General features: G+C 54.1%; 7 protein-coding genes across 17 annotated transcripts; 3 read left to right on the top strand and 4 right to left on the bottom strand.

Annotated features, from left to right (window-relative positions):
* Window positions 1–670: 670 nt before the first annotated feature.
* Window positions 671–62,641, bottom strand: MTMR4 (myotubularin related protein 4). Of its 4 annotated transcripts, none has more exons than XM_064467982.1 (19): window positions 62,580–62,641; window positions 41,727–41,801; window positions 27,017–27,106; window positions 24,413–24,529; window positions 23,651–23,733; window positions 23,253–23,419; window positions 21,748–21,844; window positions 15,152–15,265; window positions 9,076–9,272; window positions 8,711–8,839; window positions 8,290–8,401; window positions 7,663–7,858; window positions 7,001–7,186; window positions 6,084–6,254; window positions 5,808–5,962; window positions 4,200–5,445; window positions 3,706–3,816; window positions 3,342–3,430; window positions 671–2,932 (listed from the first exon to the last, which is right to left on the bottom strand). In XM_064467982.1, the coding sequence occupies exons 2-19, from the start codon at window positions 41,727–41,729 to the stop codon at window positions 2,755–2,757; spliced, it is 3,441 nt and encodes a 1,146-aa protein (XP_064324052.1). In that variant the 5' UTR covers window positions 41,730–41,801; window positions 62,580–62,641; the 3' UTR covers window positions 671–2,754. The 4 variants fall into 4 exon arrangements, with proteins under 4 accessions (XP_064324052.1, XP_064324056.1, XP_064324054.1 ...); XM_064467986.1 differs by lacking the exon at window positions 62,580–62,641 and adding an exon at window positions 62,314–62,537; XM_064467984.1 differs by lacking the exon at window positions 62,580–62,641 and adding an exon at window positions 61,772–62,297.
* A 316-nt stretch (window positions 62,642–62,957) lies between these two features.
* Window positions 62,958–68,087, top strand: LOC104051788 (caspase-1). Of its 3 annotated transcripts, XM_064467987.1 has the most exons (10): window positions 62,958–63,685; window positions 64,018–64,063; window positions 64,505–64,777; window positions 65,069–65,205; window positions 65,459–65,635; window positions 65,838–66,072; window positions 66,201–66,353; window positions 66,996–67,105; window positions 67,467–67,572; window positions 67,854–68,087. In XM_064467987.1, exons 2-9 carry the CDS (start codon window positions 64,057–64,059, stop codon window positions 67,557–67,559), a joined length of 1,185 nt encoding a protein of 394 aa, XP_064324057.1. In that variant the 5' UTR covers window positions 62,958–63,685; window positions 64,018–64,056; the 3' UTR covers window positions 67,560–67,572; window positions 67,854–68,087. The 3 variants fall into 3 exon arrangements, with proteins under 3 accessions (XP_064324057.1, XP_009511202.2, XP_064324058.1); XM_009512907.2 differs by lacking the exon at window positions 62,958–63,685 and having other exon boundaries at window positions 63,692–64,063; XM_064467988.1 differs by lacking the exons at window positions 62,958–63,685; window positions 66,201–66,353 and having other exon boundaries at window positions 63,692–64,063.
* Window positions 68,088–72,339: 4,252 nt separating this feature from the next.
* Window positions 72,340–75,053, bottom strand: ABHD11 (abhydrolase domain containing 11). Of its 2 annotated transcripts, XM_064467731.1 has the most exons (6): window positions 74,922–75,053; window positions 74,474–74,609; window positions 74,216–74,389; window positions 73,625–73,795; window positions 73,170–73,351; window positions 72,340–72,867 (listed from the first exon to the last, which is right to left on the bottom strand). In XM_064467731.1, exons 1-6 carry the CDS (start codon window positions 75,005–75,007, stop codon window positions 72,729–72,731), a joined length of 888 nt encoding a protein of 295 aa, XP_064323801.1. In that variant the 5' UTR covers window positions 75,008–75,053; the 3' UTR covers window positions 72,340–72,728. The 2 variants fall into 2 exon arrangements, with proteins under 2 accessions (XP_064323801.1, XP_064323802.1); XM_064467732.1 differs by lacking the exon at window positions 74,216–74,389.
* Window positions 75,054–76,029: 976 nt separating this feature from the next.
* Window positions 76,030–77,271, bottom strand: LOC135316061 (claudin-3-like). Its single transcript, XM_064467733.1, has one exon. The coding sequence runs from the start codon at window positions 77,058–77,060 to the stop codon at window positions 76,416–76,418; it is 645 nt and encodes a 214-aa protein (XP_064323803.1). The 5' UTR covers window positions 77,061–77,271; the 3' UTR covers window positions 76,030–76,415.
* Window positions 77,272–80,945: 3,674 nt separating this feature from the next.
* Window positions 80,946–88,629, top strand: LOC104052732 (claudin-4-like). The gene is made up of 2 exons (XM_064467638.1): window positions 80,946–81,217; window positions 87,783–88,629. Exons 1-2 carry the CDS (start codon window positions 81,011–81,013, stop codon window positions 88,434–88,436), a joined length of 861 nt encoding a protein of 286 aa, XP_064323708.1. The 5' UTR covers window positions 80,946–81,010; the 3' UTR covers window positions 88,437–88,629.
* Window positions 83,860–84,847, top strand: LOC104041306 (claudin-4-like). Its single transcript, XM_009500552.2, has one exon. The coding sequence runs from the start codon at window positions 84,120–84,122 to the stop codon at window positions 84,747–84,749; it is 630 nt and encodes a 209-aa protein (XP_009498847.2). The 5' UTR covers window positions 83,860–84,119; the 3' UTR covers window positions 84,750–84,847.
* Window positions 88,630–89,010: 381 nt separating the features above from the next.
* Window positions 89,011–91,610, bottom strand: METTL27 (methyltransferase like 27). 5 transcript variants are annotated; one of them, XM_064467812.1, is made up of 6 exons: window positions 91,467–91,608; window positions 91,253–91,381; window positions 91,035–91,170; window positions 90,871–90,963; window positions 90,171–90,434; window positions 89,011–89,902 (listed from the first exon to the last, which is right to left on the bottom strand). In XM_064467812.1, the coding sequence occupies exons 1-5, from the start codon at window positions 91,572–91,574 to the stop codon at window positions 90,193–90,195; spliced, it is 708 nt and encodes a 235-aa protein (XP_064323882.1). In that variant the 5' UTR covers window positions 91,575–91,608; the 3' UTR covers window positions 89,011–89,902; window positions 90,171–90,192. The 5 variants fall into 5 exon arrangements, with proteins under 5 accessions (XP_064323882.1, XP_064323880.1, XP_064323883.1 ...); XM_064467810.1 differs by having other exon boundaries at window positions 89,011–90,434; window positions 91,467–91,607; XM_064467813.1 differs by having other exon boundaries at window positions 89,011–90,431; window positions 91,467–91,605.
* Window positions 91,611–122,244: the final 30,634 nt, after the last annotated feature.

Genomic DNA, 122,244 nt, shown 5'->3' with positions numbered 1-122,244 from the left:
GCCAGAGCCTGGAAGTTAATCAGTACTGTCCTTTCGTGTAAAAACATTGCTCGTGATGACCTTCTTTTGTGTGACTGTTTCAGGAGCAATGGTTAATTTTTAAATGTGACAAGCTCTCTTGCTCCTAACGTTTCTAATACAACAAATCGTTTAGGTACTACGAGTCTGACATGAGCGCTGAGCTGAACTATGGGAGACATTTACCAGGCATCTGCTCAATTTTAAGATGCCTGGATGCTTTAAATCAAGGACAGGCTTTCTGAAAGATTCTCTCCAGCTCCAGCACAAACTATAACTTACCTGCATCGCCCTTGGCGTATTGGGCTGGCGGAGTGCCACAGTCCCCATCCGTCACCCTGCCCAGAGGAGCACATCCGCACGGCCTACCAGGCAAAACAGAGTATGTGTCGGGGAAGAGCCAGTGAATCCTGCCTGGCAGCTCTTCCTTGGAAAAGAAAAATTCCTCACCGAGTCATAATAGGAGAGGCTGGAAGGGGCCTGGTATCCTGGGCAGCTGCACGTTTGTTTGGAAGAGACTGGAGGGCCTTGGAGTACAAGACCACAGCAGAGTGTCCTTAAATCAAGGGACAAGGGAGCGAGTAACAGCAGCCTGGGAGACAGTGTGCAAGGGGAATTCACCACAAGCTGAAGAATGGGTCCAAACACAGCAGCACTAATATAGAGATTTTATTTCAACTGTATTGAGTTGTACAGCACATTTTGTTTGTCACAATGCTATCGAACTGATTTTAGAGTTTTTGGCCAACACATTGTGACGCTGAAACTCACGAGCTAAAAGCAGTTTGGACTAACGGCCTGAACGGAAGGGCCAGGAGTACCTAGTTTCTGGCTTCCTCATTGCTTGCAGTCATTCCAACATGTGCAAAACAGGAGCAAATCCAGTTTCTTCTGCCAGCCCAGCGGTCACTCCTCCATGTCTGGCAATGACTGCAAGGTACAAGGCAGGGGAGAATCTGAAGCAAGGTGCCTTCTCTTCCCAAAGCCATATCGGTTGTTCCCAGTACGGAAAAGAAGCAGAGTCCAAGTAAGTACAGGGTCTTCTGATGATGCTAGCTTTGCTTGCGCTATTGAGATTTACAAAACCAGAGACTGACATATCAAAGTGCAGGAAAGGGTTCCACTCCCTCCAACGGAGATGACCAACTGTTAGCAAAACATTTGAGAGATCAGAACAGTGTGAAGTACTTTGCCTTCTTAGCAGACCAGATGTCCTCACAGGTCCTCCCTCCCACATATGACGTCTCAGCTCATGAGGTGCACAGACTATATAGGAAGTTGTCATGTAGCTGGCAAGAAAACCTGCATTTCTGCAAAGAAATGCCCCACTTTCGAACTCTTCTTCCTCATGAATATCCACAGATTTCTTAGAAAGGAGGCAGAATGGATACTCCCTAAGGGATCTAGGGATTAAGAGCCCACCTGAAGCCCACTTACTTTCTAAACGTTTCTTTCTAAACCCAGTTCCTTCTCCATAGAATGAGTTGGGATTCCTGCTCTCTAGTTTAAAGAAGTAGAGAGGTAATTAGAAGTTGGCAACTCCGAACTTTGACCACTGTACAGGAGAGAGAAAAGAAGTCAAATTCAAGAGGCATTTTAGGTAGCGCTGGGGCAAGTCAGAGAGATCGTTTCCACCACTGAACAGATGCCACACATCATGTTTGCCACTGTAGCTTGGCTGTACATCCTAAAGAGAAAAGCACAGACCGTAGTGTCTATGTCAGCCAGTGTCCTTCCCCACCCCCGTTTTGGTATCGATGCTTCGTTCTCCCTTCTTCGGGTTACATTAAGTGCACAGAAATATATAGCAGCATTTGGACTGAAACCCTCACGTACACCAGACAGCACATTCCAGGAGGTAAAACAACACATTATGGCCTATACCCTCAAGGTATCAAGTTTTCAGGATAAAGAGCAGTAGGAAGTGGAGAGCCGAGGGCAGAAAAGGGGAAGAGGAGCCACACGGGAACACGAGTTCTGTTTCCATGCCAGGAGAGGATCAGGGTGCCATTCCTGTGTTAGCACCAGGCTGTGACACGACCGCAGACAAAGCAGACGGGCAGAGCAGAAGTGAAAAAGCCAATCTCCCATCTCCCCGCAGCGTTGGGGGGCAGGGGCAAAGTCAAGTGCATTCACCAGTCCTAGCGGAGCGTGAGAACGGGCAAAACCTGCTCGGCCCATTTTCAGCCAGAACGAATTTCTCTTCAATGCACAAGAGAAAAATCAATTAGTGATGGCTAATGAGTCTTGTTCACCAAGCTGATCGCAAATCACACTCATGGAAAGAGAATCTACAGAACTGCTCCAGGCCGAGGCCTTTCCAAAGCTCAAGGTACCACCTGGAGTCTGCCCGCTTCCTTCTCGTACAGCGGCCTGCCTCTGTAGGGGGGTTGGTTCTAAACATGCCTTTCTATTGCTCTGGGGGTACTTTGCACAGGCAATATCTGTGAAAACATTGCTTTCCAGCCCACAAAAGAAAGAGGTTGCAATCCCCTCTTTAGCCCTAGGTCATCAGACTACAATGTACGGGCCCACTGGTACCAGAGTGGGGACACGCACCATACTCTAATCTGAGCTCCTCTGCTCTCGACTGATAGTAAGACTGCTGAAGACAGTGCATTCAAGCTTGGTGTTCAAGTGTTGCACCAACGGCCTTCACAATTACAGTGGAGGCAGAGTCACCCTTCAAACCCATGAGAGAAAAGGCTGGGCTTAGACAGGTCCCTTGTCTGGCATTCAGCTGGAAGCCGTGGCGATGGGTTTCTTCAGATGTTGGCTCATGAGCTCCCTGGCACGAGACACTTGGATGTGGTCATAACAGGAGTTACAAACGAGGACGGGGTCGTACAACTGCTGATCGGGGATGGGCAACTTCAGATGGCAGCAACCGGCACAAAACACGTTCCCACAGTTCCTGTCAAGGAGCAAGAAAACCAGTGAAAAGAGAGCTGGGAACGCCACAGCCGAACTTCAGCAAGCCCAAAGGATCCAGTTCAGGGGTGAAGTACCAGCTGTACTTATGACTTGTTAATGTGTTTCCTAAAGTATATACTGTGGTCTCCAGGGCAAGCTAACTGGCTAGCACTAGGAAGAGACCAGTGGGCCTTACTACCCAGGAGAAGGATCAAAGGCCTTGGAAAAACAGAAACAAGACCAATACAGGATGAAAATCTGCAGGGAATTTATGAGGCCTGGCAAATAAAGACCTACAACTTTCTCCTGGGAGCTGGAGGGAATGAACATTGCAGACAAGCATTTTGTGAGGTTTGCAAGAAACAGGCTGAGAAGGAGAAGAGTGGAACTACAGTGGTAATATTGTTTACCTGCAGTGATGCCTCCGTTTGGCCAGCCAGAATTCACAATCGCAGTTAAAACAATGCGAGGCCATGTGGTCCGGAACCCACCGCGTGACCTAGGGCAAACACCGGTCCTCATCAGCGTTCAGTCTGTACCACCACAGGGACCAGGTCTCAGGACCCCAGCGCAGGCTTTGGGCCACCTCAGGCTAGCCCAGAGCGAGCCCATCCCACAGGGCCCCTTCTCTCAGACACTGCAGCAGCAGAGGAGGTGTTAAAGGACAAGGGTGGCTGCTCTCTGCCCTGCTTCCAGCCCACTTTCTGCTGCTGTAACACCGGTTAGCTGCCAGGAAAGAAACATTCTCAACTGCTGCTGTAACTGGACACATACCTCAGTCTCCTTCTTATCAACAGGTTCCCAGCTCGCTTCTGACAAGCAGTCTTCACTATGATCAGAACAGAAATCCTCGGTGTCGCTGCCGTCCGATTCCTTCAGACATGTCTGCAAAAAGAGATGAAGTCACAAATCCCCTGAGCTGCCTGTCGCACAGTCAAGGGCATTCCCTGCTCTGGCCACACTCGGTGCTTGTGAGGGGCATGTGAGTGGCTCCACAGCTCCCCATATGAGGAGGTAAAACATTCACAACCGTGCAGGAGCCATTGCTTGGCCCTCAAGAAGCAGAGACACCTCTGGGTGGCATGAGGACACAGCACGTGGACAGGAGGGGAACAGGGCTGAGGAAACAGGAACAATCTTAACCATTCACTCCAAAAGTCAGAGAGTGAGAACTGTGGGTTGGAAAGGGCAGCGTGACGGGGGTGCAGGGACCACCACTGGCCCAGAGCTGTACTGCTGGAGCTGGGGTGTTAGAGGCGGTTACTTACAAAGTCATCCTCGTAGTCCATCGGGGGCTCGGCTGGAGGGGTGCAGAAGTGGCGGATGTCCAGGCGCAGCTGCAGCTCTCGCACCTGCCTGCGCAGCTGCTCCACCTCCTGCTTGTAGCTGGCCTCGATCTGTCGCAGCCTGTGCTGAATCACATCCGTGGGGAAGGGGAGCCCGTCATCGTCCAGGTAGAGAGGAGGCACAGGAGAAGGGCATTTTGGCGGCACATACTTGGGACCGGACGCTTGCTTCAGGTGGCAGGGTAGCCACGAACGGCTGGGCTTCCCTCCGGGGCCAGCAAAATGCGTGCTGACGTGGCCAGAGCAGAGTGCGGGTTTTGCACCTTCTCTGGCAGACCATGGGCCACTGAGGCACAGGCCTGGTGCCCGCAGAGGTTTGCTGCTCAACCTCTTGCTACAGCAGCCGTAGGAGAGGAGGTGTCTGGGTGCAGGCTCCCCATTGGGGAGCGATGTCACCATTCCTTGAAAACTGTCCCAGTTGGACCCCAGGAAGGAGAACTCGCTGCTTTGGCTCTGGGAAATGGGCTTGCGCCATTGCTCTAGAGGGACTTGCCCCAGCTGGCCAGGCTCCTCGCAGGGCACGCTCCTTCCAGCATCATCTTTGCCTTTGTCTTCATCTGGGCAGGGGAAGCCCGGGGCAGGGCCTGGAATGTCCTGACAAGGGGCACTTGGTGCCAGGGACTCCTGGCTAGGAATGTCTTGGCAGGTGGTGTTTCTCCTGGGGCAGCCTCCTCCATCAGACACCACGCCAGTAGCCTTCAAGGGTTCCTGGGGACAGGTTTCTAACTGCTTTCCAGAACTGGTAGAAACCCCATCAACATTTTCCTGTCCGGAAGGATTTGGGGCTGGACACGTGCCATCCAGTTCCTCCATGTATGTTCCGTTCCCCTTTTCTGCCTCCAGAGAGACACTGCTCGCTGGCACAGAAGCCCAGCTGCTCAGTTGCTTGCTACGTCCTTCGTGCTCAGCACGGCTGCTACCAGCGCTGTTGGCTTGCAGGGCGGCATCTTCCTCTTGCTCCTCCACCTGCCGCGTCTCTGCTGCAGCCACGGCACTACCTTCGCCCAAGTGCAGCTCGGCTCCCTCGGTGGTGGCGTGCCGGGCTTCCAGGCCCACCCGGACTTCCTGACAGTGGTTATTCAGGTTTGGATCACTAGACGTCCGGGTCAGTGGGCTGCTGGAATCACAGGCTGAGAGCAGGTCATCCATAGATCTTGTCTTTGGTAATCTGGAACCCAAAAGCAAAGCAAATCTCGCAACAAAACTCCTGAAAGTTCCCTCATTTTGGTCAAAACTGAGATGAGGGAAGGGAAATGTTCCTAATTACAGATCGTGGGGCGGGTGGGGAGGGGCGGTGCAGCAGCAGGAGCTGAAATGCACGACAGTACAGCATGGTCTCCGCAGCCTGCCTTTTCAGGTGCAGCAGGGAGCCATACACATTCTTCTCCATGTGGTTAGGACAGCGCTACAGAGCTCTTGCTCTCCGCAGGAAAGACAAGAACAGGAAAAACAGAGGAACTACAATGAGCAAGGAGGGGAAGAAGGCCTGTGGGTAGGAGGCACCCTGGGCCTGGGGGTCTAGGCTCTTACCTGTCTAAACATCTGCCACTGAATTCCTGGCTCTGAGATCCAGAGGGCAGGTAAATGTCCATCTCATCCTGACCCAGAGGATGCGGCGAGGAAGCTGGGAGATACACTGCTGTCCAGAGGTGCAGCGCTCGCACGTGGCACACTGGATGCAGCACCTGCAATAACCACTTACAGTCAGAGATGAACACAAAAGGGAACCCCTCCAGTCCTTCCCCATGCAGCCCGTGGTGCCTGGCAGGGCTGAGCCTGGCAAACTGGGCCAGGAGCTCTACTGACCTGCTCAGACCCTGGCATATAGAGAAGATTGTGGAAGTTCTTATTGCCAGCCCGCAGGAGGGACCACACGGAGCAGGTACGCTTGTAGATGTTGTGCATCTCTCGCTCGCAGGGGCTGTTCCCAAGGAAGGTCCCATAGAGGCAGGAATACGTGTGCTGCACCAGCTTCACCTGCAGCATCAGAAGAACAACTGTCAGGGCTGCTGGGAAACGGTGTCTCCTGTCTGCAGGGGAAACACCTTGCACTCCTCTGGGAGGTGACCCTGCTGTTGTCCTCTCTGCCCCGCAGGGCACGACAGAGGGAAGAGCAACAGGAATCACTGAGATTAAAGAGAATGCAACAGTCAACTGATTCCACAATCATCCCTCTGTAACCCTAACCTGGATTATTTGAGAGACAGAGATTAATAGCTATTGTTTCCCTAAATCTTTTTTAAATGTTTCAGACTCATATTGGTCCAAGATATGATGCAAATCATACTTTCAATCAAAACCATGCTGCTGATGGTGTCTGAATTCACTGGGCTAGAAAGGGACCTGGAGAAGAAGTGATTCAGAGAAACCAGAGAATGTAAGACCTTCACTGCTGTGCAATCTGCTAGGCACTCTGAGCCTGCAGTGCCCACTGGGAGGAGGGGGAGGAAATTGCTAGCAGCGGAACGGAGGTGGGCAGAAGCATCACACATGCAGAACCAGGTCAAAATACCACAACTGAAGGGCAGGGCTGGACCCACACAGTGACGGTATGTCAGGAATGCCCACAGAGAGCCCAAACGCTACTCAAGACACTTTTCCATTTTTAAAGAATTCAATTTTTGTTTTCTTTCAACTACAACACTGTAAAATAACCATGGCCTTCCCTCTGCCCCTGCTTACACCTGGCAAGAGAAAAAGATGTTTGCATGTACATTTCTTACCAAAAAAGCTTCATTAAATTCAAAGAGGCAAGGAAATTGCTTCAGAAGTTGATGAACAGCATCCAGCCACTGGAGAAAAACTGGGCACTGCTCGTTCTGATCTTCCACCTTCTCCTGATGACCACAGCGATCACCAAACTTGTGGCCAAAATCCAGCCAATCTGATTCAACAAGCACCTGGAAGCCCTGGGAATAAAAGAAAAGAAAAAACTTAACCGCAGACACTTTGCTGGGGGCACGGAGCGGGACAAGGCAAGGCCCATCTGCCAGCCGTGCCAGGCAAACTCAGGACTTCTGAAGGGCTGGAAAGGAGGCTGCACCGGTGCTTGGTTTAGGAGCAAAACTACCTAAATGTCAGAGGTTTCCAAACAGGAACTGACAGCTGTTATTTCTATATAATAAACAGCTTGGTGAATATGCACAATTAAGAGTAGGGAAACAGCTGAACCTTGAACACGATGTTACTTACCACAGTACTTCACCCAGCTGGGCAGAGGAGTGAGGTGCAGTTCACCGAAAACAGGCAGAAAGAGAACATGGGAAAAAGCCAACACCCAAAGCTAAACTTACTGCCAAATGCGATCCTGATCCTTCCTCCGGAGACTCCAAGACAGAAGCTACCTTTTAACAGACATGAAGTAGCAGCATAGCACAACTCCTACCTCCATGGTCCTGTAGTAAGGGTCCAGAAGAATCTTTGCCAGTGCTACAATCTGCGGAGTCCTGTCCCAGCCATCAGAGCAATGAACTAGCACTGGACGCCCTTCTCTGTCAACCGCACTGGAGACCAGCACTGCTGCCTTCAGCATGACGGAAAGGTGCTGCAGCCACTTGGTACTCTCCAGGGCTGAAAGCCAGCTAGAAGGTGTGCAAAAAGCAAGAAAATGGTTGCTTAGCTCTCCCATGGGCGGGAGCGGAAGATATATTTTAAGCTAGGTTTTTTTGGAGTCCTCAATGAAAATCAGTCTTTTCTAAAACATGTTCAAGAGGAGCTAGCCAGCCTGGGAATAAGTGCAAAGAATCCAACCCCTAATTTCAATTTTTCCCAGATACAGCTAGATTTTAGAAACACTCAGAGGACACACATAATCAAGTGAACTGAAGCAGTGCTGCAATCCCTTCTGGATTACCAGGGATCAAAATAAGCAGTATTAAAGTACTGTGAGCACTTTCCTATCCCTCCATTCTCTAAGGTAGAAACCTGGGACAGGAAAAAGGAAATGGGAGGGAAAACCCACCAGGACACTGACAGATATGGCATCAAACTCAGCTAGAGTATAGTCACTTACTTGCTGGGGTCTGGCACCTGACTGCAGACCGCACGCAAATACTGGAAACTGTTGCGGATGGAGTGGATGTTGGCCATGCCCATGAACACAACTTCACAGTTTGGGTAATACTCTGAACACAATAGAGAGAGAAACATTCAGAGAGAGCTGCTGCCACTGCAGCCACTGCCTCCATACGCTTACGTTAGCCAACCCCTCACAGCACTGATTCTGGTCTCCAGGGAGGCAGTTTTTCTACAAAAGCCTTGTGGGCCAGCAGTGATCTATCTGGAATAATGGACTTTGCAGAAGCGAGAAGGGGAACGTGCTCCCAAAGACTGAGTACCAAACCGCTAGCCCGACCCCCAGCTGCGCTCAGGGACGTAGTCAAGACAGCAGGTCCAAGAGGAAGATGTTCTGGGATGTGCTTAGCTCTCTGTACCTTCACATTCACAGCCGCCTCCCTTCGCTCTGTTGGCCACAGCCGCAGTGTACGACCTGGCATCAAGAATCAGCAGCTTCTGAGGAGTTCCTGCGTTCTCCACGCCTGAACACGCTGTCAGGGATGAGTCTGCAGAGACAGCACAGACTGAGCTCCCAGCACCTCCCTCCTACAACCGGCCTTCAGTGCCACCCAACACTGGCCACGTATGAGCCCAGAGACCCGTCCCACACACCGCATCTGGACAGCGGGTTTAAACTTTGCATTGTACCAGCTCTGTTAGCAGCAACAGCAGCGTTTAGGTGTAGGACGCACTGAACAATTCACACATTTAGGAGAGAGGGGAGGGAAGTAAGCTGTCTCACCGAAGTCCGCATCGCAGGCCTCACTGCCATCGCTGCTCCCGTTGTGTGGCACGCCACCAGGTACCTTTACTCCAGGGTTCAAGGCACAGGCTTTGGCAATAGATGTCACAAGATACTCGTCGTCGGCATTTCGCCAGCCCCACCAGCTGATTTCGGGCTGGCTGCAGCGTGCAATCACCGCCCCATTGCGCACATGTCTGCAAAGGAAGCGAGAGCCTACTGAAGCCTCCTGGAGGGGCGAGGAACAACCCCAGCAAGCTTCACCTACGTACAGTCAGCACCTGTGCAACCCTCCTCACTGCTTTACCTCCTGCATTTACTCTTGCATTCAAGCAATGAAACAGGGCAGGGCATTTCAAATAACCATATTCATAACAAAAGCAGTGCCATGGAGGCTGTCACTTGCATCACAGGGTGAAGAACAGGAGATGGCTGTGAGTAGCAGAGGAGCGGCTAATGGAGCGGGAACTGCTGGCAGAGTGAGACTGCAGAGGAACAGGTCACTGCAGCACTTGCAGGAGTGGCTGTCGGGACCCGCCAGTGCCAGGGGGTGGTGGCAGCTCCAGGGTCAGCTGCAGCATGCCCAGCCTCACCTCGAGGACAGAGGGCTGTGCCCTGGGACTCCACTGCCACCAAAACAAGTGGGGAGCTTCTGCAGCAAGGGGGAAGCTGCCGGTTGTTCTAGCTGTTACTCTACCAAACTATTTTTATATTTTTATTTACAATAATATTAAAATACATATTATAATCTATAAATATATACTATATAAAATAGATATTATTCTATAAAGATACGTAAATATATATATATATATAAAACCAGAGAGGAGAACTTTAAATAATTACAGTCGTACTTTGGGAAAGTCATAGTTATTTATTTTAATATTGTTCTGTTCTCCCATTTTTTCTCCTTTTTCTTTTCTCTCTCCCTTGCAGTACGTACCAGTTGTTAAGCCATTTCATGTATCACTTGTAAGTTAGAAAGATTAGCTCACTCAGCATCAGACCGGTTAGTTTCTGGGTGGAGGCCTGAGCCGGTGTTTATTAACAACCCCTAAAATGTGAACCCTACCCTGACTGTTGCTTATTGACGCCTGGCAGAAGGCCTGAAGTAGGAAGAAGCGTTCATTTTTCACATGAACACACTAGTCAAGTCATTCACAAATGGCCTGGAAAGGTGATGGACCATGAGGTGACAAAAGTTGCTGGTGATACAGAATTATCCAGGAGAGTCTGTGGCTGTCTGGAAAAAGTCGCAAGGGATCTCGTGATACTGGGTGATAAAAATAGAGTATGAAATTTAGTATTAATAAATGAAATGTATTTACAGATGATCAAAACATGAGTCCAGCTATTGACATGGAGCAGTTCTGTACAAATTGGCTGCTAAATCTCAAAGATTTCAAAGTCACTGTGGAGCTCTCAAAGCCTCAGCTCAATGCTCGAGAGAAGCAAAAAGGTTAAGAATGTGCTAGCAGCTATTTGGAAAAGAAGGAGACAGAAAATATTATGGCATCACATCTTACACATCTTCAAAATGACATAATTTTCTCACTAGTCCATCTCAAAGAGGATCATGTATTACTCAAACCTCCAGAGAAGGGTGGCAAGGACAGAGAGAGGTATAGAAGAGCTTCGCTATAGGGACAACTTGAAGTCGGAAACAACTCCCCGCCACATGAGAGGCATAAAAGGTCATGAAAGATATAAAAAGTGAGTTTGGAAGATTAGTCTTATTTTTCCTTGATAGAAACACAAACAAGCACTGGAATGGTCACGCCATACGTTTAAGAAAAACAAGAAGTAGTTTTTGGCCAACAAACCAGACAGCAGATGCACTGCCACAGTGCAATGTGGAAGTATAAATTGGTTCCAAAATACATTAAAGTCATGGAAGGTCGGTCCACCAAGCGACCACGAGACACAATCCCACATCCTCCTGAATATCCGTTGTAGGAAATCTATGATACTGGCTGCTCCAAAGGCGCATGAGGAAAGACCACCTGCAAACCTGTCCCATTTGTTACACTTCCCCGAGATGCTACTCCTGGTGCCTGGCCCTTTTTGGAGACAAGATAATAAACCAGACAGCCCCACACCTCAGTTCTTCGCAACAGCAGTGCTTGCCCCTCCCCTTCCCACTGCCCCTCATGCAGCACCTCTCTGAAGATGAGCTGGAGTAAGAACAAAGATGTAGACAAAGCACCTGACAAACCACATCCAAGTATCATTTTTTCGCTTGTAGGTCAACGTCAACACCTCTGAAAAAGTTACATCGGTGGCGAAGTAGCGGATGTAACACTCTAGATCCTGAAGCGCCCCAGCACAAGCCTCAACCCATCACCCAAAGGCTGTCTAGCTGCCAGCGAGGGCTATTAGAAGCACTCTTGCAGGTGCTTCTCTTCACTGGCATCCCTCCTTCTCATGCTGCCCCCCTACGAGGGCTCTGCTCTTCCACAGAGGGTGCCAGTGCCTCTTGGTGGTGTTTGCTCTAAGGCAGCACACCAAAGAAACTCGTCGAGGCTTTGAACTCCTTCTCACAGCGGTGCACAGTATCTCACCAGCAGCTACTGCAGTTTGCAGGAATGATTCTACTTCTCAAAGACAAGGTCCCCTTATTGTCCTGAGGCAACTTACCAATAAATGCGTAAAACATATTATCATTAATGACATCTCATTAGATAATACTGATGAAGACTTTAAACTGAAGACTTCCACATGTTCATCTAAGTCCAGATACTGTGAGGCCCTTTTTCTTTCAGTGCCCTCCTCCTGCTGTTTTGTTTTGCAAGGTGACTTACAGAGCAGTCACTCCCAGGAGATCTATTCCTGTCTTCATTATCACTCAAGGATGGTTAATACAGACAGCAGGAAAGGCTTTGTTTATACTAGTAAATGAAACAGAGCCAAGGTGTGGACTTCAGCGCCGGCCTGTGATCATCCAAGCTTGTTTGTTAGCACACCCACAGTTTTCGGCCTGTGCCAATCAGCACTTTCCCAGACAGTGCCTGAGCACGTTTTTGGGAAACGCAGGTGCTGTGCCAGGGACTGCTCCCAACAGTGGATGTCATGGCACTGCTTTGGGGTGCAGAGGGCAGAAAAAGCGTCCAGCTGTGTAGGCCACTAGAAATCAGTGGTAGTCTGCTTAATGCAATACTAAAAACATTGCCAAAGCGTCATATTAAATTCAGAAAACTTCTTGGTAGCACAAACTTCTCAGCACTGCAGCAAGCGCTGGGCAGGGGATGGCCTTGAGGTAGCCACTTTCAAAAGATGTAATGACATGCCAGTAAACACAAGGAAATACAGCCGGCGTCAATGAGCATGAAGTCGTCAGCAAGCAGAAAGTGTAGCAGGTGCCAGCGGACGAACCAAAACCACAATGGAGGTTGCAGTGAGCTTCCCACGTCAGGGGAGCAGCCACAGCTTGACTCTGCATTCCCTTGCTCATCTCCCCAGCACATGCACATGAAGCATTTCAGGTCTTTTCTTACTGGGGACTTTTGTGGAGGTTTTCCTCAAACAAAAAAAGCTCCTTTCTTGAAACTGGAATGGCAGAAGGTACCACAGTGTTCTAACTTACGTGGGCAAAATTATTTCTTAGGGATCCTCAGTTTAGTCTTAATGACTTGAGACCCTTTCAGAATCCAAAGCTGGAGCAGGAGGTGCTTTTGGCTTATCAGTTCAGCTTTTACTCCTAGATTCATTCAGAGCACAAGCCTCGAGCATGTCTGATGTTAGTACATGCCATTTAACCCATAACAATCATCCAGAAAGAAGCATCTCTCAAGTCCCTTCTCTGTTATTTTTCTGGCCATAAGAGTGCTCATCCACAATGCAAAGTCAAGCAGCTTAGCTTAACACATAAGAACTGAGTGAGCGTTTACAGAGCCGTCACCTAAAGGTTCCCAACTGAGATGCACGTAAGCAAGTGCTTTCACTTCCCGAGTCTCTGGGCTAAGTTCCTGGCTCACTCTGGCGTGATCTGAAAGCCTGAGACTGAGCGCTCAGCCATGGGCTGGAGCAACATCCAGGCTTTGCCCGCTGCTTCCCTGACAGCCACTGCAGCACAGACAGAGGCAAAGGTGACGCTGAGCATCTGCAAGGAGCTCTCTTGCTAACATAGTCCCAAGGTCTCCTGAAGGTGGCTGTGCAGACAGACAGCAATAACGAGGAGCGGCTGGCACACAATGCCCATCTGCCTCTGTAGTCAGCTAAATAATTAATTACATCCTTTGCATTGTTTTAAACATGAATTGTGCCTGGAGGCTCCTGCATCTCTACTGTGCATCTCCACTGAGGTCTCAGACGGAGACCAGAACTGCTTTGCTTAACAGCTAAATTATACTTTTTGTAAGAAAACTGATAGTGTGGTACCTTTGGCATCATGTTTTACAGATCTGACTAATGAATTCAGCCTTGCTCTTCAAAAGCTCTGAAGTCTGCCAAGCAGTCCTGTCATTACCAAGTCCCTTGGGATGTCTGTACCTGCAAGTACCCGAGCCCACTTGTCCACTCTCTCCTGAGCTATGAGTGATGAGGAGCCAAGCATGAGGCTCTTCATTTCTTCCCTTCCCTTTCCATCCAGCACGAGGCACTCCAGAAACAGCCATGGCCTTCACAGACCCTCCTGGCCAAGATACTTCAATCTTGAGGGCAAAGGCTAAAGAGCGCATGAAAATGAGATACACATATGGGCAAGCGCCTGTCCCATCTTGTAACATAACTCGTCAGCACCTTCTAATCTGATCCCAGGCTGCAAAGGGTTGCAGCTCAGCTTGTAAATTACTGGGTACCATTACAGTAAAGTGAGGAACAAAATAATTGTTAGAGTAGCAGAAAGACACAGCTTTGCCCTCGGGTGGGGAGGCACACCGGGACCGTCTCCTGCGCCAGGCCATTTTTAGCAAAAGTAATCACAAATACAATTAACTACTTAGCTGAGTTGGCTACAAAGAGGGAAAGGCTCCAAACCATAAGCAGCAGTCGTTATTAGTCTGCTGTAGAATTCAGTTCTTCTAGAAGTAATGCACTGTGTTTTGCCAGCATCTAAGAGCAAACCACGTAACACGAAGGTGCAGAGTTAAGGTACGTGTAAATTCACTGGTTATGTTCCCTGGCTCTTGTACTTCCTGGGGTTGTCCTTTGTTGTGCAGCCCTGGTAATTTCAAAACTTTTTGTGTTTGGATTTAGTAACTGCTAACACAGCGTCTAAGGCTTGAAACCATAATGTACATTAAAACATGCACCCTGACTGGGTGCACCTATTCAACCGGTCTCCTGTTAGTTTCAGACACGTCGGTCTCCGAGCAGACATTTTTGATGAGCCACCCCTCTACCCTGAAAAGCCCTGCTTTATTTGCTGCCTGGCCTCCTGCATCCCCAGGTATAGATTACTTTTAGAAGGCTGACCAGGGAATAGGTACTCTCTATATTTACCAGCTGTTGAATCAACAAAGTTCAGCCACAGGCAAACATTTAATTCTGTCACTTCAATGTTGTCAAACTCTCCGAACTCGGTCAAAACAGAAGTGATTTGCACTTGGGTATTAAAATATATGTCCAGGCCTGAACACCTAGTTGAGAGCACGTCCATACAGCAAGCCTATTCTGGCCAAGATTTATTTTCAAAGCAGCAGCTAGGTGTGTACCAATCTGTGAAAAAGTTTTGAAACTCAAAGAAAGAGAAGCTTAATTTGACACAGTGTTCTTGCTGCGTCTCCCATAGGAGGGAAGTCACCCACATATTCAGATCTAACCAAAAGCAGGAAAGAAGCAACAGTTACTGGAAGGTTTCTCTCCCTCCTGGAGAACACCCTGCACTACTGTCACAGACTGTGCACCTAGGGAGGCTGATACGTGTGCTGGGAGGAGTCCCGAGAGCAGCATGTTTTCAGGTAGAAGGCAGGAGGAACACGCAGCATGAGGGCCAGATGCAGCTATCGCTGTCATGCCTTGCTCCACAGCCCGTACGCATGCTCTGCTAACCTGGCTCCGCAGTCCCCTGCACAAGACTACAAGCAAGAGGGCAGCTGTCATGGGTTGGGGGAGAGCAGTGCTTTGGTTTTGTGTTTACCTGTATACCACCACAGGGATCCTTTTCCATGACCTAAAGGAAGCCACATTCTCTAGCTCCTTATCGGTGATCCAGACAGGGACCAGCAGCTTCTGGGGATAACTGGAACAAAGCCTGAAAAAAAGAAAGCATGAAGGCAAGACGACTCAGGACTCAGCAATCAAAAATCTGCACCAGAGAAGCTGTGCACAGAGAGGGCAGGAGCAGCTCATGTTTCCCCAAACTCATAGGACTTTGGCTCTTTCTCTTCATATCTGTCTCAGTACAGTCTCAACATGGGAAAAAGTGACCCAAAAAATGCTGTCAGGAATGAGCTGAGAGAAGCCAACCTCCTTTCACCTCAGGCCTCACCTCCCAGCCCATACTAAGTACCCCAGTACTTCCCAAGGATGCCTTTGGAACATCCTATGGATTTAAGAATTCATATGGGGGGCTCAGGGGAACAGTAATTAATTTATGTGGAGTTCTGGCTTCCTTGCAGCACTTGCAAATCCAGAAACACACACAGATTCTGGTAAATTATGATCTGCCACTTTTTGCCTTGCAGAAAACGGGTCACCACGGATAAGCTTTACAGGTTTCTCTGCAAGGAAGACATAACTCTGCTCAGAAAGATGGCAAAGGTGATTTTGTGTATGCTATGATAAAGTGACATGAGGCAGACCTAAAAGAACATCTTGTTTGGTGGGGTGCCAGAAATCAGATTCCTAATACACATCTGAACACATGCCAGCAGCGAGAGGAATGTGATGGGCGAGTCCCTACCAATCCAGTCCCCTGGGGAAGAAACTCAGAGCGTGCACAGCTAACAGCAGGGGCACCTAACCTTTCAATGAGCAGAGCTGTGGTACCGGAGGAGCCCCACATCTGAATGAACCTCAAGTGTACAGCAGCTTGCCTGAAATGCAAACTCAGCTGGGGAGGGTGGGGGAGATGAGAAGCAGCAACAGGATTGCAAATTCTTAATTATGAAGAAAAATGCTAAAAACCCAACTGCAAGTACACTATCAGCAGGGCAAGAGGGGAGCCAAAGAGTGCTGGGGAGAAGGGCAGAGAGCGATACAATGAGAATGAAGCACATGTTAAAATCCAGGGGCACAGGGGCTCCCTGGCTACTGCAGCTACTGTCCTGCCCCGCCACTCGCAGCACACCGCAGGCAGGGCAGGCGCGGGCTTCAGAGTCAAAGCACTGCCTGGGTGCTGGACGAGCTGAGCTCCAGCAGCCCAGGCAGACAAAGCTGTACATGGCAAGGAACATCAAAGAGCAGCTCTAGCTCTAGCCTATAACCCACATCATTTAGAAAGAATGTTTCAGGGCAGATGGGAAGCAAACTATGGGGTGGGGGGTGTGCAACTAGCCAGCTGGTAAGCTCCAGAGGGCAGCCTGGTGTTCCCGAGTCCGTGCTATCCCAGCTGATGGCAACAGGCACAATACAGCGCTTAGTATTCTTTAGTTTGTGATGCTAGTGAGGAACTTCCTGCCACGTTAGAAGATGGCACTTCACACAGTGTCTAGACAGCTTCTCAGAAAGCCCCAGGCAGAAAGCAAGGATGGTCTATGGAATAAAAAACAACAGGGTGAGGAAGAGGAATGCAGGAAGCAAAATTAAAGCTGTCAGCTAAGAAGCTGAAGACCAGGATGTCTGTGGTAGGATGTCTTGGCTTGGACATCTCCAAAATGCCTCAGATTCCATGTATAAAGTTGGTTAGAAAGTCAGAGAAGCATTGAAGTGTGACTGGGAATAAAGGTATGTGGAAGAAGGTTAACACCTATTAAGATCCGGAGGAACTTTTGGAATAGCTGAGTCTATATAAAAATGGGCTTCATCAAAATGAAGACAGAATCAGTTCCCTGGCACTTCAGATGCAACACTACAGATGTCTCCACTAAAAATCGGGGAGAGTCAATACAGGAGAGGTTCAGGAGCATACCTTCTAAGAGTTAAGTCACTAAAACTCCGTAGCTGGAGGACAACAGTAAGACAGAATTCAATAAAATTAAGGTAGGAAACAGGACAGCCTCAAGAAGTTAAGCCAAATTTAAGCAGGGTGCATAAAAACAGTCAATGAGGTCAAGACAAACAGACCTCTCCTTCTAGGCTAGAATTTGAAAAAACAAAGTAAAGGGATTGAAAAGCCAGGATAAATGAGCGTGTTGGCTTAACAGCATCTTATGAACTTGATTCAAGGAAGATTATTAGTGGTACCCCAAATTTCAGAGTACAAGCTTTGTAGGAAGACTGGAGCTAGTGAACAAAGTGTTGTATGTTCCAGGAAAATGTGAAAGTAAAAGTGTGAGGCTAAGAGTTACCGGCATCAACAAGCAATGCAGAATGTGCATGGACTCAAATGCCAAGCTTAAGGAGAAACAGGATAGCGTTGAGGCTACACTACCAACCACTGGAGCGACAGTAACTACATCCGCAAGAGGCTGGAAGAGATTCAGAACGGCTGCGAGGGCAGAAATTGCCATGGGAGACTTGTGTTACTCACACAAAAAATGCATAAGCATCACGATAATGCATGAAACAAAGGCGACCTTTTTAGATCCGATCAGCTACTTCTTGGTGCTCCCAGCCAAATAATACAGAAGTACATAACTCTTGTTTGGTCCTAAGCTGCTCTGAAATAGAATAACTGAAAAATCACTTTGTCACAGTATTCATCACACAGCAGAATTCAACAATATCGTCAGAGGGGACAAGCCTCCCAGGACAGCAACGATCAGTTTCAAAAAAAAAAAAAGGGGGGGGGAAGCTTGCAGACGATGTGATGGTTATTTAAACGTGCTATTCAATGGTAATATAAAATGCATCAAAAAGTTCAGGAAGAGCTGGCACAGCTAAACAGTGAACAAAAGAAGGATTTTAGAAATGAAAGGACAACCTTCAAGAGGGGAAATGTTTCCAAAGGGCATGAGAGGAGCCAAATGTGCACCTGAATTAAAAAACAGAAAAAATGAGACATGTAGTGCTGTTTTTGAGAAATGACCTGTTAAGACTAAAACTCTGAAGGCCTTTTCCAAACATCTTGGAGGTATTAGGCTGCTGAAGGTCTGATAGATCAGCAAGGTCACAGCAGAAAATCAAACCTATTTGCATTGGTGTTCAGCAGAAGATCCCTCAGAGAAGTTGCCGGACCTAACCCTGTTTTACAAGGGACAAGCCACAAGAAGAGATTAATGTGGAAACTTCTGCAGGGGAAGTTTTAGAACAATCTGCTAGGAATGAGGAGTAACTAATCACCAGGACTAGATAATGCTCAACATTTCTACAGCAACCCAGACGATGCATGCCGGGTGAACGATTAACCAAGATGTGTAAGCTATTGCTTACATTGGCTTGGGTGCCGGAGGAATGAAAGGTGGCAAACACGATATCAGTTTTGTAAAAAGGTCTCTGGAGCGAACGTGGGAAACCACCGCAGTCTGCCTCCTGTACAAAGCAACTGACTGTCACAGTTGGTGCATGGGTAAATACCGTGCACTTGGGAAGAGTCAACACGGCTTTTGTGGAGGGAGGTCATACCTCGCGTACGTGGAGTTTGCTGGGAACATCCCTGAACATGCAGATACAGCTCAGGCGGCCAACAGTCGATTTGGATTTTCAGAACTGGGTTTTTGGTTGGGGTTTGGTTTTTTGTTTGTGTGCGTGGGATTTTTTTAACCAGGTGGCTCACCAAAGCCTTGAGGGAAGCTCCTCTTAATGAAACAGTAACTATTGAAAAGATAAGAAATAGTATAGAACTTCAATGGTCATTTTTCACAACAAAGGGAGTCCAAAGGGGAACCATGCTTGTCCCTGCGTTGTGCAATATGCTCACGTCACGTGGAAGAGAGACCAGCAGTGAAGCAACGTGGGTCATGGAGGAGTGGCCTGAAGCACCCCTGGGACCACCTAAGCCAGATCACAGGATGAGACATTTTTGAAACCAGGAGGTTTGATCCCAGAAGAAGGTGGCTGTAACACCGCAAACACGTAAGTTGGCACAAAGCCACGCCTATGGACAAGCACCGATGAAGCATCTTCTTACCACAACGGTCACAGCCAGTCCAGCGAGAGAGATCTTCCTTTGCAGAATGCAAAGCCACACATTTTATCACTAACGGTCCTTGCAGACTTATTGTCTACACATTCATACAGCAAATACAAGAAAGAACAGCAATTATCACTTTTCCGATAAAAGCGAAGGACAGTATTAAAGTTTGTAAAGAATTATAACAAAATAAGACAAAACATGAACTAAGAGCACTCACAGAAACGAGTAGGAAACATCAGCTGTCTAAACCAGTAACACAGAAAACTCCAGACAGCTTTTTCCTCATGAAGTCGAAAATAAATAAAACTCCAACTGTAAAAAGATCAAAGCTGGAAATGAGCATCACCACCGAAGGAAAGGTGAATGATTTTCCCTTTTTTAAGGAACTGTGCACCGAACCCAGCAGCATGAAGGCCAATGGGAAACAACTCCTGTCTCAGACAGCATGGGTGCACCAGATGGGGAACGCTGGAATGCACCCATTTCTCTGGGTATACAGATCACTGAAGATGTGAGAGCCACGCAGAGATCATGTAATAATTTTATTATCATTGTATGCTGAAATGGTATACTTTTATCAGGACCAAAAGAGCGGTTATTATATGCTTGTATTGCTCTAATTTTATGATGGCTGTTGCCAGGAAGAAGATAATAGTTTCCAGATAAGGACATCTCAGAACAGACTTGAAAGACAATGAACAAAGCCATTACCTTGGAGTATCCTGTCTCTTACAACACTATATGGGAAATAAAAGATAAAAGGACTATGAACAGTTAAAAAGTAACCTGATTCCTGTGAATAGAGGCAGGTGATAATGATCAAAAGCCAAGGCAGGATTTAAAGACACACTCCCAGAAGCAGCAAGAGAGAACTGGTTTCTGAGTTGCACAAGCAAATTACACCACCTTTGAGATCTCGGGATGTCTGCAGGAAGCTGTGACCTGCCAGGATCCCCAGGTAGGAACTCGGCAGGTAGAGGAAAGCAAAACCAGGCCTGCATCCAGCTTGCTGAGGTTTGTTTCAAGTTCTTTCTCCCCTGGTTTGGTTGAAAATAAAACATCTGTCTGTAGAGAAGTTAGGTAATTGCTATGTATTACTGGCCAGGAAACAAACCACAGATGGTCAATCTAAATTGAACTTTCTGAAATAGTCAGAAGGAACCACATCCCAAAATCTAGCAGCAGGAGAAAGCCCGACTGCTCTCAGACACACACAGAGACTCTACCTAGGGCAGGGACCTACAGACTGTGCACTCCAAAAGTGAGCAGTACAGGAAAATGATTTTTTTATTTGACATCCTTGAGGAAATTGCGTAAATGCCATCAAGGTCATGTTAACAGTCTAAAAGTGACAATGTGGTCAGTAAGGCCACGTAGAAGCTGTAAATCAAACCCCAAAACTAGTGCTGGCTGCCTGGATTCCTGAGGAAGAGAGAACTGGCAAACTGCAAAACTCCACCAGGATTTCCCCAGGCCAGCATGCCTGAGGCTTCTCATGGTCTCCAAAAGAAACCGGTGACCTGGAACTCTCTGATATATAGGTGATGGGGATGCCTTTACTGGCTGAGACACAGAAAAGACTGACAGATACCAGTTGTTTCAAGAAAAGGATTATAGGGAACGCAGAAATGAATATGTCTGTCAAAGCTTAAAATCCTGTTGGCTTAATGCCACCTGCTGCAAAGAATGCAGAAGCGCTTCTCCAAGAGCTCCTGTGCGAGACACCAGGCTGGAATGACTGACGTGCAGGTGGGAAAGACTTCGCCGAGATCTCCGCTCCAACCACCCACTCAAAGGGGACCACCTCCAACTCTAGATCATCTGAGGCTTGAAATGCTCTAATGATGGACAACCCCCACCTCTCTGGGGATCTCCCCCAGCACAGCACCATGCTCCTGGGGAATGATCATTTCCTCCTCCCATTTCCAGTCCAAACCTCCCAGGCTGCACCTTGCGGCCACTGCCTCTTGTTCAGTTATCTGCCACTGTCAGAAGAGTTGCACCACATCACCCTGCCCTTCCAGCAGCTGTAGGCTGCCAGCAGATCACCCTTTAGCCTCTTCTGCACCAGAACAACCAAGCCTCGCTCATTCCCCAGACTTCGAGCATCCTGACAGCCGTCCACGGGCTTGCTCCCAGTTTCTCAGAGCTGAACAGCTGCCTGACTTTATGAAAACTTTGTATCTTTAATTTCAAACAGCATGAGTGTTTTAGAGAGAACAACTGACCAGAAAGGCAACCCTACGATGGATGGCTCCTCCAAGACTCGAGAATGTCTTCAAGGATGAATTATGGCCACCACATTATAAACTACCCGAGTCAGTATTTACAATTCCTGTTAGCTCTGATGTTTGGGCTGTATTCCTTCTTCAATTCCACAATGTGAAAGATGGAAAGGAAAAGGGATCTGGCTCATATGCTGATCTGCCTGAGGGTTATCAAGGCCAGGAAGGAGGATTAGCTGGAATCTGACTCATCCACTGCCCTGCACAGGGACCACAAAGGGAAGAAGGTAAGGAAAGGGGAGAGTGGGGAGAGCCTGGCGGTGAAACACTCACTTGTAATTGTTGTTAATGTCAGAGACACGCCAGACGTTCTGCAAGTCAAAGCCCATCCTCACCAGCTCCATCTCAAATCGGTATCTCACATGGTCTCCTGGAAGAGCAGAGCACAGGGTATTTACTGACAGCTAAGCAGAACTGATGAAATCCAAACATGTTAGTGGCAGCTCCGTAGCAACTATCATAGGCTGGAGAGAAACTACAGGACAGCTGGAGGACAGGGATCTTGCTTCATAAGCCGAAAAGATTTGGCCCTCACGGGGGTTCCTCTGCTTATTTTGTCAAGTCAGATCTCCTCAGGCTGAGGGCACAGAGCGGCTTGGAAGTAGCCTTCCAACATCATTGCGGAGTGTGGGGTGTAATTTAAGCCACTTTTGCCCTTCTGACTTCCAAAGCGGATGTCAGGAACCCCACGGCAGAGGAGCACTGAGCACCCACCCCAGGCAGTTCCTTCTTCCAGACTGCTCTCAGAGACTGACTTAGGGCCTGCTCTCTTACGTTTTAGCCTTGCCTTACAAATCCTGGATGTCTTTGTTGCTTGAGTGTCAATTGTTGTTAATAAATACTGCAAAGCTCTTCACTTCGTTCATATCCTGCAGCAACAGTTTCCAGAGGTAAGTTTATTCATACTGGAGAATAATACTTTCTCTAAAGGAGAGACAGCAAATATCTCCTAACGGCTGGTGTCTGGGGCAGGGTAAGAACACATGGTTTACATTTTCTCTACCAGCTTCTTTTTGGTATTCTCTTTCAGCTATACTGCTCAACCCCATCCCTCCATCCCAACCTGTCTATGGACACTTCATTCAGGCTACTGTTTCTCTCCTCTAGTACCGGCACATTTTTAAGTCTAACGCCAGGTTTGTCTCTCATTTTAATCCCCTTTTACTCATGCTGAAGCTATTTAAAGACAAAGCAACTGCAAGTGAACTTCGTGTTCCCAGAGAAGGGAAACTCCCGATCCACACGAGGGCACCATCACAGCTCTGCTTTTCTCGTCAGGGATTCAAAGATTTTATTTGTGCCTGTGTAAGAAGGAGCCAGACATCTCCACAGACCTGATCACCGGAATGTCGCGGCATTTTTAGGTGTTGGCAGAGATGTAAATGGACTAGTATTAATTATGCTGCCTCAAAGCTGATTATCTTTACCATCCAGGGACAAGACTACTTGAGCTCTCTATCATCATGATGAGAGTACTAAGGTTTCGTATGTTTTCTTCACTCACAAGGAGAAAGGGAGGGGCAACTTATGCATTGTTGGCTCAGAATGCTCCTTCTTGCGCTATTACTATTCCTTTTACTGTGCCTGTTATCCAGCTGCACGTGGACATCAGCTGGGTCTACAGGCCAGGTATGGGATGCCCCTCAGCAAGATGAACTTGGGCTATGGCTACAGCAGAACGTAAGACACAGCCAGACATCAGTTTATGAACCACAGTTTAAACTGCACTGCTATGCTTCTGGACAGAAGAGCAGGAAGAGGACAGGCCAGGAGCTTACCTGGACGGCAGAGATGTGCATGTTGGTCCTCTTCATCAACACAGACTCCTAAGCACCACGCATGGTAGGCAAACGCAAAGAGGTCCTCAGGCTTGGCAGGGCGGGCAATGGCTCGAGTTAGCCTCTTGAGCCACTCCTGGCACTGCTTAAAGGTGGAAAAATGGCACCTGCAAATGCAAATCATCCTCAGTGGGTACGTTCATCCAGCTGAGACACACAAGACAGGGAACTCTGCTCCACTTAACCAGGAGAAGGAACAAAGCACCAAAGTCTTAGAAAAAACAAGTAACCTCGGCCATAAACAGCTCAATTCCAATGGTAGTGCAAGGGAAGACACCAGAGCTGAGCATGGCAACTGGCCTGCAGTGCCACCTACAATACAGCAATAAACCTGATACCTGATCACTTTGGAGTCCTTGCAGACTATGTGAAGCTGGAACATATCCCGACACTCCACACTTTCCATCATCCTCAAAGGCACCTGCGAGGGACAGATGTAGGGCATGACAAGACATACCACATAACATAGCAGACATAGCAGCCTTGCCTGTAGGCCCGTCACACAGAGTCATGGCTCTATCCACAGTCATGAACTTGTAGTTCAAACCTACTCCGAGGTTTGTGAAGCTTCATGACCCAGCGTAGAGCCTCCTTCTACAATTACTATTCTAATTTCTATTCTCTCCCTGGGCAGTCTTCCACCTGGGGCCAGTTACTGACTGAATCGCACCCAGGCAAGCACAGGTAATTGAGTCAAACAAGGGCTGCAGTAAAAGATGGCAAGTCAAGACAATGCGAAAAAGCCTCAGGCTCCCACTGTCTGGCTCTTGGTTGCTGGTCTCCAGGTATGAGAAGCCTCATTAAGACTGGCCTGCAAGAGACCTTAACAGTCTTAAAACAGCCACGTTTAATGCTTGAATTTAAGAAGAGCAGCGAGGGAAAGACCTCTTTACTACCAAATGGAGAATGCCATCTACGTGCCAAAATGCAACAGCAAAAGAGCAACTGTGCGACCAGCATTAACAAGAGACAGCATCAGGCTTGGCATCCTTCAAGAGGCACAGCTCCCACGCCACAGACCACAGAAATGACCTATGCCCCCCTGAAATACTGCGAGAGATTATGATTCAGGCAGCAGGAACAGGCAGATCCAGACTTACATTGATCACAGAATCCTTGAATTTGATATGAAGCCGGTAGTTGGAGATGGCGATCACAGCATCGTTTGCATGGCCAAGATACTCCACTCCCTCACCCTGCAACACAGTGAATGGGACCTGGAAAGGAGACATCGCTAATTCAAGACACATGCAGAGTACTTTGCGCACCATAAATGCCAAGAGCCACTTTTCCTACTGTCTCCGCAATGCATCTCCTGCGGGAAACCACTCACAGCAACATGCTCTTCATGCACTGCAAGCAGGCAACAGCACGAAGCAGCACTGGGATGCACTGCCCAGCCCCACGTGATGGATCTTCTTCCAAGGATGCCTCAGGAGCTGCTGAACACCTCCTGATGGATAATCACTTGCAGAGAAGAGGCATGACCACAAACGCGATGTGCACCAACCGTGGGCATCCAGCAGTGGAGGTGTTGCATGGGGACAGAGGGCTTTATGGTCGCTGCTTTTTGGAAAGGGTAAACACAGCCCTGGGCCAAGCGGCACGATAAAGGACAAAACCTCAGGCACAGCTCAGATGTGAGCCGGGGAGAGCTCTGCACAGCTCCAGGCAGAGCCTGATATGATCGGAGTCCTCTGCCCCAAGGCAGAGTGCCACATACGTGATCCTGCTGTGTCATTTAAATGAAGGGGCTCTTAGCACCACCACGAGACTCACTGGTACCAATCTAGGTAAGTAAATTAAACAATGTTCTGCCCAATTTCTGCTGATAAGGCTGTGAGGGAATCTCTGTGTAGAGTTATTTGTACTACTGAGGAAAATGTGATGAAGTTACTTGTATGAGGATTTCTTTCTTTTTTAATCTAGAAAATGAAGAGTCTTTCCGGGTTTGCCCATCAGCCTGGACATGCCACAGCTATTTTCAAAACAGGAGATCCTGGCAGATGGCCAAGGTTGACTTTTTTTGTTTGTGGTAATTAAATGCAAAAGTGTGGACCAGTCTAAAATTCATCAGGCTCCTTTCTCCTTAGCTAAGTAAGGAACCCTGAATGCCACCTACACCACGTGATGCTGGTAACCAACTATGCAAAAATGTCGTGACAATTTATCATTTCAGCCAGAGCCCTTTACTTGCCAGATAGGGGACCCTGATGAAACAATTCATTACACTGTCACTAGTACAAGTCAGACCACTTTGTCTTTATTTTAAGTTGTTTCTACAGCTTGGGTATATGCTGCCTAAAAATTGAGTTTCCAGGATTTCAGACCTCACGTACGAGTAACAATTGTACTAACAACTTCTCCCTTCTCAAGTTACTTGTACAAAAATAACAATCTTAGGCTGGCACCTGTCTGAAAACTCTTTAAAAATGTTTATTATTTGACATTGAGAGAATATACTCTCTCTATTTCTGCAGTTTATTTATGCACGCTTGCCAGAGCTGTTTTTAGTTGGCATGTGTTTCTTCTGCTTACGTGGCTCTTTCACACAGCAACAGAAGGGAGACAGATTAGAAATGGGATGGTAAAATTGCAAGGGAAATCCTGCAATAAACCGACAGGTGCCTGAATACAGCCTGTTATCAAGCTGATGGCATCCTTTTAGACTTCACTATATATTAAGAGAATAACAATTTACTGAAGGCAAATTACCCTTTGGGAGGGGTGAACTTTAAGGTCCTCTATGCAGAAGACTAAAGCAGATTCTGCTCTTCTGCAGGCAGTCTCAGCTCAGCATCATCTCAGCAGCTTCACCTCCTGAAGGCTGCAGACCTGCAGCCTTGACCCCGTGCAACTCCTTGGCCCACATTTGCTCCTTCAAGTCAGTCCTCACGTTGCCATATTTCAGTCCTTGCTTTTATCAGCACCGTTTACCAAGATGATGCCAATCTCAGAGCAAACTCAAATACTGCAGCAGCAGTGAGAATATACAACTTGAGCCTGGCTCCAGCCATAGGAGGAGGGTGACGAGCACTGGGGCAAGGTGGCAGTGGGCTATGTTAAAGGAAGCAACAAATACCAGGAGGCTTTGGCTCCCACCATTCAGAATACCACCCTTGCTACACAGCAGCAACGGTACCCAGGTCTCTCTCAAGGGCCTTTTGCAGCAGGAGGCTGGCACCATATGGAGGTTTCTCTTTCCAACAGCTCTGCAGCAGGAAAATGCCAGGAGCAACGTGTATTAGGACCAGATCAGCCACTGCAATTGCATGCTATGGCTACACAGAGCACAGCCTAACCCTGAGATGTGACCTGTCCCAGAGAGCATCCACCTGCTGCAGAGAGCTCCGCAGGCAGCATCACAATTTCTCGCTGTTAGCACAGGCAAAAGACAGGGAATACCCAGGACAGCTCTGTATTGCATCACGCTCCAGCCGTATTTCCAAGTGGCAGATGCGATGCTGTACAAATCAGAGCGTGTTGGCAAGGCTGGTAAGGCAGGGCCAGGGCACACAGAACTGCTGTCAGCAGCTTCCAGGCATGCGGAAGGACCTGCCAGTCCGAATGTGACCTACAGCACTGGCGAGCCCAGGGCCTCCAGAACACATCCTGGGCTGGAGAACTGCTCTCAGGTTTCACACTACCAGCGTCAAGCCTGCTGCATCCTGAAGAGGATGGTTTCAGTTTTCTTACTTCCTTACCTGCAATGACTCTTCCTCCTTTACAAGCTCTTTTGGGGGGAACAAGTCCTTGGCCTGGATATACTCCAAACTGGGAGGGCCTTCCTCACCCTGCATTGCAAACAAAACACACATTGAGACAGGCCCCAGCCAGCACGTGTTGTAAAAAGGCAAAAATTGAGGCCACTGGACACTCGTGGCACCCCAATACATTGGGGATCCCCTGGACCTGTGCATGGAAACGCCTGTTCTGCCTCCGAACCATACTCTCTGCATTGCAGGACCCCAGCAGTTCCTCCGGCTGTTGCAGAATACCCACAGCCCAGTGAAAGACTGAAACAGGTCTCCAAGGCTTATCTCTTTCAACTGTGTGGTATTTCGAAAGCCAAGCAGAAACACCTCAACCACGCGCAGGATCTTGGACTGATGTGACAGTAATCTGTCACGTCAAAGGTTACCCTGTTACCTTCACTATGGCACCACAGCAGAAACACTGTAACGCAGAGGGTTTCCACCTACAGCTTCCTCCTCTTATGTTCATAAGGACGGCTTTCTTTAGGGAGTTTTCATTTTCACTCTTAGCCCAAAGAAATCCGGGAAGAGCCTGAAGCTTTTTGAGGAGAACACGCAAGCATGAAACGTAACCCCATAACAACTGCATCTAAGCGCATCCAATTCACAACACGCATTACTGACTGGTGACAGCACCCACACAGGCCGTTCGTCCTCAGGGCAGCTGAACATGTCTAACCCGCTCACATGGACACCCTGGAAAACCCAGAGGTCACACGGAGCCTGGACACGCCATCCGTGGAAAAGTGGAGAGAGCGTCTCGGTTCGGGACACGCGACCCTTCAGTCACTCACGAAATCTCAGTCCTTGTTTTCACCAACCCTCAGAGCACCGGCTTGCTGTATGAACAAGCAGCATCTGGACACTCGGCTGAGGATACTCGCCTGCTGGGAGCCCAGGACGGTGTTAATCCCACAGGTATTTGGTGTGGGAATGTTTTCTTCAGAATGCCTCTTGCTCTCTAACTATGGCTCCTCCAGGCTCCAGCATTTATTAGGAAATACTCTGTTCTGTAAGCATTAAATAATTTAAAGCTAAATATTTTTCTGGTTAAGTGATCGGAGCCAGAATGCCAAATTTTGATGTGAAAAAATGAGAACTTGACCCTTTTGGCTTGGTTATATTTAAAATGATGCTGAATCCTCTTATGTTGCTGACAGACGCTCAAGCCTCAGCACCCACAGGCACAGCCTGCCCTGTAGCGCTCCCTGGACTAACATCCAGGGCAGGCAGACCCTGCACAGCCCACCTTCCCAGCTCCAGAGCTACCCATGCACATGGTGCCTGTAGCCAGCATAAAACTCAGCATCAACCCCAACTGCAGGCAAAGGCACTGCCCCTCCTCACCCCCTCACCAGGTCCCTGCGGGAGGCTGCCAGGGACACACAGGGCGCCGGCTCCAGCTCCAGCAGCCCGGGGGGGCTCTCCTGCCAGTGGCTTGCTCCGACACTGAGGTGCTAGCCCAGGTGGGCATGAAGGAAAGCTGCGTGCCTGCGTGCCAGTGTGGCAGCCAGGGAGCAGAGATATCCTTCTCTCTCATCACTACTTTGCAGCTCACAAAGAAATCCCAGTGAGCAGCAGGAACTGGAACAGGGCAGCCAGAGCTCTCCACCAGCCTGGGTGTCCTTGAGTCCCTCCTCGCCTGCAGCACGGGACAGGCAGGAGGCTGAGCATCTCCTCCCGCCACAGGATGACGTCCTAGGGCATCAGCAGGGTGGTGGGCTCAGGGTCCTGCTCTCTTCACAAGCCAACCTTCTCCTAAATCCCTCAAAGCCCATATGGCCACAAGTCCTTCTGGTGCGGGGGGGGGCTTTCTGCAGGAAGGGGTATCAGATCTCTCAGGAAGAAAACTGCCTTCCCCGAAGCTATAAAAGATGCAGAGCCCAGGACCCCCTCCCACTGCAATGCCCTCCAGGGGCATCAGCATGAGAGTGGGTCTTGCACCCCTGCAGCCATGGCAGGAGCACAGAGCTCCCCTGGGGTTGGCTGCTCTCACACAGTAATTTTCCAGCTCCAGGCAAGGACCGGCCGGAGCGTGCGAGGCACAGCAAGCTTGCCAGGGCCTTCCAGCCAGCTCAACCCATGGTGCCGGGCACTGCTGTGCCCTTGGGCCTGGACCAGGCAGCAGCACAGCAGCAATAGGGGCCACGGCGTCCTCCGGCAGCACATGGGAGGGAGGAGAAGGGGATCCCCCTTTGCAGGGGGCCTGCACGCCACGCCGGGCAGGTCCAGGGCAGGAGGATCCGCACGCAGCCCAGCCTCAAGGACAGGCCTGATCTGGGGCAGCCGACTCAGCATGGGAGCTGGAGCGAGAAGCTGGCTTACAGCCCTGCTTGCATGGAGGGGAGGAGGGGGGCGGAAAAAAGCAGCACTTACAAAGCAGTTGAGCATGGAGCAGGAGACGCGGCCTGGCAGACTCATGTTCATTTCCCAAGGCGGCAGCTGGGCTGGGCACATGCAAGCAGCATCTCCTTCCTCCGGCCCTCTGCTGCTGCCGGCAGTGGCTTGGAAACTGTCGCGCCGGGATTGCCGCAGCCTCCCTGCTCCGCCGCGAAGGGCAGGAGCATCCCTGCCGCCGGCAGCCGGAGCAGGTGCCCGCCACCACCGCTGCTGCTCGCTGCTGCTGACAATGGAGGGAGGGAGGGCGGAGGACGGCCAGACTCCACCTACCTCCAAAGGCCGCCAAGCACGGCTCTGCCATCTAAGTGTCTCCCTGACAGGCGAGACAGAAAATGGAGAGACTGGAGGGATCACCCGTCCTCTCCCCCTCCCATCCCCATATGCAGAGCCAGCACCCTGCCAACGGGTGGATACCAGTGATGCATCCCCTTCCTCGCTGAGCTGCCGGCTGAGCGGAGCGGCTTGCCGGGAGATGCAGTCCTGGCCTGCATCACTCCTCCCTGCCGGCACCTGCCTCGTGCTGCACACCGGGAACAATAGCGGCGAGGAGGCTTTGCGACCTGGCACAGAGCCCTCCACCCCAGCTGATGCTTTGGGATGCTTAGCCAGGAGCCTCATGCTTCAAACCTTCACCTGCAATCATCTCACCAGCCTGGCAGCTGCCCGCCATCCCTTCTGCCTGGTCAGAGAGGGAAGGACAAAGGGGCAGCCCTGATACTTCTTTACTGCTGAGTACTCCTGAGCCTTTAAGCCCTCCTTCCCAGGAGCTCCCGTGTGTGCAGGGAGTAGCTGGACGTCTCTGGCTTCCATCAGCCCCCATGTGCCAGAGCTCGGTCCCTGGTGCCAACAAGGCTCCCCGGGGCCACAGCTCCCCTCGCTGCCCTCCCGGACAGTTAGCTCCCACGGGAAGTTTCACCAACTCCGGTTTAGCAGTGATTGCAGACATTGGGGAAATGCCTCAGGTGCAGGAAACGCTGTGGGTTGAACACCCAGCTCCCTGTCCCAGCCCCACAGGAGCTGACTTTTACTACCTGTTGTTCGTCAAGACCACGAGCAAACAGCAAGCCACCCAGGTCACAGCCCATCCCAGTGGTCCCCTGGGCAATGCCATCTCCTTTTCTATCAGCAGCTGCCACTCAGCCCCTCCACCTCCCACCACTGAGCCAGAGTAAGAACCTTTTTCTTAAAATGCAAAATTAAAATCCAGCCCTTATTAATCCTCCACGGCTGAGCCCCAACTACTTTACTCAGATTATACCAGCTTTTTTTGTTCCTGGACCATCAAAACAGAGCGCAGCCTGTAGCCATTAAGCTCCTTGTAGATGTGATTGCCCCGAAGCCACCACAGACAGCTCTACCTAGCAATACCAACAGCATCTCAAAAGGTTTTTTTCAAGTCAGATAAAAGATTTGGGCATTTCTCTGCAGAATGGTTAAGGGTTAGGTTATTCTGAGCTGCTTCAACCAAGGGAGGCCCAGACCTGTTGCCCTTTGTCACTGCAGGGCAGCAGTGCCCAGGCAAAAAGCCATTCAGTGAACTCCCTCGCCGAGAAACGAAACAGACAGACTACGGTCACATGGGCTTCGCTATTCAGGATAAAAGCCCTAGAAGAAAATGCAACCACAGCTGGAGATATGCCATAAAATCCCATCACCACCTCAGCTCCGTCCCACTCCACCGCTTACGTGGTGGGCGAACATCAGGCGCTGCCCAGCCTTGGGGGCACCCGACTCCAGCTGGCACCCACAAACCAAAGTGCAAAGGCGTTACACACGAAGTCACCGCACAACGAGAACAGAGGGTTACAGACGAGGCTGCAGACTTGTCTTGGCCAAATCTGAACGTCAGGAGAGGTGCCCCGCTCCTCACAGGTTCTCCTCTGGGGTGGATGCCAGAGGTCTGCTGAGAAAACGAAACAGCAAAAGGTGGAAGGAACCTTTTAGACTGGAAAGAAAGTGTAGCTATAAAAGCTGTAAATACCAATTTTTTTTTTCCTGACTTATATCAGGAGAAAAGCAGCAAAGCACATCTGTTGATACCAGCTGAAGCACAGAGTTCTGTTAGGTAGAGTCAGAGCATACATCGCTATTTAACATATTAAGTGCAATACAACATATGACCAGTGCTTATAATATACAAACCATGGACAGGACAGGTAAGGGGTCTGCTCCAACCCATGGCGAGATTTTTAGGACCAGCGCTCAGTTCAGGGCCTGGCACCGGGACTGTTTCCAGCTCGAGTTGCAGAAGGACCTTTGTAACCCTAAGCTGCAGCTGTGCAGTTAAAAGGTTGCTCATCAGATCATTACTTTGAATTTCCAACCTAAGCTGACCTGAATACCCACAAATAGATCTCCCGCTTTCAGTGAAATATTTTTGCGCTTTTAGCATTAGAAAAAGACCCACACATGGCTTAGAAACTCCTGCCCAAGAGCTGAGCCTGGTGCAGACCAGAAGACGACCTTGCCCTGAAGTCTCAGAGGCTCACAGAGTTTGAATTGGATTCAAACTCCACTGCTTTCACCTCTTCCTCCAACAGTTCACAAAATACCTGCTCTCATTTCCATGCAATCAACCAGATGAGGACAGGAGCGGCTGCAGTGAGACTGCCCCGTGCCAGGTGGCCAGGCGCAGGAACACCGAGCGCTCGCAGCCTCCTTTAGCTGGCTTAGCTAGAAGGATTTCCTAAGTGCCACCTCAGGTGCCTCCCTGGCTGAACACAGAAGACAAGGTTATTTTCATGTAACTGGACTCCTCCAAGTGTCATGCATGTGCACATTCATGCAGGGGGAAGGAGAAACCTCCCTCATTTTCTCCCAACCACAACAATCCTAAAGGTTTCATGTACTCTGAGGAAGAGAGGAGCTGAACAGAACATAGGCAGCATGTTCTTAATTAACCCTTTTTCCTCCCACTAGCAATGCATGCTCTTCACACTGAGTGGCTCTCTCCTGTGCTGCTCCTCCCACCCCTCTGTAGGTCTCTGTTGCATGCTGCAGATAAACAGCTTGCAATCTATCTATCTTTAAGGTCCCAAAAGGGATCTGGAGGCTCTGAGACAGCACAGTGCTTGGCAAAGACAGGACTGGTGCTCAAGGGGCCATCCTGCAGCCTCCAAGGGAAACGATATTCCCTACGGAGACATGCCTGCATGCACCAGGAGCCCAGACTGCAGCACACGTTTCAGAGGGGTGAGCTGCCGTCTGGTCCCACTGGGAGCACGGGACAGCCACCAAGATGCTGAAGTCTCTCTTGTGGCCTGGAGCAAGTCAACACCCTGAACTGCATCTTTTTGTCAACAGCTAGCTCAGCTTCCTACAAGACAGGGAAAGGGTGGTTCAAAGGGCAGCTAACACCTGCCTGCCAGATCACCTCCGATTCCTCTTCGTGGGTCTGCAGCTCAATCTCTCCCCTTCAGAAATTACACTCCGCCCAAGCAAAGATCTGCAAGTGCCTGTCATAGGTTTAGCTGGGATAGAGTTAATTTTCTTCCCTGCAGCTGGTGCAGTGCTGTGCTTTGGACTTAGCGTGAAAACAGTGCTGGTAACACACCGATGGTTTGGTTGTTGCTGGGCAGCGCTTGTGCTAGTCAAGGGCTTCTCCAGCTCCCCAGGCTCTGCCGGGGGCACGAGCAGCCGGGAGGGGAGGGGGCACAGCCAGAGAGGGGATTCACACTGGCCAAAGGGACATTCCATATCATGTAACGTCATGCCCAGTAGGTTACTGGGAGGGGCTGGCAGGGGAGGGAGGCAGCAATCGTGGCTCGGGGATGGGCAGTGTCGGTCGGCAGGCGGTGAGCAGTTGTATTGCTTGTGTTTGTTTTTTACCCTTTTCCTATTTATTATATTATCATTATTGTTATTATTACGATAACCATTATTGTTATTATTATTATTTTAATTATTAAACTGTTCTTATTTCAAGCCCCAATTTTTATTATTTTTGCTTTTGCTCTTCCGATTCCCTCCCCCGTCCCGCAGAGGTGGGGGGCAGTGAGCGAGCGGCTGCGGGGTGTTTAGTTGCTGACTGGGGCTGAACCACGACAGTCCTTTTTGGCACCCAACATGGGGCTTGAAGGGTTTGAGATAATAACAGTTGCTTGTCACAGCATTGATTCATCTGTTCTCAATATTAGTTTGTCCAGTCTAGACCATGCTGATTGTAAAGTACACGTTAAAACTTGCTGTTGGCTTTTGTAGTTTGCTGTGCTCTGCAGTGATTAGAGATGTTTTGCCTGGGAGATTTGTTATTAGAACACAGGCCTTGAGCATTATCCGTTATTTGGGTCTTGCATGGAAGCCGTTACTGTGCTTCGGCTACCACCTCATGGAGACAATTAGCAATTGTACTTCCTCCTCTAAGAGGTTTTTTATGGAGGAAATACAGAACAGGACCTTAGCTACCATCTTATATAGCATCTTCTCCTTCATTATAACAACTTTTCAGTATCTTGAACATCCTTGGTTAGTTAAGGTACATCTGTTGATATTGCTTTGCCAGACTGTTTCAGTTCTGTCTAAGGTAAATAAGCAATTTAAGAATATCATTCAGAGATCTGCCCCAAGGCTCGATAGCTATGCGTGGCAGGGTATGTGGGGTAGTGTGGGCAAATGCCTAAGACAGTGGGCACCCCCAGTGTCGTGGGACTTCACCCCTGAACCAGTGCAGAATCCTGAAAAATTAGTAGAATATTTGGAGGAGGTATGTTGTCACCCAGGCAATTCCAGGGAGGTACAAATCACTGCAGTGTGCTGGGGCCTGGCCCATGCCTATCGAGCCCTGTTTAATATTATTCAGTACCCCCAAGGGGAAGAGAAGGCCTCTGGATCTCAAAGGACGAGGACAAGGAAAGTGACAAGCACTGCAGCCATTCAAACCCTGGTGACAAGCGTTGCAGCTGAATCAGAGGACATGAAGAAGTGGGATGGAAAACCTACCTCGATCCTAGAGGCACAGGTACGTGAGCTGCAAGGAAGAAGAATCACACAGGGGTGTTCCTCCAGGAAAGCTGCTGCTCCAGTTTCCAGTAAACAATTCCCCAGACAGAGGAGCAGAAGCGTTGACTTCATTTCTGATCTTAACAGAGATACTTGTGATTCGAATTTACAAGAAATGAGTGACAAATACTATGACCAGGACTAGAGGGGCCCTGCTTCCAGCCAGGTGGAGGAAAGGGATAACCGGGCTTACTGGACTGTGTGGATCCGATGGCCTGGCACGTCCGACCCACAGGAGTATAAAGCTTTAGTGGACACCGGCGCACAGTGCACCTTAATGCCATCAAACTGTATCGGGGCAGAACCCATCAGCATTGCTGGAGTGACAGGGGGATCCCAAGAGCTAACTGTATTGGAGGCCGAAGTGAGCCTAACTGGGAATGAGTGACAAAAGCACCCCATTGTCACTGGCCCAGAGGCTCCGTGCATCCTTGGCATAGACTGTCTCAGGAGAGGGTATTTCAGGGACCCAAAAGGGTACAGGTGGGCTTTTGGTGTAGCTGCCTTGGAGACAGAGGAAATTAAACAGCTGTCTACCTTGCCTGGCCTCTGGAAGGACCCTTCTGTTGTGGGGTTGCTGAGGGTCAGAGAACAACAGGTGCCAATCGCCACCACAACAGTGCACCGGCAGCAATATCGCACCAACAGAGACTCTCTGATCCCCATCCATGAACTCATTCGTCAACTGAAGAGCCAAGGAGTCATCAGACCCACTCACCCTTTAACAGTCCCATATGGCCAGTGCGGAAGCCTAACGGAGAGTGGAGGCTAACAGTAGGCTATCGTGGCCTGAACGAAGTCACTCCACCGTTGAGTGCTGCTGTGCCAGACATGCTAGAACTTCAATACGAACTGGAGTCCAAGGCAGCCAAATGGTATGCCACAACTGATACCACTAATGCATTCTTCTCAATCCCTCTGGCAGCAGAGTGCAGGTCATAGTTTGCTTTCACTTGGAGGGGTGTTCAGTACACCTGGAATCGACTGCCCCAAGGGTGGAAACACAGTCCTACCATTTGCCATGGACTGATTCATAATGCATTGGAACAAGGTGGAGCTTCCAATCACCTTCAATACATTGACGACCTCATCGTGTGGGGCAACACAGCAGAAGTTGTTTTTGAGAAAGGAAAGAAAATAGTCCAAATCTTTCTGAAAGCTGGTTTTGTCATAAAACAAAGTAAAGTTAAGGGACCCGCACAAGAGATCCAGTTCTTCGGAATCAAATGGCAAGATGGACGTCGTCAGATCCCCATGGATGTGATCAACAAAATAGCAGCCATGTCTCCACCAACTAGCAAAAAGGAAACACAAGCTTTTTCTGGGTGTTGTGGGTTTTTGGAGAATGCATATTCCAGATTAGTCTGACTCTAAGCCCTCTCTGTCAAGTGACCTGGAAGAAGAATGATTTCAAATGGGGCCCTGAGCAATGACAAGCCTTTGAACAAATGGAACAGGAGATAGTTCATGCCGTAGCTCTTGGGCCAGTCCGGGCAGGACAACATGTAAAGAATGTGCTCTACACGGCAGCCGGGGAGAATGGCCCTACCTGGAGCCTCTGGCAGAAAGCACCAGGGGAGACCCGAGGTCGACCCCTAGGGTTTTGGATTCGGGGATGCAGAGGGTCCGAAGCCCGCTATACTCCAACTGAAAAAGAGATATTGGCAGCATATGAAGGGGTTCGAGCTGCTTCAGAAGTGGTTGGTACTGAGGCACAGCTGCTCCTGGCACCCCGACTGCCAGTGCTGGGCTGGATGTTCAAAGGGAACGTCCCCTCCACACACCATGCAACTGATGCTATGTGGAGTAAATAGGTTGCACTGATCACCCAGCGGGCTCGAGTAGGAAACCCCAGTGGCCCAGGAATCTTGGAATTGACCATGGGCTGGCCAGAAGGCAAAGGCTTTGGATTATCACCAGAGGAGGGGGTGCCACGTGCTGAAGAGGTCCCACTCTATAACAAACTGCCAGAAAATGAGAAGCAAAACGCCCTGTTCACTGATGGGTTCTGTCATCTTGTGGGGAAGCACCAGAGATGGAAGGCTGCTGTATGGAGTCCTACACGACAAGTAGCAGAACCTGCTGAAGGAGAAGGTGAATCGAGCCAGTTTGCAGAGGTAAAGGCCATCCAGCTGGCCTTAGACATCGCTGAACGGGAAAAGTGGCCAGTGCTCTATCTCTCTACTGACTCCTGGATGGTGGCAAATGCCCTGTGAGGGTGGTAAAAGGACTGTCGTGGTTCAGCCCCAGTCAGCAACTAAACACCCCGCAGCCGCTCGCTCACTGCCCCCCACCTCTGCGGGACGGGGGAGGGAATCGGAAGAGCAAAAGCAAAAATAATAAAAATTGGGGCTTGAAATAAGAACAGTTTAATAATTAAAATAATAATAATAACAATAATGGTTATCGTAATAATAACAATAATGATAATATAATAAATAGGAAAAGGGTAAAAAACAAACACAAGCAATACAACTGCTCACCGCCTGCCGACCGACACTGCCCATCCCCGAGCCACGATTGCTGCCTCCCTCCCCCGCCAGCCCCTCCCAGTAACCTACTGGGCATGACGTTACATGATACGGAATGTCCCTTTGGCCAGTGTGAATCCCCTCTCTGGCTGTGCCCCCTCCCCTCCCGGCTGCTCGTGCCCCCGGCAGAGCCTGGGGAGCTGGAGAAGCCCTTGACTAGCACAAGCGCTGCCCAGCAACAACCAAACCATCGGTGTGTTACCAGCACTGTTTTCATGCTAAGTCCAAAGCACAGCACTGCACCAGCTGCAGTTGAAGAAAACTAACTCTATCCCAGCTAAAACCATGACAGTGCCTCAAAGAGCTTGGATGACACATAGATGTACTGGAGGAGCCCAATCCCCTGAAGAAATACAGGTGCCAGCAGAGCCTATCACTCTCCAAAAGGTGTAAGCAAGCAGCCAAAGCATGAGAAGAGGAAAACTGGTCCCATCCGCTGCAGGGATGTGCCACCGCCAGCACACTGGACTCAGACTCCTAGCTACAGGTACAACCTTCCCAACCCTGACCTATCTTTATTCTCCATTTCTTTTCAGCACCACAAATAAAATTACTGTAAATACTCTTTCATTAGGCAGAAGGTACCACTTCTGTCCCTTCTACATTTTAAGGGTGGGCTTTTCATCACCACAGCATGGTGCATCACCCTGCAGACAGAGAGGAGGGAAAGCAAGGGGCTACAGGCACAGAGGGCAGAGGCCCAGATCCTCAGCCCTGTCCCTGGAGGCGCATCCATTGCACAGGCTGCTTTAATCCACCTCCAGCTGGAGAAAAACCACAGGACACAGGCAGGAGGTGGTGACTGTCCTGGGCAGATACTCCCAGGACATCAGAAGCGAAACAACAGGAGCCAGGGTGGCTCTGCCTGACAGCGTGGGCTCCAGCAGTCACTGAGCCTTCGCCAGCTGCTGTGGGCAAGATGCTCGCAGCAGCATAGGTGTTATCAGGGTACTCTAGTTTATATCTGCCCAGGTCTTAATATTTTCAATGAAGATTAAGGTAGGAACTGGTTAGCTAGATCTTTTTACAGCTAAGGGGGAGAAGGGAGAGACTTGTATCATTTATCTCATCCTGAACGTTAAAATTTATCCTCCTTCTACTTAGCAAATACCTACATCAGGGCAAGATGAACTGCAGAGCTGACTAGCTCTGGCCAAAGGAGCTGCTTCTGCCTTCTCTACTTTTGTTGCATGAAGGGCATATCTTTGTTTCGGGTCCCTCTACAAAAATAGTTCGTTTCCTCAAAGCCTAAGGAGGTCCTCAGGTAAACTAAAAGGTGCTGAGGCACTGAGGTGGCCTACTAATAATAAACCCTTAAACTTATATGAAGTTACTATTTTATACCCCATAAATCAGAGCTGGGATGCTGAATGCCATCTTTTCATCTTTACAGGATGACAGAAGAGGTTATAGATCTGTAATACTGCATTTAGTATTTGTTCAGAAAGCAGCCCAGAGATGAGCACGTAACAGAAATACGAAGTAAGCCTTTGAGACAAAGGACAAAAGGACAGAAGCCAAGGGCCACCAACTCTGTACACCAGCAAGAAGGAAGAGGGACGGCGAACCTGCAAAACCCCACCTAGACTAGTTATGGTCCCCTCCAAAGAGTATGAACCATCATGGAAATCCAGATGGCTACAGTCCCAGTATTCCCTGCAGTAAGAAGAGGGAATGCTGCCATGGGAGTTGCATGGCGTGTGGTTGACTTGGCCACGTTGGACACCTTCAGGAGTTTTCTGGACAGGGTGCTGGGCCATCTTGTTTAGACTCTGCTCTTCCTAGAAAGGTTGGACTATATGATCCCTGAGGTCCCTTCCAACCTGTGATTCTGTGATTGCTGAGCCCTGAGCTACCGGCAGAGCAGCACAGCAGCTTGCTCTAACTTACCTGCCAGGTTAGTTTTAAGTAATGTATTAAGGTACTGGGTGCTCGTTAGGACTTCCATTAGCCAGAGTAAAGAATTAAACCACCACTAGTGCTGTCTTCAAGGTCATTTTCATCAGCAGCTAGTCTTTAGGGGAGAAACAAGGAGAGTCTTACAGCTCTCAGCTGACACTAGACCAAGCATTTGTAGCAACAGAAAGGGGAGAGCAGCTGGTGACCCACATTTGGGGTGCTGTGGAGTAACATAGAAGCTTTTGGGCATGCCCTCACTAACCAGAGGGCATTGGAGCTGTGCCCTCTGACTGCAGAGATCACGGGTAATTAACTAAGCACTCGGCACGCCTGCAGGGAACACGGTTTCCAACCCACCCTCCCAGCAGCTGGCTGAAGACGTCCAGCCCTGAAGCACCCACAGGGTAGCAGACAACCCTGCAGAGCATCCATTAACCAAGATCTCCACCCATCCCGGCAGACCTGCGTGTCACCCAGAAGTCACAATCCTCCAGAGAGGTCACAAAAGGACTCAGAGGAGGTTGTCAAGAGTTTACATGAGCCCTCCACCTCAACTGCTGACAGAAGCTCAGGTAAGTAGGTGGAAGCGAGCACTTATTTCTACAACTCACAATTTTAAGTTGCTTTCTCTCCCTTGCCATGTGAGACAGAAAGCCCATACTCTTCCCAAAATGGCGGGTGAGAGGGGTGGGGACTTGTGTTAGTTGGTGGGTTTTTTTTCCCCAAAAGGAAAATATATTTTTTTTAAAAAATCAAAGGAACATTTTAAGAAAATATTAAAAACCCATAGATCCTTTTCCAAATGTCCTCTGAAATTGTAAAGTCATCTTCAGGTATTCATATGAAGCACAAGACCCTCTTGTGTAGGGGAAACCACACCAACTAAGGGCAGGCCAGGGCCAGGTCAGGATAAGCATCTGTCAAGACACAGAAAAGGAGCAGTGAAAAGCAAAAGCTTCCATGTTTTAATAAGTCCAAAGTTCCAGTCTACACGCCCCAAGAAGAAATATAGGTCCAGAGAGGGGTGAAAAGGGTTAAAGACAGCTTCTCTACAGAGAAGAATTTAAAAGACTAGAGCTCTCCAGATGTCTGCAGGGAACATGACAGAGATCCACAGAACTCCAAAGGGCACCGAGTTGTTCACAGCCAGCACCACACTTCACCGTTCCTCCCAGTACAAGAACTGCGGACCCTCAACTGAATCAGCATGGGGCAGGTTAAAAAAAGCAAGAGGGGCTACTCCGCACAGATCTGCAGCACAGCTCTTTGCCACAACTGCAAATTTTTACTTGATTTTGAAAAGCAGCTAGATGAATTCACAGAAGAATCTACCAAGGGCTCTGAGAACATTGATAAATTGTTCAGGATTACCAGGTTACTGAGCTGCAGATCCTGACAGGTGAGGGCATACCCCAGAGAGATGCTCCACCAGGCCCTCCCTGCAGCACTCACCGGTGGCCCTTCTCGGTGGGGTATCTGACTAGCTAGGCCTTCGATGGACCCAACCTGGCCTTCTCCATGGCACCTGGAGAGATTTTTGATGTATTTTCCATGTGTTTATTCAATTCTTTTTTTCATTCATATCTGGATATATCTGCACCATTCTCTTCTCAATCCCATACAGAGGAGCTGTTACATCTTTTACACTTCCAATCTGACACCAGGTTAACTCCAGATTGAAGTATAAGACACTTTATCAGGTTACAACAAGGGCATACCTTCATCTCTCCACCCCAGAGCAAGCTCCTCAACCTGAAGCACGGCAAGCAGCTCTTCCAACAGAAAGCAGAAGAGATCTTGAAGCTAAACCAGGGAGCATGACGACAGGGACTACACCAAAAATGCTGTGTGCATGACTACTAGAGGCGACAGTTCAATCAATCCAGAGAGCACATCTCCTTTTCTATTCCAGTTGTTAATAGATCACATGGGGGACAATTCCATAGAAGATGTCACTTCCCTTAAGCCACCCACCAGAATTTCTTTTACATGTTTAACCTAAATTTCCAGCCCTTTGACTGTTTCTGCCATTCTTCTCTGCACTCATTCCAACATAATAATACACTTCTGGCATGGTGAGCATGAAGCTGGTAACACCGTGTTACTGCAGCAACGCTCAGGCTCCCTGCCCACCCACAGCCCAACACGCAGATCACCGTGTCGCTTTCAAACCCCTATCCAAACTACCACCCTAGCGACGCTTCCAGCCTCTTTCAACATCCCTGGTCTCGAGCCTTCTTCCTCTCATCAGACTGAACGTATCTTGGGTTGTTTCTTGCTGGAGGCATTAGAGGCACGTTCTCCGAGTTTATCAGCAATATGGCTGGTTTGGCTGTGTTTCAGTCTCTCCAGATTCTTTTACACCATGTTTTTCTGTGACTAATTCTTGTGAAATTTCTGCTACTTTGGTGGCACCAGAGCATATTATTAACATGGAGTTAAATCTTCATGGAGAAGTGAGAGGAACAGAATGAGAAACCTCAGCATTAAATTTTGAAGTAAAAATAAATCAGTAAGCTACAAAAACTGGATGACTATGTCAGTAGTTCAAGGAGGCAGAACAAGATTCCAGCCTTTCTTACTTTGATTTCCAGTGTATTCCAATAATAAGTTTAGGGGTAAACTTAACCTACCAACAGCATCTTGGCCACAGTAACACTTCAAAGCTCTCTATATTATATTACTATACATAACATTCAATACTATAGTGTTGTTCTTTCCCATTTGTGCATTTATTGTCATCCATTTAGCAGCAGGACAAGACTTGGACACACAAAACCAAACAAAACCACGCACACTCAGCAGAGAGGCAGGCTAGAACATATACTCACCATCCTCAGGCACTGTCCAGTATCTCCTGGTTCAAATTACAGCTCAGCCTCTTCTTGTTTTTCCACTAGTCTCACCTGCAGCAAAGAGACAACCCAGAGCAGAAGTTTAGATCAATGGTAATGATACTTCAGTATGAGCACAGAGGGGAAAAAAATGAAAGCCCAAAATCCCAGCACCCTGTACCTATCATTGCCAACCTCTATGTAGTGCCCTTTGCAGGAGCTGCTGGAAATCAGGTTCAGCATCACAGAGGGACACCAAATCCTTTCAGTCAGCCACTACACACAGCATGCAGGACTTGTTACACATCAGCACAAGCTGTCCAGAACCCCAGAAGTACAAAACACACATCTCAGGGTAGCACAGGAGGGAGCTGAAGGAAGAAAGGCTTGGTCATTATGGTTTAAGGACCTGGGCAGGATCCTTCTTTATACAAAACTTGGGTGCTTGGAGATCGCTGTTGTCTTGGGGGAAAATTGCCTCCAAAATAAAATCTTGGCTGGCTAGGAGGTAGGGCAGGATGCCACACAAGAAGTGCCACACAGAAACTAGTGGCCCTTCTGCCAGCTTCCCCATGAGCAGCAGGACTGGTCACAGGAGGCATTTTGTAGGGGGTGGGCTAAAGCCAAGAAGCAAAACTTGAACAAGGTCCTGCTCTGAGAAGATCCTTCCCAATGGCACCAGATGGTCCCACATGTGATCCTGGGATTCCCACAGAGGAAGAGACCTCCGATATGGGATCATTTGATCACCAACATCTCTCTCATCTGTCCAAATCCTGCCCTCCATTCTGCTCTTTCAGCCCCACTCAGGGGACTGAATTACACACATTACTGAGAGCCCTGTGCCGCTCACCCAGCTGCGCAGCCCCTTCACTGCACACACGCAGCATGGAAATCTGCACACACGCATCTCAGCTTTTTTTAAAATAGTGTTTTAAGTGGGGACATTCAGTATTTAAGCCTAGCCTGAAGACAGTTTAGAGCTCATCAACCAACCCAATTTCTGCTAGTTACCGGCACCCTATAGGACACCAAAGCTCCAGGAATCCTCAAGGTCTTTGGTAAGTTTTGCTGCCATTTGGTGTAAGGTTCTCCTCCTTAGATGAAACACGAAGGACAATAAATGTGGAATTGGAGAGTGTCTAAAATCTCACAGATAATACCCAAGCTGAGAATTACTCCTCCTTCTGCCATCGAGGAATCAGGTCGGCTCCAGAAGAGTTTCTGAATACCTACTCAAGGCTCTCCTTCCACCCAGTGATTTCTTTCCCAGGCCAGGATTAAGTGAGGTTTGACACCTGCATGTCAGAAGGCCAAGCTGAATACCGGCACTAAGGAGTCATTTTTGAAATGTAATCTTCCTCACGAGGAAGCAGCATACAAGTCCTTCAGTACTGCTGTGTGAGGCGGGAGGGAGCTCCTGCCCTGATCCAGCAGTGCTGTCAGGAAAAAGGACAGGATGAAGGAATAGGAGTTCAGAAAGGATTCAACACTTGTGTACTGTATTACTTTACACTTAAAAGCAGATCAGCAAGTTTCAGGAAAATATGAAGAAACCCACAATGGGAATCAAGTTTTTTTTTTCTCCAGGAAGACAGAAAAGCCAAATACTGAAATATCCCCATTCAAACCCAGATCCAGCCTGTCTCTTTTCAACTATTAAAAAAATAAATAAATCTGTTTCCCACTATTTAGCAAAGTGACCACACATATCAGGCTTCATATGGAGAAAAAAATAATCTAGCAGTAGCTTACCATGCCACCAGGAAGAGTCACTGCCAAATTGCCAAATGGTGACTTATACATTAGATTAAAAGCACAATTTGCAGGGAAAGTAACATGTTAAATAGGCTTTGTTCACTCATCTGAAGATACCTGAATTATTGATAACACTGAATGACACGAGTACCTTCCCTGCAGTACAATTTGTACCAAATGGTTTAATAGTTATTGCTAATGCCTACCTCAGTTTCTCGCTTCCTTCCTTGTAGGAGAGGTCTGTAATTGCTAGAAACTTCGATTCTCTTTGGCTACGTCATGCTTGAGGATGTTCCTCCTTGCTCCCATCCCCCAAGCTGTTCTCGAAAGCCAGTTGCCCAAGAGGAAGGCAGTTCACTGCAGTCGGGACTCCGCAGCTGCATTAGCTCAGCCTGCAGGAATGCTGCCACTCCTCTGCCCCCAAGGGCTTCCTCACCCTGGCCAGAGCAGGGATGAAGCTGAAGGGGCTCTTGAGGATTTATGGGGCAATGGAAACCAGGAGATACCGCAAAAACCCAAGTGCTGCTTGCCAAGGAAAGCCTTGGGCCTCCAGCACTACCCAAATTACACCTGGCCCAGCCCACCCATCTGCAGGCAACTTTGCTGGTGCACTTGTGCAGCTCCATGCGCTCCTCTGCTGGCATCCCAAACACATCCCCCTGTTTCAGGGCTGTCTGTGGTCCTCCTCTTTTCAAAGGCTGCCGTGTTCGACTGGCTCCTGGCTCTGCCGCTGTGGCTTCCAGCCAAGCAGCCTCCAGCCCTCAGGAGAGAAGACAGCAGCTGTCCAACTTGCTCCACATCTTTCTGGGCTGGCACCTACCACCTTTCCTTTGGAAGTCACACATGTGGTTTTGCAGCCACACAAGCAGCTGTTTCCCATGCAGGAGGTTGAATCCCCAAAAAATCCAAGTCAGAAGCTCCTAAAATCTCAGTCACAGCAGGCAGGCTGGACCCAGCTGCCTGCTACGCCCAGCCAAGGCGGAGACTAACACTGCTGAATTAAATGACGAAGGGACCAGAAACAAGGGAGAAAGACATGGGATGAAGCTGGAGAGAACATAGAAGAGCACGATGCCCTTTCATGCACAAATAGAAACAAAAGCCCCAGAGCCTCACTCTGCTCTGCTGCTGTGCAATCACAGGCAGAGCACAGGGCTCATGGCCCACAGCTGGGGGGCTGGCAGAGCCAGCAGCCCGCTGCTCAGCTGGAGGGAGGTGCAAGACAGTGCTAGCAGTGCTGGTCCTGCTGATGAGACCGGTGGGGTGATGCTGCCTGACACACCTGGGCTGGGAGAAGTAGAGAAAATAACTCACTTCACTTGCACATTTTTATAGCCTGTATCCTATCCTGAAACTATTAATCTCTGAGCCAAACCCTCAGATCATAAGGAAGTGTCAGAGTTGAGAACACTCATAAAAATCTTAATTTGCTCTCCCCATAGCCCTCTTGCCCACGTGACTCACGCATGCTATTGTACGCTTCGTTACACAACTGCACTATTTCCTCCAGGGATCTTTGCCTCTCCCAGTGTGAAACAGAGCAGCGGGGACTGAAGCAGGAGCCGTCTTGAAACCTCTGCCCGTTTGCTTCAGATGCCAGAAGAGATGTGGGGGCTGCAAGAAAAGAGCCTGGAGAGAAGGACCAAGCTCTGCCTGCAGAGCTGGACCAGTTGTTCTCCAGGATGCTCAGCCACCACCCAACCCAGACTTTTCACAGACGATCAGTGACTAGTCTCCATTTTCTGGACTGCAGCTCTGGGCTCAAACACCTAGGCTGCCATGCAGCTGCAAGCCAACTCAAGCTGCGATACAAACCATACCTGCACTTGAAAACCCAACTCTTCCAAGCAACCAGACTGTCAAAAAATCAGAAGAAATATTTACTTTCCCTCTGCCTCTCCAAGTTTCATGGAGGCACCATGAAAGCATATCGTTGCTTCATCAGTGTGTTTTTACAGGACCCTCACAGAAAAGCTTGTGAGAAGCTGAACAGCCCTGCCTTCAGCACAACTTAAAAACAGCAAGCCAGGCTTAGGAAGCACTGAATAATAAGGAACGGCACAGCTGCCCAGTGCCATCACCTGCCGTTGGCACGCTGCGGGGAGCAGAAGTCCTTTGGGAGGGAGAAAGGATGTCCATCGGGACGCACAGGGGTATTTCAGATGCATGCATGGAGCTTTGGGAAGGTGGGAAATGCAGCAAGTGCTGAGTACAGCTTCCAGCCTCCCTAGTGCTGCTGCGATGCAGTTTTCGGTGCACACCCCAGGCAAGGCGGGTGGCCCCTCTGGCAGCTCTACGCTTCCCGCTATGAGACTCGTTTTTAATTGCTTATAAAACTTTGCCAATTGTTTGCAGTTGGAGCAAAGCTCTCCATGCTCAGTGCCTGCCCCAGGCAGAGATTTTTGTTTTAAGTTCAGCTAAAATGGTATGGTTAGTCCCGATGCATTTAATGGGGAAAAAACAAGTCCCAGTATTAAACAGGGGATGTTAGAAGAAACAACCAGGAACCCTATTAGCCTTATTTTGATACCAAATGAAACAGAACAGCCATCTCAAGCCTCTCAACCAATTAAAGGCTGAATATATAATTGTCAGACCACAGTTACATGCAAAGAAGATTGTGTGGGACAGCCTTTGTTATTTTAAGCAAAATTACAGGTCTGAGTGCTGCTTCTAATGAAGGCCGCTACCAGCTGGTCTTCAACAACAAAAAACTTCCACTGATGAATAACTACTAAAAAGAAAAGATTGGGCTACCAGAGCTTAGGAATGTCATGGTAATACCAGATGATGATGATAAGTTACCAGAGTATTGAGATTGCTCTGCAACACTAAGTAATCATAGCTTAACTGCAGATAGGTATAACCAGAGACAAGGTATGAACTCAGAGATCCAGAATTACCCACAAGATGAAGGGCTGTTGAAAACAGCTGGTCACATACCTCAGAGGACCCCACAGCCACCTCCACGTGAGCTGCCAGGCAAGGAACAGGCAAAAAGTCTACCACAATAATATATAAAAGTTGTGAACAGCAGAGGCAGCAAATTGACAGCATTTCTGTCCCCAGTGGTGCTGGGGCCATGGCTAGAACTGCCTCCAGGTGGCCAGAGCTCAGGCAGAAAGTTTGAAGCGTAAAGACAAAACCCATCTAGTGATCCAAAGCAAAACAAGCTTGCATGTGCAGCTTAAAAATAAAATAAAAATAGAAGAGAAGACTTGTTCAATATGTTTAAGTATTTATGCAAAGTATAGTCAGCTCTGGGCAGCTCTGCTGACAAGAATATAACTCAATCCAATTACTGGTAGATGAAGTTTCAGAATTGGATAAATTCCATCAAGCTGATGAAAAAAGCTGTCCTTTTTACTGCTTAGAGTACTTAAAATGCATCAGATACATATTCAGATCTGGACAAAAAAAAGTGAGTCCCCACAGGCCTCTGAGTAAGCAGAGCTGCCCACAATGCCCTTGGCACACCCCACCTGCAGCTGCTCTTCGCAGGACATCGGTGACTTGGGATTATAGACCCAAACTCATGTTCTAAGCCAACCTACCTGCAAGATGTGGGTAGGAGGTGTTCTCCCAGGGGAGGGTGATACCTGCCATGGCACTGCACATGCATTACCCACCCCAGGTACTAGGGGACAGCCTCAGACCAACAAGGAGCAGGACACAGACATCTCACTCAGCCACACAGAACCACATACTGCCTGAGAGCTGAACCACCCTGGCTTACCCACAGCCGCTGCAGTGGCCAGGAGAGGGTAACGGCTTGCAAACCCTTCCTGGCCATCCAATCTAAGAGTCAGTTTATAATTAAGAAGCCCTGAAAGTGTTTTCTTCATATTTAAAAATTACCAACAAACACTGATTAGGCTCCTCTTGCATTGGAAGGAGGAACATCTAGGTTTCAAACATGGAATTGCAACAGAGATCAGACCAGGACACTCAGAGCAGCTCTTTGCAGGACTGCAGAGGGACCTGGGAAAGCTGCTGTAGCCAGAAATGCTCCTGACTACACTGCACCATCAAAAAAAGAGAAATTCACCTTTTGGCCCTCAAAAACACACCCAGATTTGGCTAATGCTTTGCTAGTCTTTGTGCACATTCTCAGGCCAAGTTTATACAGCTGTACAGCAAAGATGTCAGAGGCCATCCTCTGAGCCAGTGCCATTATCGGTCACGGAGTCACACGGGTAACATCGGGACAGATTATCCAACACTGCTTGACTGATAGCTAGGCATCAAGGAGGAGAGAAACAAGATATCCATGCGCCAGCTGCAAAGGAGGGTAGCTGAACATGCACACATAGATAAAATTACAGAAAGCGCAGAGCAACAGGAGGGTGGAAACCTGAGCCACGTTAGGAGAGCAAATCCCTAAGGAAGCGCTGAAGGAGCTGCAGAGCAAGGGAGAAAATGGGCAGAGTGAGTTCAGGGATGGGATTTCAGGAGTACAACTGTCACGGAGTCAAACCTCCCAAACGGTGAAGGGGTGGGGGGGCAGAATAATGCAGAGATTTTGCCAAGCTCAACGGTTTTTTGCACCAGGAGTTCTAGCGCAGCAGGTAAGGCAGGTTGAGGAGGTAAGGGACTTCAGTCTGGATGGGCTACGAACAAGGGACTTAATATGAAGGGGAGGGAGGGAGGAGGAAAAAACAAAACTCAACCACAGGAGGTGAGTAGGAGCAGAGGCATGCTTTGCCTTTAACAAGGGAAAAACTACACAGCACGGGGAAGGATTCAGAAGCAGGTGAGAAATTGAGAATAAGGGGGAAGGGGAATGGTGCAACAGGGAGGACTAGACAGCATGGGGTCAGAGGTAAGAGGACAAGCCAGAGCAGAACTTGTGCCTGATGCAGGGAAAGAAGAGTGCCATAAGAAATGCAGAGAGGCAGGAGTGGACGTTGACACAGTATTTTGTCTTTTTCCCCTCTAAGAAACAAGGTCCTCTGCAGTAAAAAAGGGGAAAGAAGACTAGAGAAGTCAGAGGCGTTCCAGAGCAGCCACAGGCTTAATGCCTGAAAAAAGCAAAGCTCTTGTTTAGCTCTTGTTTAAGACCAGAGCAGATCTGACACAAGCCTTGAGCCTGCAACGCTGCAGGCAGGCCTGGTTCTGGAGTGCTGCAATGGATGTGCTGCTGCCAAAAGTGAGAATGAATGCAAGAAGTTTTGGAAAAGTAATTACATAAGAGGAGAGATGGGCTGGAGATCGCAGAGCTTGGGAAAAGCAAGCAGACCACAAGGTAGGAGCAGCACTGGGGCACAGGCAGTCTTGGGGTTCGTGCTGGCGAATGGTGTAGAAGTGAGGACTGCTGAGGATGGAGGAAACAGTGAAAGCGGCAGCCACAGAAAGAAGGATGAGGGAATGTAGAAGAGGGTTTGGAGACAGCTGGAGGGAGAAATAGGCAAACAAGACTAGAGCTCAGCGGAGGAAAATACCATCAGAATTTGAAAAATGCCTATTGATAGGCTGGGCCAGAGGTGCGCATGTAGTGAGGACCTGCCACCCATCTCTGCACTTCAGGCCCAGAGAATAGCTTAGCCTGGGGACACTATCAACGTGGTCTAATGACAACCAGCTTTGCAGAAAAGTGAAGAAAAAAAAAAGGGAGGGGGAGATCCTTATGGTGCATACAAGCTGCAGGACCACTTCTCCCTGCCATTTTGTCTGTCCCATCGTTTCCTCTGCCACATCTCACTCATCCAGGAGTCGAGAGAAGGATACACAAAGGAGCCAGAAAACCATTTACACCATGTGCAAGATGGCAGTGGAGGGGCAGGCAGACTCCGATAGATTCCAGCTCAGAGGACACCTCCAGCAAGAAGGGTCCAGCAGTGCCACCCAGATGTCATCAAGGTGGGCAGGATTACGAGGAAAAGAACAGAGCCCAGCGCTTTGCCAGACCCCTAACAAGCACTGCTATTCATCACTGCAAAGATTTTAAGCATAAATAATTTTAGCAGCCTTCCTGCCAGCTGACTCCACTCTTTACATTAATGGCAGTGAAATCAGAGTTTCAAGGGGAAAACAGTAACTGTGAAGGAAGCCCCACATACTGCAGGGCAAGGACCATTAGCATTCATTAATCAAGACCATCTCTTTTCTCCTAGAAGGCTGTGGCAGCGAAATACCTCACTCTGCAGGCAAAGCAGCCAAGGGGCTGGGGGCATCAGGTGGCACCAGGTGGCAGCAACACACCAGGGATGCTCCCCTGCCAGGTCAGCCTCTGCCTCCTCCATCTTCTAAATGAAATGGCAGAGAACAGGGACTGGCAAAGGCTCTGCGCAATGTCACATGCGCTGCTGTTGCCACGATGATCCATTTCCCATCACAGCCAGCAAGAAGCTGAGACACCAGCAGAGAGTGAAACTGCCCCCCTCATTCATTTCCATGGCACATGGAAGAACCATGGACCTAAAGAGCCCCCACCACCCCTGTGCCATCCCCACCCTCCAGGACCTTCATCCTCAGCTAGCAGAGAATTGACTCAAAGAAAAGGCTCCAAGCTGAACTTCATAACCACTGGCCTAACAGAGACAGGAAGCACAGCTTTGGCTAGCATTTCCAAAGTCCCCTGTAACTCCAGCCTGTTGTTCTCCAGTTTTGTTTGCTTTTCTTTAAAAAAAGCAGTTGGGACATTTCGAGTCACAATTAAGCTTTTATTCAAGTACAAACAATTGCCTGGTCCCTACCCAAAGCAGTGCAGATGGACCCATCCCAGCTGCAAGCCAAGCTCCCATCTGCTCCCAGTCCTTTGCATCCTCTCCCCAGAGAGATGCGTGGGCACTGGGCTCCCTCTCACCCTGCTGCTGGCAGCCCCACTACCTCTCTCCACACCACACCGTGCACAGATTTCAACTCAATCTCAGGAAGGAAGCAGCAACAGCTTCAAGGAAACGGTGCCTGCACTCCTGAGGTCACATCCCAAGTCTCTAGGCTGGAGAAGCACTGCCTAAATTGGCCTCTCTGCAAACACTCATTTCTTCTTATGCATCAGGAGAATTTGCCTTTTAATTCCTGTCAACTGGTAGAGTGTTTGACAGCCGTGGCTTTCTTTGAAAGGCTGTCTTTGTCACTGAAGAAAAGAGCCTGAAATATGTGACCCAGATGCATCAGAAGGCTCAGAAATCAAAAGAGAAAGTCCTGAAGCCCATTGCTACCCCTCTGCACCCCACCCCAACTCTCCCCAGCCAAGCTCACGACTCTTTGGAGCACCCAGCTGCAATACGCTTGTAGTCACCATCTGGGTACTTTAAAATAATTTCAACTAAACAGCAGCAACACAACTTCAGCCCAGTTGCTATTACAAATATCTAAATTCCCCCGGGATTCAATAGAAACAACGTCTGAAAGAAAAAAACATTGCCGTTATTCCAGGTGATCATATACCCTACAATGGTCCTGCAGCACCACTGGGTTTGACAGCCCTGAGATGGCCACACTTCCAGCTCCAGCTGTGTCTCCTCAGCACTGAAACCCCTGGGCTTGGTCTGCATGTGCTGCTGACCAGAGGCAGCGCCCAGGCCAGAACTATCCCGTGCCTACAAAACATCTAGGAGAGCCTGTTTTCTCCAAGGGTAGTTTTCCTCCACAGGAAGAAAAACGAGCCATTTTTTAGGCACCCACATAAACATGTACATGAGAAAGCTACAACCGAAACTAGGGCAGGTCCAACAGGACAGCAGAGCATTGACATTTCTTCTCTTGACTCACCCAAACCAAGCCCAGTTTCCCTGGCAGCCTCCCCACAACCAGCAGCACTGACAAGAGGAGGATCCTATGCCAGGGGTCTGCAGCACTGACAGCAACGTCCAATCGCTTGAAATGTGGCTGGGAACACACATCTCTGCCGAACACTCCTCCCTGCTCCTGTTCCTCTCTAAAACTTGCAGTAATTGCACCATTATCAAATTCAGTACAGAACTCCACCTTCCACAGGAAGACTACTCTAAACCAGAGTGACGAACATCTGCTCGGGGTTTCTACAGGAAGACAGATGACCACAAGATGAGAGGAAAACCCTTGAAAGTTGTTATTAATAAGTTAAGAGCTCACTTTTGATTACATGTTCAGCTTCAAATCTCTCGCTTTTTGCTGAGCATGGTCATCCAACAGTCAAACCTGCCAACTTCTGCGGAAGCACCGGGTCGGCAGGCAGCTTCTCCGGCTGGTACGTTGTGACGGCAGCCTGGACATCCTCATTCCCTGTGCCACTGCAGAGAGGAGACCCCTCAGGGCTTCGTGTTGTCATCGCTGCTCTTGCCAGCCAGAAATGTACAGCAATAAACTCAGAAACCTCCACCTTGGGAGGCTTTCTCTGGGGCTGGTCTCACCCTGCTCCCTCCCAATTCCAAGCAATACCTAACGCGGCCTTTAACAATTCCCCTTGCCCACACCAAGCCCCCAAAAATCTCTGGTTTAAGAATGTTTACCCATGGCCTCTGGTCTTTAATTTCTAGGTATCTGGAGCCTTAAAAGATGTTTTGCACTTCAGCAGTGGAAAATCACGTAAAGGGACTGCCTTGCACACTGACCTGCTTTCATTAATAAACTCACCTCAGACGACATGGGCAGGACAGCAAGTTCAGGTGAGCTTAATTGCTACCATCTCTGTCCTCTACCATGAGCTTAACTGTTTCTAAAAACAGTCCTGTCCATGACATCCTCTCAAAAGGCACTCTTAGAAAGGGAAATCCCCAGCCAATCAATAAAAGGAAAGAGAAGGCAATTTGATATATATAGCAAGTCCCCTGCTTATCTAGCTGTAAGAGCTGCACAAATTCACACGCGCTGTCCCTTCCCCACTGCCAGCTTCCACCAGGACAGGGTATGAAGACGGCTGCATGACAAGCTCAGTACTGAAAGAAGCCTGAGAATTTATACTCACCTGCTGCAATTCACACATTGGTTTTTTTTAGTGCCAGGAACAGAGCCTGGGATTACTTACCTTTAAAATTTGACTGTATTAAAACTCATTAAGGATCAAATCCCTGCCGCTAAAAGGTTTAGGACAAAAGTGAAGTGCATTAGACTTAGTCTATCTAAACACGAAGACAAATCTCAGGAGGCAAGGGGATTTTTATCATCTTTGGTCAAATGAGACAGTCACCTCCCTCCCATCAGTGCATCACTGACACACACAGATGAAATCCCATGGCTGCTGAAACCAGCAGCAGATCTATCAGCAATTTCAGCTGAAGCCAGATTTTTCCCCAGCACTGCGCACTCATTTCAGTGCACGCTCTGCAACGCAAGCCAGCACCCAGGGCTGCAGCACAACAGCTCTGGGTGCCGGCAGGAATGAAGAACAGGCAGAGCGTCTTTGAAAGAAGTTAGAGTCGCAGCACTTCAGAGGGCGTCCCACTTCCCGTCTTCTGCCACTCCAGTAACAACCCTTTGCTCTGCGATTTTGGGGGGGGGGGGGGGGGGGGGGGGGTAGAAGGAAGCAGGAGCAGCGGTACAAGTGCAGTGGGATCCTGCCCACTGGGCTCCCTGCTCCCCAGGGAACTCCAACAGATGAACAGGCTGCTCATTTGAGCTTCAACTTTGACTGCTTCGTCACTAGTAAAACATGCTGAAAATGTTTTCCTTCTGCTGCTGCAAGACCTATTGAACCTTTTCTGAGAAGTCCAAGTAACTTCCTCTTGTATTTCAATAAACGAAGGCAAGCCCACAGGCAGAACAGTTTCTTTCATACTTCTGGAAATTCCTCTAGTAGAAACACCTATTGAAGGAGGAAAGATGCAGTAGACGAGAGAGAAAGGGAGGGATGGGGTTTCACTTTAACAAAGCTGTGTTTTATTGTAAAATAAAACTGTTAGTCCTCTTTACAGGACAAAACCACTTTTGCTTCCTGTTTTGCCTCATTTAGCAACAGCAATGAAAGCTCTGCACACTGTTTGCTAATGAGGCAGTTAGAAGATCTGCACAGAACCTCTGCATTCAACAGTTTTAGGTTAAAAAAAAATATCTCAATTTACTCTCCTTGCTGAACAAAACAGGCTCTGTCTAGGATCACCTTATCCAGCATCCAAAGGTGCTTGGCTACCCTCTTCCCGATAGAAACATGCAGAGCAGGCACTAGAAGGGTATCCGCCCACCCACTGGCATGCCAGGACAGCAGACACTCCCCAAAGAGCAGCGTTAGCAGACTGAATATATTAACTTTTAGAATCACAGAAAGGGGAAAGAGCAAAGAAAGGGTAAGAAATTATGGTAGGTAGGTACCAAATGATAGGTAAGAAGTGATCTTGTGCCAGTCCAAGGAAGTGCAGAGGACAGGAGGGAGGGGTACGAGTCGCTTGCTTGCTGGCATCCACTCCCTCTGTGGATCTGCAGCCAGTTCGTGCTGGCTGCCTGCCGGTAACGTGGCATTCCCTCCGGCAGCTGCCTGCAGTATGTCTCCAGGCTGCCCTATAATGAGCACAGCACCTTGGATGCTAGAAGCTACCGGCTCTCCTAACAGGAATGGTCAGTGGTGTGAGTCAGCCACAGGCAGAAGCAAGGACTTTACCAATTCTTCAGACAAAAGCACTCCCATCCGTTCATTTCTTCTGATCATTTATTTGTCTTAAAAAACCGCAGGGGCTTCCCCGCAGGCCCTGCTCTTCTCTAAGTCCATCAAATCTCAGCCTGAGGCAACTCCATTAGTTATCACTTCCTGCACCAAGTCTCATCCCTCACCTGCCAGCAGAAAAGCTCCTCTCCAGTGTGGTTCTTCATGCTACCAACCTGCTGTGCTACAAAAACAAAGCATCTGCTCTTTCTAGGGCTGGCACCCGGGTAACTCATAGTATCACATTATACAGGAACACAGTGTCATCATCATCATCGCTTAATATTTAAGGCAAAGATTAATTTTGCCCAGGTCACCTCCCAAAGATGCCGCCTCCCAAAAGCTCCCACTCAGTATTCTCACCAAGCACTGCAGATGCCCACTTGAAGGGTCACAACTGCCAGGCTGAGGAACAGAAATAAAGCTGTCAGAGACATCAGGCCAACATCAGCAGAGGATCAGAGCAAAGCTGCTCCAGCAACAACTTTGCTCAAGGTACTGTTTCCACTCCAGGCAGAGGAGCGCTCAACATTGCCCTGTAAGACAGTGCGATCTGACAAAGCTACAGGGAAAGCCTGGGATGTGCTCTTAGGTCCCCTCGGTGATTTCTGCACATACCTCGAAAACCTGGGAGTCTCCCGCCATGGCCCCTTCCCTTACCGCAGCACTGCTAACAGCAAGAATAGACAAGCTTTTTGTTATGTGCCCTTTAGTTACTACTGCCACTAGGATGACGCACCACAGGTTCAAAACCCCCTGGAAAATAGGGACTTCACAGCTTAAACAAGCACTTCTCCTTTGAAATCAAGGTACTTTCTCTTCCCACAATCAGCTAAACCCAAACATGAAAGCCCAGCGCACATCAATAACAGACATTCAGCACCCAATATACTTTTCACCTGCCTGAGTTAGAGGCAACAAGGCCCTGCACAGGGCAGCAGTGTGGGAGCTGGAGCAGGAACGGAAAGGATACACAGCCCTGGATTATCCCAGGGATGATAAAACTCCCTAAATCTAGTAATAAAATTACTTTATAAAGGCACTGTACCACACGAGCTTCTGTACCAATCCAAGCTTAGCAGTGTCAGAGTGGGCATCAGTACCAAAATTGACAATCACTTTGTTAACAGACTAGCAGCTCAGGTAGGCTACAACTTCTTTGCAAAGAGCCACTGCTGACCTCAGCTCTGTCCCTCTCCCTGGACACGGTATTATCCCCTCTTCCTGTGAAAGGGAAAGGGGTAGCATGCAGAGCCCCTGGCACCTTGTGGAAGCCAGGTCCATGGACAGAGGAGTTGCCTTGCTGCAAGCAAGATGAGATTTCTCTTTGCCTGGACCCCCTCTCTTTATATCCACAGCTACTTGCTGGGTTTGCATGGTATCCACGGCCTCTGGATATTATCAGGTCACCAGAGAAAGTGTGCAGAAACAGGGACACTGAGCCTTCCTTTCCTACAGTAGTCACCTCTTTTCAGCTGCTTGTAAAGGGTGTGGATATGAAAAAAAAAACAAGCCAGTAGCTCCCTGGCTGAGAAGCAGTGAGCGCTGGCACCCTCTAGAAGCAGGTCTCCCCTCCATACCAGGCAGGTGATGAACAGCCTTGTGCAGGTGAGAGAGATGTTTGCAGAGGACTGAGAAGAACCAGGCACATTGTCTAGCAACACAAAGGATTCAAATACACAGAAAGAAAAGCCGATACCCCAGAAAGAGGAGACAAAGTTAACCGCGCCCTGCAGGGATCCCAGCCATTATGCCATCTAACCCTCTGGGACCGTAGGGAAATGGCTGCCCAGCAGCACAGCAGACACAGAGGCAGGCAGATACTCATGACACCAGAACTCAGCAGCAGTTCCCCGAGTCACGAGGATCTCGGCTTAAAAAAAAAAAAGCAGCACTGAACTATAGCATCAAAGAAAATATAACTCCCACATACAGAGGATGTAAAAGTATCAGGCCGTGACAAACCCTGGAGTCACACCACTTGTCACACTGGAGAAGCACTGGAGAGGGAATGAGGGCCTGACAAGGACCCAGACCTACCCAAGGGCACAGGAAAGTTGACAACAGGACTCCAAAACAAGAACTGTACTTCAGTACAGCTAGACAGAAAATGTAACACTCATCTGGTCACTGGTAACAGAGTGGACATGGCATCTTCAGTGGTACATAAAGCATCTTAAAACAACTCTCTGATGCTTCCAGGGGAGCTCACCACATCCCGTTTCACTGTGCATCTTCCCACCAACCCCCCAAAGACAATACAGCTGTACCTTCCCCAGTCAAACACAGCATTCTGCCCCAGCACAGACAAGCTACTCTGCTTCACGTCTGACTTCTAGCTTCCTGAGCCTTGTGCCTGAAGAGACTGACTTCCACCTACCCAAGTCTGACCTTCAGGGCAGCACTGGCTTTTTAGTTTGCACCAAGATACCACAGGCTTGCTCCAAAGATTTCACCAAGATTAGAGCATTTTAGCCCTGGGGAAATTCAGTCTACTGTTAGGGAAGGAAGGCAGAATTCCCTTTGGCACAGGGGCAGCTGCAGCCCTGACCTAGTGGGAGGCAGGAAGGGGGGCTGTGTAGTCTGGCCAGAAAGCAGAAGCAAGTACAAGCCCAAATGATGCTGACTGGGGTGAGAAGCAATGACTTTGGGGCTCCTTACATCCTCCTAAACCTACACATGAACACCCCAGGTCACAAGCAGCCCATCAGGTGACGATGCCATCAGGTGGTACCAGCAGGCAAGACATGCTGCAGGAAGCACAGGCACCAACCCAAGCTGTGGGCTGGCAGCCAGCCATGCTCTCCCCGAGTACTCTCGATGAAATGTTCTCAAAACTGGGTGTAGGTGCCTCATAAACAAGATACTAAACAGGACAACGGCTTCTCTCGTTCACAGTAAAATAGTGAGACAGAGTTCCACCTGGCTTTGTCATGCCATGTGCTGGTGATACCAAGTGCTATGTGCCAGTCATGCTCCAGCAATGAAGTGTGCTTCCGCTGACTACTTTGAAAGATTTTTAAAAAATTCTTATGAATCCAGGCAGTACAGTTGAGATAAGAGAGGCAACTGAATAGATTTATGCTGGATTGCCACAAGGCACTCATCCACTCAGAGAAAGCTGGCTACTTCAACAAGTTTCTAGAGGAAACCAAAACAACAAAACCCTCTGAAGCTTTCAGAAGGAACAATGCAAACTGCACCCCTCACTTGGATCAGTCCTCTGTTTCAACAGAGACCATCAGAGAAAGACTGGCAGAGTCTAAGCAATTGAACTGACTGTAAAGTAGAAATGCTCTGAGGGTCCTTACCATAAAGCTGTCACTTGCAAGCAGTACCATGTCCAAGCATGTTCTGCCAGAGTGAACAATTCCACAATTTCATTTTGCAATGGAGAACTGGTCAGGTTGGAAAAGAAACGACGACTCCACTTTCCAGTCAGTGCTGCCTGAGCCATGAAATGGAAGAAAGCTGAGCTCTAGCAAATACCCTGCCATGAATGTGGGCTTAAGTTCAGGTGGAAGACTTTGCCCCTGAGCAGATAGGTCGTGAGCCATGTCTACCTATGTCTCTGCTGCCAGGACAGACTCCTCCAAAGAGAGGTGCAGCTGACTGTGGTTAGCAGCCCCAATAAAAGTCACCAGATTTGGCTTCTTGCTCGGTCTCAGGCAGATGTGCCCATCATACAGCTGCACTTCACTATCAGAACAGTCCCATCCACTTCATTCCCAGCTAACACCATTCCCAAGGCTTAGGTAAATCTCAGTCCTCATCACCATCCCTCCCGTGAATACCATGCCTGTCCTCCACAGCGCAATCAGATCTGCACCCTTGCAAGAGACAGTGTGATATTTCTTTTCCCCAGGAAAATAAATATTGGCAAAAGCAAAATTCTATTGTGCATGCCCAGGGCAGCTGACCTTCATGGGGTTTATAGTGCATGAGATCAGCTGTATCAGACATGCTGTTGAGCAAACACTCCACCTTCTAGGTGGAGATAAGCAATACGATTCATGGAGGAAGACTGGTATTGCTCTAAATCAGAGACTAAAAGGAATAAGGCACCTACGATGCACACAACATAAAAGGAAGCCTTTGAGGCCAGTAACTTGATATGTGTTGAAACAGAATATACAGATACATAACTCTCCTCTTTGGGATAGGCCCTGGGCAGGCTTGTCCCTCTTGAGGAAGAAATTTGAGGGCATCCCTCAACTGAGAAAGAGCAACAAAGTCAAAATAACGAATAACTCATTACCACTGCTAAGAGCAGGAACCATCCTATTAGGTTTGGCGTTGCTCTGTCTCATAATGTTATCTCCCCTGGGAAAGGCAAGACACTGCTTTCAAATCTACTGTACACAGATCACGCAGGTCTGCAGAAAGATGCTGCAAAACAAATCCCATGCAACACTATTCCCCCCATTCGATCCCCATCCACAGCAAACTGCAACACCCTGGAGAAGGGGAAGGAGCTTGTCCAGCTCAGATGCAAACACAGACGCATCAGAGTGAACGGAGGCTCCACACCAAAACTTCAGTGCAAGGAAGGCTGAGCATAGACATAGTGGGAGAGCTGTTGGGAGCTGTGTCGGAAGGAGTCTTGACAGACCCTAAACCTCCACATGCGTCAAACCCTGTCAGCAGCCCTAAGACTGACCAAACCAGAGATAAATGAAGCAAAGCTGGAGGGAAATAGATGGCAGGTAGAAGGGACATGTGCATGTGGCCCAAAAAGGACTCCAAGAGCTCAGGCTGAGAGAGAAGTGCTCCCTAGTACCAGCACATGCTCTCTGGCAGGAAAACACACTCATTTCAAATGGGATTCAACCACTGAATAAGTTTCAGGTTTTTTTCAGCTCATGTTCCCAGTTAAGAAGGCTGATTTTCCTGCACGGGCAAGGAATCAGGCACCACCCCAGTGTACACAGCAGCACAGCGCATTACTGCTGCTGGAGCCTTTCAGATCCACCACATCTAAAGCTCTGGCTGCAAAGCTGAACCACCTCACACCAGGGCAGTTTCCTTTCTTGCAGAAATCCATCATCTCCAATGGAAAGCATGCCTGATTTCCTTGGATTTGGTTCCGGGCTGCAAGGTACAGATGCTTGGTACTGCAAGGTACTTGTTGCAAAGGCAGAGAACAAGACAGCAACGAAACAACACACGCTAAAAGGAGGCCTGAACAGGCATTTACTATTTATAAGCTAATCATCTGATGCCTCCTAAGGGAAATCCTATCCTTTTGGGCTGTTGAGAGTGCGCGTAACTGCACAGTCTCCGCAGGACTGCTGAGGAGGAACAGAAGGGAAGCAATTATATCAGCAAGGAGCACACTTAAAGTGCCCGGACAAAATTCCTCCCCGCTCTGTAACAGTGCAGGCGTTCTCCTGGAGAGCAAGCCAGGGATTACGAGCAGGAATTAATCTGTTACGCTAATTTGCTAAGAGCAAAGTAATTTTTTAAATAGCTCTTCTCCATTCACCATTATCTAAAAAGGGCTCTGATCTAGTTCTGCAAATGTTGACTTTTTCCTGCAAGTAGCGATAGAGGAGCCTCACAGTAAGAGACCACATCAAAATCCGAAAACTCCAAGGAGCCAAAAACTATGGCTGGCTGGAGCTACCTGGGAGGGCGGGCAAGCAAGGATGGAGAGGAAAGGTATGAACTTTTGTAATTTCTTGCTAGTTATTCATTTCTGGGCAAACATTCCTGTCCTGGAAAGTTGAGTGTGATGTGCAAGTATACAGCACTGATTTTTTTTTTTCTCCTGTTCACCCCCTGATAAAAATAATCTGTCTTAGATTATACTGCTTGATTTTCTTGTGAAACAATGCTCAGTCATTTCCAACACAACTGCACACACACACCCACCCCCGAGAAACAATCTCATTTTCTCTCTAGCCTGTTTTTTTCACTTACCAACTTATTACTGAGAACTACTCTCTCCTTCAGATGACAGCAGCCTCTGAAAACAAGCTGACGATACAGAATAGGAGTGGAAATAGCTTCATCTCAGAAAGTGTGGATTAAAGCAGCATCTCTTGGAGGAGGAGGCCTGGCTCCCAGAGCAATCCTCACAAATAGGGCAGACAAGAGCCATCCAAGTCTGGTGCCTGCCTTGAGGTGAACAAAGCTCAGCAAGACGCAGACCACATCATCCCCTTCGCTCCCACCAGAGCTGGGACAAGGGCGACTTTGATAAGCCCCACGTGAACAAAACACAAAAGGAAGCCAGTGCATTTTTTGGCAGTTCGAGATAATAAAAGCTGGCACAGTGGCATTCTCCAAAGCCTCCGTGACATGGTAAGATCTAGCCCTAAAGCTTTCCTTGATTTGGGGTTTTTTTCCTTTTAGCTTGCTACAGATGAATCTGACAGCTAAGTGACACTGGCAGCAAGACAGAAGGGCAGGAAGGACATTGCCACAAAACCAACAGCAATGATACATATGAGGAAATTTCCCTGTTCAGGCTCTCAGAAAACTCAAGTAACCATCACTGCCAGTGTAAGCAGATTTCTGCAGACACAGCCAAGGAAAGGCAAAACCAAATGTTCCTAAAAATTAATAGCTGTAGGTTAAACTTTTAAATTTATTTCCCAGTCTTTCATCTCAGTTAGTTTACTGAGATATTAATCTTCCAGTGAACACCCCAAAAGACATCATGGCCACCTTACAAGTTCCTGAGCAGAGCAGACCACAGAACTTCCTGGGCTTTAGCCGTGCTGCAATACTTGCCATTAGTTTTATTTAAAAAAAAAAAAAGTATTGAGGCTTGATGTAAAAGCTTCCAGCAAATACAAAGTCATCAGTGACTATGGGAAGTTTGTCCTCATGCTTGATTCTCTACCACTTTAAAATGTATGCTTTGGTTTCTATGCGCACACTCATATACCACCACCAAACATACTGAATTCCCAGTCCAACTTCCATCCTTCCGTCCTCCATAAGTAGACACTGACTGACCAAACTTTCTGATCGAATGAAGTAGATGGAGTTCTTATCACCACATGGCAGCATTTTTCACCTTTAATCCCACCCTCACACATCACCTCTGAACCCTGCCCAGCTTTGCACCAGCCTTTGCACCACACGTGGACACCAAACCTGGGCGCAGAAGCATCTGCACCAGTGAGCGCTGAGCTAATGCACCCTCTCCTTCTCCTCCACAGCCGCATTGGGGTATCAAAGACCTCTGTCAGCCTGGCTCCAGTCCCGCTCTGCGTTTAACATGGTCATGAACTCATGCAAAACTACTGCTCCCTAGGACAGGCCGCAGCCCTTCCTCCCTCGCTTCTCTGTTGGGGTAACAGACTATTTCCAAGCATTTGTTTCCTCTGGTAATAGACATGTGGCCTCACCAGAAGCACTGTGCCAAACTAACTAGACCACTGTATGGGATCCTAATCTCTTATTTTCCACTCAGCACTCCAAGTTGCCCGTGTGCTCCATCAGCTTTTAGCTGCAGACTTTCTTCAGGTCATTGACAAAATCAGCAGTAGGATCCTTATGAGACAGTTAGCATAATGTCCCCAATAATGTTCTGGGAGCCACCAATTTAACATGGGTTATTTTAAGCTCATCCCCCTTCAGTTAATTCAGCAGGAAAACCCAAAGGCGCATGGGGTATCAAGCATATAGGGCATTTCCATCGTATCAAATGCTTTAGGGAAAACTATGTTCACAAGATACATGTGTTTGAGGTTTTTTTAAGTTAGCCTCAAACCTGCAACAAGAGTGTCTCCGCACCAAACTTCAGCCACCAGCAGTTTCAAACCAGCACAAAAAGCTTCGCCAGCTTCTCTCCAACGAGGAGGGGAGGCACCTTCTCCACAAAGCAGCACCGTGGGACCTCAGGCGGGGGCGCCGGCAAACCCCGGCAGGTGGGGTGCAGGCGGAGGGGTCTCCAGCAGAATAACCGACTCTGCGCCGCTACCACGGCCGGTGCGGCACAAGGATCTCCCAACCGCAAGGTTCTCCCCGGTGTGACCACCGCTGCCCCGGCCCGGGTGGGAGGCTGGGACGGCCCCCGGCAAGAGGGCGCTACCCTCCCGGGGCCCGCAGCCTCTGCTCCGGAACCTAGGTCTCCCGCCGAGGCGAGGCTGGGGAAGGGCAGCCGCTCCCGGCACGGAGGGGCGGAGGCCCCGCGGAGCCGCCAGGCCGAGCGGCAGGGCCGGCAGCGGGCAGGCTGCCCCCGCCCCGAGCCGGGGCGGACCCTCCGCAGGCCCCGCGCCTCCTTCCTTCTCCTTAACGGGAACCAGCCCCTACCTCCCAGGGCCGCCCCCCGCCGCCACCGGCCGCCTCGCGCCGCAGCGGACGGCGGACCGGGCCGGCCCAGGCCCACCGCCACCGCCCGCCTCACCGGGGCCGGGCCCGGGCCGCGGGCCCGCTGCCGCCGCCGGCCGCCCCTCACAGTCAGGCCCCAGGAGGAAGGAGAAGGAGCGGGGCCCAGCCGGGTGGCGGGGATAAGCCTGGGGAGCGCTGGCGGCCGAGGCGAGCAGCGGGAGGGGAGGGGAAAACCGGCGGGGCCTCACCTGGCTCCGTGCGCGCCACTCCCGCCTCTGCCGCGTGCAGCTCCCCACCCTGCGCCCCCCACCGACCCGCGCGGTGCAGCCAATCAACGCCCGGCGCCGCCGGCACCGCCGGCCAATGAACAGAGCGAACGCGTCCCCGCCCAGCGCCACCGGCCGCCAGAGCACGCCCTCCTCCTCACCCGCAAGCCTATCCCGTGACCCGGCGCGGCGCGCGACGCTGGGCAGGACCTGACGCCCGGAGCCCAATGAGAAATCACAGCGCGTCCCATTGCAGCCAATCGGAGACCAGATAACCCTTCCCCTCAGAAAATGGCGCACGGTGGCTGGGGCGCAGCGGGGGGGGAACAACGGGGGGAGCGATACCGGGGAGGGGGCGCCCCCTTACGCTGGGCCCCTTCCCCGCCCCCCGCCTGCCCGCAGCCTCCGCGGCCCGCGGTGGGGCCCGATGGAGGGAGGCGGCCGGGACAGAGGCAACCCCCGGACAGCCCCGGGTCGCTGCCCCACACCGTCCCGCTTGGCAGGCCGCAGCCGCCCGCCGAGGGCCGCGGTGTGGGCGGGCGCCTGGGGAGCCCGGGCCCCGCACGGGCAGCGCTGCCTCCCGCCAGCGGTTCCCCGGGCAGGGCGGGGCTGGGGCACCTCGGAGAGGCGGTGTGGCTGGGCAGGCCTCCCCGACCAGCCGGCAGGAGCCTTTGGGATAGTGAAAGGACCTTAAGTTCTCCCTGTTTTATCGCCCTGCCGCGCCCCACAGCCAGCTGCTGCTCGCCTCTGCCTCCCAAAGGGCTGGATGTTCCTCATCCCCATGGCTCATCCCTGGGTTTCTCTGTCGTTGGCATTACTTCTGCCATTCCCACCCAGGTCTCACCCTATACTCAACCTGCCCTGCGAAACAGCCCTGCTGACATAGTTATGGGGCAACCTCTGGCTTTCTTACTGTCCAGATGTTACATTTCAGGCAGGCTCCCCTTCCCACCAGTGCCTGCGGGATGGAGACAGGGCTGGTGAACCCTTGGGTGGATGAGGATGCTGCTGCCCGAGGCAGGGTCTGCCTGCCAGCACCTGGACAGGGCAGCTTGAGGAAGGGATGTGCTGAGCTCAGCCCTAGAGAGGTTTGGAAGGTTTGGGGGTGTGGGGATGAAGGGGATGTCAGTCCTTGGCAGAGGACTGCCACCTTTGCCTGGCCCCCGGCCTGCGAGCTGCGAGTGGAGCTGCCCCATGGGGTGTTGTGGTGCTGAGGCCAGTTACATGATCCACAATGTCCCCAGCAGGAAATCCAGGCATGGCTACAAAGGTCCCACGCCCCGAGGGCTTGCAGGGTTGCGCTGGGCAGCCATGGGGATTTGTGCGGGACAGCCCAGGAGCAGGGGAGCAGGGAGGCAGGAAGTTGAAGCTGAAGCTGAGATTGGTTGGTTTTTGTGAACTTTTAGTTTCACTTCTACAGACTCCGTGGCGTCTTCAGCAGGCTGGGGTCTGAGGGGTGATGGCAGGTGAGTATGACCAGCAGTGCTGGGGGTCGGTGGTGGGACGGATCCTGCTCAGGTTCTGCCTGGGACCTGCTCGCCCTGGCTGGCCCAATGCACAGGAAGACAATGCAGCATGCAGCCTGGGGCCTCGGGCCTGCATCTCTGAGTAGCTGGCACCCTGCTCTTTGCAAATGGGTCCCCTGGGGCACTTTCTGAGGGTGTGTGGGAAAAGGGGGAGGTGCGCAATGGCAGGGGAAGCCCCCGGGGTGGGCAGTGGAGGAGGGAGCAGCACCTTGGGTGGGCAATGGGGGAGGGCGAGCATCCAGGATGGCTGGTGGGGGAGGGATCAGTAGCTGGGGGGGCAATAGAAAAGGGGGCATCACCCAGGGGAGGCAATGGGGAAGGCAGTGGGGCAGCAACAGCTGTGGTGTGGAGGCTCCAGGTGCTGATGGGGCTGCTCTGCAGACAAGCTGCTCCTGAATGTGCGGAAGGAATTTGTGGAGCGTGTGAGCAAGGCAGTGATCTCTGGGCTGCTGGACGAGCTGCTGGCCCAAGGGGTGCTGAGCCTGGAGGAGGTGGACGAGGTGAACGACAGACACACAGTGCGCACTGACAAGGCCCGCTGCCTCATCGATGGTGTGCGCCTGAAGGGCTGCAGGGCCAGCCAGATCTTCATCGACAGCCTCAGGAACCGTGATGGCATCTTGGCGGAGCAGCTGGGTCTGGCTGCTGAGTTGGGTGAGCTATGTGGGGCCGTGGTCTGCCCCGGCCATCCTGGGGCTCCTGGCACCTCCGGTGGGGTGCTGGAGGGGGGCCTGGCCCTGGCGAGTATCCAAAGCCTGAGGCAAAAGGCAGTTGGGTGTCCTTGGTGCCACTCAGTGCTCTGTGGCACTGAGTCCCCCTTGCCATGCAGTGATGACAGGGATCTCAGGGGTCCTCAAGGGACAAAGCTGGTCTGTCCATGCCCTGCAAGAGTCCCCTCTAGCTGCAGGCACTTCCCAGTGTAACTGTGAGGCTTTCTGCTCACAGGGTCCGCTGGCATGCAACTGGTCTCCCCCAACACTGAGACCTCCCCTGGGCCTCTTGTTGATATCCAGGGCGAGCAGTGGATCCGGCAGTGCTCCGTGAGCGAGTACCAGCACATCATGGACACAGAGGGAAACCAGGTGTTGCAAGCAAAGGAGATGAGAGGAGGGTTTAAGCGTGGGCTGGCTGCCCTGCCAGAGTGGGCAGGGGCTTGCTGGGAGGAGCCAGGGTCTTTGCTAACGCAGGAGCAGGGCAGGAGATGTGGGGAGGTGCCCCAGGGACAGCGAGATGTGGTTGCTGCACCCATGGGCCTTCACTACTATTAACTGCCTCCCAAGAAAAGCCCACTGCACCCAACCCACCACTGAGCACTGCCTCCTTCCGTCCTCACAGATCTATCCCATCCATCTACCACGGGAGACACGAACCCGTAGGGCGCTACTCATCTGCAACATTAAGTTTGAGCACTTGAAACAGCGGGATGGGGCTGAAGTGGACGTGGAGGGGATGACAAAGCTGCTCGAAGGGCTGGGCTATGTGGTCGACATCCATTGCAACCTAACTTCCCAGGTAAAGGATTGTACAAAGTAGCTGCCACTGGCCCTGGAAGTGGCGCAGAGACCCTCCTTGCATGTGTTGGTGATGGGGGGGCTCAGGCACTACAGGGAGACCTCTTTCCCCAGTGGCAGTGGCTCCTTCCCACAGCTGGTGGCTGCATCTCCACACAACTGGTCATGGGTGGCTGATGTTCCCTCCTTGTGCTGGTTTGTAGGAGATGGTTAAGGTCATGAAGGATTTTGTGGATCTAAGAGAGCACCGGACCTCTGACAGCACCTTCCTGGTCTTCATGTCCCATGGGGTCAGGGCTGGGCTCTGTGGGACCAAGAGCAGAAACGAGACCACAGACATCCTTTCCCTTGACACCATCTATGAGAAGTTCAACAACAAGCACTGCCAGGCGCTGCTGGGCAAACCCAAAGTGGTCATTATCCAGGCCTGCCGTGGAGGTGAGTCCCCACTACAAGGTGCCGGTGAGGTGAGTGAGCCGGCCAGGCTCTCCAGGGCACGTGAGCCCCAAGCATGAGGTGAGGATGGGACACCCAACCATCACTGATGGCTGGCCCCACCTTCCTAGGCAACATAGGGTCCGTGATGGTGAGCGACTCCACAGACCCTGCCATGCCAACTCCTAGCTCAGTTCACATGATCCCTGAAGGGCTGGAAGATGATGCCATCTTTCAAGTCCACCTGGAGAGTGATTTTGCCACTTTACATTCTTCCACGCCTGGTGAGTAGTTCCTGGAGATAGTTGCCCTGCCTAAGGACAGGTGAGGGAGAGAGGACTCCCATTCCTGATGCCATGGGTCTCCTCCACACCTCTTCCTCCCTGGGGGTGGTTTGCTGGGGGACCTCTCCATCTGGTGACAGCTTGTGCATTGCTCCAACAGCCTCTGGAGGAGGCAGTGTCCCCCGATCCCAGGGTGCAAGGCTGCTCCAGGACACCCACAGATCCCTCTTAGTGGCACCAGGGCCAGAGCTTTGTGCCCCTGCCTGGCTGCCTTCCCTTACCCCCGCTCCAGCTCTCCCCGCCAGCCCTGCCTGCAGTACTTCCCCAGGCAATTTATCTCACCAGAGTGGCTGGCCAGCGGAAATTATCTTCTCCTGCTGGGTCACAGATGGCTCCAGGCCATGCCAGCCTGGCAACTGGCATGGCTGGGAGCACCGGAGAACAGAGAAGCTTGAAGAAAATATTCACATCACTTTTGCATTCCCTGGGATGCCCTGTCCTTTTCCATGCTGTGCGTTGTGTGGGCCAAATATAATGATCTTGGAGATGGTGCCCCCGTCTCCTGCTTCAGCACCCAATGTTAATCACTGTTGCAGCGAGGGACACCAGTGAAATCACACTTAGGGTCTTCTGTCTCTCCAGATACCCTCTCCTGGAGACACCCAGAAAAAGGCTCCATTTTCATCCAGAACCTGATACAGCAGTTTCGAAACCACGCCTGTGACAGTGACTTACAGGAGATCTTCCGAAAGGTGAGGCTTTGTAGTTAACTGTGGGTGCGCTGGCAAATGCAGCCATACCAACAGTCAGAAATACTGCTCAGAGTAGAGCTCGGGCCAGGGCAAGCCATTTCTCGGCAGGCTCCTTGGGAGCAGGCTCTGTCAAAAAGGGGTCTGATTTGGCCTGGAAAGTCAGCTGGATCTCTGGAGGCATCGGCACCCTGCCACATGGTGGGCACACAAGTGCCCAGCATGTTGACACAGCCCATGGCATCCCTTGGGCCGCCAGACACGTGCCTGGGGATGTCCCTGGGAATGCCTCTTGACTCCCTGTACTTTCCCATGCTAGAAACAGGGCTGCTCTCATTTCTCCCCACTGTGTCTCTCACCCCAGATACAAAACTCCTTTGGAAATTTCCCTCGGCAGTTGCCGTCACAAGAACGGACTACAATGCTCAGGAAGTTCTACCTCTTCCCCGGCCACTGATCTCCTGCCCTCAGTGAGTCTCTTCGCCTCACACCTTTGCAGCAGGCTTTTTGCCTGTGCCCCAAACCTGGTACCTGGCCAGCGAGGAGGAACAGGGAGAAATTCCCTGCTCCCGGGCTCCAGACCTCGCAGTTTGGACTGGATATCCAAAGGGCGTGTGTACTGGTAGCTGGGGCCAGGCCACAGCCTGACTCCATCCCCATCTCCCAGCTGGTCATGGGAGAGACAGGCAATCGAGGAACTCATTTCAGTAGCCTGTGTCTCAGGAGCTTCTCGGTCTAATGTTCTTCACAGGTGAAAAAACAATACAAGGACCACAAAAATGTTTGAATTTGAGGGTAATACAGCAGGAAACTCAAGCTGAAGGCAAATGCAGCCCTGCTCCAGAAAGATGCGCTTCTTCAGAGAAGAGGAACAGCCAAGAATAGCCCTGCAGAAACACAGTCACTCTCTAAACCTGCTACTTATGGCCTCTCTGCTACGCACTTACAAACAGACCTGCAATAAAATAGTCCTTTGTCTCCTGTCCTCCCTTCCTTTTGTGGCCTCCAAACTCAGCAAACTCTTTCCAGGGAGCAGCAGAGATACCTGACTCTGGAGCACCATAGAACCACAGAATGCTTTGGGTTGGAAGGGACCAAAGTCATCCATCCAACCCCCCTGCAGTGAGCAGGGACATCTGCAACTAGATCAGGCTGCTCAGAGCCCCGTCCAGCCTGGCCTTGGGTGTCTCTAGGGACGGGGCCTCCACAGCCTCTCTGGGCAACCTGGGCCAGCATTTCACCACCCTCACTGTAAACATTTTTTCCTTATATCTGATCTAAATCTCCCCTCCTTTAATTTAAAACCACCACCCCTTGTCCTGTCACAACAGGCCTTGCTAAAGAGGTCGCCCCCACCCTTCCTACAGCCCCCCTTTAAGTACTGAAAGGCCACAATAAGGTCTCCCCGCAGCCTCCCCTTCCCCAGCTGAACAACCCCAGCTCTCCCAGCCCGGCCTCGCAGCAGGGGGGCTCCAGCCCTCGGAGCATTTCTGTGCCCCCTCTGGCCCCGCTCCAGCAGCTCCATGTCCCTCCTGTGTTGGGGGCTCCGGAGCAGGACGCGGCGCTGGGGGTGGGGTCTCACCAGAGCGGGGCAGAGGGGCAGGACCCCCGCCCTCGCCCTGCTGCCCGCGCTGCTGGGGATGCAGCCCAGGATACGTCTGGCCTTCCTGGGCTGCGAGCGCACGTTGTTGGCTCACGTCCAGCCTTTCACCCACCAGCACCCCCAAGCCCTTCTCCGCAGGGCTGCTGTCAATCGCTTTGTCCCCCAGCCTGTGCTGATACCGGGGGTTGCCCCGACCCAGGTGCAGGATGTTGCACTTGGCCTTATTGAACCTCATGAGGTTCTCACAGGCCCACCTCTCCAGCTTGTCCAGGTCTCCCTGGATGACATCGCGTCCTTTTGGTGTGTCAACTGCACCACTCAGTTTGGTGTCACCTGCAAACTTGCTGAGGGTGCGCTCGATCCCACTATGTCATTGATGAAAATATTAAACAGCACTGACCCCAGTACGGACCCCTGAGGGACACCACTCGTCACCGGTCTCCATCTGGACATCGAGCCGTTGACCACTACCCTCTGGATGTGACCATCCAACCAATTCCTCATCCACCGAACAGTCAACCCATCAAATCTGTATCTCCCCAGTTTAGAGAGAAGGGTGTGTCAAAGGCCCTACAGAATTCCAGAGAGATGATATCCATAGCTCTTCCCTTGCAGTCACTCCATCACAGAAGGCCACTATGTTGGCCAGGCAGGACTTGCCCTTGGTGAAGCCGTGCTGGCTGCCTTGGAACACCTCCCTGTCCTCCCTGTGCCTTAGTATAGTTTCTGGGAGGATCTGTTCCATGACCTTCCCAGGCACAGAGGGAGGCTGACAGGACAGTAGCTCCCCGAGTCCTCACTTCCACCCTTTTTAAAGATGGGCACAACGTTTCCCTTCCTCCAGACCCCAGGGACTTCACCCGACTGCCATGACTTTTCAAATATCATGGCGAGTGGCCTGGCAACTACATCAGCCAATTCCCTCGGGACTCAGGGATGCATCTCATCAGGTCCCGTAGACTTGTGTATATCCAGGTTCCTCAGGTGGTCACAAACCTGATCTTCCCTTACAGTGGGAGGGGCTTTATCCCCCTGGTCCCCATCTTGCGGTCCATCAACTCGGGAGGGGTGAGGAGAGAGGTTACCCATGAAGATTGAGGCAAAAAAGCTGTTGAGTACCTCAGCCTTCTCCTCGTCTGTTGATATTAGGTCACCATTCTTGTTCGCCACAGGCGGTACATTCTTTAACTTTCCTTTTCTGGCTGACGTACCTGTAGAAGCCTTTCCTTTTATGCTTTGCATCCCTTGCCAAATTCAGCCCCAGCCGTGCCTTTGCCCTCCTGACCCCATCCCTATGCAGCCGGCCAGTGTCCCTGTACACTCCCCAGGACACCTGTCCCTGCTTCCACTGCCCGTGCAGTTCCCTCTTGCTCTTCAGTTTGACCAGCATGTCTCGACTCAGCCATGCTGGTCTCTCCCCTTGGCCTCTTCCCTTCCTTGCCTGTTTTCTTACACCTGGGAACTGAGAGCTCTTGCACTGTATGGAATGTGTCCTTAAAGACCTGCCAGCTCTCTTCTGTTCCCTTGCCCCTGAGGACCATTTTCCAGGGGGTCCTGCTGACTAACTCCTTGAAGAGATGGAATTCCCCTTTCCTAAAACGTAGGGTCCTGACTGTACTCCTTGCTTTTCCTGTATCCCTCAGGAGCGTGATCTCCACCAATGCGTGACCAGTGCAGCCCAGGCTGCCTCATCTTGATGGCAACGATGAGCTCACTTGCATTGGTGACCATCAGGTCCAGTATTGCATCTCCTCGGGTAGGGCTGTCTATTACCTGGCTTAAGAAGTTATCCCTAATGCATTCTAGGAATCTCCTGGATTGCTACAGCTCGCCACGATACTTCCCCAGCGCGCGCTGGGGTGGTTGGAGTCCCCCAGTAGGACGAGAGCCTGCGAGCACGAAGCCTCCTGGGGCTGGAGGAAGAAGGCTTCGTCAGTAGGCTCCCCTTGATCAGGTGGCCTGTGGTCAACACCAGCCACAAGGTTCCCTTTGTGCCGCTGTCTCTGGTTCTCACCCATACGCTTCCGACCCGCCCGTGGCTATTCTTCAGGGACAGCTCTTCACACTGTATCGATGTCTTCGACTGTGCTGCAGTGTCCCCAGCACGCCTCTGGGCAACAGGCTGAGGGCTCATACCGGCAGCCCGTCCCTCTAACCACTGGGTATCATCCCACCGCCTGTCACAGGCAAGCCCGGTATGTTCCCCCTCCCCTTTGCCGCTAGTTTAAAGCCCTGTCAATGAGCCCCACAAGCTCCTGAGCAAAGACCCTCTTTCCCCTTTGGGAAGGGTGGCTCCCATTTGACACCAGCAATCCTGGTGCCGTGTAGGCCATCCCATTGCCAAAACCCCAAAGCTGTGACAGTGACCGCAGCCACGGAGCCATGCATTGATAGAGTGGGTCTGACTGTGCCTTCCAACGTCACAGCCCACAACTGGAAGGAGGGAAGAAAAGATAACCTGTGCCCCAGATTCCCTCACCAACTGTCCCAAAGCCCTGAAGCCTCTTTTAATCACCCTTGGGCAACTTCACCATCACCCATGTGCAAGAGCAGTAACGTGTAGCAGTTGGAGGGTGGTACCAGGCTAGAATGTTTCCTAGCGGTATCTGTAGCCCGGGCTCCTGGGAGGCAGCAGACTTCCCTATGAGGAGGGTCAGCCCGGCATATTGGACCCTCTGGTCCCCTCAGAAGGGAGTCTCCTACAACTATGACCCATTTTTTCTTCTTTGTGGAGGTGGTTGTAATATGGGACGTAGGTCTTTCTGATCTTGGTGACTCCTCTGGTGTAGATGGATCGACATCCACATCATCCACTGACTGGTCCTCCACATCTATAGCCTCATACCTGTTGTGCAGAGGCACCTGGGGGGACGTGGTGGGCAAGGGAGGGGTGTTTTTGCTGCCCCAATTGTGGATTTGTTTCCACTTGTTGCTTCCCTGGAAGACCCTGCCTACATCCTGGTGGGGGGATGATACTGGATCTCTCTGGTCACAGGCTCTTTCTGGTAGCTGTCCCTGTTCATGTTTCCAGGTCAGAGCGTGGTTCCACCAAATGCAGAGCTGGTTAGTGTCTCTCAACAGTTGCAACACAGACAATCCATCACCCCCAGAGCTGCTTCCACCTGTCTCTGGCTCTACCGTTGTCTAACAAAGGGACTTTCACAGCAGACAGCACCGCTCCACTGCCTTTAGCCTGCAGTGGGCAGATGGTCTTTACGGCCAGCAGTAGCTGCTGTTAGGTTGCCTTCTCAGGGGACACCGACTAGGTGGGAAGCAAGAAATTGACGGGAGCTCAGGGACGAGGGGATGCCCACCTTCAGGGCAGACTGAGCAGATGCATTCCAGAGGAATTTCCATGCCTCCCCCTTGCACGCTCGCTCGCAGCATCAACTTGCTCAGGAGGCAGCTTCCCCCATTCCCCAATCCTCCTGCTGCCCCTGAGGGGGAAGGATGTGATCCCCCCTGGGAGCTGAGAAAGATCCTCAAACCTGTCTTATGCACACTGTTCTCACAGCTGGATGCGTCACGGGCCCAGCCCAGTTGTCACCTCTCACCAGCATCCCCGCTAGTAAGCAAGAGCCCCTTCCTGTGCCCACCACCACCCTTCCTGTCTTCCACAGCCACATCCAAACCATTTTCTGCCTTGGCATGGATTCAGCTTTATTGCATGTTCTGTGAAATCACAGCCAGATCCACAACCAGGTGGTCTGGCAGCAGGAAAACAAGAGGGCTCTCCTGCCCGCTCCTTGCACCCGAGACACTCCAGTGCAGGCAGGACAGGCTGCACAGGAAGGGCAGTGTCCTGGGCCGGGGTCACCCTGTGTCCCTGGGAGAGATGGAGGTGCCTCTCCACCCCATCTCCAAGTGACCCGGGGTAGGAGAAGGCCCTGCAAGCAGGATCAGGCTGCAATGTGGGCAGCCGGTCCAGGCTGGGCCCCTCCTTACAGAGCCCAGCGCCCTGCGTCACTGCCCAAGAGCTCCTCAGGTCCCACGTGGTGCTTGCAGAAACCCTGGTCCCCAGCGCTACGGTGGTGGCAGGAAATTGAGGACAGCAGTGATGAATTCTTCAAATTTATCCTGATGGACTATGTGGCCTGCACCTTCGATGTACTGGACATGCGCCTTGGGGAAAAGGCGCTGGATCTCCGGGAAGTGTTTGGAGCTGCAGGACAAGAGAATACACCATGGGAAGCATGGTCAGAGATCCATCCAGGTGCCTTCCCTCACCCTACCCAGGTAAAGGGGGATGCCAGGTCTGACCACGTCCCCTTCCCTGCTGGGAATGCCCAGGGCTGCCCCCAGGTTCCCCCTCGCTCTCTAGTGCATGGGTGTCACTGGCTGCTGGAGGCTCAGAGCTCGCTCCAGGACATTCCCCATCTTGGGGTCTTCCTCCCACCCTGGACAGCCACAGGAGAGCACAAGGGGTCAAACCACAGACTTCGAACCGCTTCTCTCCAGTCCCACCTGATATAAGGCGAGTTGGATCCTCCCAAGAAGAGTGCAGGGCCAGGAAATGGCTTGTGGAAAACTGGGAAGTTCATGATATCTGCCAAGTGCTGGGAAATAGCCTCCAGGTTCACCCGCCAGATGTAGCGGCCCTCCACCTCCACCAGGTTGGTAAGGAGGAACTGTCTCAGCTGCGGGAGCTGCAACAAAAGGGGATCGTACACTCTTCAGTAAGAGTGACAAGCCCTCAAGATGTCCTGGCACCCTCCATCCTCTCCTCCACCTTCTGCCCGTCTCCCGTGCCGTCACACTCCCCACTGCCCCTGCAGCCCTGCTGAGATGTCCTCCAGCTGCCCTGGTGAGTGAGCAGGGGTGGAAAGAGTCCCGCTGGGACCGTGGCCCTAAAGGCCTGTGCTCCTGTCCCAGGGACAGGGTGGGAGCAGAAACCCCACGCAAGCAGTGGCATTTCCTACCTGGACCACAGGACACAGCTGATCGTCAGCCAGCTGGCGAGCTGCAGAGCGGGACAGACCATCCGGGATCTTCACCGACTTCATGGCAGAGATGTAGGCAGAGAATTCAGAGACAGGTGCGGTTGAGACGGGACTAATGTCTACGGAGATGAGGCGCTCCACCAGGTCTGGCTGGGGACACAAGCAGGGCAGATGGATGCCAGCCAAGATCTCCCCAGCGAGATCAGGCACGGGGCTCTACTCCCGCTCAGACCCCCTGGAGGCTTTTAGCTCCCTCCTGCCTCAGCAGAGAGCTCCTGAGTCCCTGCGTCTTGGCACAGGAGCTCTCCAAGCTCCCCTGCAATCGTGCTGGAGGGACAGGGCAGAGCATGGCCTGGCGGACAAGAGACTTGCTCCTGCTCCCGCAGCCTGGCTCACAGCTCCGAGTGGGACAGCACCCCCAACCGCGAGGGAGAAAAGCCACCTCGCGTGGGGCTGCGGCCAAGGGCGGTGCCTGTGAACAGCCCCCACAGGTGCCACCCCCCCTTCCTGCAGCCTCCCGCTGCAGGAGCCCCCGGAGCCCGCCTCCCCCGGAGCCCCGCGCCTGCCGACCCGCTGCAAGGCCAGCGTCATGGCCGTCTTGCCCCCCATGCTGTGTCCCAGGAGGATGCATTTGGTGATGCCCAGGTGGGTCAGGAGGTGCTGCACGTCCAGGCTCATCGCTTCATAGGTCATCAGCGGGCTGTGGGGGCTGCCGCCGTGGTTCCGGGCGTCCAGCATCAGCACCTGCCTGGGCCGGGGCACCGCGTCACCCCGCGCCCGGGCCCCGCTCCCCGGGGCGCTGCGGCCGCCCCCCGCCCCGGGCCTCACCTTGCCGCTCCCGTGGCGCACCAGCGCCTTGGCCACCGTCTGGAAGTTGCCGCGGCTGCCGAAGAGCCCGTGGAGCAGCACCAGGGGCAGCCGGTCCCCGCGGGACCCCAGCTCCGCGTGGGCCAGCGGCACGGCGCTGCGGGGAGAGGGGCGTGGGGGCGTGTCCGGGCACGTGGCCATGGACGCTGGGGGCGCGGTGAGGGACAGCGGGGGCGTGGCCGGGGCGGGGGGGGGCGTGACCAGGGCTGCCCTGCTGGCAAGGAGGGTGGGGTGCCGGGGGGCGGGGCCACGGCCTCTCGGCCCCCCGCGAGCCCGGCCCCTCCTGTGGCGGGGGGGGGGGGGAAATTACCGACGGGGGCGGGGCCCGACCCCGCTAGCGGCCCCGCCCCTCCTCTCGGGACCCCCTCCCCCCCCACCGCCCCCGCCCCGCGCGCGGCCGAACCCTTACGTCACCACGGAGCGGGAAGCGGCGGGCGGCGGGGGGGGCCGCGGCCGCCCTGGCAGGGCGGGGGCGCGAGGCAGCCGGCGGAGCATGATGGCGGCGGCGGCGGCGCGTGTGGGCGTGACGCAGTGCGGGCGGGCTGCCCCGCCCCGCTACCGGCGGCGGGCGCCCCCTGGCGGCGGGCGGAGGGGCCTCCTCCCGCAGGGCGTCGGGCTGTGCCCGCTCCTCGGCCGCAAGGTGACCGGCGGCCTGCGGCCCTGCCGGCCCCGCCTCGGTCCGGCCGGGGCCCCGGGGCGGGCGGCGCCGACCCGCCCGCGCGCTGCCGGTCCCGATCGCGGGCAGCGGGCGGGGTGGGGCCGGGGAAACCCGAGTCGGACCGATCTCGTGCCCGCGGGCAGGGACGGAGCGCGGGGGGCCGGTGGGCTTCAGCTGCCTGCTCCTGCCTGCAGGTGCATCCAGGGCCGAGGGCATCAGCACCTCCCGCTCCTGCCGGCCCCTGGGCAGCGTTTTACCGAGAGCGGGGCGGGCGGCGGGCAGCTGGGGAGCCTGCTCGGCCCCGCTACCTGCTCGCCAGCTCGGCCCCGGCCGGCGCTGGGTCTGGCCGTGCACCTGCAGCAGCGCCTTCCCCTTTTGTCCTTGCCCGCTGGAGCGTGGCGGGGAGGGCGGGGGCCGGGCCGGGCCGGCGGGCCCCGCCGAGGCGGGGGGGGGGGGGCGGTTGTGCAAGGCGGCCTCGCCCCAGCCCCCGCTCTGGGGCGGGGGGGCAGCGCCCCGTGTCCCCCCCCCGCGGAGCCAGACTTTGAACCGTGCGGGCAGGGAGTGCCGCTGCAGGATTTCGGCGGCTGCTCCGCTGCCCCCCGCCCCGCCGGCGGCCGGAAAGCTGCCCCCGAACGGGGAGGGGGCGAGGGGCCCTGTCCGAGCAGAGACCCCCGGGCTCAGGGGGGGAGAGGGGCTGCGCGTGAGACCCCCGCCCCCAAATCCAGTGCCGCCGGGGTGCTGCCATCACGCAGAGAGTGGGGTGGCTCCCTGGGGGGGGGCTGTAGCCCCGGCCCCCCTCCCAGTACCGGGTGGGATCCTGCCCCCCGCTCCCCCCTCCCCGCTCCAAGGATACTCAGGCTACCAAAACAGGACACGTTTATTGACAAATGTAACCGGTACAGACCACGCGTAACAGGGACAGACGGTGTCCGGCCGGCAGCGATGGGGGGGGCACCGGAGGAGGGGGGCACCGTCCCCATCCCCGTCCCCATCCTGTCCCGTCGGCCCGGGCAGGGGCACGCCGGCCGCCGCTTCTCCCGCCGACCCGAAACCGCCTCTTGTTTAACCGAAACTGTCTCTATTTACACAGCCCGGCCCTGACCCCGCGGCCGTCCCGTCCCCTCCTTCGCGCCCCCCCCCCGCCCCGGTGCCTCCGTCCCCGGTCCCCGTGGAGGGTGATGAGGGTCCTGGGGTGGGGGGGTGGGGAGGTGGGATGTCGGGGGGTGCAGGGGTGTCCCGGGGGGCTCAGACATAGTTCCTCTTGTCGTAGCTGGTGACGGCGGAGCGCGGGGCGGAGTAGGCCACCTTGCCGGTGGGATACCTGTCGTCTTTGGGGGGGCAGGAGCAGCAGAGCAGGGCCCCCCCCAGCAGCAGGAGTGCAGAGGCCGCCCAGCCCACGTAGAGTGAGGTGCCCAGCTCCCGCTTCTGCGCGTCGAGCACCAGTGGGTTGTAGAAATCCCGGATGATGGTGTTGGCCGACCAGGAGACGGGGATGAGATTCATGATGCCGGAGAGGATGAAGACAACGCCGGAGACGATGGTGATCTTGGCTTTGGTGCCCTCATCCTCCACGCAGCGGGTACACTGGGCGCCCACGATGGCCACCAGTAAACCCAGGATGGCCAAGACGATGGCCACCACCAGGAGAGCACGGGCTGCTTGAAGGTCCTGCGGTAGGGCCAGCATGGAGTCGTAGACCTTGCACTGCATCTGCCCCGTGCTCTGCACCACGCAGTTCATCCACAGCCCTTCCCAGATGATCTGGGCTGTCACGATGTTGTTGCCGATGAAGGCCGTCACCCTCCACATGGGCAACGCGCAACAGATGATGCTGCACAACCAACCCAGCACCGACAAGGCCACCCCACCGATCTCCAGCCCCATCGACATGGTGGCCGGTTTGCTGCCGTGCTTCAGACGATGGCGGAGAAGAACTTACGGACCGAAACCGTTGCCGTCACCCGTCACCGCTCGCAGCCCTTGGGGGATCAGCTTACACCTGGGTGCACCTGTGCTTATAAGGGCTGGCGGGGCCAGCTCAAGCGCCCGCCCGGGGTGGGGTTTCGCTACTGGACGCTCCTCTCCGCTCCTCCGTCACCATCACCCGCGTCCCACACCCTCCCCTTTGTTTGCAGAGATGGCGCCGGGTTACCGGAGAAGGGCGGGAGGGGGAGAGGCACCACCTGCTACGCCATCCTCTCGGTTTCAGGGTGATGGACACCAGGAAGTATGGCCACCATGCTCGTTTGGACCCACTGAACCCCCTTGACTTTACCGTTCCCCCCCCAGAGGTGCCGGCGGGTCCAGTTTGGTTTATTTCTGGAACATATTATCAGTGCTCACGTTTAACCTGGGTTTGGCAAGCACCGGGCACCTTTGCATCGCCGTGCAAAGTGCAACCCCTTCACCATGCCTTGATGTTTGTTGCTCTGACACCACTGTCTCAGGGGACTCATGGGTCGTCCCTGCCCAGCAAGGTGGGTGCAGGATGGGGCCGGGGGAAGCGTTCCCCCCTGCCCCTGGCCCCCTCCTGCTCCCCTCGTGCTCCCACCCTGCCGGGCAGGGAGTGCCGGCGGGGATCCCCTGGCTGGATGATAAATATCTTTATTCATCCTGCTCAAATATTTTGGCCTTGAAGGAAGCAGATAACGCACGTAAACGCCCCGGCAGCGTCACTCGGTCAACCTGAGCAGGCAGCCAGCAAAGGGAAAAAAATAAACCAAGGCAGGTGCAGGCAGGCTGCCGGCAGTCACCCTCAGACCTGGCAGCAGAAGCTCCATGGCTGTGGGGTGCATGTGTGTCCCCCATCAGCCATCCCCCAACCTTGCAAGCCAATGGCTATGCTGGCGTTTCCAGCCCCCGCCTCGTCCCCCAGGAATGTGGTCGCCAGCCCCCGCTGGACACGGGCTTGCTGCTGCCTGTTCCCTGCCGGCGCCGAAATCTCCCCTACAACTTATTAACTACTCAAGAGCACGGCGGGATGCTGGCAGCCGGCGCCGCAGAGGGAGCCCTCCCTGCTCAGGCACCCAAGGTCTGCGATGGGGGGAGCCCTGCATCCACCTGGCTGTGCCCTGTAGCACCCTGAAAGCCCATAGCCGGGGGGATCAGCTTCAGATGCCCCACAGCACCCCGAAAACCCTATATCTGGCTGGGTCAGCTTCTGCTGTCCTGCAGCACCCTGAACCGTAATAGCCAGTGGGGTCAGCCCCTGGCACCCCACAGCACCCCAATACCCCATATCAGGCTGAGTCAGCTGTTGTTACCCCATGTCACCCCAGCACCCCATATCCATCCAGGTTGGCCTCTGGCCCCTTGCAGCACCCTGATTCTCACCTCCACCACCCTGTCACACCCCAATACCCTGTATCAGCCAGGTTAGCCTCTGCCCGTCCATGGCATCCCAAAAGTACCCTGTATCTGGCCAGGTGGGCTTCTGCCACCCCATTGTACCCTGATCACCCTGCCAAAGGCACCCCAAGCCCCCCACAGTCAGCCAGGGTTGGTGGCTGCGGGGGTACCCAGGGGTGACCCCATATATGCTGCTGATATATGCCCATGCAATCAGCACTCCAGCGCCTTGTTCCCTTGTTGCTGGGTTGTCCTGGCCCTCGGGGGCACCTTGGGGTGCCTGTGATGCCAGTGCTGCCGGCAGGTGATGGTGGGTACAGGGCCAGTCCTGCCAGGGTGCCGCCGGCACTGCCGCCCCCAAGCAGAGCGGGGTCTGGGCTGGCTGAGGGCCCCCCAGGTCTGCAGGCAGGGGTGCCAGCAGCGCACAGCTCAGGCAGGGCCGTGCCGGCGCCCTTGGGTGCAGGTGCGCACAGGCGCACAGATACACACACACGCAAACTCACACCCCCTCTGCTGGCAGGGACACCCGGACACGCAGCTGCTCACACAGTCAGAGAGACACACGCAGACAAGAGGCGAACAGGCACACGACAGCGGTATGGGTGCACACGCACGCACCCCACAGTGCATACATGGCTGCAGGGGCTGTGGGGTGGGGGGTACCCCAGGTAGAGGTGTGGGGCAAGGGGGATATCCCATACAGGGGTTTGGGGCAGGGGGGACATGCCAGGTAGGACTTTGGGGCAGGGGGGTACCCCATGCAGGTGTGTGGGTCAATGGGGATACCCCAGGAAGGGGTGTAGGGTGGTGGGGGTAGCCCTGGGTAGGGATGTGGGGCAGGGGGGATAACTCATACAGGGGTATAGGGCAGGGGGACACCCCAGGTAAGGCTGCGGGGCAATGGGGATACCCCAGGTAGGGGTGTGGGGCAGGGGAAGAGGGGGATCCACCAGGCAGGTGGATGGGGCAGTGGGGATACCCTTGGGGTAGGGGCTACTGGGGCAGGGGTGGGGTGAGATGGGGCAGGAGAAGCACCAGAGCCCCCGACCCTGCAATCAGAGCCCCACACGCCGCGTCCCCACTTCGTCATCCCAAATTGCCCAAAGTACAGGCTACTTGCGGTGCCGCGCTGCTGCCGCCTGACTCACGGCAGAGGAAGGGGCAAATCACCAGGGTTTCGGTGTGCCGGCCACTGCCACACGCTTCAGGATGCATTCTTGTGGTAAGCAAACTGGCTTGCTGGTGTTTACCGAAAACAGCTGAGTGGGGCCAGCATCCCTGCGGATCATGCCCTGGGAGCATCCCCATCCCTACCGCTGCTGTGTCCCCTTCTGCCCTCCCCCCACAGCTGGGAAGGGATAGGGAGCATCACCCGCAGCAGGTCCCCCGGGATGGGGACACGACAGGGTGACCACACGGAGCCACTGGTGACATGGGGACAGGTTTTCCTCCCTGTGATATGGTGACCCCGGACAAAGGTCAGACCCGAAGGTCATGGGAGCATTGCTAATTTGGTGGCCTGCGCTGCAGGAAGGACACCTGTACTGGTGGGGGGGGGACACCCACCACCGGCATCCCCCTGTGTCCCCTGCACCCAGCACCCCGGTGGTGAGCAGGAGGTGACAGCAGAAACTGCCCCAGGTGCCGTGGGGCCACGTCCCGCTCACGTGCGCCCGGCAGCTGGTGCAGAGTTTGGGGTGTTCCCCCTCCCCTGCGGTTTTGGGAGTGACGGCGTGTTTCCCCCCCCCGGGGGAGCTGGGCCGGGGCGGTAAATGCTGCCTCGGCTGCTTATATTTCAGGCGCGGGGCTGCTGGCTCTGCCCCGGCCAGGGCACACAGGCAGCCCATTGTTGAAGCCCCTTCGGCGGCGGCGGTGAGCAGGTAAGGTGGCTCTGAGCATCAATGGTAGCTCTGTCTGCTGGTGGGGTGGGGATGGAGCTGCCGGCAGTGACGGCGCCTGGTCGGCCTGCGGGGCGCTGGGGGGGCGGCGGGGGACACAGTCTGATCATACCTGGCAGGGGGCTGGCAGCTCACCCCGGGGATGGTGGGTCACCCAAAATCTCAGCATGCCTGGGGCGTCCCCACCCTGATGCCTTCAGAACGTCTCCCTGGGTCTTTGCCGCAGCATCCCGCTTCCTCTGAGCGTCGCCCGTGGGGGGATCCCCCCCATTGTACCGCTCACATCCCCCTTCCTGTGCCGTGGCCATCATCTCCCCTGTCCCTGTGACAACCACCTCGGCAGCACTTGGGCATATTTTCCCCATTCAGAGCCGCTTGTTGCTCAGCAAATTGGGCAGGGCTTTTATTTTTGGAGCGACTTCAGGCCAAAGGTCCCGTTTCTCGCAGCAGCTCTTGCTGCACGGCAGCTGCATCCCCCTGGGGATGCTGCAGCTCCCGTCACACGGCTCCTCTCCCGCCGAGCCGATAGGACTTTGCTTTCCCGTTGCAGGAAACAACCTGACTCTGCATATTTGAGCCGGTCGGGGGGGTTTTATGTTGGGCAAGGACTTTTTTTGGGAACATTCTGTCTCTGGCCTGCCAGTAACTAATCCCTGGCCACCAGCAGGGAGAGGCTGCCCAGCTCTGTGCTGGCTGAGCAGGAGGGCTGGTGGCTGTGCCTTGCTCGGTGGATGTGAAGTTGGAGATCCTGGGGGATCACCGCTTGCCGGCAAGTCTCACCCGCCTTTTTGGGACCTGGAGGTAGCTGGGTTGGGAAGTTCATGTGTGGGTGCTGGGGGATGAGGGGCTCTCGGCTCAGCGGCGCAGGGCTGAGCTGGTGCTGGGTGTGTCTGTGAGGTGGGAATGTCACCTGTGTCCCGGGTGGGGATGTCCCCAAGCCCTTTGGCAGAGGGTTTGTGCTGTGAGCCCTCTCCCTGCAGGGTGTCCTCTGCCCTGTGCAAGGTCAGGGTGGCGCAGCCTCCTCCGTGTACCCGGCAGTGACCGGCATCGTGGTGACACTGGGTTTAATGCTGCCTCCCTGCCTGGGAACGGCCTCGCTGCCCAGCTGTGGGGCTGCAGCACATCCTCATCCCAGTGAAGTAGGGGTGATTGGGGATGGGTCCCCCCGTCCTGCAAATCCCACTGGATTTGGTGCAGGGCTCCCACACCTGTCTGGGTGCTGGGGCAGGTGCCAGGTGGTGACAGCTTGGGATGGGATGAGCACTCCGTTCTGGGGTGGGGGAGCCCCCTGCTGAGTGGGTGGGCTGTGGTCCCATCATGACATGTTCCTGTGCCGTGCCCCCTTGCAGGTGGCACTGGGATGAAGCCAGGGCTGAGGTCCTGCGGGATGCATCTGGGCGTGGATAGGGCTGTGAGGTTGGTGTCCCTGTGGGGATGGCCCCGAATGGCATGTGCTGAGGCGCTCGGCAGTGCCGCGATCCCACCTGTGCTGCACCAGCATTCTCTGGCTCGGTGCGTGTTGGTGACAAGGTGCTGCCTCGAGAGTCAGTGGTTGCTCCTCCGCTCCCTACCGAGCCCATGTCCGTCTGTCCCGCTGGCTGGCAGTGCTGGGGACGCAGGGCTGGTTGTTCTGGTTGGCAGTGCTGGGGGATGTGGGAGAGGGCACGGGGGCTGGGTGGCAGCCACCAGTTTGAATATATGTCACGTTCCGACTTTAATTACAGTAATCGGCTGTCAGAGGGCCGTGCTGGCGCCTGCTCTAGCTCCAAGGGGGAGTGTGAGAAGCTCGGGCGTTTGATGCTCCACGCGTGGGAGAGTCCCTGTCCCCACCTTGCCATTTGTCCCCACCTTGCCATTTGTCCCTAGCCCAGAGGCATGCCTTAAGTAGGGCACAACCCCTGCGGGGACACGGCACATACAAGGTACACACATGTGGGTACATGCCTGTCTCCAACCCCAAATAACTTGGTGGTTACAGCGGCTGGCTGGGAGGTGAAAGCCATGCTCAGCCTCAGGCAGAGTCTGGCCCCGGCGGCAATGATCTGGAGCCCTGCAGATTAAAGGGAGCCCTTGACCACAAGGCTCCAGCCCTGGGCTGGGCATGCTGGTATGTGAGCAATGTGGGCACTCCAGCAGGACAGATGGACGGGTGGGGGACTGGGAGGCTCTCTAGCACAGGTTGGGCAGGAAGGACCCTGGCTTGTCCCCATGGGTCAGGGTCTGCAGTGAGACCCGAGTCCCCGAGTGCCTGGATCTGCCCTGCCCACTCCTGCCACGCCAGGCATCAGCACCCTCAGGCACCCAGGCCCCACCGGCATCCTCACAGCACCATGGTGCATGGACCACCCAGCTCATCCCACCGCATTCGGGCGCGATGCCCGGGGACGTCCTGGTGTGGGCAGTGACAGCTCTAGAGCCTGTCGCACCAAACAGTTAGGACAAGAGATTGGATCGTAACAGTAACCCCAGTGTTTGGAAAAACTGAGATTACCTCAGGCCCTGTTATCTTTTCCAGAAGCCTGAGATTAAGCTGAGGTGGGGGAATGGTACAATGACCACGTGTCCATCCTTGCAGTGTGTGTGACGTCCTGCTGTGCCTGTGCGGATGCTGGAGGGACTTTGGAGGGAGCAGAGAGGGGATATGTGTGTGTGGGTGCTCATGGATTAAAGAAGGTGACGTCAGGCAGCACCCAAAGGATTGGCATCAGTATTGGTGTCGGCATTATCTTTGGTATCGGCACACATGGCCAGTGGGTATGGGTGTTTGTGACAAAATGCTGCCAGCACCACGTGGCCCTGCTGGCCCCGCTGCCCTGCCTGCGCCTGGCACCCCGGTCCCCACTGGGTCACCTCAAGGCCACCTCGGCCCCTTACAGCCCTGTCCCACGGAGCCTGGCCAGCAGTGCCGGCAGCACAGGCAGTGGGAGGCCAGCAGAGCTGAGACCAAGGGCTGCCATATGAATGCCGGCTTGGCGGTGGAGCAGAGGGTGGGGTGGGTTTTGGGGTCTGCCCCTGCTTGCCCCGGGCAGCGCCATCTCTCCTCCATGGGGAACCAGCAGCTGCCCCAACCGGTTTGTGGGTCTGGGCGGTGACACCTCCTGCCCGAGGCCTGATGGAGGGCTGGGAAGAGCTGGTACGGACGCCAAGGAACAAACAAGAGCCACTTGTGTCCTGCCGGGCATGGAGCCCAGCAGCGGGGCAGGGACAATGTGCTGCTCCCCTGGCATGGGGCTGGACCAGAACAGCTGCCCCACGAGCTGGGGGAAAACTCAGGTTTGAAAACATGGAGGGACCCCATTCAGGTGATGAAGCAGGAGGCGCTGGCAGTGATGGCAGAGATATCACAACGCCCGGACACCAGCTCTTTCCCTTCAGCATCTGAGGCTGAGCCCCAGTGGCTGCTCTTGGCATCTCCTGCCTGCCCACGGGAAGCGGAGGGACACATTCCGCTCCTGGGTGGCCTGATTCTGGTCCCCTGCATCCTCCTCCGTGGGAGCAGCTGGGATATTAAGTGTCATCGCTGCAGGGAGAAATGCAAGTGGAGGAATCCTGGGAAACTGGTTTTACCCCTCTGTCCGGTGCTGGCGGCAGGCTGGAGGCAGCAACCGGTGCTCCTCCCTCGGCAAAGGCATATAACGCCTGCCATGGTCCCGGCAGCCAGCACTGTGCTGCAGTAGGCAGGCAGGGCTGCAGGTGGTGAGCGATGGCCTCCATGGGGCTGCAGGTGTTGGGCATTGCCCTCTCTGTCATCGGCTGGTTGGCCTCCATCCTCTGCTGCGCGCTGCCCATGTGGAGGGAGACGGCCTTCGTCGGCAACAACATCGTGGTGGCCCAGATCATCTGGGAAGGGCTGTGGATGAACTGCGTGGTGCAGAGCACGGGGCAGATGCAGTGCAAGGTCTACGACTCCCTGCTGGCCCTGCCGCAGGACCTTCAAGCCGCCCGCGCCTTGGTGGTGGTGGCCATCGTCTTGGCCATCCTGGGTACCCTGCTTGCTGTCACAGGTGGCAAGTGCACCAACTGCGTGGAGGACGACACTGCAAAAGCCAAGGTCATGATCCTCTCTGGTGTCATCTTCATACTCTCCGGCATCCTCACCCTCATCCCCGTCTCTTGGTCAGCCAACACCATCATCCGGGACTTCTACAACCCACTGGTCACTGACTCCCAGAAGCGGGACCTGGGATCGTCTCTCTACGTGGGCTGGGCGGCCTCCACGCTCCTGCTGCTGGGGGGGGGGATCCTCTGCTGCACCTGCCCCCCCCGGGGCGAGAAGCCCTACTCTGCCAAGTTCACAGCTGCTCGCTCGCTGCCAGCCAGCAACTACGTCTAGGAACTGCTGCACCCACCTGCAACCCCCAGCCTCACCGGGGAGCCAGGACCTCCTGGGGGACCCCTGGCCTGCAGACCCCCTGGCCGGGCTGGGTGCTGGCCAGGCACCGGGGTGGGGAGGGCCAGGTGCTGGGGCGGTGCGAGGGAGGGCAGACAGAGCTGCCTTTGTTTGCCTGGGAATTGAAGCTGGTTCTTTAATCTCAGTTGAGACATGGAACAGGGAGATCCTGTCCTAGCTGCCCCCCTGGCGGGGGTCCTGCTCGCCCCAGAGCACCCAGCCGTGGCAAATTCTCTGGGACACCTGTTCCCCTCCTGGGAGCATCTCCTGGCTCCCGGTATTGGGGTGTGCCATGCGGTGACACAGCTCCCTGCACTCCTGGGGGCCCATCCTGCAGGTGGCACAGGGCTCTCGCCTGGTAAAACCCCCCTGGACGTGCCCTTCGGGGTGGGCAGCAGTGCTGGTGGGGACAGCAAACCTGTCCCACAGGGTCATGGGGTTGCGGTGGCTCTGCAAACCCCAGCAGGGTCTCGGGGGGCAGCGGGGGCTCTCTCCTGCCCCTACCCTGAATTTGACTTTGACCTAGTTTTGGAGCTCAGACTGGCTGTACAGACGCATGATTTCTCGCAGCAGCTCCCCAGGGCGGGGGCATCATTATCCTGGGAGTGGGGAGACAGCGGCTGGGCTGGGAGAACCGGTCGGGGAAGCGGGCGCGGAATGGGGCTGTGCATCTGCACGGAGCGGGGTGACTCCTGGACCCGATCCCATCCCGTGGGGTGCACCCAGCTCCACGGCCCCTCTTGGCATCCCCTGAGTGGGGTGCCTGGGCCAGGGGCAGGAGGGGATGGCTTGCAGTGCCTCCCCCAGCTGTGCTGCTGTCCATTCCCATGTCACAGCCTTCCCACATTAAATAGCAGCTGCTCAGACCCCGCTGTGCTTTGTTTTCTTTACCCTCTCCAACACCCACCTCAGTGGCGGGACAGCCCGGTGCTCCTGTGCTGTGGTCCCCTGTCCCCCTGAGATCCCCCACATCTGCTCTCCAGAGCCTTCTGTGATCCCAGGCACCCCCTGACCCCTGCTGCAGCCCTGGCATCACCCACTGGTCCCCTCCCCGGGCCACCCCGGGGTCCTACTCCCTGGAGTGGGTGGCAATGGGTGGCCTCCATGGCACGATGCCTTGGTGGTGCTGGACAAGGTGTCGTGCCTGTCCCACTCCTCTCTCGGCACGATCTTCCCACTGGAGCAGGGAGAAGGTGACGGGCACTGGCAAGGGCGTGTCGGGGCGTGCTGGCCCTGGGGTCACCCGACAGCCCCGGCTGGGAGCACCCTGGGGCTGGTGTGGGAAATGCGGGTGTTTTGCCTATCTTGCTTCCAGCATGGCAAGCTGTGCCGGGGCACAGTCAGCGCTACACCAGCTTGGGAACACCCTTCCCTTGCGCCTCAGGGTGTGCAGGGCTTCCAGCTCCCCCATCCCTTCACTGGGAGTGGGAATGTTGGAAAATGCTCCCACAGCCCCATAATGCCCATGGCTGGGTGGAAATGTGAGCACAGTGCTCCGGTGAGCACCCTTGCCGGGATCAGCGGGGCCATCACTTGACCCGCTGCAGGTGGTCTTGCAACCCAATTTGGGTATCTCCTGTACTCCAGGTCCCACTGGCTGGGGAAGGGTGCCCGCGATGGCTTCCCATCGTCCTGTCCCCCTGATCTCCCAGGAGGCTGGTCTGCCTCTCTTTGGGAGAGAAGGACTTTATTTTTGGCCCAAAGGGGTTTTCATGGACTGGGGAAGGCAAAGTCTCAGCACCAGCTTTCTGTCGGGATGCCAAGGGATGAAACGTGCTGGGGAAGGCGTGGAGATGCAATGGGGAAAGAGAGGCCAGAGAAATCGAAACCAGGACCAGAGAAACCACAATGAAACCTCCTGTACAGCCAATACCCTGCTGCTGCTTGGGTCTCATAAAAACTCAGCTGGTCCCAGCTGCCAAGCGTGGCTGCAAGCAGCCATGGGTGCACTCTGCCCTGTGGTGATACCGGGGCTGTGCTCTGCCTGGGGCTGAGCAGCGATTCAGGCTGAGGCCACGGCAGCCGTGTATGACCACGGCGGAGCCGTCGGCGTGTCGAGCATGGCCCCCCTGTACTGGCCACCCTTCTTTACAGGGGTGATGTCTGCAGTGACCCTGGGCTCCGTAGCCCCTTGCCGGAGGTTTGCCCTCTCGGTGCTGCTCCCGGTGTGAAGGAAAAGCGGGTATCACAGAAAGTGCTGAGCACCACAGCCAGGTTGGGAGGCAGACCTGAGCTCTGACCCATTTCCAGCGTCTCAGAGAGGAAATCTCGGGTCCAAAGGGCATTGCAGAATGGCTGCCAAGGACAAAGAAAACCTGCCCTTGACTGGGGAGCAGCCAGTAGTGTGGTGAGGGCAGGGGACTGCCTTGCCTGCCCATGCCCTGCGGCGTGATGCTTGTGGCTGGGGAGGGCAGGGAGGCTGAGGCACCAGCAATGGAGCGGGGCATGGGGTGGGCGCTGTGGGGTGGCTGCCATGGCAGGATGTGGGATGAGTGTGGGGTGGAGGGGGTCTGCAGTTTGGCGTGTGCCAGGATGGGCACAACAAGCCCCTTCTCCTGCTCCCCAAAAGCCATTCCCTCCCTAACACTTGCCATGGGCATGGCCCCGCTGGCATGGGGCAGTGGCAGAGGACTGCCCTGTGCTGTGGGGACATTGTAGGGGCTAACATGACACACAGGGGCTTCTGCACGTCGGCCTCCTCAGGACCTGGGTGCTCTGTGCCACACGTGTCCCCTTATCGACTGGTAGCAACACCCCATGTCACACATCCCCATGCTGCCCTGCATCAGTGTTCCGTGCCACAGGTGTCCCCATGTTGACCTGCAGCAATGCCCCATGCCACACGCGTTCCTGTGCTGGTCTGCAGCCTTTCCCACCCAGATGGGGAACAGGACAAACCCAGCATGAAGTCCCTGCTCTTCAGAAAGCCCCCTGGCTCGTGGCCATGTACGTGATGGCTGTGCTGTGTCCCTGCAGGTGCTGTCGATGGCAACGATGACGATGCAGCTGGGTGGACTGATGCTGGCTGTGCTGGGCTGGCTGGGCTCCATTCTCACCTGCGCGCTGCCCATGTGGAAGGTGACAGCCTTCATTGGCTCCAACATCGTGGTGGCCCAGGTCTTCTGGGAAGGGCTGTGGATGAACTGCGTGTATGAAAGCACAGGGCAGATGCAGTGCAAGGTCTACGACTCCCTGCTGGAGCTCACCTCCGACCTGCAAGCGGCTCGCGCCTTGGTGGTCACCTCCATCTTCGTGGCCTTCTTTGCCTTCCTCACTGCTATCTCGGGTGCGGATTGTACCCGCTGCGTGGATGACAAGAGCACCAAGACCAGGATCTCCATCGTGGCAGGTGTCATCTTCATCCTGGCCAGCATCATGCTGCTTGTCCCTGTCTCCTGGTCTGCTAACAGCATCGTCAGCAACTTCTACAACCCCATGGTGCCTGAGGCCCTCAAGAGAGAGCTGGGGGCTGCCCTCTACATCGGCTGGGCCTCCAGTGCCCTCCAGCTTTTTGGTGGGGGCATCCTGTGCTGCTCGGGACCCCCATCCCAGCAGGATCCCTATGTCAAGAATTACAAAGCGGTGAAAACCTGCAGCCCGATGAGCTACCCCATGAAAGACTATGTGTGAGCCACCACACCCAGGTGCCAGCCCAAGGGAGAGCATCACCATCCCCATCCTGCCTCCACGTGCCACCCCCCTGCCCTCACCCTGCCTCCTCCTGCCTCTCCTCACACTGGCTGCACCCCCAGCACAGTCCTCCCACATGTGCCCTTCCCCGGCATGCTGGGGCTGCGCTCGCGATGGACTATAAACATCTTGGTGCCACCAAAGCTGCCTGGGCTCGTTGCAAAGCGGCAGTTTGGGGAGGATGGTGACGTGTCTCACGGGTGTCGTGCCCTGCCAGGCTGCTGCCAGCTCTGGGGCTGCTGCCCCAGCACCTGGCACGCCCCCGTGAGGATGCAGCAGTAGCCAGCCAGGATGCTCCCTGCGCATCCCTCAGCAGAGAGAGGGTGCTGAGAGCCAGGAGGAGCACAGGGGGACACCAGGCTCCCAGAGCTCGGTCCTTTGAGAGCCCAGGGACTGGGAGGTGACCCCAGCAAAAGGCCAAATCACCCCTCCCCGGTTCCTGACCACCCTCCTTTGCCCACCCCAGAGGGTCTGCAGCCCCGCTGCTCTGGGAACACCACACGGCAGGCAGGCAGTGGAAGCAGGTGGTTTATTCAGCAGCCAAGTGCAGGGATGGAGACAGCCATGACCCCCAACTGCTCAGGGGACAGTGCTGGGGACAAACAGCAGGAGGGGAGCGGGGCAGCTACTCATGATCGGGGCAGAGACCCCAAGACCTGAGAGGGCAACGTGGAGGAGTTACAAGAATCACAGGGAGGGTCAATGTGGGAGATGTGGGATGTCCTGAGTGGGGGATGGGGACAGACACAGCCACCACCTCCTGCTGGGGAAGAGCTCCCAAGGAGAGGGAAGTAACCTGTTCCCCAGGGTCATGGGAATGGGACAAGCAGGAACAGGTCTGGGGAAAGAGAAAAGGAAAAAAGGAAATATCCCAGCAAGAGATTTGGGTAAAAAAAGCTTCCCAAGGGAGCAGTGGAGGAGGAGGGGTGGAGGCAGCATGGCAAGGGGCTTGGGGAACTGGCTGGGCAGGCAATGCCAGGCAGCTCCTGGGTGAGGAGAAGCCACTGGCTCCCAAAGTCCCTTCCAGCCTCATTTCCCACCCAGACCATTAACTACAAAGCTGTAGGAAAATGAGACTTAAGCAGGTGTTGCGGGATGAAAGACTGAGGTGGTGCTTGGAAAGCTTCTCTGGCTGGGTGTCCTGTTGGCACAGCTGCTCCGGGTTTGGATACGGAGGTTTCCTGCACCTCAGGGTGTACTGGGTTAACTCCCGGTAAGAACAAGGTTGGGGGGCCACAGGACGTGGCAATGGGGACCCACCTCCAACAGTCCCCAGGTAAAGACCATGGAGGTCTGAGGTGGGGAAGATGAAGAAGGATCCAGATTTTGACCATGAGGGCTGAGAGGTGGGCACGGTGGGGAGAAGACATCCCGGACAGGAGGTGGCTCTGAACAGCCAGGTGGGTCTGTGAGAAGTCACGGTGAGGGCCTTGTCGGGGACAGCACCTGAATGTCAGAGCTAACAGTGCTGCCCAGGAGACCCTGGTGAAACTGGGAGACCCTCCCCATGCTGAGGAGCAGGGAAGGTCCGTAGGGCCGAGACCTTAGGGGGAAGGAGCTGGGGAAGGGAATGGGGATGCTCCCCAAAGACGTCATCACCCCCCAGCAGCCGCCCTGCTCTGGGAGGGGGTCACTGGGCTGGGTTTTACAAGGGGCCAAGTGCTCACTGCCCGCCTCCCCAGAGCTGCGTCGGCTCTCAGCCCTCCTTGAGGGGGGGCACAGGGCATTTCTGGTAGATGTAGACCACCCCGGAGATGTAGTCGGTGCCCTGGGGGCTCTCCTCCTCGGAGGTGGCCCTCTCCCAGCGCTCCACCTCCTGGGCCAGCACCTTCTGCCAGGCTCCCTGCCTCTCCAGCCTCTCCAGCGCTGCCTCGAGCTCCGCCTTGTACCGCAGGTTCGAGGGGTTGCTCCTCGTCGTCAGGCAGAGGAAGCCTCCTGCTGGGAGAGGGGACGGGTGACTTTGACGCCAGATCAATGACGCTGGGGGTGGCAGCCCCTCAGAAAGGCTGGGGGGGGGGGCAAGGGGAGGCAGCGGGACCCTGCTGGGTGTCGTCCAGCAGGCTGGCGGGCAGAGGACGGGCAGAGGTCGAGCAGGGGCGGGCAGGCCAGCGAGCGGGCAGGGCGGGCAGGGCGTCACACCTGAGCGGATGCTGTCACACATCAGGAGTGCCGCCACCTCCTGCCGCGTCCCCCTGCCTGAGCCCTGCCGGTGCGCAGGGCCAGGGACCGGGGTGTCCCTGCCCGTCCCCGCTGGCAGCGGGGCCAAGGCCAAGTCCCGCTGTGTCACAGGGCCAGCGCCCCGCCGGGGCCCGGTGTCCCCGTCCTGCCACCCCGGGGGTCGCGGTGGGGAGGGGACGGCGGGGACGCCCCTCACCCGGCCTGGTGACGCGGAGCAGCTCCGGCAGGGCCGCGCTCGGCACCTGCCCCTCGCCCAGGGCCCCCACCAGCGTCACGGCGTCGTAGTGCTCTGCGGGGACACGCGTGGCACCACCGGGGGTCTCTGCGGGACAGCGCCCGCTCCCCGCTGCCGCCCGTTACCTGCGGGCGAGGGCAGGGGCTCCCGGCCCAGGACGCACCGCCGCAGCTGCCGGTAGAGGCCGGTGCTCCGCGCCTGCTCCAGCATCCCGTCGCTGCCGTCCACGCCGTGCAGGCAGCGGAAGCCGCGGCGGTGGAGCTGCGGAGACAGACGGACCGACGGACACACGGCACCGTTAGCTCCCCCGTCCCGCCGACCCCCGCCCAGCCCCGCTCGGTACCTCCCGCGCTACGAGCCCGGTGCCGCAGGCCACGTCAAGCAGCCGCGCCCCGGCGGGCGGCGCGGGGAAGGCGAAGGCGAGCGAAGCGGCGGCCAGGTGCGGTGCCCGGTACTCCAGCGCCGCCACATCCTGCGGGGACACAGCGCTCAGCGGCGCCGGCGAGCGGAGCGGAGCGGAGCTGCCCCGCTCCTCCCGCCTCTCCCGGCCCCGGCACCTGTTCGTAGCGAGCGGCCCAGCCATCGTACAGCCGCAAGCGCTCGGGCAGCGCCGCGGCGCCGTGCACCGACGCCACGCGCTCCCGCACCCCCGCCGGCACCCGCATCCCCCGCCGCGCCGCGCCGGCCACGGCCCCCGCGTCCCATTGGCTCCGCGCACCCTCCCCCGACACGGCCCCCCACATCCCATTGGCTCCGCGCACCCTCTCCGGTACGCCCCCCCGCGTTCCATTGGATCAGTGCACCCTCCCCGGTACGCCCCCCCGCGTTCCATTGGATCCGTGCACCCTCCCTGGCTACGCCCCCCGCGCGCCATTGGATCCGTGCACCCTCCCTGGCTACGCCCCCCGCGCACCATTGGCCGCCGGACCTGCGCCGCCACCGCCTCCGTCCCGCTCCGTCAGTGGGAACGGCCAGCCGGGCGCCACCAGGTGCGCCGCGGGACGGGGGGGAAGGACCAAGTACCCCGGGGGGGTGACCGAGCGCCCCAAGGGGCCACAACGTGTGTCGAGGGGGTGGCACCAAGTGCCCCGGGGGGGTGACCAAGCGTCCGGGGATGGTGACCTCAGGTGCCCCGCGGGGGGGTGACACCAGGTGCCTGGGGAGAGCTGGCACCAAGAACCGCAGGGCCACCGCTGCCTCCCTGCGGTGTCCCCGGGCCCTGTCCCACTCCGCGCCGCTGCCGCCCCGGCCCTCGCAGGGGTCCCTGATGTCCCAGGCACGGTGGCTCTGGACGGTCACCTCCCGGCCAGCCCCTTCTCCCTGACGCTGCGTTGTCACCTCCACAGCTGCACCTGCATCTTATTGCAGCGCTCGGGCCCACCGCCTGTGGGAGCGGGTGGGGACCGCGCTCCTCCGCCGCCTCCTGAACCCGCCCTGTCCCACCACCCGTACGGGTGACACCCGGCCCCGGCCGACGTGGCACCCACCGCCAGGGCAGGGCCTTCACGCATCCCCAGCAGCGCGGGCAGCAGGGCGAGGGCGGGGGTCCTGCCCCTCTGCCCCGCTCTGGTGAGACCCCACCCCCAGCGCCGCGTCCTGCTCCGGAGCCCCCAACACAGGAGGGACATGGAGCTGCTGGAGCGGGGCCAGAGGGGGCACAGAAATGCTCCGAGGGCTGGAGCCCCTCTGCTGCGAGGCCGGGCTGGGAGAGCTGGGGTTGTTCAGCTGGGGAAGGGGAGGCTGCGGGGAGACCTTATTGTGGCCTTTCAGTACTTAAAGGGGGGCTGTAGGAAGGGTGGGGGCGACCTCTTTAGCAAGGCCTGTTGTGACAGGACAGGGTGGTGGTTTTAAACTTTAGTTTAGTTTAGGAGGGGAGCTTTAGATCAGATATAAGGAAGAAATTTTTTACAGTGAGGGTGGTGAAATGCTGGCCCAGGTTGCCCAGAGAGGCTGTGGAGGCCCCGTCCCTAGAGACACCCAAGGCCAGGCTGGACGGGGCTCTGAGCAGCCTGGTCTAGTTGCAGATGTCCCTGCTCACTGCAGGGGGGTTGGATGGATGACTTTGGTCCCTTCCAACCCAAAGCATTCTGTGATTCTATGTCCTGACCCTCTTCAGCTGCCCAGCTACCCTCACGGGGTGGCCATGCTGCACTGCCCCTGCCCCTGGATGAGCTGTGCGTGGCAGCGCTTGGGGACAGGGGACAGGGGCGTGGCTGAGAAGGAGGCAGAACATCTTGGCTATATCAAGTTTGGGTTTTGCTCATGGAAAGCTGGACAAGCAGCATCACTGAGTGCCAACAGGATACACAGGGAGGTGTTAAGATGCCTTCTCCCTTGATCCAGGTGCCCAGGATTTGTAATGTACCATATCCAGTAGATTAACTAGTGATTTTCATTAGCGCTTGGGTAAAAAGCACCTCAACTGGAGATGCTTTCCATGGGATGTCACATGCTCCTTGCTCAGTTAGTCTGCACTGCTTTGGGAGTGTCTTTTGTCTTCCTATAGATCAAACTTTGATGTTCGTAGTGGAGGAGGCCGGACAAGCTCTGGCTTGTGGGACCACCCTCAAGTGTTGTGACCCATCACAGAATGGCAGGGGTTGGAAGGGACCTCTGGAGATCATCTCATCAACCCCCCCCTGCTTGAGCAGGCACACCCAGAGCAGGGGGCTCAGGACGGTGTCCAGGTAGGTTTTGAATATTTCCAGAGAAGCAGACTCGACAGCCTCTCTGGGCAGCCTGTGCCACTGCTCTGGCACCCTCACAGTAAAGAAGTTTTTTCTCATGTTTACGTGGAACTTCCCGTGTTCCAACTTGTGCCCGGTGCCCCTTGGCCTGTCGTTGGGCACTTCTGAAAAGAGTCCGGCCCCATCCTCCTGACACCCGCCCTTTAGATATTTATAGGTATTGACAAGATCGCTTGGCTTCTGGCTTCCTCCAGGAGTGAAGTGCTCAAATGCCATTAATTAATTAATGATGGAAAGAAAATGAGGGTGCTGTGAAGGAGCCAGTGGCTGCCCCGAGGCCGCACTGGTGGCTCTCGTCACCTCCTGCTCGGCAGCTTGGGCAGCGTGGGCAGCTTGCTGATGCTTCCCCGCTGTTCCCGCGTCCTCCTGCAGCCGCTCCGGGCCGGGAGCCCCGTGGGGACCTGCCCACGGTGCCGGGCCGCGCTCTGCCCCGCGGCCGGGCAGTGCTGGCCGGGGGCCTCGAGAGGGAGCCCTCCGCCCGCGCTCGGCCCCGCCGGCCGGGCACTGCCCCGGGACCCCCGGCACCCCGCGGGGCCGGCCCCGCCGCCGCGCCGGCTCCCGGCGAGCAGCAGCCCGCTGGCACCACCGGTGACAACCTCGGAGCGTCCCTCGGGGCGGGAGCGTGGGGTGGCAGAGGGGACGTCTCGGGCTGGGTGTCAGACCCACGAGAGCGGGGATCGTCCCCACCCGCGGCAGGGACACATGGACGGCTCCTGGACGGGGTCCGCGGGGGCTGCAGCCCGGCGACAGCTCCTGCCACCGCGCACCGGCGCTTCGTCCCCTCTGCAGCTGCCGGCACGGGTCCAGTCCTGCCCCCGAGCTCTGCACCTCCTTCCCTGGCACTGCTGTGACCACCGTTCAGCTTTGCGGCCTGGCCTCTAATAATGGCTGTTATACTCCCAACATGGTTTCCACCACTAATTAGAGCCTGACCTTCATTTACAAGGTAAACCAGGGGCAGGGTACTCTGCCAGCATCCCTCTCCAGCTCCGCTGCCCTCGCTGAGCCCCTCTGGGCTGCAGCTGGGTCGCACCTTCCCTGAGCCTTGGCTCACATGGATCCAGTCCCATATTAGCCGTGCTTTTCCAAGCATCATCCTCCTGGGGTTGGCTCACTCCGCTGTGCCGCACACAGCTGTGCAAACAGCTTTGCTCTGCGCCCCGCGTCACGGCGGCTTTGGGCTGGCTTGGACCCAGCGCCAGCCAGCCGGCGTTTGGACCGGACCCAGTGCCAATGTCAGGAGGACCCAGGCTGTCCCCCAGGGAGGCACAGCAGGAGGGTGGGGACCCCCGCAAGGGGTGGCAGCAGGTTGGAGCTTCCTTGTGTCTGGTGCCAGTGCTGAGGCTGGACTTTGTCCCTGCATGTGGCCTGGCGCTGGGAGGGCTCTCACTTGGGCATGTGCTGTCCTGCTGCCATGGTGCAGTTCCTTGGGGTGCTGTCCTTGTCCCCTGCCTGGGGTCAGGGGGTCTGGCTGTGCCTTGGCTGTGGGCTGCATGGGATGCATGCTCTGTCCTGCTGGGACCCACACAGATCTGGGCTGGGCTGGGCCAGCTCAGTGCAAGTGCTGCGGTGGGGTGTCCCCATCACCCCTTGACGGGGCACCTAGAGCATGGGTGTGCCATCAGCAGGGGCTTGGCTGGCCACCCTGAGCCCACAGAACTCTGGCATGACCTTGCCTGCCCTCCCTCACCAAGAGGGAGGTGCAGGGGTGGAAGGGCAGCTTAGACAGGTCCCTTGCCCTTGAACCTGCCACTGAGCTGAGACAGGTGGCGGGAGAGACCAGGTCTGAGCTGGATTTGGATCCTCTGTGGGGCCAGGCATCTCCAGGCTGTGCTCTTCCAGTTCTAGCAATGTAATCTGCTCCTAACCTGCCTGCAGGTCCCACACCTGAGTCGGTCCTGGACCCCTGGGTAATGTGGGCTGATGCACCAGGCAAGCGGGCTTGAATTTCCAAAGACCAGTACAGGGTGTCCCTGGCACGGCCTTGGCCCTCACCGTGGGACTAGTGCTGTTCCCTGGACAAACTGATGCTGGAGGGAAGTCTCTAAGCCTCTCCATTGGGGTGGAGCTGTGGGATGCCTGGTGCCATCTCTGCACATACCCCAGAGGATCGCAGGGTTGCCCACACGGCCGTGCATGAACCCAGTGCCATCAATTAGTGACGGACAGACAGCCCCTGGCAAGAGCACAGAGGAAAGCGTGTGTGTGAGGCTTGTGCTTTTGTGGGTACCGTGACAGGTCCAGGTGGTTTGAGATGAAATCCATCAGAGCTCAGCTGAGAGCTTGAGGCTGGTGGGACCTGCATGGTGGTTTGGGCCCAGGGATGGCGAAGGACTGCTACAGCAGAGGGAGTGCAGTCACACACACGCCCCTGCATCCCGGACCACCAGCAGCCACAATGGCTGTGCTTGTGGGGTGAGGGATGGGACGTGGGCTGGAGGCTGTAGTGACCATCCCTGTTAGAGCCCTGCTCTATGTGGCTTCTGCTGACATTGGCTGCTGGGAACTTGCAGGGGCTGCAGGCATGCCAGCCTGAGCCCAGCTGCTCCCCTGCCAGGGCTGCCTTGACACCCTCATCCGCCACCAGTTTATGGAGCAATCAAACCCCTTCAGCTCGTACTTTGCCAGCCTTCCCAGGTGCTTCCCTCTGCTTCCTCCACCCCAGCATCACAGCCTGGTGCATCGCCCTGACCCAGAGGTGCTCTGTGCTGCACAGCCCTGTGGGACAAGGGCCCTGCAGGTCCTGGGTACCATGATGGCCAAAAGACTCCCCCAGAGCAGCACAATGCTGCCTTCAGCAGCAGCTGAGAGTCCAGCTTCTCTGTGTAGCCTTCAGACATGACCAACAGGCAGGCAGGATGTTCTGCAGGGACTGGGGCATGCTGTGTGGGCTGCATGGGTCGCGTGGGTGGCTCCGTGTGGTGCAGGGCTTTGCACCTGCTTCTCTGGTCCCAAATATTTGTGCTCAGGGGTGCTCAGAGCCTGGCACTTAGGGTGTTTTCCAGCCCCTAGGTCCAGCCGGGGGGTGGACGTGTTCCCTGGGGTTGGGCAGGGGGACAGATGCTTGGTGGTGCCAGCTGGGGACTTGGCAGCTACTGGCACAGGGGACTTCAGTGACAGTCACCATGGTTGTGGTGACTGCCACCAAAGGGTCATGGGCTGCATGTTTCATCTCCATACCCCTCCCTTCTCTGCCTCCTTGGTGGTGTGGGGAGGATGCCAGGTCCAGGAAATGTCCTCAGGGCACCCCAAGGCAGGCACAAGGCACAAGGCAAGTCTGGGAAGGGACCCCTGATGCTCTGAGCTCTCTGCTGCACATCCCGTGGGGCACTTGAGCCCCACATGATGCAGGACTTGCCCTGCTGAAGTGGCGTGTTCTGTGGCTCACCCCATGGTGCAGAGTTGGGCCATGAGTAGGGTAGGGCAGGAAAACCCCATGGGGTGCCAGCCAGGTGGGACCTGGAGAACCCCTGTGGGGAGGAGGGTGCATCCCCCTGCGACTGAGGAGGCAGCAGACAGGAGGACAGATGGGGTGGCTGGTGGGGTGCTACACATCAGTGCTGCCATGGGCTGGGATGGCTCCACACTTGCATGCATGGAGGGGACAGTGTTTTCCTTTCTCAGCAGCCAAATGTGGCCAGAGTCCATCAGCCCCTGAACTGTCCAGTCCTTCCCTAAAACCCAGCCTTTTGGTATTCAGGTATAAGTGGATTTTGCCGCCTAACACACACCACTCGGCACCACGAGCCACCCCAGTCCTGGATTGCTGGCCTCCTGCCCCACTTCTCAGTTCGTTAATCTAAGCATTGCTGTGATTTATGGCGGCCAGGGCTGCTGTCACTAAACCACCTGCATCGGCCCCTAAGGCCTGCATGGCTCATGACCAGGTAGCAAGAAGAGGCTGAGATATAAATCAGCACAGTGCAGTGCAGAGCTGGCTGGAGATCAGACTGGTGGAGCAGGCAGACTGGGGGAGCAGCTCACATAGCTGAATCGTGACTGCTCGCATGGCTGGGAAGGGTCGTCCTCTCACCAGTGAACCATGCTGCCCACTCCATGAGCAGCCCCGGGGGACCTGATATAGTCCCTGGCTGTGGCCTGCCACCCTGCAGGGCTCTGACCACAGCTGCTCCCCTGGGCCCATGGTCAGCAGGGCTTCCCCGCCATGCCGAGCACACCCCCAGGCCATGGTGCTCCCACATCAGCTCCAGCCTCCGTACGTGTATCACCTGCATCCCATCCTACCTGAACCCACAAGGGCTGGTGATCCCACCCCTCCTGCACCCCCAGTGTGCAGTGCTCCCACTCCTCCTGCATCCCCAGTGTATGGTGCTCCGTCCCTCTTGCACCCACAATGCGTGAGGCTCTATTCCCCCTGCCCTGCCGGTGCATGGAGCTCCCATCCCTCCTGCACTCCCTAGGCACAGCAATCCCACCTCAGTACATCATGGGGGTACAGTGTTCGCACACTGGCGACGCTCCCATTTCTTACCATTCCCATCCCAAAACAACAGCAGCTCCACTCACAACGTGCACCCCCCCTTCTGCAGCTCTCATATGAGCACCTGCTGCCCGGCTCAACCTCCTCACCACTGAGCAGCCCCACACAGACCATGCCCACACCCCCAGGCCACGGACCTCACTCCCTTGCCTGACTCAACTGCACTTTTCCCCTCCCCTCTTGCTCCCCATTGCCATCTGCTCCCTTCCCCTGACCAGAGACTTCCATTTCCCACCCTGGCCACACCCAAGACACCTTGAGAGCCTGCTCCCTCCGCTCAGCTCCCACCCACGGCCATAAAACCCCTGCCTGCTCTGTCACGGCCCCGTCACATCCCAGACCGATTTCCCCTCCCTCTCAGCTCTTCCAGCAGCCTGGCACCCCACACCTCTGCCTCCCGGCTTCCACGCCCACGGGCAGTGCCATCACATGGTGAACACCTCGGCAGACCTCAGCCCCGTGACTCAGCGTCCCTAGTGGGACAGCATCCTCGTGACTCAGCTTCCCTCCCCAGGCACACCCCCGGAGCTCCCCGTCCCTGCCCCGAGATGCAGCGAGGCTCTCTGATCACATCCCTGTGTAAATGCCGGAGCGTGTCCCTCGGACTCCGGGTAGGGCTGCAGACCGTGTTCCCGTAGCTGGGTGCAAATCCCCCGGCCACCTCCCCTGCCACCAGCCTGACTGCCCAGATTGCACCCATGAGGCTCAGGCCAACTCCAAGACCTCATCGCCGTGACTCCCCCGGGTCAAATCCCCTTCGGTTTGCTTGTGTATCCTGGGAAGTGACTGCCACCTCCTGGGAAGCATCAGGGACAGGCTGGATGAGATCCAGGGGGTGGAAGCTGGAGTCAATAAAGTTCAGCTCAGGGTGCAAACTTTCACTGGAGCAGGAATTAATGAGTGGATTAGTGGCCATAAATAAACAAAGGATTTCTTGTGGCTTGTAAGAGATGACTCAGTGCTTTCGGTGAGGCTGGGTGTAGCCCAAGCAGGCAGTGTGGTGAGCCCTTATCTCTTGAGGTCCATCTTGATGACCCTAAAGCACTTCTGGACCTTTGGTGAGGTCAAGCCATCTCACCTCTGTCTGCACTGGGACTTAGGTGGCATTTTTATATCTGAATCTTAAAAAGCAATTTGTAATTTCCTTCACCAGCACCCAGCTCTACAGATACTCAGGAAGGATGATGGGCTTCTGCACCCAGTTGCCCCTGTGTATTTTATCCTCAGGCTCTTGCATTACCTCCTGGAGCCCAGGCCTTCCCTTCACAGGGGCAACTGTGAATCCCAGCTCTGCTGTGAGCCCAGCAGCTCACCTTTGGTAGGAGGGGTGGAGGATCCCTCGGCTGCTTCACCCGCTGCCCATCTGCCCCAAATGACGACTGTGGGACTCCCCCAGTGAGTGGAGCCAAATAGGTCAAACCATTCTTTTTTTCTTTAATTGAGCTGAACCTGAGCTGAGTTTTGCCAGTTCCAGCTGGAACCAAATCACCAGACAGGTACCGTGTAACACATTCAGGGAAAGCACACACAGCAGATGAAGAAGTGGCTTTGCATCTGGGTTGACCAGCAGAGAGCAGTGGGCTGAGAAGCTGGTGACGGTTTGGGTGGTGATGTCCATGGACTGAGATCAGTTCATCCATCCTAGAGCTCAGTGACGTGTTCTCTTGTGGTTGAAACAATGTCAACCAAGCACTCCTGGCTGTTGAGTCTTGCCCTCCCTTTGCCGGAGGATTTCGGCTTTGGAGGATTTTGCCGGAGGATTGCATCTTTGGATTTCCTGGCTTGAGCTGCTTGTCTGAATGCTCTCCAGCCCATGTTGATCCAAATGACCTGGTTAGGCAGTCTACTGGTAGGTCTATCCTAACTCACAGTTGTAGCTGGAAGAGGATGTGCAATTAATGTCTTGGAAAAGGAAGGAGAGAGGCAAAATGAGGACTACGGACTCAGAACTGCTATGTAATAACTCCCGGGAAGCATGTGTGAGGGAGGATACTGTAGGGCAGCTGCCTGGTCCTTCAGGAACAGCTTTAAAGGATTAAGTCCAGAGAGAGTCTAGGAATTTGGCAAAATGGAAATCTCTGCAATTATCTCAAGAACAAGGAGGAGGGGCCCAGACAGTGGAAACGGCATTAAATCATTAGAGACAGGGTAACATGAGTGCACGAGCAGATGCAGCATGACCTGGTGGAGATGACTGATATACTTTCAAGGGTCTACAGGGAAGGTGAAGGTTGTCCCTGGTGGTCCCAGTGGTCCTGGGGAGGTGTGACCACGGCTGGCTCTGGGATGGCTGGTTGGTTACTTTCCTTTTCTGCTTTGGTGTTGGGCGGGGAGCGTGGCTGATGTCCTCCTGGCAGGGCTGAGAGCTCGGCCTAGGGTGGGTTGGAGGTCTGGGTGAAGGGTGTTTGGATAAACCCTGTATTTTCAAAAGCCTGATGGGCTTTTGTTTTATGGCACTTCAAACACTGGCTGAAGAAATCTCATCTGTGAATTATCTTTGAGAAAAAGGAGCTCACGTGGGTTCAGCTGAAGTTCATGGAAGAAAAATCCATCAGGGATTATCACGTAAAAAGGCTCGTCTCTGGCTTGGGAGGTCCATGAGCTGCAAACTGCTGTAAGCTGGGAAAGTATTTGAGGATGTGTCACTCTGTGAGGGTCCTGTGTTTCTGCTGTTCCCTCTGCTGATGGCAATGCACGGGGATGTGTGGTGCCTCGGGGCACTGCACCCACCTTTCAGCGCAGGGGGAAGACAATGAACCTCCTTCTGCAGCAAGTGAAAAGGCAGGTGGAAAAGGGACATGTCCTATCCTTGACTGCAGAAAGGCGTTTGATGCTGTTTCACGCTGGTCAGCAGGGAGCGTGAATCACCTGGGACTGTTATAACCTGTGTGCAGATGTGATTCCCAAAGAGCAATCCGCAACACCTTTGAATGAAGACCATGCTAGTCTCATCTGCAGGCTCTATAGCCCTGTAAGAAGCCTCAAAGGACCAATTCAGAGTTCAAAATCACCCTGACATGTTGCAGAAATTACCTTATTGAAAAAACACCCCACAGCCCACCTCCTTAAGGGACATGCTATAAAAGGAAGCTCTTGGGCAAGAAGATGCATCCAAGCTGACCAGGCTGGAAAGGAGCAGGGCTGGAGGAGCACTGTGGGGGGTGGAGACCAGGGTCAGGGGGGACCTGGTCTGTTCAGCCTCAGCAAGGGAAGGACAATTGCTCTGCAGGTAGGGCTAAGATGCGGGGGTTGAGATGGCAGCAGTGAAGTACCAATGCTGGAGGAGACTCCTGTGCCCGAAGCCCTAGGAGAGTCTCTCCAGCTTCATCCCATCCCTGCCTTTGAGGGTTGATGTCTTGCAGCCCACTTGACATCATGTCCTCGGTCAAGTGGAGGACCGACTTCCTCTTCCAGACTGAGCTTTGCTCATGTCTGCTCTCCACTGGAGCTGTCCTGCCATGAGGCTGCAGCAGGGAGGTCACCCCTTGGTGCCACAACCAGGTGAGCTTCACCAGGTCTGGTCTGCAAGCGGTGAGTCTCTGACTGGCACAAAAGACCTTGGAGGGAGGGTGCCTGGTCTGGGGTTCACCACAGCATGTCTGGGTTGAATGGCAGAGCTTAATGTGCCTTGGCTCTGCGACAAATGCCAGCAGAGCTGGGTAGAAGAGACCTCAGGAGGTCCCAAGTCCAATCTCTACTACTACCAACACCAGAGACCAGCTCAGTCCTGTGCTGGGGCTTGGTGGGCTGTGGGCACCACACCAACACAGGAGCAGTGAGCCGCTCTGCAGCCATGTCCCGGCTCCTGGCTGGGATGGGAGGAAGCACAAGGGCTCAGCAGCTCCTGCTTTGGACCTCTCTCTTATGGTGCCCATGGGCTGCGGAAGAGCCTGGTCCCTTCCTGGGCTGTGGGTCAGCAGATGAACGAGGTGTTGGGGATATGAGGCAGTGTCTGAACCTGGCCCAAGGTGGGAAGGTGTCTGGGCTCTGAGTGCTTGCTTGCAGCTCACTGGAGAGCCATGCTTCACTGCTGGGTGGATGGAGCTCAGTGCTTCACCTCAAGCCACCCTGTGCATGCTGGATGCTCACCACTGGTTCCCAAAGTGTTGGCCATATGTGGGGGTCCTTGCTGTGACCCATTCCCCCCCGTCAGGCATGCAGATACACACACAGCCCTGGATGCTTGCAAGCTGTGTGCAGCACAGATACTCGGGGTGATGCCAGATCTTCTATGTTTCTTGGCCCCTGGTTCCTCAGCCATCTCGCCAGGTATGTAACTATCCCAGCTATTTCCTGCTGTACTGAAAAAAAAAAAAATAATTAGAGAATACAACCCTTCCCCCGTTTGATATAAATACACACTGCAGCTGCCCAGCCCCCTGGCTGGACAAGCAGCATTGCAGACGGATTGCGTCTCGCGGCAGCACAGCCAGCACCCCTGTGCCCTGCTTGTTCCCTTTGGCAAGGGGAGCAGAAGGGGCTGCCACGGTCATGGCCCGGACCCAGCTCCCATTACAGCTGCAGTGATTTATGGTCTGCTTTCCTCCTCCTGACAAGCACATCCTGGGACGGTGTGCTTCTGCTCTGAGTGAAGAGAGGGGGGCTCATGGCCTTTTGGGGCTGATAGTGCCCCATGGAGCTGCCTTAGCCCCTTGCAGGGGCTCACAAGCAGAGAGGGGCAGCCCCTTACCAACCCTGGGAGCCTGTGGGGGGTCAGTGGTGATGAGACACGCCCCCTCCTCAATGTATTTTCCCAGGGAATAGTTTATGTTTTCTGTCCCATGATGAGAGTGCCAGGGGTCCGATGTCCCAGGATTATACCCCATAATCCCAAATTTTCAGTGGCCTTGCTGCCCTGTTCCCAGGCTGGTGTGGGAGGTGCTTCCCAGCTCAGAAACCTGCCCAGGTCCGGAAAACCACCAGTGAAGTGCAGCTTTCTGTGGGGGTCTCTCACTGCTGGGATGGCAGTGACAGGCCAAGGGTGCGCTTCGCTGCAGTACCTTTGCTATGTGGGTGCTGTGCTGGGGCGCGATGCTGGTGGGCAAGGACGCTTGGTCCTGAATGGCGTCATCAGAGCCTAAAAACACTGGTAACGTACAGCTCAGGGCAATGCATCCACAGCAGATGCTCTGTTCCTCTTGAAGAAAAGTCAGTGAGTGGATTCGCTCCCCTGGGCGTGTCCCTGATTGCCCTCTGCAAAGGTGACTGATATTGGTGGCGGAACGGGTTAGTGAGGGGACATGGCAGTGGGACTGCAGTGGGGACCAAGACCACCAGGCTTGCTGCTATTCTGAGCTCTCTGAAGGGCTTTGGGTGGGAGCAGCCTGTTTCCCCAGGGCCCTGTCAGGCATCCATCCCAGTCTGAGGCAACAGGAAGGCCAAGACAGGCTTGAGCTCAGGGCTGTGTCCCTCCCTGAGGTCAGGGTGGAGGACAGGGTCTTTCCTACCTGTGCCTCCAGCTCCCACGCCGCCAGCCTCCAGCTGGTCGCTCCCTTGCGACTGCGCTCCTTGCGGATGGGGCTCGGTGCCCTGGCTCTCCCTGCCTGACCCTCTGCCTTGTGCAGAAGGAGGAGCTGAAATTTTTACAATTACGGGGTGCAGCCTAGAAGAGGGAATGGCCTTGGGTCACCCCCCACGGCCCGAGCTCTGAAACACCAGAGATGTGTCTTACCAGGGCTCAGATTCCATGACTGCAGCCAGTTTTGCAAAAAAAAAATCCCAACCGTTAATTAAATAAGTGAGGTCCTGGGCAGCCCTGCCATGAGGGGCAACGCTGGGAAAGTGTGTGGGATCTCAGACCCCTCTTTTCCGCACCCTGTGGGGGCCAGTGGGTATAGCCCCCAGGGTGGGGTGGGATGCTCACCCAGCCCCAAGGCTGACAGTGCTCTGCAGAGGTTGGATACCATAAGGAGCACCACGAAAGCATCCCTGGGAGCCACCAGCCCCATCCAACTGTGGCCACAGCCCCCTGCCTTGGCTCCTGCCAAGGGCTAGCTCTCTGGGGCAGTGCCCAGCAGGCAGGGGCTGGTGCCCTGGGCTGTGTGCATGTGGTAGGTCTTTTGTTGTTTTGTCTGCTCTTTTACCGGCCGAGAGCAAGCAAGCTTTGGTTTGAATTCCAGTTTCACTGTAATTATTCTGTTATCTCTCCGCCAGGGTCTGGTTTCACTCATGCTTTGGGTCGCTGTCTGTCGTGAATGGATGTGTCCCTTAACAAGGGCGGTTCCAAAGCTTTCCCTGTCTCTGCCCTTTTCCACTTCCCGTGCTGCCCTCGCAGACTTCCACAGTCCCCTTGGCCCTGAGCCCGAAGGCCATACAGTGTAGGCAGGGCAAAGTCTCCCAGGAAGCGTGGCACCTGCAGACCTGGACCTACCATGAGGGTGAGTCATCCCACCAACCACCCATCCCCTCACCAGGGCATGGGTCTATTTTGGCCAGGAGACTGGCCAGGGTGATGTAGCAGCACCATGGGGGTGAGGAGGATGAGGGGAGCAGCAGGGAAGGGGCACCGGGGGCTGCACTGTTCCCTGCCCCGCAAGGTCCGGTACCCTTGGCTTGCTGGGGTGTTGCAGAAGAACCAGAGGTGATGGGTACCGGTTGCAATATGGGGAATCATTGTTAAAATTTTTCCTGGTGGAAATTTTTTTCCCCTGTGAGGGTGGTCAAACATGGGAACGAGAGCCCAGAGAGGTGGTGGGACATCTGCTTTTGGAGATGTTCAGGACTTGCCTGGAATGGCCCCAGCCAACATCATCATGTTGGACCTGCTGTGCTGGGGGGAGCAAGGCTTGACTGGGTGCTGCCACAGGATCCTCCCAACCTTGGTTACTCATTTATTTTTTAACAGCAGACAGGGACACTTCCCCGGTGAAGTGACAGTCATTCCTGAGGGGCTGAAGGCACTGAGAGATGGCACCGCCAGGGGCTGACAGAGAAGGGGCAAACCACAAAGGAGGTTTACAGAAAAGGAGTGGAGAAGATGCAGGATCGGGGCTGGTCCCGGGGTGTGTCTGGGGACCCTGACCTCGTTACTGACCCCATGGCTGTTCATTCAGCCTCTGGTTAAAGCTGATTTTCCAGCGTACTTGTCTGGGGCATGACCCTCCTCCTGGCTCCGGCACCCCACTGGACACTAGGATGGTCCTGACCCACCAACACTGCTGTGTTGATGGAGCTGCACATCCCCTCCCAGGTATCAGAGCCTGTTGTGATGGGCTGCTCCTGGACACAGTGTCTCTGAGCATAAGCCTGCACCCTGGGGACAGTCCTCCTGCTCCATCATGGTGCAAACTCATCTTTCCTCACTGCCCTCTCCAGCTCTCAGGGCCATTCTCCACAGTTCGGTTTCCCAGACCCTTCAGAGGATGTCCCCCATGGACCAGCTGTAGGGTCCTGGGGTTCAAGGGCTTTGCTTTGCTGCTCTCACATCACTCTGTACAACAGCAGTCCAGCCCCTCTGGTCCCGGTGTCCCCGGGGTTCAGGAACGAACCCTGCACTCCCTCCTAGGGCAGCTGGTGACCATGTAAACCAGGACACATCTCTGTGCTCCCAGTAGCTCCCAGGCATTGCTCCATACGCTGGGCCAGAGCGGGTGTGACACTGCTTGGGACACTGAGATGTGTGCGGGTGCCAATCTTTGGGGCCATCAGACCAGGCACTGAACCAAAATCAAGCTCTAATTGGCCTAGTCCTGTAATTCTTCCGGACAAAACAATTAAGTTTCTCAGGCAAGAGATGTTCTTTGCAAATGGTCTGTGCCAGATGCTTTTTCTTTTTTTATCTGCGGTATTTAAGGATCTTTTCCTAATACTCACTCATTATTTTATGAGGCACAGACTGGTTCTGCCTGCCCTTTTGAAGCTTATTATCACACTCAATGTTCGTTTGTTGTCTCAGGGCTTCCCTAGCTCTACATGAGTTTTTTAAAAAAATTATTTTAAATAAACATTCTTGATTGTAAAGGGCTGGGCCCTGCGAGACAGGGCAGGGAGAGGGACTGGCTCCAGCCCTCCCAAGCCTGCTGAGGCTGCGTGTACTGCAACAGGACTGAGGTCAAAGCTGGAAAAACTTGCAAGACCACATCGCAGGGAAGGCCCCCAGCCAGCGGGAGCCTGGCTTGCAGGCTGGCCTGTCAAGGGGATGGCGGCATGTGGAAAACACAAGCTGGGGGAGGCTGCAGTCGCTGTGCACGGGCTAGCAGTGCCCACAGTCTTTCCTCTCTCCATCCTCACCCACCTCTGGAAATCGTAAGGTGGAAGTGCTGCTGATGGTTGTCTGTGTCCTCACCTGGGAGTTTTACAAGTCCAGTCTGCTCCTCGTCTTCCTGACATTGACTTTTAGTGGCTTCAATCTGCCTTTCGGAGCAGTCTGTCCTTTGTTTTCCCAGCCTGGGTGTCTGGTGAGGCTGCACTAAGGCTGCTAATCCAAGTGCTACCAACACCTTTCCTTCCCAGGGCCGCGGTGTTTGCACCCCATCCTCACCCACACCCTGTTCCTACCAGTCTCAGTGCTGCTATTCCTGACCCCAGGAAAGGGAGGGTGCAGCTTTGGGGAATGGCACCCCAGGAAAGGGAGGGTGCAGCTTTGGGGAATGGCACCCCAGGAAGGCTTGCATCTCTTGGAAGCAGTGTGTTAGCAGAGGAAAAGAGAGCATCTGGATGGGATGTGGTGTAGGGTGAGCCCAGCTGGGTTTGGGGTGAATCTCTGTGGTCTGTGGGCTGTCTGTGTGTTAGTGCTGGATATGCCCTATTCTTGTGCCGTCTCTGGGGTTTTGCGCAGTGGTTCCAGCACTGCTGGCTGCTTGTTGCAGAGGATCTGGGCTGGGGTGGGTGCTGTTTGACCAATGATGTCCCAGGTGTTACCTTGCTTGGCCTTTGCTGGAGCCAGGAGGGGTGTGTTGGGGGCGGCGAGGGGAAGGAGTGGGGCTGTGGGCTGGGTGGATGCCGAGGGAAGGTGCAGCTGGTGTGCAAGGTGTGGACTTGACACAAGCATCCTGGTCTAGCAGCTCCACAGCAGGTCCCAGCTCTCTCGTGCCACCAATCCTTGCCCCCAGTGAGGGCGGGAAACAGCTCTGGGGGAAGGGGCAATGGCATCCCTTGCTGATGCTCATCCATCACTCCCAGCCTGGGGGCTGTGCCAGAGGGAAAGAAAACCCAAGCGGCCGCGCCCATGGCAGGTGCTCCTGTGGCTCGGGATGACCTTTCCCAGTGGGCTCTGTCCCAGGGATTCAGTCACTCCATTAATCTCCCTTCCTCTGCGGTGCGGACCAAGGAGAGGCAGCCCTGACTCAAAGCTGGGAGTGTCCAGCTGCGGACGCTATCTCAGCGGAGGAGCTGTGTGTGGGGATGCCAGCATTTCCAGGCGAGAGACAATCGTGCTTTATTTCCCTGCCACATAGGAAAAATAATAAACATTCCTGGGGTTTGTTTTCAGGCTGCTTTGTGGAATAAATCTCAGACTGTTGTTGTCTCCCCAGTCCTGCAGAACTGCCTGTTCTCACTCCATGAGTCACTGACGCCTGCGCTGCTGCTGCCGGCGCCTCCGAAACCCCGCGTGGTGGCCCAGGGGCTGCTCTGTGTCAGATGTGCCATGGGCACCCAGAAGAGCTGCTCCATGCCCTTGGGGAGCTCAGGTGGGCACTGGCATCTGTTGGGATCGATGAGCCCCCCGGACATCTCTGTCAGCTGCCAGGCTGCTGCCTGGAGAGCCACCCTTGCCACCTTGTCCTCTGGACCCGGGTCTTCCTTCTGGGGCTTGACAGCAGGACACACTGCAGATGTTCAAGGTAAATGGTCTGTTCCATGGGACAAGGGCTCTCCTGGAGGAGACCAGCATTGGAGCCAATGGCCTTTCCCATCCCCTCTGGCTGTGTGGGAAGGAGGTCCAAGAGATGCTATGGACTTTGTCCTTCTACCTGTGGGAACAGCTGCTGAGTGCCCATTTTGGTATGGTGGGATCTTGTCCTCTCCCACATGGTACAGAAAGATTGGCCTGATGTAGAACTTCATGCTGGAGAAGTAGCTCTGTGGGGGAGGAGGTGACTATGCTCCTGCTCTGGCTGATCCCTACGGAGGCATCTGGATGCCATAGGAAGTGCACTGAGAGGGAATGGTCCATGCAACATGGTTGGAGGCAGGTTCACGCCACTGCTGCTGGACCAGTCACATGTGCTGTCGGGTAACGTGGGGGTGAGAGGCAGCAGGCAGCGCTGGATGGGCACCTTCTGGAGCAGCAGTTCTCGGTGTGACCAACAAGCAGGGACTACCCACATCATCTCCAATGCCTAGCAAATTGTGCCCAATACCAGTGCCGGATGGGCACCTTCTGGAGCAGCTAATTAAACATAGACCGTACCTCTTCTTTCCAAGAGGGAGGTTGTTCTCTTACACAACCACATGTGGACACCTCATAAACTTGGCATCCAAACCTTGCCAACTTTCCTCCTTCAAGTGACCCCACCACCTGGGAAATCAAGGAGGCCCCGGGAGCTTGGTGTGGACTGTATGTGTGAGTGGTGGAGCCTGGTGGATGCAGGACCCCAGATCAGCTGCTGCTGGATGGTCCCCACCGTGAGTGACCTGTGCTGATAAGCTGAGCCCTTTGGCTCAAGTTTGGGGCATCTGGGTGTCAGAGCATGTCCTGCCAGGTGGAACGGGGTAGAGGAGTCTCCAGGAGGTCAGCATGTGCACGTGGCTGGATGGCTGACCTTAGCTGAAGCATTACTACACACATGTCCCAAAAATAGCTGGTTTTAGAAACATGAAGTCTCCTCATGCTGTTGCCCAACACACAATACAAATATAGTGGCAGCAGTCAGTCTAGTGAAACTATTGCCAGAAATAGTGTGAGTTAGGGCAGACAAACCGGCTCGTAGGAGCGAAGGCAGCTGGGAGGGACTCCGCTCCCGGGGCTGCCAAAAACGTGGCAAAGGACTAGTCTGATCTCAGGGTGTTTGCAGAGCTGTCCATGGCGAATAATGAACCCCCCCAAAGGTAAAGTATTTTACTGCCTCACAGGGAGGGAAAAATGGGATGAGGAATGAATGAAGCGCTGTTGCCAAGAGAGGTTGTTCATGCACTGGAACTGCTGATAAAAAGGCTTGATGAGCACCACGACCCTGGGCACACAGCGGCAGCGGCGAGATGCACTGACTCAACCCGGGGGCAGGAGGGAGAGGAACAGAGACTGTCACCGATAGCTTTAGCATCCGCATGCAGCCCCACAGGCAGCCGAGCGTTAGAGACGGGGTCGTTTAGGGGAAACGTGACTGCAGCTTACAGGAAAGGCTTGAGGCGGGAAAGAGCTCTTTCCCTGGAGATGCCTGGTAGAGGCTTAACGGATGTCTTGTGCAGCCAGCAACGTAACTTCTTGAGAGTTTCTAAAAATCACAGATAAGAGACGGTCATTACGGAAAGCTCTGGACACTGTCAGAGTAACGAGCAAGTGGGCTCTGCTCTGCTAATGACAGGCTAATTGCTGGGCTCGGGCGCGGGGGATCTGTAGGCACCGGAGCGCAGCGTGGCTGCTTTTGCCTTGGACGTCACTGAAGAGAGTGTTTATTTGGACATCTGAAAGGTCAGTTTGCTAAAATGCGAAACAATTGCTGGCGTGACTGGCTGGGACTGTAAATTTGGAGCAGGAGGTGTTAGCAAAAACTGGGACTCATTCAAGGACATCCCAACAGTGCCCCAAAAGCCACGATTTCACAGACCGAAATAATTCTCTCAGGGAAGAAGCTGTCAGAGGCGGTTTGGATGCGTAAGTGTGGTGGCCCACAGCCGGAGGGGGAGGACCGCTCTGCCTTGTGTGATGCAGCAGGTGGGGACCAGGCAGGAGCCTGGCTGGTGCCTGGGGTAGAAGGAAGAAAGCCGAACAAAGTTTTGCTGCTTCAGAGGGCAGTGTGCCTTTCCCTCTTCCTTATCTGCTTTCTTCTGCTTTGACCATGCATTTTGGAGGCATGACTCATACTAAGCAGCCAAAGTCAGATGATGGGAAGGCTGGCGGTGTGGAGCAGAGTGGCCATCAGATGAGAAAAGAGACCTTGGTGGTATCTCTGGAACTGCAGGATGATGGCAGCTGGTGAAGACCTCAGAAAGGGTTTGCCCTTAGACCCAGCAGAGCAACCAGACTCCAGGCTGGGCTGCTCCATCCCACCAGAAAAAGTGTGATCGGGCAAGGAGATCTGTGGCTCAAGTTCTTGTTCACCTTGGGAAGGGCTCTGGCAGGATGGCTGTGGAGAGACAAAGGGACTGTTACTGCCACTGGTTTTTACTGAGCACCAAAATGGTGCAATTCAGTTTCTCTAGATCCCTGAAAATTGGACATGGCTCTGCCAGAGCCCAGGAGACGGTTGTAGGTGAAGCAATTAAATACCCAGGGTTAACATTTCAAGCAGAGGCTGCTTGGTCCGTGGAATGCTCCCATCTGTCCTGCCACCTCTTGTGCAGAGTAGGCAGGAGACATCTCCTCCTGCATGGAGAAGGCTTCCCTCCAAAAGCCTAGGATGTGTCGAAAACCAAGCTCCAACCCATGGGCTGGAGAAGCTGGAGTGCTCCAGGGAGGGTGTGGAAAAGGGAGGGCTGCAGCGACGTAAAGAACTGCTGGTTAAAGTGTGCAGGTGGTAGAAGGGGAAGCCAAAGACATCAATGTGCTGTCGCTGGCTAATAGCAGTGAGAAGTCTTTGAAAATATACATTTAGGATGACCAAACCAAGCCAGCCCCCAATCCCAGCCCTTCACAAAACAAATGGAGTCAAATTGTAACAAGCAAAACCATAAGTATTCAATAGATGACTCCAGCCCGTACTTGGGTCAAAGAATAGAGACATACTCAGTCCTGGGGGTTTTAAGAAATTCACATCTGTAATGGAGGAGACTGCAACCGCAGACCAACAGACCCGGTTAACTTGCACCCTCGAGCTGGGGATGAGCTGCTGGAAGAGTCCCTGAAATGCTGACACTGACACTGAACAAGTCTTGGAAAGTCAGGACAATACCGAGGGCTTGGAGACCGGCCAGGAGCCAGGGCTTGATGGCCCAGCAAGGGGAATGTACGGCCAGACATGGTGTCCACTCATCATGGACCCGCGGTTCCCATGGGCTGGGAAATGAACTGCGGGATGTGAGTCTTGGTTTATCCTGCTCACTCAGGGGAGCCTGGGAGGTGATGTGATCATTTTTATAGGTACTTACATATCAAGATGCTTCCCGGTGCAGGAGGCTTTCAGGAGCATTGTCAAATGCATGCTACGGCCCACTGGCTGGAAAGCTAATTTAGACAAATTCAGACTTGAAACAAGCTGCAGTTTCCCACTCCTTGAGGGTCACCAGGCACTGGAGGAGATTTTTGTTGCTGGGAGGATTCTCTGCTGCCTGGAGCTTTGGTGATGCAGCACGATGTCCTCCTGTAAGACAGGCTTTGGGGCAGCTTATAGGAGAAATTCTCCAGGTAAACTTTGCTGAGGAGGATCAAATCATGGTGTTCACCCTGTTCCTTCACAACCCTTGTGGAGAATCGGCAGGTGTGCTCGTGGTGTACACAGCTTCGTGTTAAAGGAAGGTTTCTGATCAACCTCAGCGCTCCAGGCAGCACCAGGGTGGAAGATATGGAGACAATGTTGTGGCTGAACTGGAGGTTCAGGGACCGTGTTGCAGGTCCCAAGGCTGGTAGGATACCTGCAGTGACCCAGGTCCATGAGAGGATGGGACACAGGTTGTTGTCTCTCTGCTGTCGTGGTTCACATGCAAGGCAGTGCAGGCACATAAGCTAAAGGGTGACAGCTCTGGTACCCGAGTAGGGAGCTGGAAGAGCATGGGAGTGAGTTGGCCAGGTAGTGCAAGGCCACAAGCTGCAGAGGAGAGGGAGGCATGGTGTCTGCTCACAAGTCACAGCACTGTCACATCACCCAGAGCCACTCCAGGCTGTCCAACGGGACAAGCAAGACCATGCATGGAGGAGATTCCCAGAGCAGGAACAAGTGCCTGATCGTGTCCCCTTCCTTCCTGGTGAGGACAGGGGAGGAAGGAACAGAAAGGGAACAGAGCAGTTTTAATGGGAGGAAAAGGGCTTTACCCTTTGGTAGGGGGTATCCAGCTAAGCAAGGGTCAGAGTGCTCACAGGAGAGTGCGTCCAGGTCCAGCAGCAAAGAGCTGCTCAGGCCACAGGACACCCACAGAGGACCATGAAACCAGGATGGTGGTGGACATTGGAAACGATACAGGAGATGGACAAGATAGTGCAGAGGAATGGAGGATGCTATAGAGTAGAGATATAAGCCACCAAATACGATAATACAGACAAGCAGCAGACAATGCTGAAGACAAGGGTACAGCTGTGGTGCTGACACCCACCCCTGTGTCTGCAAAAGGGTCTTGCTTAGTCTGAGAAATGGTCTCCCATCTGCCTGTCATCACCCAGCAGAAGTGCCATGCCCAGAAGATGCCGTGGGCAGGATTGGGCTCTGGGTGCAGCTCTTTTCCCAGAACATCCACTGACATGCTCGGAGGCTTGCTGCTGTTTGCCCATCTGCTTGAGGGCATCCTTGCTGTCCCACCCCTGCTCACTTCCTCCTCCTCTGCTCCATCCTACAGCCCGACCTCAAAGCGCGAGGGAGGATTTCCTGCTTCTCTGCATTGCTGTGGCTGGGTCACAATTTACCTCCACCTTGCGGGTACCCCTTCCTCCAGGAGCTCTGGGGAAGGGGAGGGCTCTGGCCAGTCTCTCAAGAGCCGGTTTCAGTGCTAGAATAATAGCAGGCATTTTGCCTGGTGCCATTTGCACAGCTTGTACTTTGGCCAGTCCCCAGAGCTGCCCAGTGCTTTATTTCGGTGGCACTCGTTCAATGGGCGGGAGGGAGCAACAAAACTAGATGCTGAGAGAAGCAGATGAGAAACCACATCCTGAAGGGGAGGGGATGTGGTCGGAGCAGTGCACCTGAGCCCTGTAGGGCACTGTTAGGGGAAGCTCACAGCACTGGATTGCTAGCTGGCACCGAATCGCCCCAGCACTGGGACAATGGGACCCATTCCCAGTCTCCCTGGGGGATGGGACCAGATGAGTCTTGACTGCCAGAGGGTGGTAGCAGCTGCTTTGAAGCTCTGCCCAGCTCCTGGGAAGGAATCCTGGCAGCACGGGAAGGGCTGGGAGTGGGACTGTGACTCTGCAGAGGTGTCTCGCTCCAGCCGAACTAGGTGGTGGTCCCAGGGTACATGTGTTGGGGAAGGTCTCCTTTCCCCTAGCGCTTCCCAGGGTTGTGAAAGGGCTCCCGGGGTGCTGGGGTGGTGGTAGCATCTGTACTGGCTTGCCTGCGCAGATGCAGCCTCCCACCGTGCCCATGTCCCTGGCTGATGGGGCTGGGCTACCCCTGACATGCCACACAGCCTGGGATGGGACCTGGGGTGGTCTCAGTGACCACCCTGCTGAGGAACAGCCCCAGCTCCCTGGAGCTCAGGCCAGGTGACTCCTGCCACCAGGCACCCTGCCCACCCAGGCTGCTCTCGGATCCATCCCCTTGTCCTCCCCAGGGAGCCAGCTCCACAACTCCCATCCATCCCCTTCTAGCCCTGGGGAGAAGTGTCCACTGCCTGCTCTATCTCACTGTCTGGGAATTTCTCCTGAGACTTTGCCTGCATTTTGCTGTCCTTATTTGCACCTCTTTAGGCTCATTTATACAGTTGCATCGTCTCCTCTCCTCTTTGGTGCATCTCCTTCTCTCTGCCAGCAGCCCTAAAGGCCCCTTTTGCTCCTGAACCTCTTTTGGTGGCCCTGGGGCCACTGCCCACCACTGGTGACAAGGACCATCACCTCTCCCTGTGGACCCCCATCTCCAGGGTCGGTCTCTGAAACCACAGAGCTGCCTCTGCCCCCAGCCAGTTCCTCCCTGCCCTGCTGCAAGCTAGCCTCTGTGTCCTCCACCTGCCTAGCTCGTGCCTGGCCTGGCCCTGCTCGCAGCCCCTGGTTTTGAGGCTACTTTTTGCTTTTCATTTGTTTCTGAGCTAAGGCTGGAGCCAGGTGGGTACCTGCACTTCCAGGCTAGGTGCAGCCTGCATGCGTTTGCCTGTTCTCATCCCTTCCTGCAGCTCCAGGGTAATGCAGCACATCTGGATTCCTTGCATTCAGCCCCCATCTGATGTGCCACATCTGGATTCCTTGCATACAATCCCTGTCTAACAGGCTGTGTCTGGCCTCCCAGCATGTGATTCCTAGATAACAAGTCACTCCTGGATTTCCTACATGTGATTCTTGGATAACATGGCATATCTGGATTCCTTACATTCAATTCCTGGACAATATGGCACATATGCTCTCTGGCCAAAGCCGGGGCTGGAACACGACTTTCTCTTTACAGTTTAAAGGATTTTTTTATTTTTTTTTTTCAGAAAATGAAGATTTGACCTGAATTTCTGGCTGCCTCACAAAGTCTCCCTTCTACCTCGGCTTTGGCTGCTCTTGGCTGGGAGCCTGGCTTGAAAACAAAGATCCTATCTCCCCCCACCCCCTGGGCTTTGGGATTGCTGGCGGTGGACACACCGCCCCTCGCCAATCACTGCTTACAATAATATTTTTCTCTAGGATTGAGCTTGGAATAACTTTGTTTTGACATAATTTGAACTAATGTCTCCCCGGCAATGACAGTAAACACTCGACAATAAGTCGCAGTGCAAGTCCTGAAGCTCTGCAGAAGGGGCTCCAGCGGCTGTACACGAGGGAGAGGGTACAGGGCACAGCTACAGGGAAGGACCTGGTGATGGCAGGGTGCACCATAGCCCCAGAGGTCCGCTTTGCACCCTTTCCCCTCCAGCCACATCCCTCACTTGCTCAGCAGAGAGTGATGGAAAAGGCAGCATGGGGCCATTGCTAATCAGTTCCTCGGGCACGAGGAGTTATTGTGTCTGTGGCGGTGGCAGCTCCAATTTAAACACTGTCGCTGCACTATTAATGGTCCTGGCACTCACTGACTCGAGAGCTCAGCCAGGGACCTAGGCGCAATAATGTTTGTGCAGCCCAGAAAGAGCCGCTGAGCTTCGGTCTGTGTCTTGTGCCAGCTGCGCCCTGCTCGCTCCCAGTGCTGACCCCATAAGCTGGTGTGCTCAGGGTGCCTTGTGCTGGCACTGGCTGATATTGCCATGGCACATCACATCGAGGCATGATTCTTCCCCACCCCATCCCTCCCAGGAGAGGCCTCAGCTTCATGAATTCAAATAGCACCCAACAAAAAGGCTGCATAAAGGCTTTGCAACCACACAGCATCCCTCGGAGACCAGCTGGACCCATCGGAGGGGAAACGGTCATGGTGGGAGAAAGCCAAACGGCAGGGACTGGATCCTGTGGAGGGTGAGCAGATAAGGACAGGAGCACCCGAGAGGTCCCTGTAGAGAGGACATGTGGGCAGGAAGTGGTGGGGACAGGTTCCTTGCCAGGATCCTCCTCTTGCCCACATGTTAGCCAGCCCCCGAGTGCACGCTCTGCCCTGTGCTCTCTTTTGAGGGGCACCTGCTATCCAGCCATGCACTGAGCTGTAGCTGGACCTGGGCATGGACCCAGACCTGGTGTTAGCCCTGGGGTTGCACACAGGGCAGTGGAGAGCTGCCTACGTACTTCTGAGCTCTCCATGTGCCCCAGAGCCTCCAGCTCCTTGGGACCTGGCGATGTCTCTCTTCCCTCACAGAGCTGATGCTGTGAGCCTATGAGCCAGTCTCCCATGGGATCTCTCAGGTAGAACTGGTCCCAAACTGACAGCTGTCTTAAGCCCATTATGATTTGTTTTATGAGCCAGCAAAGTCTGTCCAAAGGCTAAAGCCACTGAAAGGGTCTGTCTCCCTCCCTTGCCCGGAGATCTCTGTTTCCCATCCTTCCCACCTGCACGTCCTTGTCCATCACACACCGAGACAGCACGGGGTGAAAACCAGTCCTGATAGCAAACAGCTGCCTGCTGGTTCACCTCCCTTCTCCAGTTCCCATTTTTGGTGTCATTAAGACACTGACAGTGCTCTAAAATAGCATCCTTAATGTGGCAGAGGTCTGTGCATCGCAGGTGAGCGAGCTGTGCCTGTGCACTGCTTCTCTCCTCCCCATTAGCTATGGACAGTGTGGACTTGTTTCTGTCCCCATGGTCAGTGCCTTGCTGCAGTGGTGCTGCCTGCACATGCGGACCAAGGGAGTAACCCTCCCTCATCCATCTTTTTTGTGAGCCAGACATCTCTCACTGTGGGGCTGACCCTCACAGCAGTGAACAGCAGCTCTGAGCTTCAAAACAGTGCAGTGACTTCAAATCCCAGGGCTAAGGACACCTGAGAGTAGGTGACACTAAGTAGACCCATCCCTGCCTCAGCAGCATTTGGCCTCTGTGGAAAGGCAGAGCTGCAGATGGGCGATCCATCAGGGCAGGCAGGACTTCAGGCTGCCAAAGGTCGCTTTCCTTGAGATCTGCAGCCCCATCCCTTCTCCTTGCTGGGGACCACGGGGGTTTCCACAGCACAGGAACTGGAGGATCATCTCGCTGCCTGGGAACTCAGCTCTGCAGTGTGGAATTTGTAGAGCAGTCTTTAACATCTCCTAAGGGATGTGAACTACTCTCAACATCCTCCTCCAATGGTCTCCTCCAGTACAGCTAGAGCTGTGGTTCCTCTGGTTATTCGGGAAGACCACAGATTGCCTGCTTTTTTTTTTTTTCAAAATGGATGAATCCATGCACTTGATATTGCAGCAGGAAAAAGGAGCTGTGGAACAATATCTGGGGGACTGCCGAATGTCAATGGAGCGAGCTCTGGAAGACTGGAAAATGGGTGGACGGATGGATGTGTCTGACATGACTGGTGCCAAGGACAGTAAGAAAAGTCTGCCCTGGGCTGCATGTTTCATGCAAAGAAAGCAAAGCAGGGTTCCTTGGGGAGGATGCTAAAGGGACAGGATGAGATACGAGGCTCATTTTTTAGCTGCAGAACCATTAGCTGCTCCAAGTGGTCAGGGCAGAGGTCAGGGACCTAAGGAGCAATGTCTCTGCTTTGCAGAAAGGAGCTCTTCGCTGATGAAGTTGCACCAAATGGCTTGTCTGACTGCATGTTTCAGAGAGGAGGAACAGAGGGGACAGACAGGTGGTGACAGTCTGGCCACCGAAAAGGTGCTGAGGTACCTCTCCTCAAGGGGATGGTGGGCTCCTAGGAAAGTCTGGGACCTGTCTGGGTGGCCTTATTCATCCCTGTCTCTCTTCTTTCCTTTTTGTCATGTTCCAGGAATCCTTTCATCCATGTGTTTGTTTTTCTTTCCCTCTCCTTGCAGATGCTCAGTAATTCTTTGAACATATCAGATGGGTTTGTGTATCCCTGTATCTGAGCTGTTCTGTGGATTCCACTCAGAGGAAAACAGGCACCTCTGGAGCATGCTGCACACTGGCCTGAGGTCATGTCTAACAGCAGCCTGGCAAACTCTGGCTGGAACGCTTGGTCTGAGCTGAGGGCAGGCGGTGAGCTTGAGGGGAGAGTGATGTTGCATTTGGGAGCACTTTCTGAGGTGAGGAGAGGTGTTGGACACTGATGGAAATAAACATTGTGGTGCAGAAAGGATAAGACAGCAGTGGCTTGTGAGTACAAAAGCCTGGGGCCATGGTGGAGCCATAGACAAGTCTGGCAGCTCCTTTGGAAAAGTGTATTTGCAGATCTCCTTTCCCTGGATGCTTTGTGGAGCGTCAGATGATGGCTGTGGGACATGGGCTTTTCTGCAGGCACATCTGTCCTCCAAGGCCAGCTTGGCCCAGGAGCATCAGGACCTTCTCTGCCCACAGGTGAGTGCCAGGACACCAGGTCCTGAGGGTCCCTCTTACTTGGTGTCTTGGCCATGTTGGATGTTCCTCTTAACACCTGAATGAAAAGGTGCCCCAAAGTGAGAGTCTGATCCCTCAGAAAGGCATGGGCACACAAGCTCTCCAAACGCTGACCTTCCTGTGCCCCAAACCAGCCACTCCGTGTGGCGTGGGCCTTGTGTCATGCCCCGCTTCTTCATTTGCTTGGGTGCTCGGGTCCTGCAGTGACCGTGCAGCACCTGAGCAGCTCAGGGACCAGGGTCGTGGGGCGGCGAAGCCGAGGAGTTCAGAACAAGGTGCACAAAACAAACCATCAGCAGCTGGGAGAGCGATGCCACTAAATAAATGCCACACGATTCAGTGACAGCTGCTGCCCGCACGCCCCTACACCCCTTCAGTGCGAGGCCTGAGGATGCTGAGGAGCAGTGGAGTGGATGCATGTCAGCAGTGTGATGAGCTGGGCAGCTGGCAGGAGTGATGGGAATACTGGAGAGCACTTGGAGGATGTTGCTGTGGATGGTGAACCAGTGATCCCTACTTTGGCGTGGTTAAACCTTGCTGTATCTGAGCCAAACTTGCCAAACTGCTGTGAGAGCCCCCAAAATGCTGTCTGCTTCCCAAGAAAGCTTATGGCTGTACAGGTTGGATGTATTTGGAGGCAAGGAAACTGGAGGAATGTGCAGACAGCTGCTAAATCCTCAGGTCCTGCTGGGTTGTGATTAAAGGGGTGAGACAGTGATGTGCACAACGTTTTAGGAAAACTGTGGGTGACAGGCAAATCCAGCACCCAGTGGTCACTGTTAAACATGAGAGTAACTCTTAGGTCCTGCTAAGGAGTCTCTGGTGAACTAGGGAAGACCTGAAGATGTGCAGCCGTGCGCTGGAAGGGATGTCAGAGGAGGGGGAGCCTCAGCAAGTGTGGAGACCTGGTGGCTGAGCATGGTCCTGGACGGCAACAGCAGCTGTGGTGACAGGGTTTCTGGAGGAGCCCCACAGGAACGGCTTCAGAGAGGCCTCTTGGGGGACATCTCCAGGTCTGAGAGCTGCAGTGAGGAAGTGAAGTGAGCCTCATTGCAATCCTGGCAAATGCTGGTGCAAGACAAGTTTTGGATAAATATTTGCTCTGAAGGCTTCCATCTTCAAGGACTTCCATCTTACTGGTGACAAAATATAAAGTTCCTCCTGCCTGTCACACTGAGCAGACATCACTGTCCTAAATAGGTGGCCAAGAGGACGATAAGGACAGAGCTATGGCCTTGTCACTCCCCATCACTCCCAGGGATGGGACATGCTTGTTGGGCCTGACCAGAGGCAGCCAGGAGCAGCTCTGCAACTGCCTCCTTCCCACAGCCATGCAACAGCACAGGTAGAGCAGAATCCACTGCAGCAACTGGGGTCTCTCCCAGCACCCATGAAGCCCTTCTGCAGGCTTTGGCTGCCTTTCCTGCCTCCCTGAAAGAATAGTGTGAGCACAGCATCCAGGACCCTGCCGCTGCCCAAGTGCAAAGGAGGCCTGAGGACATGGATGGGGTGAGGGGTGGGGGGGCGGAGGGAGGCAGCACAGAGGAACAATTGAAAAGAGGAAAAAGGAAATCCTCCTAGAGCTGTGAAAGTGTTTTCCCAGACTGTCTGGCCGCTAGGATGACCTCACTCTCTGAGGTGATGTTAGTTGGGCTGAGAGACTGGAGAACAGGACGTCCAGCCCTGCCAGCCCCACTGCCGCAGTCACCTGCGCAGCCCCTCGTGCCCAGCAGCTCTCCCTAAAAACCTCACCCAGGCTGCCCCCGTGGGGACTCCAAGTCCCCAGGCTCCTGCCAGTGGCTGTTAACGAGGGTTAACAAGCCACAGACTTCTATGAGTTCATCTCAGCTGTTTATCCTGGAAAATCCCCTTTGCAAAATCCAGCAATACATTCACAGATCTGGAGAGCGGGGGGAGCATCTGAGCGCTGTGCAGGCAGAAAGCCTGTCTCCGAGGTCTCTGCTCATCCCCAGGCACTGATACCCTGGGGTTCGGCTGCCTCCTGTGACAGCAGGGCTCAAGGGACCGTGCACTGAGGAGCAGGAGCCAGCAGCTGGAGCTCAGGCTGCTGGGCTGGATGGGAGGCTGCAGGAGAGCTTGTTACTGGTGATACGGAGCTCGTGGATGTCCTGTTCCATGCACAGCCTTTCCAAGGGGCTGCCTCCTGGTGGGTCAATATTTTAACTGAGATAATGGGGGTCTGAGTAACAGAACCCCTCCCAGGTCATCTACTTTAGAAAGATGTGGACACCAGCAAAAACTTTTTCCACATTCTTCTCTGGAGGAATTTTATGAGGATGGAGAGAAACCAGCAGAGCTTCTCCCCACATGTTTGCCTGATATTAAAAAATCCTTAAAAGGTACCTCCTAAGACCACTAGCTGCCTGTCAAATTCGCGTGAATTTGTTTCACACATTAGGAAGGTATGAGGTACAATACATGATTGCATAAGGCTTGCTTCCTTGCAAAATCAAAACACGAAGTACATACTCAGGAGCTCTTTTATTTAGCAGAGAAATTAATATATGAAGACCCAAAGGCTGGGAGTTAAAGCTAGACCTGCTCAAATGTGGGCTAGCACATATTTCAACACTGACCGTGACTGGAACTAGTTGCGAAGAGCAGAGGTTGAATTCTCCTCAATATAGTCACATACAGACTGGCTGCCTTTCCGACAGAGGATCTTAAGCCAAAAGATAGTACCTGGTCTTGATGGTCACAGGGCAACATCGTCAGGCTTCTGATGTTCAAGTCATATTTGTGGCCTCATGGCCATAAGTTTGGTCCATCTGAAAGACCGCAAGCATGGTAACAGTGCTGCTGGCTCCTGCTCAACGATGCTCATCAGCTGCCCGGTTGCCTCCAGGCAGTCAAGCAAACAGACCAGTGGCCATCTCAGATCTTCTGTGCTCTCTTTGCCTCCCCAGGCATAAAATGGGTATTTTTAACATGGGAAAAGGTTCCTGTGGGCTTTATATTCCTGTTAGAGAGGGCATGATCAGAGCCAGGCCCCTGGGAGATGGGCTGGAAGTGGGAGAGCAGTGGGTCTGTAGACGTGGACCTAGTGCTGAGAGACTGTGTCCCCAGTTGGATGAGCTCCTCCCTCAATGCCAAGCTGCAGCCACCGCAGGAAAAGCCACAATATTTGCTAACTGCAGTCTTCCCCTCCGTGTTTGAGTCTTTCAGTGCAGGCCACCACACAGGGACCAAACCTCAATGGTGGTTTTCTCCAGAAACCTGCAGACACTCCTCTGGGGATCCATGGGCAACAAGAGCTGGGTCAGGGTCTCCTAGGGGCTGGACCCGCTTCACTGCGCAGAGCTGCTGGAAGCGCCTGTCTGCAGACACAAGGGCCCAGGATGAGAGAGGAAATTGAAACCACAGACCAAACCCACAATTATGAGTGTGACTCAGCAAGGAAAAGAGCCTGCCCTGGGGCTGCACCACACGTGCTTTCCTCTGGTCACCTGAAATGATGGTGAGCAGGAGCCAGGAGAGCATGAGCTGCTGGAGCAGCAGTTTTCAGGGGACCAGGGGGCTCAAGCAGCATCCACAGCAACCCACAGAGGGGACTGTGCAGGGTATGAGTGGCTCTCTGCTCCCAGGAGCTGAGTGAGTGCGGATGGATAGCCTTTACCTCCATGTCCTTCAGTTTCCTCTTCTTTTCTGCTATCTCTGATATCTCTGAGCTCAGCCTTGTGCCTTCCCTGAGATTCCCTAAACATGAAGCATTCAGTGCTTTTCTGTGCTTTACTTGCTGCTCAGGTGCAAATGTGCTGCAAGGGCCTTCCCTCAGGCCATGATGGCTTATTTCTTGGTCATCCCATCCAACCATATCAATCATTCATCCTCCCACAGAGGCCATAAGACATGACCATAAGTACAAAGTGTCCAAAACAGGTTTTTTTTTTTTTCACTGTTTGGCTTTCAGGATTTAAAGGAGCTTCTTTTTACCATCAGCACTGCTGATAAACATGCTCTAAAATGCCAAATGCCATGTATTTGTAGCTTTCTTTGAAGATAAGAGTCAGTTCCCCATGGTATTGGAGACTCCATTCCCACCCCCACTGGGTGCCTTTCTAATGGCTGCAGCACAAATATTTGTCTGTTCCAAACTGCAAAAAGTCTTAATATCTTCGCCAATGCTGGCATGTTGCGATGGGATCTTAAATGCCAGTAATGAGCAGGGACTGATAGCGGCATTTTTTGTGGTGGAGCCTCATCAGCTTTTCCTCCAGGACAGAGAGCAGCAAGCAAAGCCAAGAAGTCCTCT

The sequence above is a fragment of the Phalacrocorax carbo genome, chromosome 17 (genome assembly GCF_963921805.1).
Source record: "Phalacrocorax carbo chromosome 17, bPhaCar2.1, whole genome shotgun sequence".
NCBI lineage: Eukaryota > Metazoa > Chordata > Aves > Suliformes > Phalacrocoracidae > Phalacrocorax > Phalacrocorax carbo.
Note: the sequence above shows the minus strand (reverse complement) of the source record. Positions and strands in the feature narration are given on the sequence as shown.

What these genes read in the sequence shown, in the direction of transcription:
- MTMR4 (XM_064467982.1), bottom strand. An exon ending in GGCCTGCGATGCGGACTTCG is followed by an intron (nt 8,840 to 9,075) that starts GTGAGACAGCTT and finishes CTGTCTCTGCAG; the next exon opens with ACTCATCCCTGACAGCGTGT. An exon ending in CAGGTGCCAGACCCCAGCAA is followed by an intron (nt 7,859 to 8,289) that starts GTAAGTGACTAT and finishes CACACCTTCTAG; the next exon opens with CTGGCTTTCAGCCCTGGAGA.
- LOC104051788 (XM_064467987.1), top strand. An exon ending in TATCCAGGCCTGCCGTGGAG is followed by an intron (nt 66,073 to 66,200) that starts GTGAGTCCCCAC and finishes CCACCTTCCTAG; the next exon opens with GCAACATAGGGTCCGTGATG. An exon ending in TTTACATTCTTCCACGCCTG is followed by an intron (nt 66,354 to 66,995) that starts GTGAGTAGTTCC and finishes CTGTCTCTCCAG; the next exon opens with ATACCCTCTCCTGGAGACAC.
- ABHD11 (XM_064467731.1), bottom strand. Translation starts at nt 75,007, where the DNA reads ATGCTCCGCCGGCTGCCTCGCGCCCCCGCCCTGCCAGGGCGGCCGCGG. An exon ending in TGCGCCACGGGAGCGGCAAG is followed by an intron (nt 74,390 to 74,473) that starts GTGAGGCCCGGG and finishes CGGCCCAGGCAG; the next exon opens with GTGCTGATGCTGGACGCCCG. An exon ending in TGACGCTGGCCTTGCAGCGG is followed by an intron (nt 73,796 to 74,215) that starts GTCGGCAGGCGC and finishes TTGTGTCCCCAG; the next exon opens with CCAGACCTGGTGGAGCGCCT.
- LOC135316061 (XM_064467733.1), bottom strand. Translation starts at nt 77,060, where the DNA reads ATGTCGATGGGGCTGGAGATCGGTGGGGTGGCCTTGTCGGTGCTGGGT.
- LOC104052732 (XM_064467638.1), top strand. Translation starts at nt 81,011, where the DNA reads ATGTTGGGCAAGGACTTTTTTTGGGAACATTCTGTCTCTGGCCTGCCA. An exon ending in CGCCTTTTTGGGACCTGGAG is followed by an intron (nt 81,218 to 87,782) that starts GTAGCTGGGTTG and finishes GTGTCCCTGCAG; the next exon opens with GTGCTGTCGATGGCAACGAT.
- LOC104041306 (XM_009500552.2), top strand. Translation starts at nt 84,120, where the DNA reads ATGGCCTCCATGGGGCTGCAGGTGTTGGGCATTGCCCTCTCTGTCATC.
- METTL27 (XM_064467812.1), bottom strand. Translation starts at nt 91,574, where the DNA reads ATGCGGGTGCCGGCGGGGGTGCGGGAGCGCGTGGCGTCGGTGCACGGC. An exon ending in CCGGGCTCGTAGCGCGGGAG is followed by an intron (nt 91,171 to 91,252) that starts GTACCGAGCGGG and finishes CTGTCTCCGCAG; the next exon opens with CTCCACCGCCGCGGCTTCCG. An exon ending in GCTCCGCGTCACCAGGCCGG is followed by an intron (nt 90,435 to 90,870) that starts GTGAGGGGCGTC and finishes CCCCTCTCCCAG; the next exon opens with CAGGAGGCTTCCTCTGCCTG.